The 119,137-nt window shown below is 38.1% G+C and overlaps 9 protein-coding genes across 12 annotated transcripts; 6 read left to right on the top strand and 3 right to left on the bottom strand.

The window, feature by feature from the left end:
* Window positions 1-749: 749 nt before the first annotated feature.
* On the bottom strand, window positions 750-7,041 carry LOC114463695 (ADP-ribosylation factor 3). Of its 2 annotated transcripts, none has more exons than XM_028447410.1 (5): window positions 6,925-7,041; window positions 4,906-5,112; window positions 4,716-4,826; window positions 4,505-4,629; window positions 750-2,493 (listed from the first exon to the last, which is right to left on the bottom strand). In XM_028447410.1, the coding sequence occupies exons 2-5, from the start codon at window positions 5,051-5,053 to the stop codon at window positions 2,332-2,334; spliced, it is 546 nt and encodes a 181-aa protein (XP_028303211.1). In that variant the 5' UTR covers window positions 5,054-5,112; window positions 6,925-7,041; the 3' UTR covers window positions 750-2,331. The 2 variants fall into 2 exon arrangements, with proteins under 2 accessions (XP_028303211.1, XP_028303212.1); XM_028447411.1 differs by lacking the exon at window positions 6,925-7,041 and adding an exon at window positions 6,734-6,830.
* Window positions 7,042-9,614: 2,573 nt separating this feature from the next.
* On the top strand, window positions 9,615-15,274 carry fkbp11 (FKBP prolyl isomerase 11). Its single transcript, XM_028446181.1, has 6 exons — window positions 9,615-9,807; window positions 9,919-9,981; window positions 12,781-12,868; window positions 13,002-13,035; window positions 13,118-13,188; window positions 15,060-15,274. The coding sequence occupies exons 1-6, from the start codon at window positions 9,676-9,678 to the stop codon at window positions 15,272-15,274; spliced, it is 603 nt and encodes a 200-aa protein (XP_028301982.1). The 5' UTR covers window positions 9,615-9,675.
* A 2,940-nt stretch (window positions 15,275-18,214) lies between these two features.
* On the top strand, window positions 18,215-19,870 carry LOC114463567 (40S ribosomal protein S26). Its single transcript, XM_028447204.1, has 4 exons — window positions 18,215-18,256; window positions 19,312-19,489; window positions 19,564-19,694; window positions 19,780-19,870. Exons 1-4 carry the CDS (start codon window positions 18,254-18,256, stop codon window positions 19,813-19,815), a joined length of 348 nt encoding a protein of 115 aa, XP_028303005.1. The 5' UTR covers window positions 18,215-18,253; the 3' UTR covers window positions 19,816-19,870.
* Window positions 19,871-22,268: 2,398 nt separating this feature from the next.
* Window positions 22,269-23,084, top strand: LOC114462990 (MORN repeat-containing protein 3-like). Its single transcript, XM_028446182.1, has one exon. It carries the CDS (start codon window positions 22,341-22,343, stop codon window positions 23,082-23,084), a length of 744 nt encoding a protein of 247 aa, XP_028301983.1. The 5' UTR covers window positions 22,269-22,340.
* A 13,028-nt stretch (window positions 23,085-36,112) lies between these two features.
* Window positions 36,113-44,476, bottom strand: LOC114463383 (zinc finger protein Eos-like). Its single transcript, XM_028446919.1, has 8 exons — window positions 44,357-44,476; window positions 42,534-42,591; window positions 41,978-42,082; window positions 40,710-40,964; window positions 39,381-39,548; window positions 38,967-39,116; window positions 37,864-37,995; window positions 36,113-37,646 (listed from the first exon to the last, which is right to left on the bottom strand). The coding sequence occupies exons 2-8, from the start codon at window positions 42,571-42,573 to the stop codon at window positions 36,784-36,786; spliced, it is 1,713 nt and encodes a 570-aa protein (XP_028302720.1). The 5' UTR covers window positions 42,574-42,591; window positions 44,357-44,476; the 3' UTR covers window positions 36,113-36,783.
* A 2,577-nt stretch (window positions 44,477-47,053) lies between these two features.
* On the top strand, window positions 47,054-54,812 carry rhebl1 (Ras homolog, mTORC1 binding like 1). The gene is made up of 8 exons (XM_028446235.1): window positions 47,054-47,525; window positions 49,368-49,439; window positions 49,530-49,597; window positions 49,794-49,876; window positions 50,104-50,160; window positions 50,243-50,290; window positions 52,066-52,147; window positions 52,256-54,812. The coding sequence occupies exons 1-8, from the start codon at window positions 47,474-47,476 to the stop codon at window positions 52,346-52,348; spliced, it is 555 nt and encodes a 184-aa protein (XP_028302036.1). The 5' UTR covers window positions 47,054-47,473; the 3' UTR covers window positions 52,349-54,812.
* A 1,003-nt stretch (window positions 54,813-55,815) lies between these two features.
* On the top strand, window positions 55,816-62,798 carry LOC114463021 (5'-AMP-activated protein kinase subunit gamma-1-like). The gene is made up of 13 exons (XM_028446234.1): window positions 55,816-55,899; window positions 56,877-56,928; window positions 57,009-57,109; window positions 57,195-57,276; window positions 57,360-57,418; window positions 58,202-58,247; window positions 58,308-58,362; window positions 58,467-58,593; window positions 58,740-58,905; window positions 58,992-59,029; window positions 59,709-59,855; window positions 61,486-61,585; window positions 61,668-62,798. The coding sequence occupies exons 1-13, from the start codon at window positions 55,891-55,893 to the stop codon at window positions 61,676-61,678; spliced, it is 993 nt and encodes a 330-aa protein (XP_028302035.1). The 5' UTR covers window positions 55,816-55,890; the 3' UTR covers window positions 61,679-62,798.
* Window positions 62,799-67,039: 4,241 nt separating this feature from the next.
* On the bottom strand, window positions 67,040-71,157 carry ankrd33ab (ankyrin repeat domain 33Ab). Its single transcript, XM_028446183.1, has 4 exons — window positions 70,897-71,157; window positions 70,684-70,813; window positions 70,416-70,556; window positions 67,040-67,857 (listed from the first exon to the last, which is right to left on the bottom strand). Exons 1-4 carry the CDS (start codon window positions 71,155-71,157, stop codon window positions 67,040-67,042), a joined length of 1,350 nt encoding a protein of 449 aa, XP_028301984.1.
* A 21,885-nt stretch (window positions 71,158-93,042) lies between these two features.
* Window positions 93,043-117,517, top strand: arhgef25b (Rho guanine nucleotide exchange factor (GEF) 25b). Of its 3 annotated transcripts, XM_028447336.1 has the most exons (16): window positions 93,043-93,329; window positions 97,212-97,302; window positions 106,237-106,556; window positions 106,649-106,729; window positions 111,673-111,800; window positions 112,352-112,418; window positions 112,502-112,605; window positions 112,696-112,765; window positions 114,270-114,359; window positions 114,498-114,590; window positions 115,585-115,635; window positions 115,722-115,799; window positions 115,874-116,065; window positions 116,140-116,320; window positions 116,395-116,594; window positions 117,299-117,517. In XM_028447336.1, exons 1-16 carry the CDS (start codon window positions 93,273-93,275, stop codon window positions 117,350-117,352), a joined length of 1,857 nt encoding a protein of 618 aa, XP_028303137.1. In that variant the 5' UTR covers window positions 93,043-93,272; the 3' UTR covers window positions 117,353-117,517. The 3 variants fall into 3 exon arrangements, with proteins under 3 accessions (XP_028303137.1, XP_028303138.1, XP_028303139.1); XM_028447337.1 differs by lacking the exons at window positions 93,043-93,329; window positions 97,212-97,302 and adding an exon at window positions 100,882-101,247; XM_028447338.1 differs by lacking the exons at window positions 93,043-93,329; window positions 97,212-97,302 and adding an exon at window positions 106,079-106,122.
* Window positions 117,518-119,137: the final 1,620 nt, after the last annotated feature.

Consider the following 119,137-nt stretch of genomic DNA (forward strand, 5'->3'; position numbering starts at 1 on the left):
CTTCTCTCTATACGCATGCTGACAATGTGTCATCGAATTATTATTTGAGAAATAAGCCTGGATTTGCTCATAAACAATTCTTTCCATTATCTTACCCAGAATTAGTAATAAAGTTATCGGTCGACTATTTGAACCAGAGAACGCCTTTCTTTTTCCTTTTTAATCATTGACACAATTTTTAGTTAAAGCACAAGTCATTCAACTATTTCATATTAATTTTTACTTTGTGTTTGCATAATTACATGGGTGACTTCTGCCAAAGATCATTATCATATATCTGTCATTTTAAGATTGTGTGAATGATGATGTGTTGAGGTCAAACCTTTGATTTGCATGTTTAGGGTTGTGAGTTCACCCATAAGAAGGGTTCGTGAAAAATAATTCCCAACAGGGACGCTCTAATAACCTGAGGTAACGACTAGAAACTATTATCTTATATAGGAGAACGACCGACACATGGAGGCGAACATATATTGTCAACCTCTGCAGTGCATTCATCATTAAAATAAACAATGCAAATGCTTCCAGTTTCACAAAACCTTAAAAGTTAAAGTCTTTTTGACTCAACAAACCCACGACAGGCTACATTAACTTTACATAGTGATGTTGAGAAAGTATCTGCTTTATGGCTTAGTATTGCCAATTTTTGTCAGTTTACACAATAGAAAGACAATATTTATTAGTTAGGAGAAGACATCAGTGAGGTATCTTTTTCATTTGCTGAGGATGAAGATAAACGTTCAACACCGTTCCGTCATAAAATGAGTTTATTTAATTACAGCGAGACTTTGTTGATGTGCATCACATACATTTTGGTCTCCATGCATTCAGCATTGGAACAGTCTTCACAATTTTTAAATCTACTGTGTAACTATAACACTGAAGAATAAAACTTTTCTATGCCGATTCTCATTGTTTCACAAAAGAAAACGATTCAAAACAACCATTAAATATGAATTAAAAATGTACATTGACAATCAAATCCTGCCGTTGAAAGGCATAGAGCGATAATCTATAACTCATTCTTCAAAGATAAATATATGTGGCTTAATAATCTGAATTAAATATATCGAGAGGAAATAAATCCAAAGTTGTTACAAAATATAAGGCCACAGAAACCAAATGAGCAGAGCTAAAACTGTAACAAACACAATGCTAAGTATGAGCAGTTCATTGACAGGCAGCACTAGGACAGCATGTTGGGCTGTTACTGGTGGTGTGGATTCGTGGCAGTACAACAGGCCTACAGGATTTGCTGGTATTGGAGGTGACACGGTAAATAATCTGTAGGTAAGAGATGAATCGAGAACCGCTGATGAATTCGTGCAAATTACAACAGCACAGGGCTGCTGGCGAGCAGATTGGGGACATGTGCGTGTCAAAGAGTCACACAGTGAAACCATCAAACTGTTGTTACGAGGCTGACAAAACTCAAGCATTTGCCGTCGAATGCATGACTTTGGAGAATCAGGTGGTTTAGAGATCATAATATTAATCAGACATTGAAGACAAATCTAGAAGAATGCAACAATGGCACAAAGTTGCATGCAGGTCAGGCAAATGAGGGCGGGAAAAAAAAAAAAAATCCAGTCTAATGAATTAAAACAGCCAACTGCAAAGCACACAAACTCCGAGTAATACATGATATCAGAACTGTTTTTAGTATCAGAGATAAATGAGCATGAAGACTACTGTCTGCACTGCATGCACAAACCAAGGGAGCAATGTTAAAGGAGTGTTTCCACGTACACACACACACACACACACACACACACACACTTTAGAGGCAGAGACAGCACTGACTCAGCTGTGATTGTTCTCAGAAATGGCTCGGTTACCCTGCAGGAGAGGAGGTGTCTGTGCACACCTGAAACTGCTCCACAACAAACGTTTCATTGACTGGACGGTTAGGAAACAAACGTTAGACTGATTGCTGACTCAGCACAATACTTGGACACAGACATACAGTACGTTGCACCGAAGGACAAGAGAGGCGGACGTGGAGAAAGTAACTGTGTGTGTGTGTGTGATTGCTTTGCTCACAGTTAGTGTGCACTCGTGTGTGTGTGTGTGTGTGTGTGTACAGTATGTGATTTATGTGCGAGCGCTAAAAACATACTTCACCTTTTTTTTTTTCTATTACCACTTATAATAGATATGAATGAAATCTACCCCTGTCCCAGTATGAGGTTTTACACCTATTATTTAAAACTGGTGTCACATAAGCCCTCAGATCCCAGAACACCCCCACCCCAAACTTACAACATCCCGAAGAGACACAAATTAAAGTTGAATGATTGCGGCTGTTGGCTCAGTTTCCCTGTTTTCTACTTATTTCTTGTTCTTGAGTTGATTGGCCAGCCAATCGAGGCCCTCGTAGAGGCCGTCGCCACTGGTGGCACAGGTGGCCTGGATGTACCAGTTGCGATGGCGCAACGAGTGCAGGCCCAGCTTGTCTGTGATCTCTGCTGCGTTCATGGCGTTTGGTAAGTCCTGCAGGAGAAGGGAGGGCTCAGTATACGACACCTTGCAGAGCTTATTTAGATGGTACAAAGTGTTCTAAAGATCAAACCAACATAAACAACGTGCATTTCAGGCATCTGGTATTTGTTTTATGACATATTTGTTTATAGGTGTTGATTATTTACACTGCACAACCAACTTAACCCTCTAAAGCAGAGGTGTCACACATACAGGTCGTGTGGATCCATCAGCTGCGCGAGATCATATTTCCCAAAAGTTTTTCTTCTTTTGAAGATATAAATAGTTGGTCTGGTTAAAGGATCCTCCACTGTTTTTAAAGTGTTTGGCCAAAAATGTTTGAATTGTTCTTATCAGAAGATCTGTGCTGAAAAAATGTCTTTCACGGACCCATAATCCTTTAATTGCATTTTAAAGATGAGCCTCATTGACAGGTAAAGAGCCTCCAGTTTAAATGGCCCACAAAGCATTATGGGTTGATGATGTCTTCTGGGTAAACTGCCTCTATGAAGCTGGAATAGAGCATTCAGCTGCTTTGAGGAACATTTAAACAGCTTATTTAAAACCAAATGCCATCTTGTGCAGCTTTAGTTTGCAGTAAACAAACAGGAGAGGCTAAAGATCCCGATAGACGCTTTATTTGTTTTCCCAAAAGACGTAGAGAATAGTGAAGAGAATGTTTAAACAAGACAAAACAACTGGATCAGTTCGTCCTTCCATCGTAAGACGTGCTGAGAGGAGACAATGACAACTGGTTTGTAGGCGCAGTCGTACAAAAGTAGTTATTTTGCATGGAAGCGAACAGCTACTGCGGCGTAAAGTAAAATAATAAGTATTCTACATTCTAATCATATTGAAGATAAATAATTCCTGCTGTGTCAGAGGAGTGCCTCTCACACTTAAATCTGACAATAAAACATGAGTCACAATTGATTGATTTACATTTTTCACGTCATGATATTATATATCCTGATATTAAACAATACCATATACATCATGATTTATTGCAATATCAATAAATACAAATTTCACCTTAACAAGTACTAATTGGTTTAAAACACAATTTATTAATTTTTTTTACACTTGCGAGAACAAGTAAATGGTTACTAACTGTAATTCAAGTATCAATATAGAAAACAAGTGGTATGTTTATCAAACTGTCAAATATATATTTAATATATTTATTTACTTTTTATTTTACTTCAACAGATTCTGATTTTGTTAAGTTCTTAAATTCTTTTTTTTTTTAAAAAGTAACCAAACGTATCAATAAACGTTTCATGAAAATAAAGTTCAATCATCTTCCAAGATAAAATGCATTGAGGAGTTAGTTAGTGTGTTTATGTGCTATGCATAAGTTTGCTCAGTTAAAGGGTTTCTTCACTTTTTTGGGTCAATACGATAACCGTGCGGTGAAATATCGCGATATATCGCCAAATAGATTTTTTCTTACACCTTTACTAAATACTACTACCACCTTAAAAACATTTACTTTAGTCAAACTTACATCCACAAAGCAATAATATACTAAGTTTATCAACTCTAAGGTAGTGTTTCCCAACCTTTTCTGTCTCATGTGCCCCCCGAGGCCTCTCTTCATATTAGGAGAACCCCTTCGTCACTCCAATTTAGTAACCTTTCTTGTTTTTTTTACATGTTGTTAACATGTTGGCCTCTGAAATCTCCTACAGCTTGAAAATGTCAACCTGTGCGTTTACCTACATTTTTAGTAATGTGCATAACATGTTAGTGACTATTTAGTAGGATATCAAGGCCACAATATTGTTTATTCCATTAATGCCGTTAATTGTCAACGGGTGGAAAAGATGTTGGATGAGCATTTACATTGTACAGTGTCTGAAATAGGCTTAAAAATGACTCAGCATGTTGGAAATAGATTCATCAATGTTTCCAAGTACCCCCTGGAATGTGTTCAAGTACCCCTGGTTGGAAACCACTTCTCTAAGGCATTATTACAACAAATCATTATTATTATTATACATTATAATCCTCTGATTCTTGCCTGTTTGTTAGCGAACACGAGCAGCACTGCGTCTCTCAGTTCGTCCTCTGCCAGCATCCTCATCAGCTCCTCCCGGGCTTCGTTCACACGCTCTCTGTCATTGCTGTCCACCACGAAGATTAGACCTGGATCACAGACAACCAATGGGCTGAAGAGACCAGCTTTCTGCTGAGGTGTTTCTTTGATCTACCAGCTGATTATCGCAGCTCACCTTGTGTGTTTTGAAAGTAGTGTCTCCATAAGGGACGAATCTTGTCCTGCCCACCCACATCCCACACTGTAAAGCTGATGTTCTTGTATTCTACCGTCTCCACGTTAAACCCTGAAAGACGAGAAGACTCACAACTTGCGGAACAAACACAGACCTTTATGACGGCGTGCACTGGAGACGGTGAGCATACCAATTGTTGGGATGGTGGTGACTATTTCTCCTAGCTTGAGCTTGTAGAGGATTGTCGTTTTTCCTGCAGCATCAAGCCCCACCATCAAGATTCTCATCTCCTTCTTACCTATGAGGCTCTTTAGCAAATTCCCAAAAATGTTCCCCATGATTCGGATGCTGTTCTGGCTTCTGCAATACTCCCGATTTAGTCCCGTAGAGGTTCAATCTGAAGGACGTAAAGAAAAAAGAAACAATGTAGCTCAACATTTCTTTACAAGTGGGGGAAATACATGCATGTGTCCTCAGGCTACAGCGCAATCTGTCCCGACCCGGACACATCACAACCCTGCCAAGTCCCTCACAGCAGAAGCAAAATGTCCTACATTACTAAGCCTGGGCCTGAGGACATCTGAACAAATATCAGAAAAACACGGACTCTGAGAAGACAGAAGAGGGCTAATCTTAAAGGTATTTCAAAATTCACATCAACGCCTTCAAATATTAACTTGATTAAAAAGAATTGTAATCACTTCTTTAAGTCTGACATTTGACTACAGCTACACAGAGAAACAGAACGCTGAATGAAATACCACTGTACATGGTAGACAGTTCCACATCTATACTGAGACACTATAAATAAAGACTCCGCCCTTCCTGTACAGCAGAGGTGTAAATTCAAGGCCTCCAGCCCACCAAATCATTCAATTTGATCCATAGATCATAAGGTAACATCTACTAAAAAAAGACATCTGTCATTAGGTCAATCAATCAATCAAACTGATTGTTTTACACTTTACACACTGGAAAAATTCAGAATCAGAATTCCTTTATTTATCCCAGGGGGAAATTGCTTTAGTTACAACCGCTCAAGAAAATATCACAAATAAAAGAATAAAGGTCAAACAAAGATGAAAGAAAGAACAAACATTAAATAAGTGTATAATTAAGTAAAAGAGTGTTAAAAATAAGGATTAGATACACACACATTACAGTAGTAAACAATAAAGTAAGAGATTATACGACTACTACTACTACTACTACTACTACTACTACTACTACTAATAATAATAATAATAATACAAATGCAAATATACAAATATGATACAGAAATTACATTACAACAAGATAATATTAATAAAATAAAAAAAATAAAAACTCTTCAACCTCTTTGCCCGGTCAGATTGCTCAAATACAAACCAAAATTTGAATTTATTAAATTTTGAAATAATAACAAATAGGGATTTTTCAAACATGCGCAAGGTCTATGTTTGGCTATTTTATTTTGAAATCAAAATCCATTAAGTACTTTTGATGTTAACCTGCTGACAAAAAAAAAACAAAACAAAACAAATGCCAGTAAAAATATGTAAAATAAGTGAAAAACCATACAAATAACACTGCTACTACTACTGAGAATTATGAGTAGTAACTTTACACAAAGCAAAATAAGTAGTAATTATTAACACGTGAGGCACATAATTTTTTTAAATCACACTTGTTTCTTGAGCAAAAATGCTTGGGATTTTCTAGTTTCCACTAGAAACCTAACTGCGTTGAAGGAAAATGAACTTCAGTGCGTTTCCTCCAATAAATAAATTTGAAATTTAAAAAAGTACAGATGTTTGCACACATGCTGGGAGGCACGAGACAAATGAAGGAGAAATCCTTTAGTCCAGTCTGTTCTCTGTCCATGGTGCTGAATCTACCAACGCCCTGTGGTCAAGGCTCTGGTTAGCTGGAGATGCTACATTAATGCTAACATATAACAGAACCTAATCAATGATCGGATGGGTACGGTTTATGTTGACATGTTACTATCACTCGGAACATACAGTTGTTCACCTTACCAGGCCCCAAACCTACTAATCTATCGGTATTTCCTGGATGTATGACTCCAACGTAACGGTGCTAACGTGTCCGCTCATCACCTTGTTTCTCCCCGCTTAGCACACACACCAGCCCCGCTAACACCTCACCTTCCACTGACAACAAACATCATCCAAAGGTATTGATTGAACTTGATGACACATAAACCTACCGTACACAGCTGCTCTATATTTAATGTCCCACGATTTTTTATTTATTTATTTATTTATTTATTTTAAGGACAAGTTGACGGTGAATGAGATCTCGCGAGACTCTCGTGGTGCAAACGTGTATTGTTGATGAGTTTAAATAGATTGATATGAATGCGTTTTCATATGTATAGTTTTTGTTATTTTTTATTTTTTATTTATTTTTGTATTTATTTTGGAATACATACTAATGACAAAAGACTATATGTCTAACATATATAAATATTAGAATTTTTAACTTACCAACAGGACGGAAAAAAAATAATAATGATGTATTGGCTACACATGTTTTATGTTTATGTTCTTAGAGTGCAGAGTTCTTTTTTTTTATTTTTTTATAAAAAGAAATAAACAATGAACTTTAAAAGACCATTGAAATTTATGCTAACAAAAATACATTTGACTGTTTGTAGGTATTTAAATTGTTGTTTTTTTTCTTTTTTCACCTAAACTTGTTCTAAGCCTGCAATATATACATGAATCAGCTTTGTTTGTAGCAGTGCTACACTTATCTGATGCACTGTATTTGTTTATATATATATATAGTTAGTATAGTTTTTTATTTTACATTTTTTCATTCATCATTGATTCATGATATCATGATACATAATTCAGGGGTGTTTAAGCCCAGTTTTACCCTTTGCCCGTACAACACATCACCAATTTAACATATCCTATAGAGGTCATCTACTCTAGAATAGTTTACCTCCCCCGATAAGATCCATATTCTCCAACTCAATCTTTAAAAGGGAGTTAAAAAGACATCTTAACCATTCATGAATCCTATATTACACCAATTTACTTCTTGTTTCCTTTTTCTCTTTTTGATCTTCAATTATTAATTTGTTCAATATTTACATTTTTCTTTTGATATTATTATTTGTAAAGTCTGTTTATATATTAGTTTCTACTTATATCAAAGGTATATAAATTTTTTCTCCTCATGATCTTGTAAGTGTCTACTCGCCTTTATTGTTTAAGTTTATTGAAAGGGGAGGAGCTCTTGTACAATTGGGCTTCGCTCCCTCCTTGCGTTTTAAATGTTTGTTTTTTTATGTGTGCTATATAAACAAATGAAAATGAAATGAAAAGAGCTCCTGTCCTGCGTGTTTTGGAAGTGTTCTTTCTGCTCCAATAGACTTGAATCTAATAATGGTGTTATCGTTCTGCTTTACAGAAAGCCTAACGAGTTATCCTTTACAATCAGGGGCTCTATATGAATTTTTTTTGGGTATATTTTAGGTTTTCATAATGAAGTTTCAAATTTTCCAGTTGTTTATTGTTTCTTCAGCACAAAGTCAACTACATTCCAGAGTTAAACATTTCAGGATGTACTTTACCAAAAATGCAGTTATATCCAATGGGAGAATACAGATCACCATATACAGTATCTAATGCAGGACGACATTGCCAATTCATTTGTTTTTAATATGACAACAGTGCAAACCTCCTAACAAGAATTTTAGACTAGTTTTTACTACTGGGTGTACTTTTGTTTGTCTTTTCATTCTCTTTGTTTTATTTTGCATCAATTTCATTTTCTATTATGTAATATTTGGAATCCACGTAAGTTTGTTTTTCTATATGCATAATAATTTCTGTAGCTACCCTTGCTCTATAAATGCTCATCTATGAAGCACTATATAATTCAAATGGCTTGAAACAGTATAATGTAAATATTAGGGGGATCATGAAGTGATTTCTCTGCTCTGTTCCCAAAAGCTAACCCTGTGCACCCAATAGAATTGTCAAAGAATTAAAGGACGCTTTTTTTTTTTTTTTTTTTTTTTTTTTAATCATTATTATATTTATTTATTTATTTTCAATTTGTGGCTCGCTGCAATTAAGGGATGCAATCATTCCTTTTGATGGGATTTGTGTTTGGCAAGGACAATAATGAATTAAATGCACAGTGCTGATGACTGCAGGGTCATGGATTGAATCCCACAGAAGCTTTCTGCTCATCACTGTCATCACACAGGCTTCAGAGAAACAGTGAAGCATGACTATCCTCTCATCTTGGACCATGATACATGTGAGAGCAGGAACATCTCACATGTTCTTAACTTGTGGATTGCAGACCAGTTTTATATGAGTCCCAGCCAAAGAAAGAAAAAACTCATATTTATATTATAAGGAAGCGATTTGTTTTTGCTGAAGAGTAAATAATTGTACATCTCTGACAATAGATGGCAAATCATTTGCTACAGATGTATTTAAAACGAGATGAATTTTAGTGTTTATCTACAAATGATAAACAGTACTTTTCCATGTTTTAATTGCACTTTTATCATGTGATCAAAAAAACTGCAATCACACGTGTTAAATGCACTCTTTGGTTTTGGATTCAAATGTAACAAATTGAATGGAGATCAACCCGAACCACCACTTCATTTTAAGAACATTTTTGAGAATTTAAGTTTTCTACAGGGGATTTATGGTGTGTTTTAACATATGGACACCTCTGATCTGATCTACATGACTCATGCTTCTTACCTGTGCAACACTCAGCGCCCCCTAGCGTCTGTACAGAAGACTGCTTTAGCTTCTTAATAAGTACAGTGATGCTGTTGGAATGAGGCGTGTTCTCCAGGAGAGGGAGACCCAGGTGTACAGGGTTAGGGTTAGGTCCTGTCAGTGCCTGCTGAGCTGCCTTTCACCCTGCAGACTGACTCAGTGTGTGTGTGTGTGTGTGTTTAAGTGGACCTCAGTGCATGACCAGTTTGTGGATGGGAGCTCTAGTCTATCAGTTGACAATGAAGACCTCTGTGTGCTTTCTGCTGCTTGCAGCTCTGTGCTGTGGACAGGAGATGACCCTGCTTGAACATCTACAGGTGGAGACTTTGGTGAGTGCAGCGCGTGTGTTGTTACTATACTGTAACACTGCAGGTAACCTCAACAAACCACACATATGATAATGACACACATTTGACACAAAACTTTTCTTCTGGCCCAAGGTGGAACCAGAAATCTGCTACCCGGTCTCTGGAAAGGGGGACACCCTGAAGATCCACTACACGGTGAGTCAGACCTGCAAGCAGCTGTGCTCACAGCCAGAGATGGAAACAGTACTAGTCTTCAGTACTCAAGTACAAGTATAGATACTTGAATAAAAAAATTATTCTGGTAAGAGTGAAAGTATTGAAGTTGCTCCCTTACTTGAGTAATAGTAAAAAAAGTACATGCTATGAAATAAATAATAGTAAAACAAATGTCCCTTCAATAATAAGACCTGGTGTTTAAACCAGCAAATTCAATCTATTTTATTTTAAGAACTTGTAGAAAACTGGTACATGGAAATTAAATTAAATCTGTTGCCCATTATGAACACCTGAAGAACTCATTATAGATAACATTTGTAAATAAAATGTTTCAAAAAGAAAAGAAAAAAATGCTAATTCTCAATTAAACCCAGAGCAGCTTTGAGTTTCACATTTTTAAAAACTTGAACATGTTAACCATAAAACTAAAGAACCTGCCTAACAGAAGAAAAAAAAAACTCAAACTACCAAAATTTTTCATTTAGCCTCAAGAGAATCATGTTCTCCAGGTTTCTGGAATGGTGACGTGCCATTTTTGGTCTGGAAATGAGTCCTGCTGTGCTGAAAAGCCTCTCAGAAGCAGCAGAAGCAGTTGTTGGTTTGCGTCTTTTCACGTTGTGACGTCATCTTTGATGGTCTTAAAAGTAACGAGATTTTAAAATGTAAGGAGTAGAAAGTACCTATATTTATTTTAAAAAGTAAAAAGTGAAAAGTCGCCATAAAAATAAATACTCAGGTAAAGTACAGACACCAGAAAAAACTAAGTAACATTACTTCATTACCTGTCACCTCTGCTCACAGCCCACCGTGTGTGTGTGTGTGTGTGTGTGTGTGTGTGTGTGTGTGTGTGTGTGTGTGTGTGTGTGTGTGTGTGTGTGTGTGTGTGTGTGTTTAACTGGGTGGTCGTCCAATAACCGAACAAAGGGTTTGGGGTTTGAAGCCCGCTTTATCCAAGTCATTGTTGTTGTGTCCTTAGGCAAGGCACTTTACCAACAATGCCTCGTATGAATGGGCATGAATTGTGGATGAAAAGCAGCCAGGCTTCTGTCAGTATGCCGTAGGGCAGCTGTGGCTACAATGTAGCTTACTACCACCAGTATGACTGGTGTGAATGAATAATGTTCTTATACGCACCATAGACTGTAAAAAGAATGGACGGTACAAGCTCCCCGGTGGAGTGAAGCTTATTATCTGAAACCAAAACAATCAATCATCACCATCTTCATCCCCCAAACATCTTAAAACCTGGTTATTCTGTTGAGTTCCTACAAACATCCATCATTATTACTTGACTCGTGCTGTCAGCTCTATGTCACAGCTGTGAATTCTATACCAACCGCCTCAGACCGTAGTTTTCACATGAGGTAGAATCCACTTATGTGCAGCCTTAATTCTTACTTTTGTTTCCCCAAAAATGTTTATAACTACGGTCTTACACACTTATTATAAATTGAATTAATTTAGAGCAGAGGTGGGCAACTTTTATCACAGCAGGAGCCACAATACTGGAGGAGCCAAATATGTGTCATTTGCTATTGTATTTTTCCTTTTTATGAATTGATAATGTGATAGTTTCTATAACCGGAGGACCACAAATATTATAATCCATGTCAGCACAGAGTAAAAAAAACCAATATGAGCATTAATGAAAGAAAGAACAAATGCTTTTACATTCTGAGGTTAGCAAAAAATGGTCTTAAGTCTTAAGATGTTAATGTTTTATATTGAATAGTAAAGAAACAACAACAACAAGCTCAGTTAGTTAACAATGATATAAGAGGTGACTAAAACACACTGCAGGGCTCAGATAACCAACAAACTCAACAGAAAATAACAATGTGATATACATGTAAAGGCATGAAGGTAGATTTATTCTTATACTCAAATCATTTTTAATTCAAAATTTTTACTTGAGAGAAACAGCCACTAAAGTAACAATTTCACTGATGTGATTCTATTGGAAGTGCTCCTAGTTTCTTTACCAGATAAGTAGTGACACAGAATGTAACCTCAATTAAATGTGTAGTTAACACTTCAAGTTAAGACTTTAAAAAAAATACATTATCGTTATTTTTTACATATAGATTTGTCAAACACAGTCTAATAATTGACCTGTATTTATCTGGTAATTTCACACTAACTGAAGCTCAAAACTGCAGCTCAGTAACAGCAGCTGGTTGGCCTATTTCCACAAACAGTCGTCCCCAACCACCGGGCCACGGATTTTGTTTTGAAAAATTGCCAATTCTGCTTTTGTGCTAACAACGCTTTTACTTAGAATTGGGAGCATATTCACTAGGCAGTAGCTATCCATACGGTTGCCGTATCAATATACCGACATTCTATCCGTATGCAACGTCGCTATTTGGCCAGTTTAGGTCACATGACTAAGACTAAACCTAACCTTAAAAATTGTTGCTATATTGGGTTATAACCTAACCCTAAACCTAATCTTAAAACGTTACGTACTTGTACTTCGGTAATCGTACCAATAGCACCGGGGGTTGTCCGGCAACAGTACAAATAGACACTTTCTTTTTACTATGACGACGGAACATTGTCGGTGTGATTATATGAGTGTGTGAGGCAGTAAATCCAAATGTTCTCAACTATCTCACCTCATATTTATGAGAGACCAATGATAGACAGGATGTTTGTTTTGAATGTGTGTGTCAACCACTTAGAAAGTGAGCGACTGAACTCACAGCAATCCTGATTTCTTTGTTAATGTAACCTTGATTTTGTCTCACATACTCCATGATTTGTTTGTGATACCAGGCAAAACTATCGAATGGGAAGGTGTTTCACTCATCGTTGTCCCAGAATCCTCTTGTGGTCGAGCTGGGAAAGAAGAGTGTGTTATTCGGTAATTGAACAAGCCATTTGTATAATTTGTGTTGCTCCATCATTTGTGGTTTTCTGACACACACACACATTCAGTAAGTTGACTAACGTGCCTGAATGGCTTGTTGACAGCCTCTGTTTGATTTTCTCCTCAGGTTTGGAACAAAGCTTGATGGGTTTGTGTGAAGGGTGAGCAGAAGAAGAAAAAACTTTGCCTTCATCCGCAGGAAGTATCTTATCGTGTTTTATCGTTCTTCTTTCTTCATTTCAGACAAAAAATCCAAATAACTATTCCTACAAACCTCGGATTTGGGAAAATAGATCTTCCTTCTGTAATTCCAGGTACTGAACACATGCACACAGGTATCCCCGACCACAGTGCAGCATGGGACTGTGCTGTCAATTAAAGATCACAATGTCATTTCATTAGTTTATTTCTTAATTCATATTAATTATAAATATTGAATTTATGGTAAATAGAAGCGTCAACAACCTCATAATAGAGATGGGAGAAATAATCGATGCATCGTCATTCAGACTTAGTAATTGGAAATCAATGCATACATTTCCAATAATCATTTATTTAAATGGTAAATTACACAAAACACTGTAGAAGGATATTTTAATGGACTGACGATGATTTGAAAAACACTGTAGTACTTAAACTGCAGATTTAGCTTATTATAAGTAAATATATATTTAATAAAAGGTAAACTTGTCTCTTGTCTGAGAGCAATTGTTTTGTTTTTTACAGAAATGTATCCTTGGTTACTATATTTGCATCGATTCCTAATCGAATTGAATCGTGAGGTGCCTAAAGATTCTCATTCCTACCTCCTAATATTGATCTATACTTGGCTTTATTTACCCTGAAAGAAACGACTGAAAACGATGCGTCAAACATGAACAACCCGTTTCCATGCCTACAGGCATACATTTCATTAACTCTGAGAAAGAAGCTACAAGCTTTTAACTGCAGTGTACGCTGGGTAAATATGGCAATCCTGAAAAACTGTCTTAACAGGGAAACACAAGTGTCCCCAACAAGAATGATTTATCACAGGTTCAACTCAATCTAGTAATTTCACAAACACTCAACAACTGTGGAACATCTGTCACAGTTAATAATAATAATAATAATAATAATAATAATAATAATAATAATAATAATAATAATAATAATAATAATAATAATAATAATAATAATAATACATTAAAAAAATTTGGGAACTCAAAGTCACTTTACAGAATTATAGCATTATTCTTTCACTCCACACCTAGTGGTGGTAAGCTGCTATTGTAGCCACTGCTGCCCTGGGGCAGACTAGAAACGATGCTGCCATAGTGCGCCATCGGCCCCTCTGACCACCACCAACACTCATTCACACACTACATTTATACGAGGCAATGTGGGTGAAGTGCCTTGCCCAATGACACAGTGACAGATACCGCTTTAACACAGTCAATCTATAGTTTTAAATTGTACAAAACCTTAGCAGGCTGAGGGATCTTTATCCTCACATAAGGAATCTTTCTCAAAGTGTTCTGTGACAGTACCGTAGCTCACTTTCCCATGAATTTAGAGTTTATCTGGAATAATTGTCATAAATCGCATACCTGGATGTTAGGCTTCTTTCAAATCGGCTCTGTACAATGCTGACTGGCACTTTTTTTAGCTAACAGAATGCTGCTCTCATAACGAGCTTCACTGTTGCAACTCCTTGCTGCTCCAGGTCTGTGTATTAGTAATTAGTCAATATACAGCTTTTTACGGTCATTTATTACAGTAATCGGGCTTCAGATAACCTGCCAATTAAGTGACTTCATCAATTTTTTGTGTAAAAAGTTGCAAAAAGATGGTATCATCAAGAGTTGCTGCCATCAATTTATTTGAAAGGAAGCTCCCTAAATAAATGTCTCATAGTTTGGACCTGACCCAGTACGGTCAGTGAATTAGATTTACTTCATGAGGAGACAGTAGGATTCTGAGTTCGCATGTAACATGAATGTCAGGGGACGAGAACCAAGCGGTGCAGAGTTGCTCGACGATGACACAATTATCAGATTCAGGAGACATCAAAACACAACGAACAGGACACTAAAGATTTATTAATGCATTAGCTTGCAACTGACAGATTTTATAGTATTTATCAGTAAAAGATATGAATTTGCTTTTCTGACATGATGGTTGTTGTGACTTCTGTCTCTTGTAGCTGATGCTGCCGTTATGTTCGAGTTGGATGTGGTATCGCTAAAGAAGAAGACAATATGGCATATGATGGTCAACGACGTGTTTCCCACCCTGTGCTTAATCTTGGTGCCCACTCTGTTCGGCTTGATTGCACTTTACCTGTACAAAATGGCCTATGCTGAGAGGCCAAGCAGAAAGAAGGCAAAGGATAAGAACAGCAAGAATAAACCTGAATGAAACACAGAGAAATATTTCAATAAAGACTTTTTTTAGTTGAGCCTGTGTTTCATTTTTATTTAACGTTATTACTTTCTCATGTAGGTGTAATGTGACAAGTCAAGAGAGTCTTGGATTTTTCCTTTGGAGGTGATTATCCTTGATTAATGCATATTGTGGAACAGTAGCGTGCTAAAGGATGCCTAGGACCAGTTAACTTGGGTAAAAACACCATTACAATTTCTCATTTCTCCATTGCATTGTGGGATGCACAACAATGAACAATCCTCCCACAGCCTAAAACAATGGCAGAGACTTGAGATTGTGGAATGAAGAATATTGCAGCTGAAAACATATTGTAAAGAAAGAGGGTTGACATTTACTGGCTTAAAGTGAAAGGATGAACTTGGAAAAGTGGCCAATTGTTCCTTTAAATACCATAAAAGCATTGTCAATGTCAGCTGCTAAAAAAGAAACCAACAACTTGCTGGTTTTGAACAGAACTGAAAGTGACGGTGTTGCTTCTAGCTCTTATGTACCTGTATGTGAGGGTATATTAACGCCAAAGACAATTTCATTGAAAGGAATTCAACGGAATTACTCTTAACTGCCCAGTATTTAGATTATATACATCTCTGTGAACTGGGCTCAGCTCTCAGCGGAATCTCAGCACAGCTCTGAGTTCAGTAGGGGTTTAAGTAGATTGTGCCAATCTTACTCCCTCCCCATCACCGCCCCCGATCCAAAATGCACCTTGAAGTTGGCACAACGCCAGCAAGCAGTGTCACCTCAGCATGTAACGCTGACTCAGCCACACAGAGCCATGCTGCCCGACGGCCCAGAGACCCATTCATGCCCGTTCGTCACTGCTTACACACAATCATACATTTAATTACATTTTGTGCCCACAACTGAGGTTTGTTTCTCTGGGGAACATCCATTGGTGTTGAGTTTCTGGCAAGTGAAAAGGTCATAGGATTAGATATTACAGAGCCTGTGTTTCAACACCCAGTTTGCGGGGCACATTAGCTCATCACGTTCACTACAACCCCATCGACATCACCCTCAGCATCATGCACATCAGTTTATCTAAAAATCTCTTCAGTTCTAAAACACTTTTAGCTCGTTTTTCATTTCAAGAAATCCTGACTTTGTTTATCTTGTTTTCTCCAAAGAATCCCAGTTTCTATCAGATCTAATATTCCCAGATTTTCAATCCTTTCCTCTGTTTCAGACCGATTATCTACCTTCCTTCTCTCTATCATCTCACAGCACCAGTGGCCGTCAGGCTTCAAATGATCTGGTATGGTGTGTGTTTTTGTAATCCTAATATTTGAACAGAGGGTTTTTTTTTAACTGACACACTTCAGGTTGCCATATTGGAGAACATAAACATAGTGACCTCCATGGCGCCCGATGCTAGATTCATAGAGAAAATGTGTCTGATTAACAGCGTAGATACGTATGGTTTAAGCTCAAATGATTTCAAAAGTGACATTAAGTTTTCCGGTAATTGAGTTTGGAGACATTTTGATTATTTAGTAGTTCAGACTCATTTTTATAGTGGGAAACAAATGAAGGCCTAAGGCCTTGGAGGTGTATGTTTATTTCACAAGTGGATTTGTCACCGAGGTCAAAAGCAAGAAATACGGGGACCGGATCATTTTGTTAGTCAGGATAAGTTTCACCCCTAAAGATTATTAAAAAAAAGTTTTAAAATCCAATTGAATCCAATCAATATCATCAAAACTCATCATAAACCACAGTTTCAATGTAGTCTTACATATTATATAATAATGTGTAAAGGATTTTTTTTACACAACTTATTTTGCTATATACAATACCGGTCAAAAGTTTTAGAACACCACACTTTTTCTGAAATAAAAACATAGAACAAATAAGTAATTTGAGTTGAAAAAGAAATCATATAATCAATTTATAGACCAAAATGGATTCTTAACTTTTGACTCATCAAAGTACAGTGTGTTCAACACTGCTTTTATGAGACACGAGTGATATTCAATTAATGAAAAATAATGGTTAAACTAAGCAAGCATTTTTATGGAAGCTTCATCCCAAACTACTCCCAGGAAGCACAAGTGACATTGGCATGGAAATAGCTGCGAGCAAACAAACAATACTATATGCTCTGTCAGCATTCTACCTGGAAAAGCCTAACTCAGGAAAACTGAATACAACTTGTATTGCTCTTGTCTTTGGGGGATTTGTTTAAAAACCAGTTAAACAGACTAGATTTGTATTAAGGCAAAGGATGTTGAATTTTAAATATTTGAATATTCCCATAGCTGAACAAAACTTGTAGATTCATGAGTCACGTTATGTAGAAAAACAGTCAAACTTTGCATACCAACATACAAATGATGCAACTCTTTATGTATAAATAGTAATTATTAATATATTATAATTGTTGTATATATAATCAGAATAATAAAACACAAAGGACAGTTTAACATCACTTATTGTGTTTAATGATTTTATATAGCAAAAAAAAAATTAAAAATAGAAAAATGTACATGTATTAAAAAAATTAAAATAAAAAACCCTATCTAATAAAACATGTTTTTTGTATAAAATTATATTTCACTGATTTATAACTGTGTAATTAAACTATGCATTACATTTTATGCTTTATTGTTTGAGTCAGCGCAGCAGATAGTGCGCTTGATTCAATGCACCGCGTCCCCCGGCTTTTAGCAAGACACTGTGGCCGCATCACTTCGTCAAGTTACGCTTTGACTTGAGCGCTATAATATTCATCCGCGTGTAGACGCTCTTTTTCTGTTGTTTTATTCGCACACATTGATTTATAAATGTATTGTTTGACATTCACATCAAGCATATATATTGTGTAGCTATATAAAACAGTGTAATGGAGAAACAAATAGACTGTTTGTTGCTAAAATGTTGGAGGGCGGAGCGGAGCGCACTACTTCTTACGGAACTACCTCTTCCGGTCCTCTTTCCAGCTTCCCGTGCAACATGGTGAGTCTGTGTCTTTGACGGCTCTGGTTGAAAATATACATAAAGTCTCTAAAGTCCAATATATACTCATCCTATACTTTGCGTGTGTTATAAGTACACCGCCTTGCTTTACGCCCGGTAACTATGTTGTAAAAAAACTGCAAAACATGTTTCAAACAGAGCGGGCCTTATGCTAGCTGTTAGCAGGCTAGCTGTTTGGGGCATGTGTTCTGGTAGCTAGCTAGCAGAAGATGCCGCCGCTAGGGTGAAATTATGTTGCTAGTTAAAGTGAAATGGTCTAAGAGTACATTACATTTCTTATTATTTATTGGTGTTTGAACTGATAATTAGAATTTAGCTTGTAGTAGCCGTATATAGGCGGACGGCTTAAGTATATTCTTCATTACCGCGAGATTTTCTTACACAAACGTTATTTGGAACATCAAACGGATTTATCACTTGTGTGTTGGGTTTTATTACATGTTATTGCGTTTTAGAGGTTTTAAAATGATGATTTGATGATGTAAAAGATATACAACAGCTATGGTTAATTTTACATTTCATTCATTTTCATTTATTAGTGTATAATTTTAGCAAGTATATGAAAACAAAATAATGTACAAGGAAACTCCAACTGAGAAAAACAATCAGATGTTCTAAATAATTTACAAGATCCATGTACACTTATAATTGCAGTAATGTCTGCTCAAAAGGCAGTGTGGAGAAGACTCAACGCTACCCCCATTCCTTAATTATACTATTTCCATCATATTGCTTCTATTTCTACTAACAGAAATACACAATAAGTATAAAACCAAATAAAGGAAGAAATAAAATATGGATCCAAGTGAATTAAAAGGACAATGTGTGCATCACAGTATTGGTCTACAATAGTGATTTTATCATAACCTTTGGGCTTACAATTTATATTTTCCAAAATTAATTCTGGTAATATTTGTTTTCTAATTTAAAATTGTAAGTGTACAATTCTAATCAATGGCAAAATGACTTCAGTAATTATTTTTCACTGTCAGTTAGGTAATGCACCATTTTTAACTGGTTCCCATGTTTTGCAGACTAAAAAAAGGAGGAATAATGGTCGTGCGAAGAAGGGCCGTGGCCATGTGCAGCCCATTCGCTGCACCAACTGTGCCCGCTGTGTGCCCAAGGACAAGGCCATCAAGAAGTTTGTCATCAGAAACATTGTGGAGGCTGCAGCTGTGAGGGATATCTCGGAGGCCAGTGTCTTTGACTGTAAGTGCCTCCGTTCTGTTCTCCTTTATATATACTCTGAGAATGAACTAAACATAGGCCTTTTCCACCCACAGCCTATGTTCTGCCCAAGCTGTACGTAAAGCTGCATTATTGTGTCAGCTGCGCCATTCACAGTAAGGTGGTGAGAAACCGCTCCTGTGAGGCCAGGAAAGACCGCACCCCACCGCCCAGATTCAGGCCCGCCGTAAGTCACTAAACAATCTGGATAATCAATCTCTGATGCCTGTAACACAAATATATTCACTGTTTTTGTCACTTTTTGTTTACAGGCTGGTGCACCAAGAGCTCCTCCTAAGCCTATGTAAAAGCAGGATTTAAAGATGCTGCACATCTGAAAAATAAAGTGAACATCTTTTCACACTGGTGTGTATGTGTGTGATCATTACAGCTGTGATATCCAGGGTCACCACAGTCATGAAATTCCAGGAAAAGTAATGGAATTTGAAAAAATGATTTCCCAGTCTTGGAAAGTCACAGAATAATTTAACTGTTTTGGAAATATAGCCTATTTTATCGTTTAAAATATATTAAACCCCAAAAATGGTTAAGGTTTTCCCTAAGTGTAAGTGTTGCATACCGGCAGCATCATTGAGCGGGAATTACGAGATCTTCCCGCTCATTTTTGTACTTAATGATCTTGACTAGATCTTAGCGGTTTAGAAATAAGTCATGGAAATTTGGTAAAATATTTTGGAAAGGTTTTGAAAAATCATTTATGAAGAAAGTGTGGGAACCCTGAATATCAGAATCAACTTTATTGACCAAGAGTGTATGAATACACATGAGGAATTTGTCTTGGTGACCTGTGCTCTCTCAGCTAGTGTAACATTAAATAATAACAATCAACTAGAATAAATAAAAAAAGAAGTATAAATATAAGAGTAGTTAGACTAATATGTGCGAACTTAACAAAATAACAAGATAATAGTAATAATAATAATAATAAGCTAATATTGCAGTAGTGCATTGATGAGTAGTGCAGGTGAACATTTAAATGAAAATATGTCCATGAATATCTAAACCTAGTACACTGCATTTAGATTAAAAAATGCTCTGATGTGAATCTAAAGTTAACATTAAACTGATGGGTAAACGAGTTGGTGTATTCTATTAGCTTCTAAATGCTACGATGCCCAATGCATTCTTTTGGGGCCCTATTCTAAATACCTGGGTTAATGGAGGTCCTGGCTATACTAAGACTGAGATATGGCAAATAAAGGATTTTGCCTTACATTTTGCCACGCCTGTTCCCGTTACATAAATTACAATATTTAATTTAAAGTAAAACCATATTTTTCATCAGTCCTCGGGTGTTTACTGGTGAGTGCAGGCCGGGGGCTCCATCCTCCCTCCCTGCCTATAGATCTCGCTGGTCTCTGTAGATCCTCTCCCTCCGGAATCTCCCCCTCCAGCAGTGCCAGATACGCCACTGTGCGTCTTTACGCATTGTGTGCGCGTTCCTCTTTATTTTAACAACCACAGGTGTTGCAGCCAATTAATCAGCAGTTTTCCGCAGTGATTATGTGATTTTAATTACAATTATTATTATTAATAATAAACTGTATTTGTAGTCGTGTGCACGTCACTCTGGGGAGTCAGTATACATTTTCCTCCTTGGTTTTGGCAGATATATCCTTCATATATGTGAAATGTGCAATGTGCGATTATTTCACACAAATGTATCGATGTCACAGAGCAGTCGTTAATTCATTCTTCTCCTGTTGGGGGCGGAGTTTCCCGTTTCTCATGATTTGTGTGTACGTACGGCAGTGTCAGAGCTGCCGTGGAGGGTGCGCACATTATCTTGCCAGGTTTTTTTTTTTTTAATAAGTCCCAAACGTTGCTTATGAGTGGAGTACTCTCTCTTTTTTTACGTACGCAGCGTTTATAAATGAGGCCCTGAAGAATTGTTCTGTTCCTTGTAAATGTCTGCGCTCACACAAGCACTTTTACCTCTCATAATTTCATCGAGCATTTTTCTAATGCTTTCTTTGTTGTTTATGCACAATTTATGCATAATCAATGTAATCTGTTCATTAGACAGGTTGTTTTAAATGCATCGATGCATACAAAGCTTTTGACACTTCACCTCGAATGTTTTATAGACTTTATATAACCTACTGTACACATTTCTTGCTTTCAGAGATTTCTAAAGAAAGGAATTGTTTTCTTACTGGAAAATGTTTTATTAGACTCTCTGACACATTGGATGTATTGACACAAGCACTTACCTCATCGAATTGACACCCTTGACATTTATTTTATTTCATTCATCCAGGTTAACCACGCCACGTCTTGTTCTCATGCATGTTATTTTGAAATGGTGTTCTTTAATAATAATTAAAAAAAAGAACCTAGTTTGATCTTTATACACATTTTTGGAATTTTTTATTGCATGGGAGAGATGCCCCTCCTTACCAAAAGTAACTAAGTCACTTTGTACATTTGAAGTGAGCTACTTTTTAATTATACTCGAATAGATTTTTACACCAGTAACTTTACTTCTACTTAAGTAAAATTCATCACTTTTGCTTAAGTAGATTTTTTCTGTACTCTTTACACCCCTGGTAAAAAGTTAAAAAAAAAACAAATATAAAAAAAACATAAATTATTCATGCTAGCTCCTGATTGTAACAATGATGTCACCGACTGCAGCTTTGATGAGAGAATGTTCTATGATGTCACAGGCTCTTTTTAGCAGCCAGTCATAACACTTGGAGGGACTCGAAGTAGTCAGCTCTCACTCAGTGGGAGACACTGTGTCTGTGAAGGTGTAAAAGTTTGTCTTTTCACAATTTTGTAAGTTACCTGTGTTAAGCACTCCTTAGCCATGGCATTTCACAAACCCAAGAAACGTGCTTTAACAACAGCGGAGCGCGAAGCCAAGACAATGATAACAGGTAAACGAGCATGTGTTTTTTCACCCAATGGAGATGTATACAAGGGAGAGTGGCTGAATAACCTGAAGCATGGAAAGGGAATTGAATTTAAGAATATTGCTGGTTCCAAATTCCAAGGACAGTGGAAATTGGGAAAACGTGATGGATATGGTGTCTCTAGTGAGTGGAACTGTGAGTTAAATCAATTTGAAAAAAGCTTCATTGGTTACTGGAAAAATGGAAAGAAGCATGGTTTTGGTACCATGTTTTATAAAAACTTGGGTGTGTATGAAGGGGAATGGTGTCAGGGTGTGAAAGAGGGCTTTGGAATAATGTACTATGAAAATGGAGACATTTACGAAGGATATTGGAGAAGGGACATGGCACACGGGCTGGGAATACTTCGATTAGTAAATGGAAACAAATATGAAGGTTCCTTTGAAGATGGAATTGCGAATGGGAAGGGAGTGTTTTACTACTTTCATTTGGGCAAAATTTATGAAGGCCTTTGGAAGAAGGGATCACCAGTTTGTGGAACCATTTCTGATTCAGAAAGGGAGGAAGCTGCAACTCCATCTACGTATTCTATTACAACTATACGTCTGGTAGATGCGAATGGGGTTTTAAATGAGGCTGAAAAAGCTTACCAAGACCAGAACCAGGAGCTCAAGCTCATTCCACATAAAGAAATATAAGACTCTCCCTGAAAATGAGACCTTGTTGTCTGAATAAAAGACTCCCTGTAGAAATAAAAGGTTTTTTTTAAAAAAAAAAGAACAAAGAAAATAAATGAATAAAACAAGAGAAACATTTACACACCTGATTAAAAACCTGTTTTTGTGACAACCCACATCAACACATCTTCCCAACATGGACAGTGTAAAAAAAAATCTTTATTTCAGTGGGGAGAAAAACAACTTTTGGCTTTCAGTGTAGCAGTTAAGGAAGTAGGCATGTAATTGATGGGTCACCGGTTGAATCTAATCTGGGTCATCGCTGTGGGATGTTGAGCAAGTCTTTTAACCGTAACTGTGTTGTACGTCGCTTTACACAAAAGTGTCTGTTAAATGAAATTGTAATCTTATAATGCAGACCAGGACGTAGTTGGAAAATATGGTTTTCATTTGAACGTGTGCACATTTACACAGTTTTATTATTTGAGTAATAAAACTCAGATAATAAATGGACCAGCAAAAGTTTATGAAAAGAAGGGTTTCCTGAAACTGACATTAATTGGCAATTTGAATTTATTATTAGGAGTAACTAAACCCCAAACCCACTTTCCAAAAGTTGGACTAGAATCAATCAACTTTGATTGATCCAACTTTTCACATTTTAGTAAAAGTATTTTAATTTTGCGTATTTTGTTGTAAAATGTCAGAGTGACTGCCCTCTAGGGGTTGGATTGGCCCCGCCCCTCCTACAAAAGCTGGGAGGAGGGAGGAAGGTTTCCTCCGTGATTGGAGGAAACCCTCAGTAAGCATTGATTGACAGTTCCAATGCAGAGCTCCGTTCCGCTGCAGTGATGGGTGGGTTTTCTCCGGGTACTCCGGATTCCTCCCACTTTCCCAAACACACGACCGTTCAATGGCGGCTGGCCAATAGGGGGCGCTAGGGCGCCGCCCCAACTGTCATCACGTTTGTTTGAGACATAAAAAATTACAAAAATTAATAATGAATTGAAAATATCACGAAACAAATGTATATCTGTATTTAGATAATCAGAATAAATACAGACGTGGTGACGTGTTTCCTGTTTTGGGGTCCACTCTCGTTCAAAAGTCTGCTTTCCCTGCCTACCTGCTGACTCAGCATGGATAAAGACAGGTAGAACCATTTAAAGCACTTTTCAGAGAAGGCAAAGAAACATGAACAAACTACATTTGATGATTTCAAATCTTGAATATGTCCATATTTTGTAAACTAGGTTTTAAACTATATATTGTCAGGTCTTAAATTATGTATATTCATTTATTAATTCATTTTTGACCCCCGTTTTTATTTAATTACTTGTTAAACTAACTAAACCTGGAGGAAAAAAGTAAAATCTCAAAAACCAAATTAAAAAACATAACAAATTTCAGGAAGTATAATAACCCTGACACACACTCACTCACTCTATTTTATATACCAGAGTTTCTCAAATTGGGGTACGTGTACCCCTAAGGGTATGCGATGGCACCAGGGGGTATTTAAGAGAGAGAGAGAGAGAGAGAGAGAGAAGGAAAATTAACAAATGAAAGCATTAAAAATATGGGGTTTTATAAAGTTTATTTCTTTAGTTAAAATGATAATATTACTACATATTACCAACAATTCACAAAACAACAATAAAAACACCAAATAAGAGAAAAATATACTGAATAATAAAAAGAACAGACAACCAACAACCAAATCTGCAAAATGACACCAAAAACACACACTGAGAGATTAAAATACGTACATAAAACGACAACACAGACACGTTGCTATAATTACACAAACATAACAGAGAAAAATTCAAAATGACAAAGGAAACAGACTGAGATGGAATAATTTAAATAATACCAACCACACACAAAAACAAAATACACAAAATGAAACCAACACACACATTGACACAGAAAACCCACAAAATGATTATAGAAATGATACTGATCAGAACACTAACGGAAAAAAGAAGGATCATTCTCCTGGTCCCACATCAGGAGGGAAATTACCATAAATGATAAAAAAAATAAAAAATAAAACTATAGAAATAAATCTATTCATGAGGCACTAAATGCTGTTTCTTTACACTTATTTACAAAATGAGATTCTTTAAAATGTGTGTTATCACTCATTCATTACATCATTATGATCTATAGTTGTTTTTAAATAGTATTCTGAGCAAAATGTGGTAGTTGGACATAAGGGGGTACATGGATTCAGAAATGAGAGAAAGGGGGTACTTGAGCCAAAAAAGTTTGGCATATACTACTATACTATATTTCTTCTTATTTGTTTATGGGTTCAATGACAAATAAATGTGGTTAGTTTGAAAACAGTTCTGTGACTGCAATTGTCCTTATTTATTTGTTCAAAGCTACATAAAACCTGTTTTTGAGTGTACAGTATATCTATTTTGGAGTTGTAGCCCCCCTGGAGAAAAATGCACTAGCTGCCACTGTGACTGTTATGTTGTGTTCCACACTGTGGGGTGTACTCCTGGAGTGGTTAGGATAGATTTTATTTTTTTATGCCTAATTAATTATTATTTTATGCAGATCTTAGATCTTTTCCCTGTGGTTTAAAGTGTATCAGGAGTGGAGAAGGTGATGATGATAAAAGGTGGCGTAGAAAAAAGTCTTCGCTTGACAAATGACTTGTAAATAATAGGAAGTTTATTAATACAATCAATGAGTCATGTCGCAGAGCCAAAGACGAACACTGAAGGCTGTGCAGGCACACAGCGTCTATGAACGGAGAAAATCTGACAAAACAAATGGTATTACACTTAAAATGAGCTCAAACAAAGATAAGTCTATCTGGAACCCCCTGATTTTTTACAACTAGCAGATGGAGACAGCAGTGTCTCTGCCATAAAACACATGACCCCCTCATACTTTCTGACATACATCCTGGCAAATGTTTTTGGCTCTTACTTTCAGGCTTGCTTGCGTTGGAGATAAAGTCAACCTTTATTCAATCTTTAATAGAACAATATGCAGTACAAAATACACTACGGTCTGCGTTGTGCTATGCGTACTATACATATATATATATATATATATATATATATATATATATATATATATATATATAAAATGAGTTCACATCTTAAAACATAGTAAGAATTATAAAATGCAGCAAATAATATGTAATTATATAATTGAAAAGACATCTTTGGTATGGGTTTAGAAATGTATAGAAATGTTGTTCTATGAACAATATAGGTAAAGTCTCCACCTTTATGAATAGAATTATTATTGTGATCATATGTATTTACAGTAGGTAGCTTATATTATAATTATAACTTGTATATGGGTACTATATAATATTACTCTATGCATGTTTTATTATTGCAATTAAATAAATACATTTGATTGCATAATTGTGACCATAACCAGCCCTCACTAAGGAAGGCGGTCTGAAGGAACATGGTGTTTTACCAACTCCTGTAAATGTTATTGAAATTCATGAAAATGATAAAGCACACTTTTAATGTAACAGATTGACTTGATCAGATTATTGATCAGATTATATCAGTGTGGGATCAGCCGCATTCTTATGTCCAAACCACAGTTAAAATCTCTCCTTTTTTCCCCTCGACAGCTTAATATTTGTTTGTGTGGAAAGCCTGATTTTCTAAACTTCTTCTATTCCTGCGTTCAGAAATGATCAGTGCATCAGCATCATCTGTCATCAATACGGTACCTGTTCTAAAGCGTGACTGAGTGTGATGTGCTGGAGGTTTGAGGAAATAATCCCACAGAGCGTCCTGTTTTAATACAGAGGAGATACAGATGTTTATAGTAAAACAAAACCATTGGCTTCCGACATAATACACAGATTTAAATATAAATTATTTCATTCCTTATGGAGCTGATGTGAGCGAGTCCAAACTGAAGCTGAGCCTCATTTAAATATGTGTGGGAACAGTTCACTTTCATGTTTCACTATGGGATACACGCCTTTGTATCATATCTCAGAAGCCCAATCTCATTAGGCCAATCCTGATTGGTTGGTGAAATGTATTCATCCACGGCAGGTAGTCCCACCTACTCTAAGTACAGTGGGCGGGAAATACAGCGCCCTTGAAAAACCTCTTGTTTTTGATTCGGCTCACCGCTTCACTCAACACCGCACCACGGTTGTCGAACACCGGACGCAAGACACCAGTTCGTGGCTCGGTTAAGACCCCGCCCCCTCCACCCCACGCGGTCGCCAAGCCCTGGGTGTTGGTCCTCGCTTAGCTTAGCGGCTAGCAGCCACGTGCCAGCGCTAGCTCACCGCTTCTTCCTGCCTACACAGGGAAGAAAATGGAGAACAAGGCTCAGCACATCAGGGGGTCTGGAGGCTCAGAGGCTCGCCTCTGCAGGTGCAGAAACAAGATATCGGGCACCCACCAGCTCTGCTCAGGGGGCCTCGAGCTGGAACAAGCTTGGCGGACCCTGGACGCCCCCGGCTCCTGCCGCCACTGTGCCGTTTTTACGGTAAAGAGCCTCCGTAGCCGGCCGGCATGCCAAGCTGGCCTGTCTCAGCAGGACCCGTATCTTCCTCCCCACGGCACTCCCGTCGCGACAGAGATGAAAACGTACCTGTGTGGAGCCCACAGTGAGGATCGGTTCCAGCTGAAGCTCCCAGCTCGACCTCTCCACCGCTCCTCCACTGGAGGAAGACGTCCTTGAACCATACCTGTCAAGTTTTGGATTTGAAAATAAGGGAAATTTTCTGGCGCCCACTACGATCTGTCCCACCCGCCCAACCAAGCTCCAGTATCCTTTATATTTTATGATAAGTGTACAATAAATCTAAAATACCCACTTGTCAACCACTTACTAAATACAATTATGTGATTAGAATATGGTAGGTTGACCTTTATTAACATTAAAATGAACGTTCCTATTAGGAACTAGTCTCGATCATTTTGGGTTAAATTTGCTGATTCAAAATGCCACACAGGGACATTTATTAGCAAACAGCTGATCAATATGTGCACTCATTAATCATTTAACTGAGCTTTACATGTTGTTCTGAGAAGTAAAAGCAGTGACTCCTAAAACTAGTATTTGATACATAATAAGCTATTATATACAGTATATATATATTGATGTATGAAATATTATAGTTTTCAAATAGAAAACTCGATGCATCTTGAATCTCGATATATCTCCCAGCCCTAATTCCTAAATTATGAAACAGCCTAAATAAAAACATAAATGTGTATATGAAGCACATGTGTTTATTTAATATACTTACAGTTTATATACAAGTCAACACGTTGCATATTTACTGTTAATTTCACATTGCTTGTCTTTAAGTTATACATTAACATTTCATTTTCATTACATATTTTCTTTTAAATTCTCATGATCACTCATGTGGTTCTCTGGTATTCACTAATGACTTATTAGACACATTTATTACAGACTTTACATTCTTTAACACTTTATAAAGCAGTGTATATTTGTGGAGCTTGTGATTGGCTGATTTTTCATGGTGACTTACGTTGTTCCTTCCGCTGTGGTAGACGTTAAAATCTCAGGTATTAATCTAACAGAACGTGTAACTGCGTCCCATCCTGCTGCTCTTTATGAAGATAAACCCTGCGTCTCATTTTATAACATATTTACACCAGTTCTTTGTTTTTTTTTGCCGGAACGTCTTCATTCATTCATCTCTTCCGAGTTGTTTCCGGGTTTTTTGCCTGTCAGCACTAATCTCGCGAGAGCTGCCACAAAGCCAAGCCATTTCAGGTGGCAGTTCTCGCGTGGCTAGTGACGCCGTTCAGTTTAGTAAGACATCTTTTAATAATCAGATTCGGCATCTCGCTGCGTGCGAAGCATGCTGGTCCGGGTCAAAGGTCAGGACTACCCAGCTCCCGCCTAGCTCGTATCATAAAACGTAAACATGGCCGAGTCTGACAAAGATATTGAATATTTTGAGCGTTGTAAAGTGGATGTTTTAAAAGAATATTGTAAGAGACGTGGACACGTTGTTACTGGGAAGAGGAAGAAAGAACTGGTGGCCCTCGCTTGGGCATTGTCATTTCAAAAAGCGCCTATAGTTTTGACAAAACAGCAGGAACGAGAGGCTGTCAACCTTGATTATAAATCTCTGCTCGAGATCGATGTTGACAGTTGATCCTGGGGGGATCGAGCATATTGTGGCGAGAAAGAAAAGGACGCCAACAAACCCCCGAAACCTGCTGGGTGAGAGACACCTCTCTAACATGTACACCACAATATAATATTTGTTTACTAGTTAGCTTTAATGTAGTACAGTATATGTCAAACTTACTGATTTAATCCATTCGGCACGACGTTCTGGATCTTTTCTTTCAGTAGGAAATGGGATGAGTACGTATGGCGGGTCGCATATACATCGTGAGGTTCCTTTATTGCACTCGTGAACGGGGCAAAACTCTTTCATCCACGTATTAAGCCCACGTGTACCGTTGGAACAGCCACGCACTGAACAATGGCACCCTGGCATATTGCCTTAAAACGACCTTAAGCAAAGTAAATGCCTAAAAGTCCGTATAAGTAGCCGGTTGTTCCGCTAGACAGGGGCTTTGTTGACACGCTGGGCAGTCGTGAACTCTGACCCGGATATATTGACCCGGGAATTGCGCATGCGTACAGATAATGCTAATTTGGCTTATTATTATGACATTAAAATACGGGATATTTACGGGAAAATAATAATACGGGAAGATGGCGGAAAAGAGGGGTAAAATACGGGAGTTTCCTGGCCAAAATGGGATACTTGACAGGTATGCCTTAACTGGACTTTGGGGAAGATGAAGATGTCGCCCTTGAACTCCTCACATTAGAGGAGAATAAAGAAGACAACAACTTAATCACTCCGGCCCGGGCTGCACAGCCTGTGGCCTTCGTTGCTTCTCAGGATGGAGATGAGTGGAACATGCCAGCCCCCCCCGCCCCCCCCTTCCCCGGTTTAGACATGCTCGACGTGTGTACACATGATGCTGCCCAGCTGGCCATCCCCGGTCCCATTCCCCCCATCTTCCCGGAGCTGCTCGGAGAGATGGCAGCAGGAGCTCGGTGTCCCATCCCTCGGCTGCGGTGCACCTGCTTCCGCGACTGTCAGCAGTGCCCCTTCCAGAGACCGAGCCTGCCATCCATGTCTAACCATCTCCAGTCAGCCCTGACTGAGAAGGCTTACAAAGTGGCGGCGCTTACGGCCAGAGCGCTCCAAATCTTCCCCCTCGCATACAGCCTATTATGCTGAGCTGTGCAAGGGTTTTTTGGGCCGACTCAGGACCCGGTCATGTGGATGGAGATGTTGGTTGTCACCGACCTGTGTCTCCGTGTCTAACGCTGCGTGGTCCAGGCCACAGGGAGAGAGATGGGAGCGGAAAATCCCAGCTCCATCCCCACCTGCGCGGCACCAAGAAAGAAAAGCGTTTGCACAGGTTGCTTCCCAGGACTCGCGGCTTAAATATGCATAAACTGTCTGTGCTCCAGCCCTCCCTTGGCTGCAGCTACGCCGGCACGCCCAGGTCAGAGAGAAAATGAGAGCAATCGAATTGTTCCTCTTATCTTCCCTGGTGACACAGCTGGATTTTCCTTGTTCTCCAGCTCCACCTGTTCTGCCTTTGAGAGTGCACCTGAGCTACCAGCTACCACGGCCTGGCCCGAAGGCTACCGGGAGGAATGGACATTTTCAATGGAGGTTTCGGCTGTTGCCCACTTGTATTCATTTCTCCACTGCTTTAATTTTATCTGCGAAAAGCATTTAAATTACTTATAAATAAATTACTTACTTACTTAAACACATAATTTCACCATAAATAAATCAACCATTTGTTGCACCCAAGCCAAAGACTGAGGGCGCAACAAATGAAACACAAAAGAATATGTCACCATAAGCAGCAAGGTGGCGACACCCGCTGATCCCCCTCGGCGGGTGGGTTTCGCCTTATCCTGGTTTGATGTGCTCGGAACAGATATCTCAGGAAATACAGGTCCAGGCTTGAGCATGCCTTCCTGCTGCGCTGTGTACGACAGAGCGTTTGGTTCAAGTTTGTCGGTCTGTAGGGCGCATATTTCCACATCCCGATGTATCTTCCTCAAAACGTATGCGCTTTCCGGGGGATACCGCGTGCCCCTTTTTGGCCTTTCTTATACCGACGGTGTCTGTGCGGCTTGCATAAGCGACGACAACGTAACCGCTTGATTGTGTGGCCGGAGCGCACACGCATCTTTTATTACGTCACTTGCCTGACAGTGTGTTTTGTGATAAACGCGGAATGAGGCACGTTGTCCTCAGCACATGGTATGATCCTCCTGGGGCTATCTCTGTACTCGGTGCTTTTCATGCCGCACCTCTTGGCGGGCGGGTGAAAGCTTTTTGGGCATGCCTCACATTTTTCCAACCAGGAAAATATGTTCAATTCAGATTAGGTCCTCGGTTACTCAAGCTGGTGACAACTGCCATCCTTGTAATTTGCCCGGTTGCCTCCACAGGGGACAATTCCAGCTGTGGATGACCTCATGCAGGTTGAACGTCCAGGAAAGTGGTCACCACGGATCCCAGCCTGACGAGCTGGAGCGGGGTGCACAAGGGCCGGTCTGTGAGGGGTCACTGGGATGTGAGCCTACAGTGCTCTCACATCAATTATTGGAGCTTTCAGCTGTGTTTCTCTCGCTGGGACATTTCCTTTCATTCCTCACGCACCACCATGCCCTGGTGAAGACGGATAATACAACCACAGTAGCATACATCAACCATCAAGGCAAATTGCGCTCTTGCCGGTTGCACCTGCTGGTGTGCAGATTGATCCTGTGAAACTGTGGTCGCCTCCTCTAGCTAAAGGCGACGTACATCCCAGGAGCCCTGAACGCAGGTGCAGATCTGCTGTCCAGGGGGGGCGCCGATTTACGGGGAGTGGATGCTACACCCGGAGGTTGTAGAACGATTGTGGGCCCGTTACGCATGGACCGAGTTGGAGCCGTTCGCAGAGAAAGAAAACGCACTGTGTTAGACGCACGTACTGCCTTCTTTTGCCTTCCCCCCGTTAGCCTTGCTGCCCCCACCCTCTCCAGGGTTGAGAGGTTGGTGGCGTTGCATTGGTCTGCCATGCACTGGTTGGCAGAGATTTACCGGTTGCTGTGCGCCCACCCCTGGCAACTCCTGTTGCGTAGGGCCCTGCTGTCACAGGCTGAGGGCTCGGTCTTCCACCCTTACCCAGAGCGCTTGGCGCTTTGGGCTTGGCCCCTGAGTGGCGCAATCTGTCAGCCGTGGGACTCTCACAGAGTGTGATTTCCACCGTACAGAGCGCTCAGGCTTCCTCCACTAGGTCTCTGTACGGCTGTAAGTGGAGGGTGTTTGAGGGCTGGTGTCACTGGACGGGACTTTCAGTGTTCTGTAGGAATTATTTTGTCATTTCTGCAGGAGTTGATTGACAAAGAGAAAGCCTTCTCCAAGGTGAAACTGTATCTGGCAGCTATTGCTGCCTTGTCACATGGGCTTGAGGATAGAACTGCAAGTCCACATCCGCTGATCATTCGTTTTATGAAAGAAGCATGCAGACTCCTCCCTGTGTCAGTATTGGTTTCCCTGCATTGGCTTCCTGTAAAATCTAGAAAAGAGTTTAAAATCCTCCTGTTAGCCTATAACGCTCTATATGATCAACCTGCTGTATATCTTAAAGACCTGTTATTGCCCTATTGTCCGGGCAGATCACCCCATTCTCAGTTTACTGGTCTTCTGGAAGTTCCTAAAGTGTCTAGAAGTAGAACAGGAGGCAGAACGTTCAGCCAGCAGGTTCCTCGCCTTTGGAACCAGCTCCCAGTCTCAGTACGGGAGGCTTCTACTCTCTCCACCTTTAAGGCTAAACTCAAAACCTACTTATTTGCTAAAGAGTATATCGCATAATAGCGTAAACCTAACCACTAGGAAAAAAGCCCTAAACCTAAAAATAGGAACTAAAAACTAAGATTATATAGTAGAACACCAACATTATATTCAAACACAATCCACCATCTACACATAGCTCTAATGGGCTGCAATGAGAACTGCATTCAGATGCAGTTGTGCCGGGTTGTCGCCAACACCCCACTTCTGAACCTCATTGTATACCCATCACACTGCATACACAACATTTACACTGATGTCCACTCCATACTCATTTTCATTCCACTCACACATAGTTTAGCACCAGGTGTTTCCATGCAGGCAGACCTGATAATACTGTATCATGTTTTGCTGCAGTCTGTGCTTTCTCCTCGCCATTCTCTCGCTTTTCTGTTTCAGGTGTCTTGAAGCTGGAGTTGACAGTTCCTGATCTGTGGTTCATGGCTCAACTAGTCTGGGACACTCTGATGCTCTCCATCCGGTTCCGTTCTCCTCCTTCTGTCCACTAACTCCAACCAGTCAAAGCAGATGGCTGCCACCTTTGAACATGGTTCTGCTGGGGATTTATTCCTGTTTAAAGAGAGTTGTTATTTCCCACTGTTGCTAAATGCTTATTCATGTGGATCTTGTTTTTTTTTTTTTTCTTATTGTGAATTTTAGATTTTGATAGCACTTTGAGTTGACTTTTTTGTAATTTGCGCTATATAAATAAAAGTGAATTGAAATGAATTGAAATAATAACAGCCTACATAATGTACATGAGTTTATAACCCTAGACAGTTATATCTCTCTAGGCCTAGAGAATGAGGGTGTGAGCATGTCACCTGTATGTCCTTTGACTGTCACAGTTTGGTTTAGAACAACCTGTACACCTGTACACAGTAATTTGTAAACTCAAGACAAAAAATGCAGATATGGTGAAAAAAAACACCAATGTATGTACTTATTAATACTGGCTCCTGATTTTTGCCTTTAACAATGATGTCACCGATGATGTCATCTGCTGCTCTGATGAGAGAATATTCTATGATGTCAGCAGGTAGCTTATGTTCTTTTTAGCAACCAGATTCCTTTGGAATGACTCGAGCAGTCAGCTCTCACAGAACGACACTGTCTTAAGTAGGGTGTAAAAGTTTGCCTTCTTACAATTTTGAATAAGCTACTCATAGTCATGGCATCTCACAATCCCAAAAAACGTTTTACAATAACGGAGCTGGAAGAAAAGTCACGGGCAACGGGCAAACAAAAGAGTGTTTTTTCACCCAATGGAGATGTATACAATGGACAATGGATGAATGACTGGAAGCATGGATGGGGAACTGAAATTAAGCAACAGTCTGGTTCCAAATACCAAGGAGAGTGGAAATTTGGAAAACCAAATGGATATGGTGTCTATAGCGAGTGGATCAGTGAGACAAAACAATATAGAAAAAAATACATTGGTGAATGGGAAAATGGAATAAAGCATGGCTATGGTAAATTCTTTTATAAAACCGAAGCTGTGTATGAAGGGCAATGGTGTCAGGGTGTGAAAGAGGGCTTGGGAATAATGTACTGTGTAAATGGAGACAATTACGAAGGATATTGGAAAAGGAACACGATACATGGACTGGGAATCTTTCGATTAGCAAATGGAAACCAATATCATGGTTCCTTTGAAGATGGAATTCCAAATGGGATGGGAAAGTTTTACAACTATGAGACGCGCAAGGTTTTTGAAGGCTTTTGGGTGAAGGGATCACCAGTTATTGGAACCATTTATGATTTTGAAACGGATAAAGCTCCAACCCCATCTACGAATTCTATTCCAGAAGATATTCTGGTAGATATGGGGGCGGGGGATTAAATGAATACTGAAAAAGCTGACCAAGACCACAACCAGGAGCTATGACGTGCTCAATCCACACCATGGTTGTCTCAATATATTTGACCTTTTGTCTCAATAAAAGACTGCTTGTTTAAATAAAAGTATTTTTTTTTGAAGATCAAAGAAAACAAGTGAATAAATAAACATTTACATGACTGATTAAAAAAAACATGATTTTGTGACAACCAACATCAACACATCTACCCAACATGAACAGTGTAAAAACATTATTTCAATGGGGGAAAAAAAGCATCAACAGTAGGAAAACAAGTGTCTTTGGCTTGGGAAAGGTATTTGTGGTAATACAGAACAGCACACACTAACGGTGTAGTAGCAGTTTAGGAAAGCAGGTTGGAATCGGAGCGTTATCGGTTGGAGTCCAATCTGGGTCATCTCTTTGAGATGTTGAGCTAGTGCTTTAACCGTAAGTGCATTGTACGTCACTTTGAATAAACGCATCTGTTAAATGAAATTGTAATCTTGTAATGCAGACCAGGATGTGGTAGGAAAAGATGGTTTTCCTTAGAACTTGTGCACATTTACACGGTGAGTTTTATTATTAGAGTAAGTGCTGAATAAATGGGCCAGCAACAGTTAATGAAATGAAGGGTTTCCTGAAACAGACATTAAATGACAATTTGAATTTAATATTTATTAAAGGGAAGGGGGGATCTGGGGTAGTCACTAAGGTCTTTTCTGTATAGTTTTCATGTTTTGATAAATGAGTGATTGTGCGTATGTTGCCCTCTGATGAACTGGCGTGTGGGTGTGATGGGTGTACCACTGCCTAGCGCACGATGATAGCTGGAGATATGCACCAGCAGATCCCTGCAACCCTGAAAAGGAGCAAATGGGTCGGAATAATGTTGGATGGATAAATTAATGGGTCATTGATTTGCGTTTTTTCCTCTGTGCTTGGGTGGGTTTCCTCCGGGTACTCCAGATTCCTCCCACTTTTCCAAACACAACTGTTATGAGGTGTTCCACATCAAATATTTTCTTTGCCAATTTTATGTTTTTTTTTAAATTAGTTTTGACAAAGTGTTTTTTTTTTTTTTACCCATTTTGTTTACATTTTGTTGCACACCCCGCTGGATATGGCAGAGTGGGAGTGAAAGGTTGTCTATTCTTGTGTGTGTTAGCCAGCAAAGACCCTTAAAAAAGGAAAAAAAGCAAGCACATAAAAATGGTTTGCATTTTAATTTCAGGCAAACTACAACCACACCAAACAGTTGTTGCAGTGAGAGAAAAATGTGCAGATCAATGATTAATTCTCTGAAAAAGCTTTAATATAATTACAAGTATATCAGTGCGAAGAAGAATAAAGCAGTCACAAAAAAGAAAAATGAGTCCATTCGTACACATAAAGGCTTTAGTTTGTCATATGTTTCTTTAGTTTACCTTCAAAAGCTCATCTGAAACAATAAAACTCACAGATCTGTTAAATTCCACCCAAAGTGCTGGACCTGGTGTGGTTTTGGTCTGCACCAACATGGTTCTTTATTTTCACATTAAACTTATCATTAGAGAAACTTTGCTTAACTTATTTTGGAGTTTTTTCATTGAAAAAGATGATTTTTAGATTAAAGGCATACAAATCTGTGGATTCCTCCAAAAAAGTTTTCTTGTTAAAGTGCAGCTGAAGTAAAAGTTTTCGAGTTCAAAAAAATGCAAGGCTTACTTTGGAGGAAGGCACATCAGTGAAAGAAAGTGCAGTGGCTCTTCATATTTACTTAATAACTTTTTAATAGTCTATTTAAAGTGCAACAAAGAGATTACTACCATTATCTGGTAACAGGAGTAACATTTATAGTAGTGCTGCCAACTGTGCCAATGACATATTCACTTTAATTTTCATGACATCAGTGACGGTTTCTGCACGCTTGCAGACCAAACCCAGCCAGGTCCTTGTCTCAGCACAAAGGTTAAAAAAGAAAGCTCTCATGAAGCAGATTGCCCTATCTTCAGTCAAGCATGTGCTCTCCACGGACAATGTGTGAAGAAAACTCATAGCGGTCCTGGCTGTGGTGGCCACAGATGTTACACTCAAAAGGCTGGCGAAACCCATGGCAGCCCATGTGGATAGTAAACATGACGTGGTCTAAGAAAATCACGCGGCAGTGCTCACAGCGAAAAGAACGCACAGACCGTCCTTCCCCATCAACCACTCGAAACGCCTCCCTTGAGGTGGAGGAGGGGGCTGTGGGTGAGCTTGAGGTAGGGATGAAAGTGGATGGAGGGTGGCCCGAGTGGCCCCTGTCCTCCGTTTTCCTCTCTGGGTCTTTGGTGTGGCTGGGACTGTGTGCGTCTCGACTCCTGTGGTGTGCCAGGTTGTGGTCGTTAGAGATGAGGAGGTGGTGGCTGTTGTTTGTCAGTAAGGTCGGAGTCAGTGCAGTTCTGTTACACGTTTCATCCAACATGCTTTCGGTGTCGGTAGAATCTTGGCAACCGTTGCTTGGTGAGGTTAAGTGACATCGAGCAGGAGGCAGGTCTTCGTGACCTTCAGCTGCCCCCCTTCCCCCTACAGCCACAGCCGTCTCCCCAGGTCCTGTCCCTGTGCAGCCAGCCCTTTGGACCAGAGCAGTGGGAAAGTGAGTTGTGCTTTGGATCGCCCCAAGTTCTGACAAACAGGAAGGCCCTGAGGTAAGAAAGTGTAAGGGCCTTATTTGGTCTGATACGCCTCCTGATCCATTACGTTCTACTATTGTGTATTCCCCTGCCAAACCAGTATAGTGCGTGACGTCAAGGTTGACTGCATTCAAGTCACGGGCTTTATCAAGGCCAGCATAAGGTGCATCTGCCAGGTCCAGCCTCATGTGTTTTAGCCCTGCAACATAAGAGACAAATGTCATTTCACAGTTAAAAAAATAAATAAATCAGGCATCAAGCAAATTAGAAAGTTATGAAACTTTTTTTTTTTTTTAATTCCAGGAAGTCACTACAAACACGGTACATATACAGCATACTTTAATAATGGTATTTGTTTAATCCTATTTTAGGCAGCAGTTTATTGCAGACCTTCCACACTGAGACCAAATGCTCACCTACAAATTTTTGTGGTGTGGATCTCTTGCGTTTGGTGATGCTGTGGGCGAGCCGATCTATAAAAGCCATCTTGTCTGAGTTTGGCTGCAGTAGAGAGTCTGGTGTAAACTCCAGCTCTCTCATCTCCTCTCCTGCACAAAGTATAAACCAGTGTTAATTTGGAAAAAATATCTGATTTAGTTTTAGTTATATTTACTAAAATATAATGTTGTTTGCAGTGGTGTGTACTAGTAACGTATTACATTTACTCTGTTACATGTACTTCAGTATTTTTTTTTGATAAATTGCATTTTTAAGAGTTGTGCAGGCACATCCAAGGCCCCACATTCGGACTCTTTGTCTTTCAAATGTCATATAATGTGCTTCCTACTTTGTCAGCCCAAAATGGTAGAGATCTTAACTTTTAAGAATTCCAAATCAAATCTGAGAAAACTTATGGTAAGAAAGCTGAAATGTTACTAATAGCAATAGCAATAGCAATGCTAATAAGCTAATATCTAGTGAGTTAACCTTTAATATACGCAGCAGGTTAACACAATGAATTCTGCTGCACAACCCACCTCTGTTGGTGGTTTATTGACTGTCACCAGGTTAACTACAGTATATGCCACCTTTTAGCAGGTGTAGTGGGTTAAATGTGGGGGATACATATACCATATGTAACTAGAGAACCTAAGGATTAAACACATACTCAGCTTATCAGCAAGGGAATGAAGAAACGCTTCAAAGTTGATAATGATGTTTGTAAATACACAAAGTCACATTTGATGTGATCAACGCGTAAGACCACATGTGATGAAATTATAGTTTTGTTTTTATTAGTCGAGAAAGATATAAATATATTTTGATATAGTTTTGGTTAACATTTTTTTTTTTTTTTTAGTCAGTCTCATTATTGTCACTTTAAAAAATGTAAAAACTTGACAAAAATCTTTAACACTGGTATAAACGAACTGTTCAACTTCCATCTTACTCGTGATTTGAAATTTGTTCGGGTCTGTTGGTGTTCTCTGTGGTCTATGTTTGATGTAACTAGTATTTATTGGTAGGGTTTTATAGACACTGCAAAGCTCTGAACAGCTAAAATGCCAACAAAGAATACCTGGATTCTGAGCACTGGCTGCCTGCTGGGACTCCAGGCTCTGTAGGTAGCTGTGGCAGCGCTCCCGGTGCTCCTCCAGAGTACTCTGTTGCTTGTAGCTGCGTCCACAGTAATTGCACTTGAATGGCTTCCCAACAGTTGGAGAAGACACTAGAGACATAGTGGAAAAGGAATTGTTGTTTTTGTATTGTACATTCAATTGAAGAGTCACAAACTAATTGTGCAAGACCAAATCAAATTAATCCCAGATCTCCTTAGCCTTAATGAGGATGAATGTGCATTAACAATAAAATGGATTTTAGGCATCATTGCATCACTTTCAGTGTTTAAGAGGTAAATGCCGTGAAAATAGTTTTCTCCCAAAAGCCAATTTTTAAGAAATACACCAACAGATCAGACTAAAACATGTCTTACCTGCATGAGTACGTAGGTGGCCACTAAGCGCATCTCGCCTCCGACAGGCATAGTTGCAGAATGGACATTTAAAGGGCTTCTCTCCTGAGTGCAACTTGATATGTCGAAGCAAGTTGCCCTTTTGTGTGAAAGAAGCACCGCACTGATTGCACTGAAAGGGCCGCTCACCTGAGAGGGATCAAACACATTTATTTGAATTTACAGTATCCTAATGGGACTTCACAATTGACAGAGTTGCACATTGAGGCCTATAAGGTGGCCATGTATTTTACCAACACTAGTAAAGGGCATACAACACCAAACTTAATATTGATGCTAAATTCAAGAAAAAACATGTCCTTAATAGTGCGTCCATGAAATTGTGCCCATCTTGATGTTAGATTTAGCATTTTACTGTTGCTTTTAGCGCATTTCTTGTCTGTTTTTCGGAGCATGACCATATATGGGTTGTGACGCAACAGAGAAGCTTCCTTTAGACTCTGCAGCCTGAGAACTCAGACTGACAACACGTACAGAGTTAGATAGCATCATCACTATTGGCTCAAAGATGGCTCCATACTGCGTAGCAGTTCAATGTAATACGACTTCTGTGAACAGGGTTTCCTTATTTACGTGGAGCTTGATGGAAAGCCTGCTTTTATTAGACAACTGTAGGAACTTGTCAACAACATAGGTGCATCAGCGTGCACGTGAGCTCCACTCTGTATATGTATCTGTCTGCATATGCAACAGACATCCGTCATTACTTTGTGTGTGAACTCTAAAACCTGAGCACTATGTGTGGGTTTCCAGGTTGGAAAAATATAAGCAGCCACAGAGCGCACTACCTTATTACGAAGTAAGTCGTGTAATTCCTCGAGTTCATATCAATAAGGCTGAAGGAATCCTTCAAGCGGAATGTTTATTTCCAATTAATTCTTAGATTCACCTAAGCATGAAGAGGAACTATTTTCAAAATGAACTCCTCCAGAAATCAAACTTTCGTGTGCTTCGGACGTATCGCTCACGAGCTGAGGATTCCTGAGCTGACGTCACAGTCAAATCGCCAGATTTCAAGCCGTGCTCGGCAGAAGTGAAGAATAAGATGTTAAATTAAAGATTAAGGACAAACTGAGCATCGTTTGGCAGATTTATTACCGCATAACAGCCTTTTTGTCATTGAATAAGATGGTGTTAAAAACATAAGATATCAAAACTGTCATGTGCCCTTTAACAACACAGAACAATTAAAAGGCCGAGCCTAGATTATGTACAAACTGTTTGCCAGTATTTTAGGTGTAAAATCACATTGTATAAAAGCATATTAAAACTAAACTAATACCTGTTTACCTGTGTGGCTGCGTTTGTGCACCATGAGGACATTCGGTCCAAGGCAGATCATTCCACATATGTCACACTTCAGCTTTCCATTCTGCAGCGTGCTCACTCCAGCCGAAATCGTGTCAGGATTCCTCAGTTCCCTGTAGCGACTGCCGCGCTCAGATCTGTGGTCAGAGCCTTCCTCCTCAACCTGCTCTCCTCTTTCATCTTCGATACTGCGATCGGGGTCTTCATCACTGTACAGCTCCACTTTAATGGAGTTAGCTGCAATGGTAAAAAAGCAGTTTGAGTAAACCAAGCGCAAAAAACTAATGAAATGTGTGTTTGGGTAATAATTTTTGTGTTACAACAAAGCTTCTTGGAAATAAAGCTTTACTGGTAAAAACAGAGATGAATGAAGCTAATGTAGCAAACATCTTGGCAATTTACTCAAACAGAACTATTAACAACCACAATGGTTCTGCATGTTTCTTCCTCCAGAACACTCACTTCAGTCAGTGGAACAAGATCCCAAAAGACTAAAACCCATTGCAAAAACATGCATTCCTAAAAAAAACAATATTTTCCACTATTTGCTTATTTTTTAAGCATAGGTGGCAATTTATTGTGAAGGGGTGGAACAGGATGTTAAATGACCATATCACATCATTAAATCCACTCTACATATTCATGCGTTTATGTTTCCGACTTAAATGTTTCAACCAACCAAAGAAAAGCCCACAGCTGAAAAAAAAGGGCCAGTTTTTACTTTGACACTACCTGAATAGGCTCTACTGTTAATCACAACACAAATACATTCCTTACCAATGCAGCACCATAATAAAAGAGAATAGTCAAACTTTCCAAAATTGTAGGATCAATTATAACTATAACGTATCAAACCCAAATCGCATACATTTCTTCTTAGTTTAGATTCAACCACGTTATTACAAACAAAGCAAGAACCGCAGCACCAAAGAAAACTAAACTTTATAGCACTTAAATACATTTCTATTGAACTTAAAGGTGTCACAAAAAATATTCCTTGAAACCATGTGTTCATTTAACAGTAGATTTCCATGGACCTGATCCTGGAGAGCCAAAGTTTAGCTCGTTTTCACAGTCTCGCTGATATAACAATCCTAAATGTGGTGAGTAGCTTATTACTAGACCTCATCAAATCTGCATGATGGCACTTTCATTATATTTGGATGTATTTCAGCAGAGAGATATCTAAATGAATGTCACATAGTGGCTCTCCAGAACTAGGGATGTTGCTTCCTTTAATTCTGACGCACCACTGAGGGAACGCCTGGGAGAGTTCTCCTTGCTATTTGGGGTGCTCATTGTTGGACCTCCAAGTGCTCCAGAAAACTCTCTCTCCATTGAAGTGTCTCCATTTGCTGCAAACAATTGAAGGACAAGGTCAATCTCTTACTGAACAACCAACATTCTTGAGATGATAACCAATGCTAACTAAATGATTTGCATTTCCTGAAGAAAATGCTCGTGAGGGTGCATGTGCAACAGGTAGGAAAGGAAATACAGTAGTCACAAAGTTATCGTTTATCTTTCCTGATGATGTCACAGTCAATATAACTCCTCAGAGTCAGTATAACATTGAGTATAACCAATTACCAAAAGGTTTGAGTGGGGATTTTTTTTCCCATTTGCCAATTATTCAATACCAGTTAAACTTATGAAAACTCCAGAAGAGATCAGATATGTCCTGTGTATTCTGAACCTTTTGATGACTAAATTTGTGCGATGTGTCTGCAGACAATGTTTTGTTCTATAATAATAATAATAACAATAATAATAATAAAGTATAAGGAAAACACTCATGACTCATACCTGATATATAAGGTTGTTCATTGCAGTCATCAACCTCCATGCTAGATCAACCAGAAGACTGGAAGGAAAAATACATCTGCATGTCACCCAAACATAACCACTGAACAAATGTTATTCTGCTCAGGATGCTAGCATGAGACGGTCTTGTTTTGTATTAGAATTTATTTCCTAAAACCTTTGAGATGTACTTTTATGATGTCAAACGGCTTGAGCAGAAATGTGGTAAAGAAAATTCTGATTTGTTGATTTCATTTTCTCTGAAGCTGGTCTAAATAAGCACCTTTGATAATAAAATCTAAAATAACTAACATCTGATTTATCAACCAAGTCCTGACAGCCTGAACCACACACTCTGTAATTAACCTATAATCAGAGGTGAAAGTAACGGATTACAAGTACTCACGTTATTCTAATTGAGTTGCTTTTATGGGTACTTGAGTATATTTCAATATATACATGTATTTCTAAAACAGTAATTTTACTTTTACTTAGGAACACTTTAAAATAAGTAAATTAATTGGTTACCGTACATTTTTAGACCCAACTGCTACTGAGTAAGTTATTATTTCTTGTTTTAAAATGATCAACAGACAACAAACCAATGGCTGCAGCTTTCTGACATAGGAAAGGCGACAGTATCATAATGCAATATTATATATAGTCATTGGGCAAGGCACTTCACCCACATTTCCTAGTATGAATGTAGTGTGTGAGTGAGTGTTGGTGGTGGTCGGAGGGGCTGATGGTGCACTTTGGCAGCCTCGCTTCTGTCAGTCTTTCCCAGGACATCTGTGGCTACAATAGTAGCTTACCACCACTAAGTGTGGAATGAAAGAATGATGCCTTATTTCTGTAAAGCATTTTGAGTGTCTATGATATAGCGCTGTATAAAAATCCAATGCATTATTATTATTATATATTAATACAATAAATGAAGTTACAATTGTGCAAGATTTGGTCTCTTCCTTTTTAAGTTTATACACAAGATGTTTACTGTATGCAAGGGAACCGTAGCAAGATTTATTACAAAGAATAAACGTGGTGGAGGTGAAAGTAACTATAGTAACTTTTACTTTGAGTACTATTTCATTGAGCTACTTTTTACTTGTACTTGAGTGTTTTATGTTTGACTTACTTGTACTTGAGTACTATTTCAATGAAGTCAGGATAGGAGTAGGATTATCAGTACTCTTAACATCTCTGCCTATAATAACATTGGCAAAGCAACTTAAATATACCTTTTATTTTTAATGTATATAATGTGTATAATGCCTTTGGAAAGCACTCTGTAACATGTGTTTTGAAAAGTGATATATAAATAAAGTTGGCTACTAGTGAGAAAAATGTCATTTTTGCCCATAGTTCAGAGCCTTTAGGAAAAAAGCTTTCACAATCCATCCAGGTCGTGGTTACGGCATGAACTGCTAACGTTAGCATGTGATGAAATCATGTCTGCTCCACTTTCCAAGGCTGTACAGCATTCCAGCAACAGAAACCCACCGCTAAACAACGCAAAAATAAGAGTCAAAGCACAATTAGTGCAAAGGCGCTTAGTGTTTATCCATGACATGAACTGACAGTAGAGCTATCTCACTCTGCTATCCATCCGTGTATAAAGCTAGCACAACAACTTCACGCTGGCCTGAACAGACGGTCCATGTTTCCTCGCCGGTTGCTATGGCAGCCGCCACCACTCAAACCAAAGGACCTGCTAGCTGCTAACTGTTCGCCGTTAATACGGTAAACCGTACAGTGTACACCTGTAAACAGACACCTGTACATACTTTGATAGTTGATACATTGTACTGTGCAATATCTGTTACCTGTCGCTTAAAGAGTCGCTCGGTGAAGGTATTGTGTGCTTTCATCAGCCTGCTAATCACGGTAACATCGCTGACAAGGCTTCACTGCTGCGTTCAAGGACTTCCGGGTTAGCTAAGGCGCGTGCAACTGAGGGAAATGTGACAAACATAGCATGCAGACCGACCTATTATACATATTTTAATAAAGCCACATTTTATGAAAAACTTATGGAAGCCCTTTTCCGCCACTAAAAAATAAATAAAATCATAATGATTAATAATCATAATTATTATTAATTAGTTGTCATGTTTATGAGATAGAAAGTCATGAATATGAGTTAGTAAAGTCATAATTAAGAGACAGAATGTCATAATTATGAGTTAGTAAAGTCATAATTATGAGATAGAAAGTCATAATAAGCCTTTTCACATTCGGAAATCTCGTTCAGTGCTCACGCGTGAGTTCAAAGGTCAAGAAGGATAAATTCGCCTTGGCTGACAATGACTCTGACAGAGATTTAGATTATTTATTTTTTTACCGTTAGAGCATTGATTCCTTGAAATATTTTTTGTGGAAACGTGGCATCGGTCTCCAAGGCAGAAATAGCTAATGCTGCACACGAGCTGAAAATTCAGGTTTTTTCCCTGACTTTTTAAACAGTGACCAATCAGCTGATCAGTGCGAATTCACTTTTTGGTCTGTTTCGTGTGCATCTTGTGCACCTCCTTCAAAATTGTAAATCTATTTAAAATAAAAGCTTAATAAAAAATAATTATGTGCCTGGTTAGTGAATGGTGTACCTCATAAATTTACCTTTTTCAAAGTGAAAACTCATACTGTCCTTTTCATACTCGGAAATCTCGCTTGTCCCATCAGTAATAAAGACTTTACAGTTGTTAAAACAATTACACAATTTCAAAAAAGAAACAAACAATAAGAAAGGTAAATACAGAAAAAAATACATAATCACAAGTTAAAAGCTTGTGGAAACAGAGGTCTGTCGCTTTAATACTGCTTCTCTCATCGGTTTTACAAAAGTGCTCAGATATGTGCATCATTCCCCGGTAGAACTAGGGGTCACCTGTGTGGAAGCGAGGGGTCTGCCTTGCTTCAATACTGCTGTTGAGCTGCTCCCATCGGTTTTTAAAAGTGCTCGGATTGGCCAAAAGTGGCTTCAGCGGAAAGCCCTTGTCCCTCCTCAAGTCAGAATATGTGTAATATTAATAATATTAACAGTATTAAAACACTAAAGATCTCTGGAATAAAATTACAAACGCTGGTCGAAAATATCAAAGATCAGAGTGGACGAGCTTGTTTACGTTTATATCCCTCTCGACCTATGATAAAGAATCAGCAAAAAGTTCAAGCTCGTTCCTCCAGTGGTTTAGGCTTAGATTTAAAGAAACACAATTCATGAATATTGTATTTACATAACAAAACAATATTATTCAACCCAAAATCAGTCATATTATCATTAACAAACAAGCCAAATTTCAAATCTGATACAGCAAACATATTAAGTTGAATCCCTTTAGATTGAAACCAAATCTGAACATCGCTCCAAAAACTCTGCACTATGTTAGTCCCGACTTCACAAAATTAGGGATGTCCTGATACAACTTTTTCACTTCCGATACGATACCAATATTGCAGCCTTGAGTACTGGCCGATACCAAAGTCGATCCGATATGATATTAGCACAAATCATACATACTTTTATTATTTAATTTGCAGTGTGGAATGTTAGAAAAGGCTTGATCAAGTGATGTTACTCAAACAGAGAACAATAGTCAGTAACAGTAGATATGAGAAAAACTGACACATTTATTATTAACCAATTGGTTACATACATTTTAACCTTCAACATAATATCTACAGTATTCTACAATTGAATAAATATAATATAATATATATCGGAAATTTTAGATGCGGTCCATTAAAATCTGATGTTAGTTTTTTGGCTGATATCGGACCGATATCAATATCAGGTCGGGACATCCCCACACAAAATACACAGTAACCAACATTCAAATAAAATTTCTGTCTTTTGTGGGGTAAACTTCATTAATAATGTTAAACTGAAGTTATTTCACTTGGGGCAAAAATGAATAAACTAAGTATTTGCATCTTATCTTCTTCCTTTTGCCCAATTTCAAATAATTGAGGATGGAATTTATGTTTGCAGAGTTAGTGGAACAGGAACTAGAAAAAGTGTTTCTTGTGAATTTGTTATTACATTTAAAGTTACAAAATTCAACATAATTAATACAAATCTGTCTTAATTTAGGCATAACTTTGGAATTATTAAATCTTGTTTAATCATAGAGAGCCTTCACAATCTGGTCATATTGTCAAATTATCTGACATTTTTCACAGGAATCAGTGTGGTTGTGTAGAATGTTTCCATCGCCACCATCCATAAAAAGTTTTTCTTTTACCTTTTTTTTTTTTTTTTTTGTAAATTTAAGTGAATTTTTTTTTTCCATTTAATATATTATTAATATTGTTGAAACTTTTAATTAAAGAACAAGCACTCAAATATATCTCCATAACAGTGAGGGGAATTATGGAAAGAGTGGAGAAGCTTCATGTTGGTCTGGAGGACTTTGGATGTTTCCTCTGCCCGGACAGAGCGGCCTTCCTCGGCCTGGAATAATCCACATAGGCCGGCGGGAACCTGCTGGTAACACGCTGGGCTTTACGGAGGGTGACCCCTGCTGATGAGAGGCCGTGTCAGCGGTGACGTCTCGTCTAGTTTTACGACGCTGAGCTCTTACACAATTACAATTTCCGTCAGTTTGACTCGCGGATAGTGACCGCGTTGAACGAGTGCTTTTCCTTCCGTTTTCCCAAAAGCCGATAAATCGTATTTTTATCCCCCGCCGATATTCTGCTGACAACCAGGACTGTGCTGTACACGGACAGACGGAGGTTTAGCGGAAACTGCGACCCGTATTTGAGGGAGTTTGAACTCTTTAAACTCCGGCTCGAGGCCCAGCTCAGAGCTCCAGTGGCGGCTCCGAAAAGTTTGTTGTTGTCACGTGACGACTGACGAACGTGGCGTTATAAAGTTTGTTCGGTGACTTCCATCAGGTCCGCGACGCGATCACAGCCCACTGCACATCGCCTTCACCGCCATGCCTCAACCGAAATACCGAAAGATCGCCGTCATAGGGTACCGGTCTGTAGGTGAGTGCAGCGCCCGGCGGACGCAGAGCTAACGTGCGGCTAACGCGCTAACATGTTGGCTTTGTTGTCGCTGGTGGCTCCGGGCTTTTTACACGGTGACACCGGTTTACCGTTTGTTCACGGTGTTTACAGTCACCCGTTTGCCACAGAGTTGATTATTAATCCACTGTAAACTCAACCTGTTTGCACTGTAGTGAACAGAGCAACACGTGTCCTTTTGAGCTGCATTTTTTTTTTTATAGAATAAGAACAACGGCTGAGTCTTATTTTGTATGATTGGTGACATGACTTCAGAGCAGTGTTGATGTCGATGTGTAGTTTTAGTATTCATTCTAAGATTTTAGTGTGTACTTGGTTATGTTGTGTCTGGTGCCTGTGGTAATTTTGGATCTGTGCAAAAAATAAATAAATAAATAAAAGTGCTGTCACAAATTCGCACACTTCTCCGTCACCACCCATGTAGATACGTTTTAAGTTAATAATTAACTTATAGGTGAAGATAATTCACTTGGTTACGTATGTATCGAGACATTATCGGAGTATTTGGGGTTATTTTAGCTGTTTTGGTGCAGTATAATCCATATCATCGATCTTCTCTTAGTCACAGGAATAGGGTGGAAAATAATAGACTTTAGATATTGCTTTTATTTTTAACCCAGCTTCAAAGTTTATAGAGATGATAAAGAAAACAACAAATGTTCCTATTGTTTTTGATTAAATCATACACGCATTCAAGGAAGAAATACAGGATTTGTTTAATTATGTTAATACTTCAAAATTGAAGTCTTACCAGAAAAACAATTCTTGGTTAATTTGATGATGCACATTTGTGTTACTTTTGGGGTTTTCTCCTGTAAAGGACAGCACGTGTGAGTAAGTTCTGTAGTAGGGTTTGTTTAGGGGTAGGATGGGGTTGGAATGCACTCAGCAGTCCATCACACTGTTCTGAGAGAAAAATAATGTTTTAATACAAAATAAGCTTGAAAATAAAAATGTGTTATAGGCGAGATTATAAAATTCTGTATCGTCAAAATATAAATCTCTATTTATCTTGAATCTCGATTTATTGCCCAGCTCTAATATCAGTTACATGTTATCACCACCCGATTAATCGGTTGGACTCTATTTAAGACCTTTTATTTTGGCAAATAGAAGTGACCAAATCAATTCTGGAAACGGTCGCTGCAAACCAAACATGTAATGAACTTTGTGAGATTGCTGAAGAGAAATCTCACAATATTTTTTACCTTGATTCTCATTGCGTAAATGTTGGATTGCAAGGATGAATTACAGAGGTTCTATGAAGACCTCAATATATCATAATGTTAATAATATTTAGGGGTGTCCCGATCCGATATCAGCCAGAAAACAAATATCGGATTTTATTGCACTGCATCTTAAATCTCCAATAGAAGCGCTCCGATACGTTCTTTGTTGTTTTTGTCCCCGCCCTCAGTTGTTCCCACCATATACTATTACTGACAGTAAAAAATAACTGAAGTGAACTTGAATTGCTGACTATTGTTCTCTGTTTGAGTAACATCACTTGATCAAGCCTTTTCTAACATTCCACACTACAAAATAAGTAGTAAAAGTATGTATGATTCGTGCTGATATGGTATCGCATCGATATCGACCAATACTCAAGGCCGCAATATCGCCATCGAATCGAATGTGAAGAAGTTGTATCGGGACATCCCTAATAATATTAATCGTAAAATGTGTATTACGTTTTCTAATCACTGTCATTTTTGACAGATTATATTGGTTGCTTTTTTGGTTTGCAGACAGTCTGTGATCAAATGTTTTAATGATAGAATAATGTTTTATTGTGTTGGGCAGGAAAATCATCTCTCACCATTCAGTTTGTCGAAGGACAATTTGTTGACTCCTATGACCCGACTATCGAAAACAGTAAGTGTTGTCCTCTGATTCTAGATTTGCAGCAAATGAAATAATCACAAATATTTCACTTATTGTAAACTCCATTGCCTTTTCCCGCAGCCTTTAACAAAATGGTCAGTGTGAACGGTCAGGATTTTAACCTTCAGCTTGTCGACACAGCTGGACAGGTACGTTGTAGCCTGAGACAATAGTGTTGTTGAATCCCAAAATGTGAACTTTGGTATTTCTAATTGTGACATACACTGACATGTTCCTTTAAATGCAAGCCTTCTTTGCCTGCTGTTGTTACAGATTATTTTTTAAATTTCCTGTAGACTTTTATTTTGTAGCTGCAATAGTTAAGACTTCTGTTTGAATCTGTAGGATGAATATTCAATTTTCCCCCAATCGCATTCAATGGACATCCATGGCTATGTCCTTGTCTACTCAGTCACCTCCATGAAAAGGTAAGATAGTTAACACACATTTTCACCATTCTAATGAGGCATATTAACTATTTAAAACCTTATTTTAAACAATTCATTTTTAATAATTTAAAGGAATTCACAAGTTTTTCTTTTTGTTTTCACTTTGGCCAATCATTTTAGTAATGATTTATTCTTCAAACCCTCAGTGTCATCGGCTTGCTCTGATGACATTGTCTGCTTTCCTTTGTTGCATGTCACCTGCACAGTTTTGAAGTTGTAAAGGCTCTACATGACAAACTCTTGGACATGGTTGGGCAGATGCAGTAAGTTTCAATCTTCACATTATTTTTTTTTTGCTCATTCTTTTTTTTTTTTTTAAACCACTCAATTGTGTGTATTTTTAAGGGCCCCAACAGTTCTTGTAGGCAACAAGAAAGATCTTCACATGGAAAGGTAACTAAGACTCATTGCAATGCTTGGATTTCATTAAAGTCTGTGTAAAGCAGAAATACATTTGTGTTTTTACACCACAGAAACATGTCATTAACCACTGAGCCAAATTTGAAAGATGAAAAAAATCACTTAGTATATAAAATTAGGTTTCAAAATCATGGAAAAACAAGCACTTCTATCTGCTCTGAAATGCTGGGGGCGTGTCAGTTAGAGGCGCTGGAACCACGCCCACAAAGTGCGCCTCTTCCGTGTACTGTGTCTATGGGAGAGAGCAATGTAAAATGCGGCTCCAGCGTCGATAGTGCTTCTCCCATTGGTTTTCAAAAAGTTCTTGGATCCGGCCAAACGATGTCAGCGGAAAGGTCTGCTCCGCCCGAGTCCGAATATGTGCATCTCTCCCAAGTAGGGTCAGAACTGCGCCCGCTAGAGGCAAAACACACAATCGTGGTGCAAAAAAAGTGCTAATTTCATGGAAAACGTGGCACCAGCGGTCGCGTTTTATTCCCCAGAGTCTGAATATGTTATTTGTTTTTGGGTAGGGGCCAAATTGCACCCGCTAGAGGCCGCGGAAGTTTGGTGTGCTTCAGTAGCAGGGTCGGGTTTATGCTAATGAGGGTGGCGTTGCGTTACGTAACGCAGCTATGATTTCTGACCCGCCCATTAAATCCTGAACACAGAAATTTGAAACACACTTTGTGAAGCCTAGCCCCACAAATACATTATTAAATGGTTGAGTGGCTTTTTACATGTTTAGGGAATATATTTATGACCTATTTAATATGTTTAGAAGAAAATGGCTGAATTTGCTTTACACGGTCTTTAAATGAAAAAAAAAAAGGTTTAGGTTTAAAACAATTAACATTTTGGGCATTTTTTGGCCCACATTGAAAAATATGTTATTTAGTTAACAACAAATGTTCATTTCGTCACAACACACACACACGTGGACCCTGAAGGATTTACTCAAGCAGACACTGAGGTTTGCGATTGGGCAGGATTTTACTAAGAGGCAGGAAACAGTAATGGAAGGTTAAGGGCAAGCTGAATGTGACAGTAATGACCGTAGAGGCTATGGGAACCCTTCTCCATTCTCATGGGTTTGTAGCTTCTCCAGCCCCCTGGTAACGGCAGACATCCAAACTCACAACAAACTTAGAGCTATTCGACAAAGCCCAGACTGGCCCAGGATTGCATAGATTTTTTGTTTGTGGGGGAAGCAGGGAAACTACTATGATTTATGTAATGGAAGTTTTCTCTCCTCCCAGTATGCAGCATGGTAAAAAGTTTAAAAACAGTGCAACATAATAAAAGCTGCAAGAATGAAATGGCATGAAGGTTTTTAATCATGGCACACTTTGGACTGTATGATGTTGACTCTATCCATTGTGCAGTCCACTCTGTACCATCTGTGTGGGCAGAGAATTTCCAGCTGCAACTGAGCTGAACACTTTTTTTTTTTTTTTTTTTTCCATGGTCTCACAACTGTTTAGAGACACCTGGTTCACCCTGGTTCTAAGCTAGTGGGCTGATGATTGCTTACTTTGCTGGGAAGACATTTCAGACGGGGATACATCAAGGGAATATTTGTTATATGTTTTGACAACACATCCTGTAACTGTTGGTTTTAATCAAAGGAATGCTCATCTACAATATATTACATGTACAGAGGGATTCTTTTTAAAGATGGCGGATAACCTTTTATCACTAAGGAGGTTTTATTTTAGGACAGGCATTAGTGATTGTTATTATTGATCAGTCACAAATTTTTTTGGCAGAGTCATCAAGACTGAGGAGGGGAAAAAACTTGCTGATTCGTGGGGTGCTGCCTTTATGGAGTCCTCAGCTAAGGAGAATGAGGTAGGGATTGATGCATTTAAAAACCAACACTGGCTGTTCTTTCATAAATGGGATTCTCGTACTGTTAATGCTAGAGACTCCCCTTCTGATGCTCTTGTTGCAATGCAGACTGCTGTGGAGGTCTTCAAGAGGATTATCTTGGAGATGGAGAAAGCTGATGGAAATGCTCCTCCGGAAGAGAAGAAATGCGCTGTGATGTGAAAGCTCTTCCCGGACATCAGTAAGCTTAAGTTACTGAAGACCAGAGGCCCAACCTTGAAAGCTCGCCCATCGTGACCTCGTCATCATTGAAACCAACGCATTGAAATGTTTCTGCTCCACTTGGAAAACGGATTAATTAACATCCCAAAGCAAGCTCCATCAGATGGGGATAAAAAGCTCCTTCAGCCGTCATTTTGGTTAGATTTTGAAATGGAAGCTCTGCGTGGGCCTCATTAAAAAAAAAATATTTCAGTCCAACTTGCAGAACAAACAAAACAAGATTGTTCGACATTTAGTTTAAAGGATTTCACTGTTTTTTTTTTTTTTTAACAAATCCTTAGTAGAGTTAATGTACAGTCAGTGCTGTTTCAGGAACCTCATCACATCCATTGATGTAGAATCACAGTCCACATTGCTTTAAATGTGCTGCTAAGCTGTCACTATTTGTCACAAATAGTGGATTTCTTGGATCGATTGAGATCTCATCACACTTTCCCAGATAACACCTTTTTTTTCTTTTTTTTTTTAATTAAAAGAGAATCCAACCATCTTCAGGTGCCTCTCACTTTGGGGCTGCGTTTCTGTGACGGACGTCTGCTCGTCTGTTTTCCACTGCTCACACTCAGCTCCATTTGATTCTACTGTTTTATTTTTTACTTGCCTGTAATTTGGATGTTGTGCTTTCAGACACAAGTTTAGTTTGGTATAGACATTTGCTTATACCTGATATGGCCTTTATTTTATTTTAATACATTTCTAGTCTTTGATTTAAATATTTTTGAAACATCGTAAGTGATGCGGATCTACTTTCCTTTCAGTATCCTAGGTAGATTACATGTTTTTGAATGCATTATGGTTTTTAAGTTAACATGAATTTTTAATTTCATTTTAGCAATGCATTCTATTATTTACACTAAATGGTTAAAAGCAGCAGAGTTAGCTTGATACTTATTGAACTTTGATTTTGTGCAGACTGCAAAGAAAGTCGTTGCATGAAGGTTGTTGATTTCTTTTGATGGACATTAGCATTTTCTCAATGATAGAGTTCATTCATCCTTTTTGCCCTATTAAAATGGCATTTTCTCTGATTATTAATTTGATATTGTTTCACCTGTAGTGGATAATTGTGCCTATAGAAAAAAAAAATCTATAGATATAGAAACTATTCGCAGGGATTGGTTGAAAGGGACGCCATCTTACTCGGGACTTACGCACAGTTACCAGTTTCTGTGCATGTGAAGAAATGGGGCAACTATCACATTAAAGAACCATTTAATTAATGCTGTTATATAGCTAAATATAAATACTTGCAATTTTAAGAAGCAAATGATATAATGCAATACGTAAATGGGCTATAGATACAATACATATAAGGTTTTCTCTACCATCTTCCCAGATCTTTTAATTGAACAGCTTTGTGGAAAGAAGATGAGAGTAATTCTATTTCTCGGTGTAGTTTATTCTGTGTTAGTCACAGGTAAAATTTAGTAGCAGGCCTGCTGTTCCTGCAAACAACAGCTCACACACAGGCGAGTATCAGAAGCACGAGTGTGTCCGGAGAATTGGGAGTTAACATTTTATCTTCTTGGGCTGGGCGTTACTCTGTACAATAGTTTGGTTGGTGCAAGAAGTTTGGGCCAGTTTTCAGTCACACCACAGACCAACCCCTGCAACTGTAATTTCTGAGCTTTTATGTGGTATCAACAAAATATGGGTGTGTAGGTGTTGAGTCATAGTGATTGAGTGAGTGCAATGAGGCTTCAGAGATAACTGCTGGTAGTATAGGGAAGAAACCTATAATATATTTATACTATAATACAGAATTGATATTATGGTACAATAATTATATGCATTATACATGATACGGTAACATCTGTTATATAGGTAAACACTGCTTTCAATGCTGTTTTTAACAATATTAGATATTATTTGAGTTATGTGAATAAAACTACTCAACACTTATTTTTTTCATTACTATCACTGCAAGTTTTGCATATTGTTAAATATCACAACATTGCTCTTTAATTTGATTATTTTTAATAGTTATCCTGATTATTTTCGTGGACAGAAGCTGGTTGCTACACGTACTTAGTCCTGAGTAAGATGGTGGCTGAATTGGTGGTGTTCTCCCTGGGTTCTTGTCCTTTCTTCTGTGTATTTCTATGATTGTATCATTTTTGAAGTGCTTTGCGGACTCGTGGTTTGATTGATGATGGTTGAACAGAAGCTGGTGATGCTGTGTCTTGTGCCTTACAGTTCTTCAGACTACCTTATCTGATCCCTCTCATGACCCAAGGTGCTCTTTAAGGGGTTTCTTTCCTGCCTCCTGTTCATGCAACACCATTGGGACTGGTGTTGTTCAACACCAACATCTGCCTGTGTTTCAACACTTGATCCACAGAAATATTGCTGTAAACAGTTTTGTAAATACATAAATCTGTTACTCATTTGATGTGATTGCTAATTGGAGTCGTTTGTCTTGAATTCAACCTAATTTCAGATTCAGTTATTGGCTCAACAACACTATAAGAACAAATAGTAAAATGAACAGCTTGAAAGGACAGTCTACACACAGTTTAAAATCAGCTGAGGTTTACAAATGTTCCAAAATGAGGAACAAAATAACAAGGAAAGTTTGTTTTTTTATAAAGTTCATGAAATACACCCTGTTGTAATTGTTGTGGGTATATAATATAAATGAATTGGACAATATTAAATGATAAATACTCAGATCAAGGGTCCTATGGAATTTTTGGAGCAAGATGTTTCCTTTTTTTTATTGAACACATTTTGTAAGCATGAACAGTGCAATACAATTCTTTATGAAGTATTAGTTTAAGAAGACTTTATTAGGCTGTGGTTGTAATTTAGATGAGATCTTGTTATGACCAAGCTATAGGTATCCAGGTAACTCCAAAAGGGTTGAAAACTTTTTCTCACAAATTATTCTCACAATAATTGATAAATAATTTTAAAATTAAGGAAAAGAACACTATGATTGGGGAATGAAAGGATACTCACTGGGATATGTTTAAAAAAGAGTATTTTTGTTGTCTTTTTAAGGATAATGGACCTTTATGATTATAATTATGAATGCCACCCCCCCCCCCCCCCCCTTTTTTTTTTAAAGAAAGTTAAAAAAAAAAAAAAAAAAGGAAAACCTGAAATTAATAAGATAGAGATACAACATATGTGATTATTATTATTATTTTTTTTTATTTCATTTAGACATTTCACCAAGGTTTTATTACAATTTTTTTTAAAATGTACAAAATGGGAGATAACTACACAACGAAAATATATTAGATCAGTTCACAAATTAAATACATTAAACTGGGCGAAAAACTCTTTCATATTTTTTGTTTGCGTATCGCAGACGAATTACATTTTAGCTCAATTTATTCTTTCTTTTCATGGTGGTTTTACATGCATTACGGTAGGTTCCTTCGTGAATTCTTGTTGCGGCCCTCCACCATTAAAACGGCAGGTTGTGCGACCGGAAGCCTGTAAAACATCATCCCCGGTTGTTCGGTTCGTGGAAAATGGAGTGTGTAAGTCTGGGCGTCCTCTGTTGCTCTTTTCACTCGACAACAGTCCTAAATGTTTCTCTTTACCCACTTAATACATCACCTAGCCTCACTTGTATGTTTGCTTACGGTAGTTGTTTGCTTGGGAGCTCATTCTGTATAAGTATTTAAATTTCTAGCTACTGCTAGCTTCACTCTTGTTCATTTTGTTAGTCGACGACAAACTTAATTGGGCACTCCTGCGTATCCAGACACATGTGTATCTTTTGTCCAGTATTTGATTCATGTTTCAATGGTTTCTGTTAGCTGTGCTAAAGTCTCCTTCACTTAATGTCAACAAACCTTGACGCTTGCTAGCTGCCGGCTAGCAGCTCAAATGTAGCTGTGTCTAATTAACTTTAAACGCAACTATAACAACATGGAGAAACAGCACGAATTACTTTTTGTGACTTTAAGCCATAATTACTGATTGTCTCGTACTGTTCCCTTATTGCATCGGGTTACACATGCATCACAATCACATGGCATACGGGGGTGTTGCATTAAATTCTGTGACGTTTAACACGCTATGTGTCGCTTTGAGTCCGGTTGAGCTCCTATCATGCATGTTTATTAGTAGGAGTCAAACTTTGGTGACAATTTTTATCCTCTGGAAGTTTTCATTTTAGCAGAACTTGTTATCTCGAACCTATGTGTGTGTGTGTATATGTATACATAATATACGTTAGTAGAGGTGACTCAAGTCAATTACCTTTGAAATGCATGAAGTAATCTGTCCTTGACAAATCTGCAATACAAAACTGACGGCTTAATAAACAGATAAATAACTTATTATAGATTTTAGTACATGCTTAAAAAAAAATCTGGATGTTGTTACATTCACCCGAACTAAATGCTACTGTAAAAACTGATGTGTTCAAACTGGGTTATCAAGGCTTCTATTATTATTATTATTATTATTATTATTATTATTATTATTGTTTGTTAAATGTATTTTTCAGATCCCAGCAGTCATTGATGACCTTGAGGGGAAGAAGGAGCCAGTGGTTGAAGGTATTTTGCAAGAACTAATTCTATATAACAAATAAATTCATTTTTTTCCTAAGTGTCCTCACCTGCTTTGTTCTCTTTAGATGCAGACCACAACGTTTACACCAGGTTCATGAAATCTCATCGTTGTTATGACCTCGTGCCCACGAGTTCCAAATTAGTTGTGTTTGACACTTCGCTTCAGGTCAGTATCCTTCAAGGGCAATGCAATAACTGTATTCACCTTTATCAAACACCGAGTGAGTTTAAACGTGTAAATCAATCTTCAGGTGAAGAAGGCGTTTTTTGCTCTGGTCTCTAATGGGGTGAGAGCAGCTCCTCTGTGGGACAGTAAGAAGCAATGCTTTGTTGGTAAGAAAAAAACATCCTCTGCCTCATTGAATGAAGGTATCTTTTAACTGTGAACCTTATGAATGTTTTTTTGTGCTCTGCAGGTATGCTCACCATCACAGACTTTATCAACATTCTTCATCGCTACTATAAATCTCCCTTGGTAAGTTAGCACCACCTCTCCAAGTTTTATATTTTTTAGATTGTGTGTAAGGTTGGTTTACTTTTTAGCGGCCTCCAAGTCCAAAGTATTGTCCCCACTATTATAAACGGGACACACACTGCTCTATTTTGCTTTTTTAGTTTAAAGGTTATTTAGTTTATTTAAAAGTTGTTCTTGCGATGATGTCACGTGTTACTTCTGTTTTCATACAAGGGCACAATTGTGACACGTCATGAGAAAACCGGAAACGAGTTGGCCAGGGTTTTTTTTTTTTTAGTTATTTACAGATTGTGAAAGTGTGGTTTCTAAACTTTCCCATGGTGTCACACACGTAGAAATAAAATAATATTTGAACAAGTTATGGCCGTTTGAGTGTTGGCAGTCTCCAAACTACCTGTATATAACTGAGAAATTCTTCCTCAAAGATTCAGAAGTTTTTCTCACCTCCAGAGCAGCCAGCAGAGAGGCTGTAACAAAGGCTGTGCGTGTGCATTACTTTGCATTAACCCAACCAGCCTGTGAACACACATACACAGCTGACGGAACATACCAGTTAGAGGAAATGTTCCTTCAATCAGAAGAAAGCAAACGTAATATAAGCATTGCATACTGGGAGGCCTGGGACCATTAAAAGAAATGTATGAACATAATGTTTTTTTTTTGTGTGTTACGGGTGCCCCGATTCTAGAAATCTAATCACACAATGTCCATGCTTTTACCCCCACCATTAAAAGCCTGGCCAACAACCACGTACTGTAGTTAATCTTTATTTTTATTTTTCAGGTTCAGATTTATGAGTTGGAGGAACACAAAATTGAAACATGGAGAGGTAAGAACGTATAAAAACACATTGTCCAGTGTGCTGATTAATTTTCTCGTTTAACTTTAGAGGTGTATCTACAAGACTCATTCAAGCCGTTGGTTAGCATATCTCCAAATGCCAGGTGAGAAGCACCTGTATCTGTATCAAATCTTCCCTCCCCTTTTTTTTTTGCGTAGCCAGTGAAATTGAGTGAATTATTTCTCATGTGTTCCCTCCTTCTGCCAGTCTGTATGATGCAGTATCATCTTTAGTGAAGAACAAGATTCACAGACTGCCCGTCATTGACCCTCTGACGGGCAACACACTCTATATTCTTACACACAAGAGGATCCTCAAGTTTCTGAAACTTTTTGTGAGTTTCCTGAATTTCTTTTTTTTCACCTCCAACAGTTAATCATCTCACATGGCTGTCCTTTGTGTGATGTTGTCATAGAGTATGAAAAACTTTGGCTTTTTATTCCTCCTTAAACGAGCCGGATCACTTGTTTGTGCTTTCAGATAGCAGAAATGCCAAAGCCCTCATTTTTGAGTCAAACTTTAGAGGAGCTGAACATTGGTACGTTTAAGAACATAGTGGTGGTCCGCACTGACACGCCCCTGTACACGGCACTTGGCATCTTTGTTGAGCAGCGGGTGTCCGCGCTCCCCGTCATAGATGATAAAGGTAGGAGAACAATAACATTTATGTTGTCATTTGTAATGTAAAGCATTTATTACTGAATTTCTTATCTGCTGTGTCTGTTTCTGCAGGTCGAGTGGTGGACATTTACTCAAAGTTTGATGTTATAGTAAGTTGGAAGCAATCTTCAATTCACACATAAGCAGTTTTCATTACAGCGGGAGCAACATTATCAGAATTTGTCAGCATTTAGGATTGAATAAAATAGCTTTTTATTCATTATAATAATACAAAACATACATTCTCCAAAGTGCATTATGAAAAATTCTATTGTAATTGACTCGTAAAACCAGACACACTAACAACAACACAAAAGAAAGAGAATGTATACAAAAAGTTAACACCAAGATTTAATTGAATTTCCCTCAAATATGATATATATTGACAATAAAGGTAATTTGTAGCCTTACCAAGCTGAGCATTAATCCAGGGAAGAACTAAAGATTTTGTAAATTTTTTGTTTTGTGTTTCTTCATTGTGTGATTTTTATTTTCTTTCCAAATGTCCTTTCCCGATTCTTTTAAAAATAATCTTTTGTCTTTTCATTTTTTGATTGTTAATGATTTTTTAATCTTAACGAATTTTTGGTAAATCTCAGGTAATACAGTGTACTCAAAGACAAATAACCACTTTAGAGAGAGTTGACAAACATAAAAATACCACCAGTAGTTATTTTCCTGAATCTGAAACCGATGAGTAGCGCCCCCCTGTAGACCGAGAAATGGTATCAGTATCTGTTCTTTTCAAACTCGACACTGATCAGTCATTGTGGTTATATTTGTGTATAGAACCTCGCTGCTGAGAAAACGTACAACAACCTGGACTTGACCGTGACCAAAGCTCTACAGCATCGCTCGCAGTACTTTGAGGGAGTGCTGACGTGTAACAGGCACGAGAGCCTGGAGGCTATTATCAATAGGCTGGTGGAGGCTGAGGTGAGAAAACATCTAACCATAATCGTCCACGTTATTTTGAATGCTGAATTTTACTGTAGTATGTATAATATTTTTAAATAGGCTCTGCAGCCCATTGTTATATATTTCAATATATCTCTAATGACAATGTGTGATACACTTGTCAAAGTTTGCACATGGCGTAATCTTGGTCCACCTTAAATGAAGGAGTTGGATCTCACTCTGCTTATGTTATTAACCTTTTTTTTGTCATGTTTTGTATTGTAAGCATTAATAAAGAAATCTATTAGTATGAACGTTCGTCTTTTGAAGCACTTTATTTCTGTTGTTTGTCCCAATTTATCTCTCATTTACCTTCTCCTGCTGAGCTGCCTGGATGCAACACATCATTGCTGTGATAATTTCATTTGTCATTTCAAGAAATCTAACACCGTCCCACTTCCATCAATCTATCCATCCATTCTCTTCCACTTATCTGTTGTCGGGTCCTGGAGGCAGCATCCCTGGCAGGGAGGCCCAGACCTCCGTTTCCTCAGCCACTTCTTCCAGCTCCTCCGGGGGAATCCTGAGGTGTTCCCAGGCCAGCTGAGAGACATAGTCCCTCCAGCGTGTCCTAAATTTCCTCAAGATCTCCTTCCGGAGGGACATGTCCTGAACGGCGCACTCGCGAGGGGCATCCTGGCTCTTCTCAATGTGGTGGAGCAGGGGCTCTACTCTGAGCCCCTCCTGGATGACTGAACTTCTCACCCTATCTCTAAGGGAGAGCCCAGCCACCTTACGGAGTAAACTCATTTCGGCCGCTTGTACCCGCAATCTTGTTTTTTTGGTCATGACCCAAAACTCATGACCATAGGTGAGGGTAGGAACGTAGATTGACCTGTAAATCGAGAGCTTCACCTTTCGCCTCAGCTCTCTCTTCACCACGACGGATCGGTGCAGACATTGCACCAATCCGCCTGTAAATCTCTCGCTCCATCTTTTCCTCACTCGTGAACCAGACACCAAGGTACTTGAGCTCCTCCACTTGGGGCAGGATCTCATTCCCAACGCTGAGAAGGCACTCCTCCTTTTTCTGTTCCACTTCCTGTTTTGTTAAAATATCTCTGAACCAATACTCATCTAACACAAGGATCCTTCAGTGTGTTTACATGCACACACAAGTCATATTAAATATCTTATTTCTTGTCAGAGTGAACATTCAGGAGAGAAAACCCAACTCCTAACAAACTTCATCTGACTAATTTACAAAATGGTGAACAATGATAGTTTCCAAAAAGAAAAAAATAACCACATATCCCAATGTTTTAGTACTTTCCTCCTGTACTTGTGTTAAGATTTTCAGCTGTAGAAGAATTAAAGTGGTTTCCTCCTCTTTCCAAAAGTGCGTTTTCTGCTTCTCGCCTGCAACGAATCTTCATCTTCTTCCAGGTTATGGTTCGAGAGAAAAAAGTGTTGCATGCACAGAACGTGTGTTGGATGCCTACCAAGCTAATGTTCCTACATGCACTATTAGCTTGATTGTTGATCAATTATCAAGGTGTTAATCGAGCTGTAGAGAGTCTAGTTCCTGCTTAGCTAATCTGTTTACATACATTTAAAAATCCAGTGATGAAAGGACTCGGCTAAGCTGTTGTGTTGTTGTGTTCTCCAGGTGCACAGACTGGTGGTGGTGGACGAGCAGGACGTGGTGAAGGGCATTGTCTCTCTTTCGGACATCCTGCAGGCACTGGTTCTCACTGATGGAGAGGAAGGTAGGTCCACATCATTGAAGTTGAACATGAGAAGTGTTTGTCTTTCAATTCTTTGTGACGATTACGGTTTCTCTGTGTGCAGAAACAGCCTGAGGCAATAACCTTCATAAAGACATGTTGAATGTGGAGCAGAGAGAGGAAAGGAACAAGAGGAGCATCACAACATATTCATAGCATTCTCTCTCTCTCTGGTAACATTCACTCTTGAAGACTTCTCTGCTGCTTTACCATTATGAAGTTCACTGGGTTTAGATATGTGTGTCACTGTCACATGCCAAGCACTGGAAATGGGGAGCTGAGAAAGGTGTTTAAGCACAAAGATCCTATGCTGTTGCCACTTCAGATATCCTTGCACTTCTTGGCTGCCATGCAGTTATTGAGGAGGCAGACTTTCTCCCAATAATATAGAAATCATTTTCTAAATTATTAACATTCTGAGGGCTAAGTCTATGGATTTTGAAGCTTGCTCAGAATAGTTGGACCAGTTTAGCCTGTCTATGGGCTGTGGGTTTGTGATGTTGTTCAATCAGTCTTTGATGTAATTTCTTTGTTTCTCTTTTATCCAAATTGAATAAACATTTTGAAAGGAAGCACATGTTGCTCACTCAGCAGCAGAGCATCCTTTTTTTTTTTTTTTAGCTGCACTATTTATTTTAGGTCCAATTTCCATCAAACGGGTCCCATCACTAGTAGAAAATTAAAGTAAACTTGGAAATGGTGCTCAAAAATTAGAATATAATTTGCAACAATTAAGCAAAGGCTTTAGAGGCTCAGCGTTCAGTTGTAGTCCAGTCAGCAAAGCAGCGAGAAGGACTTTAAACTCTGCTGGTTGATGACCACGCATTTGTGTTGTTTTGTTAATGTGTTTTAGGTTTTGTAATGTTTAATCTATGCTTTTCTAAAATATTTTGTTCCTCAGCTTTAGTCTATATATCAGCCTACACTGTTTTTACATCATTAGGGCTCTTGTCCTGAATGTTCAAAACTTCAATATTAAAGCCAAATTAAAATATTTTACTACACCTGTAAAAGTATTAGAGATACAGTGAGGATTATTTTCAAATGTGTCCTGAAGTTAATACTTCATTGATTATATCATAAAAGTAGGGAATAATTGTTAGTTTAAACAGTGGTAGGTGTACCACAATGTCAAGCAGTCCTTGTATTTCTTTTCCTATATTGCATTTGGAATCACTCTTAAAGAGCAAATATTGTAATAATAGAGGGACGTCAAAAGCTGATCTTTCAGACTTTCTCCTGATCTGCTTGATGTCATGTCGATAGATTCAAGCATGTTGAATCATAACTCAATCATACATAACTCATACTAAAGCTTTAAAGTCATTTGGTCCTATCACAAGCTATAGAAGACTTTTTTTTTGATGGATCCAGTGATTATTATTATTGACATTGATTTGAGAAGAAATGTTAAATACATCATCATTGAAGTCCATCATAGATCATACTTCATTTTCTTTTATTAAACTTGTTTCAGTCTTGAAGCATTGAAATGTTCACATTTGTGCATGAATATAATCTGTAAGGACTCTGAGTGCGCTCATGGCCAAATAGCTCCAATTTTATATATGTTGATGTGATCTGTTTGTGTAAAATGAAGGTCTAAACAACAAATATGAGTTACATCATTATTTTGAATGTATTAAAATTTCAATGCTTAAATATGCCTTGTATACTGAAACATTACATTCACTATGTTGTTTGTACATTTCAAAAACCTGTACAAATGTCATACTGTGGCAACATGTGACTCATAGTTGTTGTAGTAACCTGTAATAACATTCTGAAATTATTGAATATTAATTAAAAAAATTATAATCTTGGGATCTGATTTTTTATTTTTTTCTTGAATGCATCTTGGGATTGTTAGAGGGAGAAAAAATTAGCATTAGAATGTAAATTAAATAGAAAAAATAAATAAAACTAGAATTAGAGTTAATGTTAAAACTTGACCCTAGGTGTTTCAGTATTGTTTCCACGTAGTCCAAATCGGTGACGTGCCGTGAGCAATTGGGTTGGGTAGGCAGGGCACCAATGACAATTCCATATGTTTCTGCTGGCAAGTGTTAATCTAACAAAATCAAGAAACTTAAACAATTATTCAGTAGCAGCCTCCATACTCTCCCAAAAAGATAAATCTCATGACACAGCAGCGCATCCGTTGTTTGTGTTAGAAACACGGAGAAAATGACAACAACTCGGAACAGCCTCAGCGAGGTGCATCCATAAAGCCAATTCTACCTAATAATGTTCTGACCTTACCTTTGCTGAAGGTCTGGTAGCTCAGGTGTTGGTCTCCCATCTTTTAAAAGCTGTCATTTTTACCTCAAAAGAAAGTTTCTTTATCGTCTGTAGCGCTGTCATGCTTCCTGTAGTGTTATCCCTTGCAGCAGCGTTCACGTGATATCATTCACTAATGCACTGTGAACTTAGGTATAGCATTTAGCATAACGTGGTTACGTTCAAAGGCAGCGTAGAGAGCTTCCTTTTTACGTAAATGGTTTTCATATTGTGGAACTGACTGCGCATGTGCAAACACATAACACACTATGGATACAGAGACAGAGCAGCAATGTGCTTTTGGGAGGGGGTGTGGCCTCCTCCTGCCTGACAGCGGAGTGAGACTGTGCAGCGTCTTTGCCGTACTAGGAAATAGCCATGTTTAGTCAGTTAGTTTGGGCTATGAAAAGCACAAAATGCTGACACTTTCAAACTTATAGGTACTGTAGGCTATCTGAAATGGAAAAATAAATAATTTATAATTATATTATAATTAAAACAAACAATCAAAATATCAATTCACCCTTGGGTAGGCACTGCCTACCTTGCCTACCCTGACTGCACGTCACTGGTCCAAATACAATTGTCTTTCCTCTGTAAAAGAAAAACTCTAAGCTACTTTGGTTACATCTTGGAAGATGAAACCTAAGGCAGGCTCAGTGTAAACATTCTCCCTTTCAGTGGTGTGATCTTGAATAAACAACAGAGGCTGTTGGGCAGAGGTGACTCTGCGTACTGTTTGGCTTAATGCGGTGGGGTCAGCGGTAGTGCACATCATCAAAACAAATAACCTAGACAATAAACGTAGTGAATGTTTCTTAAAAGTAATACACTGTAATTTTTATGAGAAATAAAAACAATTGGTCCTGATTTACAGCTAAGCGTAATCATCTAGAATTTCTTTGTCTATCATCAGGTGATCATATTTTATTTTCAGAAACAAAGGTCCTACAGACAGACTGATGATGTCCCACTGAGAGTCCAGTGTCCGTCCAAACTGGAAGGCTTTGGATGTGGAAATTGGCCTAATGAGATTCATGGGTGCTTAGGGATTATGCACAAAATCCATCACATTTTCATCATTAAGAGTGGCAATGTTGACAACTTATGTTTGTCAAATGATGAACAGGTGGTCAGTTTAAAACACCAAATATTGCCTCTTCCTTTCCAGATTTTCAATCGTTCTGTAACCGAAAGCAAATTTGTTTTTGTCCAAATATGGACAGCAACACATGAATATGTTATGTTATAGCTAGGAGAGGACACACAGATCATCATGGTTAATGTTTGCTATTCTCTTCCTGTACATATTTACAATGGTTTACTCCGGCTGAGTTAACTATAAATACATATATACACAATCACTATAATACAGTGACGCAGATAAACTATGGTTTTTACATATTGTATAATGAAATAGTATATATGATATATCCTATTGCTTTTAGCTGCTGGATTATTAAAAAGAAAAAAAGAGGTGTCTGGTTGATCTTCAGCTATTGTGAGAATAATAAGTTTCTATAACATTTATAGCAACTTGTTTTTTAAAGTAATTGTCAAGGATCAACTGTAGCAGTGGAGGCAGTCAATAAGGAAAGCAGGCTCCAGGTTTTGATGCATCAGTTTTATCTGTTTATTTTTTAGTTTGCACCACAAGCACCATGTACTTCAATCTCCATTCCACTCCCTACTAAACAGAATTAATGTCCTTATATACAGGTGTACCACTAATTAGCCTGTACCAAGCATGGGGTGACATATAATGTGCGTATTAAAAGTACAACATAAATATTGACACAAACACTTCCTAACAGACATTATCACAACACTAACCCTGTATTAAAATATCATTAATCTTATTTATTTATTCAGTTCATTTCCGACATGGTTGCAATCACAGATTTTTTTTTTTTTTTTTTTTTTTTTGTCCTTTTGCATGCCGGAAAGGGCGACGGAAAAAAGCATTATGCTTATCCGGATCCGTCCCCTGATTTGAACACAGATAATTTTACATCAAATCTCGTTTCTTCCCTTGTCAAACATTCTCATCTTCTTCATAATTTCATCATTAACGTTTTTTTTTTGGTTTTTTTTTGTCCTTTTTTATGTGATGCGTTCTCGTCTGCAGTCATTGTTCCTGTTGTTACTCCTCCTCACTGTCCTTTTTTTCCGTATCTCCTCGAGCTTTCTTTTCCAGTCGTTGTTTACGTTCCTCCAACTCTCCAAACGAAAAGTTCTTCTTCTTTCGGAGAACCTTCATATCCTCTGAGAGTCGCCTCAGCTTACGATCCATCAGAAAGGCACATGCACATACACATACCCACGTCATTAGCAGGCCAAAGATCATGACCCCTAGCAGATAGATGTCCTCCACATCTTCCACTGTCAACTGGGAGAGACAGAGCTGTTTTCTATGCTTCAGTAATTTTATTTTTTATTTATTTTTACATCTCCTAAATTATTAAACTACATATTTACATTGAGCTACACACATCCAGCTCCCCTGTTCCTAGTCTCTGCTTGGTCTCTCCCACCTGGAACTATAAAAAGCTGTCCAAAAGCCCCGGGGAATTCTTTTACCCGAACACCTCAGGAAAGAGGAAGAGAGCTTGCACAGGTAAGCATTGTTGAAGATCACATTTCAATCACATGCAAAATACCAGAACATATTTAATTGTTTTTTCTTTCATGTCACTGCTAAGTTATTTATCAATTAACTGAAATGTATTTTCTATGTTTATAACTAGATGAATCCTGTGGCCTGAACCATGTGCTTCACCATTTGACCAATAAATTAATTAAACCAATACAACAAAAATGTGTCTCTTAATTTCATTAAGCACTGCAGTTTGTCACAGTATTACAATTGACTCTTTTTTAAATTACAACAGTTCATAAGTGTAACAGTCCATAAGTAACATCACCTCGTCGTTACATTATTCTTCTGAAAAACGTTTTTTTTTTTTTTACATCCAAGTAGGAATATGTTAAAAATCCAACCTATATGTACAAACTTTTCCAAGAGTCCAGATCTGGTGTGCTCTGTCATGTCTTTCGAAATACAGAGATGTTCGTGGACAAAAAGGCTTAAATTCTTGGTCTGAACTGGTTTCTGAAGAACGCATCCTCAGAAAGGGAATTTTTTTTTTGTTTTTTTTATTTTTTGTCTCTCTTGCTGTTTTCCCTCTTTTTGCTCTCCTCTTCACTCTTCTTCTTTTCCTTCTTTTTCTCCTCCCTAATTTCTTTATACCTCCACTTGGGTGGCTCCAGGAAACCTTTGTCCCTTTTCTTCTTCTTCTCCTTCTTTGGTGTGGCGTTTGAAGGCCTGCTGAGGCTGATCTCGGGGACACAGCTGGAGGGAAACACGCTGTTTCTCCTCGCCATGCTGCGTGGAATAAATGTGGACGCGACTTTGGTGGAAGCCAGTGAGAGAATGCTGCCTCTGCGCTCTGTGTTCACACAGCACTTGGCAGTGATGGACTCTGCAGAGTGGATGGAGGGGATCATGTGTGATACCGAGCCGTTGCTGTGGCACACCGAGCTTTCCTCCAAGTCCTTGTCGGAGTGTTTCTTTAGCAGATCTGGGACAGCCAGTCGTCTCTTCCCCACTTCTGGGGGGCTTGTGGGGCAAAGTGGGTGACATCCAGTAGAAATGAGAGGACTGCGGATGCTGGTGGTGATGCGCACCATATGGTCCAGGGCACCATTGTCCTGCGGGTCACGAGGAAACTTGAACCCAAAGGTGTCTTTAATCCTCTGGCTTATTTTTTCCCGAGGAGTTTTCTCTGCTGTTGCTTTGGCTACTTTCTCTTTGAGTTCAGGCCATTCTGGGACGAAGGTCTCGCAGAACTGCTCAGCTTTTGGCCTCAGGTTGAGGCGGCGGAGACGGAATGCGGTCTCATAGTGTCCTGTTTTCAGTGCCCAGTCTCGTGCACACTTCCCTTTTGTGGAGTCCACAGCGTGAATGTCAGCTCCTGCAGGGAAAAAGGGAGAGTTTTAATTTTTTTTTTCACTTTTACAACTATGTTGAGCTACTTTTTTGGTCCCCACGACAACCGGAAGTTTAGGATGGCAAATTGACTTCATGATATATTATCAGCCGATATTTTCCATAGAATCTAATATTGGTTGACATCGATATTGGCCTTTGGACCAATATTGTAAAACCGATAAGCTGTGTTGTTTAAAAACAAATACTGCATTTTTCTACTACTGAAATGTATCTGTGGAATACGTCCAGTGGGCATCACATTAAATGTATAGGCTTAACCTGTTATTTCCATGGAGATACATCATGTGACCTAAAATGAGGTTGGAGGGAGGGGCTCTATTTATGTATCAGTATCTGTTAATATCACGAATTTAGTAGGCATAATGGTTTTTGTCAAAAAGCTAACATTGAACACCCCTAAACTTTAATTACTATCGAAATATCCCAACGCTAGGGTGCACCGACCGTGTTAGATTTCCAAAGAAGACGACACTTAAATCGACCTCAACATACTCAAAAAGTACTGGATGTTTACTTAGATATATCGTGTAACACTTGATCCTCAACTGCTTTGGTTTCAGGACATCACCTTCAAATGACGAGAAAGGACCTACTTTTAGAGGCATCTCATATATCGCTTTCACTATTTCTCTTGATGTAAATTATATTAATTAACTCTGTCGTTGCTCTAGTCTATTTGAAAAAACAGACTTTTTACTTGATTGAATAAATAATATAATGTAATCATAATTCATATTCATGAAGTTGTTCCAGTTGCCATTGAGACGTTGGTCAACAGCTTGTATTGATGACAGGCTCCTGAAAGTCAATCCATCACCGACAAACAAATTGTTTTCTCCTCTTACAAATCCAGACCTGTCGAAAAAATGTGGCCTGCAGACCAAAAATGGTTCGCTGATTCACCTCTTTCCAACAACATCTAGCCTGGCTGCTCACAGATTGTATGATCTATGCATAGTTGGAGGTAGTGCAGTCGTGGAGCGGTCAACACGTCTGCCTCAGCAAAAAGGCCATGGGTTCAAGTCCCATGGTTAATTAGAATCTCCCATATGAGTGAGTGTGAGTGGTTTGACTTACTATTTGTTTTTACCCTGCGATGGATTGGTCTCTAACTTGAGTAGAGGAATGTGTTTATGACGAGGATTGTCTGCGTGAGCAGAAAAAGTGCCAGTTCAATGTGACAGGTGGCTCAGATAATCGATTAACCTTGACTAATAACATGAATCTGTTTTACAGTTACTTTTCCAGATTCAGGTGTGTCTGGTTTCCAATTTGGACGAAACCATTATAAATCAGAGGAGGGGGATAATGAATTATCATGCATTATACTGTATTTGTAAAATCAAGTGCAATTACTTTTTGTTAATATCACAATCCAGTATAATCATTCATCTAAATCATTGGGTGTGTCCATTCCCTTATATTCAAATAAAGTTAAGTTTGGGATTTCTGCCTTTACCCTTAGAGCATAGTCAGACTTATACTCCAGCAGGATGGGCTTCAGTGTATCCTGCAGTCTGTTACTTTCCAGTGTTTCCAACTATTTTCCCCCTCTAGCTTTTATTTCCTCATGTTTTCTGAAGGTTTTTTGATAATTTACCATTTTAGCTTGTGCCACACCTTATTGTCAATCGGGTGAAACAGAAGACATATTTCTCATTTAATTGTTGGACTATAAAATGACCAGAGAATGAGTTTTATCAGCGTTAAACTAACAGTAAGAGTGTAGCCTTTTGGTACGGGAAAGTATATTGTGCTTACATACAAAACTGTCTGGGCAGATAACACCACACATTAAAACATTACAGCCTTTAAGTAACTTCCTTGCTCTACATGTGGTACATTTCGAGCAGTGGTTCTCAAACTTTTTAAGCCCAAGTACCCCCTTTCTCCTATTTCTGAATCAGAGTACCCCATTTGGGGGTACTCTGATTCAGAATCTCATTTTGTAAATAAGTGGAAAGAAACAGTATTTAGCGAAGTGGTTCCCAACCTTTTTTGGATCGTGACCCAATTTTGATATCAAGAATTTCTGAAGCATGATGAAGCAAAATGGCTCCCATTTGGGAAACACTGATTTAGAGTATTTGAATTAGCTGACAATACTGTTGATAGGCGATGTTTAACAATCAGTTATAGTCAACAGAGATTTGAACGAGCTGTCTAAAAATAAGGCTCATGTTAATCTACACCCATCCAGCAAGGCTGTTAAATCAGAGATTACATGAGAGGGGGTCTTTAAGATGCTGTAATGTCCTCAGAGTGATCCTTTAAACCGGTCTGGCGTCACCGGCACATTTGCAAGACTGCTTCAAACTTGGACAGATCAACCTCACCACCAAGGAGTGCAGCTGCTTCATATTTGTTTAAAAAGTTCTGAATTCCTGTGCAAGGCAATGCAAATATTGCACGTGGAAATGTGTGCTCATGCATTTTCCCTTATGTATAAAGTTGTCATTGAATTTGTTCAAGAAGATGACAATGATAGTGTAAATAGTGGAGCTGTGCACTAATACATACCAGCCATTACCAGGGCTGCCATGACATCGTCCCGACCAGTCATGGCAGCTTTGATCAGTGCCGTGAAGCCTCTGCAATCCTTCAGTTCAATGTCTATACCAGCATAGTAGTTCAGGAGGTACATCACTGTGCTGACATGACCTGCACAAAGGCAAATCAGGGATCAGGGATTCAATTTAAGATATCAGATGTCACTGCTGATAAAAAACGAGTGAACATTGTGTTTAGTTTGTGAGTTTTTGTTTAACACTCTGTGGGTTTGACTTACCGGCTTGGGATGCGATCATGAGTGCAGTGTTGCCTTCATTGTCCTGATGATTTACGTTCATAAATGGACAGCTGTGCAGCCCGTGCACAATGTCCAAGAAGCCTTTGCAGCAGGCCACCATCAAGCCATTCTGTAAATATGAGCCCGTGATGAGCATCAAAGTGTTTGTGTTTAAACTTTGCAGAGATTTTTTGTGATGAAAGAGGCTCTCACCCAACCGTTGATGTTGACTTCCATCACCTCTTCCTTTGTGACGCCTCTCTCCAGGACTGCCCTCAGGGACTCAGGTTTATTATGGGCACAGGCTTGATACAGAGATGATGCTGCACTCTCATTTGCCATCCCTGGTGTATAGTCAGGGAGCACGGAGTCATCAGACAGGAGGCTGTCTGAGTCAGAGTCACTTCCATAGGAAGACAAGTCCTCATCATCAGGACAGGACCTCAGGTCGGGGTCCACCCCTGCAGTGGCCATCTTTGAACCAAGCTGGTGAAAGGAGACTTTTCCTTTTTGATTTACTGAAAGAAAATACAAATATAAACTAAAACAGGCTAAGCAGAAGTTACCTAATGTTGTCAATAGCAACAAACGTGCAATTAGGTGTACCCTGGAGATAGTAACTCACAGAAGGTGATATTTCCCTTCAGGAAAGCAAAGCGATTATACAGTACGTAATGCAGTGGTAAAATTGAGACCTTGTAATACATGTCAAGATGTTGTTGGTGAATTTCAGCCTTCTTTGAATCAGGACTGAGGAGTATTGGTCAAAGAAAAAACAGCAAGTTTGCTCTTGAGCAGGTTATTGGTAGAGAGAGATAGTATGTAATCATCAAAGTTTTGACAGGTGTGACGCCACATTCGTTGTACCGCCCCCTAACCGGAAGTCCCGCCTTATAGTCCCCGCCGATAATGAAGAAAATAAAAAAAAATTATTTCATTCGTCCTGCCAAATTGTCCCTGGGAGTTTTAGTTGGTGTGTGTGTCATATTACTATGACACAGCTGTCATAGTAATATGACCGTGTCTGGCCTAAAAAATGCAGAGAAGATTGCTTTAAACATACGGCCTCTGAACTTACCTCTAAGCTTGTCACTCACACACACACACACGCACGCACACACACACACACACGCTTCACCATGTCTACAGTTATCATTAGTGAAACTGTTGTCACAATTGTACAAGAATCATATTTTACCAACAGCTGTCATAGTAACCTGACCAAGTCTCTTACCCTGACCTGTCTCACTCACTCACTCACACACGCACGCACGCACACGCACACACATGGTATGAAATGGTGATGGGCAGACCACTTTGCTGACGAGAGAGACGAACAACACATCGCTATACAACGAGGTCAGATAGAAACAGAGTTCTTACACTTTTAAACATTTGCATTACAAAACTTCATTTTCACATTTTCAACGTGTCCTTATTGTTTTATAGAAGGCAGATCGCAGGAATGGTGGAAACACATATACCCCAGTAAGTCACAATTATTATTATTGTTTTTTGTTTTTTAACACGTTTAAAACTATTCACTTTTCGTTTTTCAGTTACCCCACAAGAACTAGAAAATATACAATTCACGCAGATGGATATCGGTAAATATTTATTATTTTTCTTTTTTAAATTGTTTTCAATAAGCATGAATGATATGTATTTTTGTTTTTAATTTTTTAATTTATTTATATGTTTTTACAGATTTGACGGCCAGAGCTGAATTATTACACAAAGTTTCGAACACCAATCTTGGCAAAGCTATAGCCGAAATTGAGGAGACAGAGGCTGCCTCACATTCTATTATTTCGATCAACAGTATTTTTTGAAAAGACAACAACTAACTAAAATAATAGCACACAAGTTTTTTTTTAATTTTTAAAAGTTTACTTTTTCAAAAACCTACAACTAACATGAATGAATAATTACAACATCACACAATATACTAAAACTCTAAATCTATCGTTTTATCATTGTTAAAATCTGAACAAGTAAATGACATTGTGAATTTTTTCAAGCTCAAACATGATTGTTACAGAATGGTTTTTTAGCACACGTTTGGTAGTAGCATTGACGAGCAGAGCGTAAAATGCAAGCAGATGAGATGGTCTCACTACATGATTAGCCAGGTCTTTTAAAATTTCTTTAAAGCATTCGGACAAACCAGATTGGCACAAAAATACTTTGTCGCGGATCATCGTCCTCCAAAGTACTGGAGCGGGGTGGGATCTTGTTATTTCCAACAAGTTTTCCAGTCTCTCAATGTCCGTGTCTCTGACAAAAACGTCGGTGCTTGTAGACGCTGAAACATTGTTCTCACTAACCTGACACAATAGCTTAATGAACTGAGAAATTACTATTTGTCTCTCAATGTCGGCAATGACTTTTCCAAAGAAGCTCCCCATTTCCGCTTTATTTCTCAAAGACAGAATCAAGGATTTTCCCAAAACTCGACCATCTCTGCCAGGTGTTCGATCGTAACCCCTTTTTCGCCAACCAGCGTGTCATACATGTCAAAGATGGTGTCTTGGATTTTGGACGTTGATCTCAAACGGAGCAAAAGAATCTGCACGGCTGCTCTGACTTTGTGTTCCTCCACCGGGATGTTGTAGAGGTTCAAGAGGTGTTTGATGGCTGGAATGAACTTGGGGGTGTAGAGTTTTTTCATCAGTCCGTCAAAGTTGTTGCTGTAGAATTTGTGCTCGAGGACATCCAAGCAATCATGCTGCCTCTGGCTAGGATGCTTGATTTTGCATCCATTGCACGTTTCTCTCCTGTACTTGTCCAGAACGTAGCTGAGAAGATGAAGCACGCCCGCTTTTATTGTTTTGGTGAAGTCGAGGGACCCCCTGTCAATCTCATCCCCGACGCTACCATCTAATCTGGGCGTAGTCTGATCCTCAGCACTACTTCCTGCTCCTGACGAAGTCTGATCTGGTTCGGTACCTCCTGAATAATTGTCTTCTGACATTGTCAATTCAGAAGAGGAGGAGGTGGTTGTGGATGATGGACAGGAGTTGTTGGTGTGTGAGCAGGTCGCAACCACGATGCAGCAATCTTCCGGTAAAGGCGCTAAGGACCAAGGGTACGGCGATGGACCTCTGCGGTTCGGTGTGGTAAAAGTCATGTCGGAGAAAAGCTCCTCCATGTCAGGCAACGCTGGGGGAGACTCGGGTGTGTCCATAAACACAGCAACCTGGCACTGACTGTCGGCAAAGAGTTCCTGCGTGTCCGGCGACGCCGGAGATGGTGGAGGTGCGCTCATACACACGTCTCCCTGGAGTTGTAGATCAGAGAGAAGCACCTGCGAGTCCGATGATGCCAGGGATGGTGGAGGCTCGTCCGAACACTTTGCATCCTGGTCTTTAGGAGTCAGGCGGTTGCTTCTGGTGTTTCTCTTGGTAAAAGGCATGGTTCTTCCAGCGGCTTTTTCTTTCAGTAGTGGATAACTTATGGTTTGGACCGATGTATTATATAGACTGTAAAAGTAAGCCCCTCCTATTTAAAAGGAGGGGGCGAGGGAGGGGGGAGGGTCTAAAATGAAAGATGGTTATTTTTTACCATCAAAGTGTCGTTCCAGACGTGGCAACTGTGAAAAAGTAGGGTAATTTTATCATTGATTTCTTCCATTTTTTCTGACCATGCTGCTGCTGGTGGAGTCAAAATGTTGCAAAAAACTCCACATTTTGAGTTGAAAAGATCCAGAACAAAGTAATGTCTTGATTTCTGCTGAGGGGTATTGTCTTTCTGCATCTTATAACTGGCGCGGTAGAACCAACGTCCTGTGCCTGATGTTTTTGTCAACCAAATACTCACAAATGGTTCATTTAGCTCACATAGATCAATGGCTGTGGGGAAAGGACTCAGCTTTTGCTTTTTTGCAGGATCAGAAGCAGCTTCTTCTTCATTATATATATATATATATATATATATATATATATATATATATATATATATATATATATATATTTATATTTATCCTATTTATCCTTATTCTTTATCTATCTATCCTTTATTTATCCCTCATCCTTTATATTTATCACTATTATTATTGTTGCTGGGTTGTTTCTTTGTTCTTGTTTTTGTTTTTTTCCTGTTTCGTGCACCATCTACCAAGACAAATTCCTTGTACTGTCCCTAAAACTGTTCTTGGCCATTAAACATTTCTGATTCTGATTCTGATTATCTTTGATGTTTTTAGGGTTGGCTAGTTTTAATACACCCCAGTCATTTGAAGACAAATCAGCCACAGACACCCTGTCTTGCGGGGTTTCACAAACATTCTTCTGATAAAGACAGAGCTCACCCATCTCATACTTGAAAACGTACCCCCAGCTCCCGCGTCCACCATAAGTTTCAAGAGACGACTCTTGATGCAAAGGAAAAGGAGGAAGTGTCTGAATTATCCAGGGACAATTTGGCAGGACAGGCGTTTCATGGAGGTGTGGTGTTATGAGCTGTGTTTTTTTTAATGCTGAGTAATTGGATCAGCAGTTAAAAGTCCCTCTTGAACATACCGCAGGGCTGAATGAGGAACAACTCCCCTCATAATTAGCTCAGTCACATGGGGTCCATTTCAACCCATGCGTCTACTCTTTCATAAGTGAGTGTTCTTATTCACAATAAGTACGATAGATGTATTACAAAAACAGGTAACTCAGTTTTATTACATTTTCAGAAAAATAGTTTATGATTTTGTTTCCTCGGTCAAAGCCACTCAACTTTGATTTGACTCATATCTCCTAAACTAAATCCCTTAAAAAACTCATTTTCTGAAAATTTCAAGTAACAAAGTTTACTGCTTTTACAATCCAAAAACTGATATGTATAGTGCTTTAATTCTGAAGCGGATACAATTTGGCAGCATTATTGACTCAGCACACTTAAAATAGATTTCATCAATGAAAGAAAATATAAATAGTAAGTGAATATTTCCCTATTACCTGTCAGACATCCTGGCTTTAGTACAAACTTTTAAAAAAAACCATTTTTATTTCTGGTTCAAATGGATTGACCTTAAAGTAAGAATGATTTTCTTGGTTTTGGCCTCTGCTTATCAAGTTATAAAGTTATTAAGGTCAGTGTAAATGTTTTTCAAAATACTGCATGTCAAAGCATTTTTATTACTGTTTGATTCAATGCTTTCCCCCCTTTATTTCTATGCTTAGTTCTAATGTTGAAGGGACTGACAACAAGCTCACAGAGCAAAACCTGAAATGTGTTTACATACACTTAAAAAACTAAAGATTTGAGGTTATTCAATATCATGCATCCTACACCTCAAATTGAAGCCATATCTTCAGACACATGAACATAAAGTTAATGAACTTACCAGCTGGCGGTGCACTTATGCTCACGAGCCACAACTTTGAGACTTCGTTTTAAAATATTTGATTCTTTCCAGCTCCCCGGGTCATGCCGCTACTGTTCCTTCGTGGGCCTGCAAATGTAGAAACTATATATTTCCATCCCACTCACTGTCACGAGGACATCAAACTAAGAGGAGGAGTCTTCTGTGTTCAGCTTCTATGCTTAGCTCATCCCACTTACAACAGCTTTCTGGAGAGGATTATCTTCTGCTCTGCCCTTTTTCAATTTTTTAGCAGCAATGCTTCATCCTATTCACATGTATATGTTTTGTTAGCCTAAATGAATTAATTATCTAAGTAATTAGTTCTTTGGCTGTACCCTACTGCAGTTAAATGAGATTATAGGATGATAAGAACATGGTGCTTGAACTGGGGATGCATTAAAGGAAAAGGATGAAGAGTTTATTGTAAGACAAGGTACTTCACAGTGTTTATCAAATGTGTATACATATTATTGAAAAAAAAAACCTGTACTCTCATTACCTCTAAAAGCCATGGGTCGGAGATGCACTTTGTAGATTTATACCATGTCCTAGTCTTTCTTTCTGCACTGGGTGTAGCTGAAGTTGCCGTTGGCAAGATAGTAAAAGATGTACCAATAATATGGCTTTGGTACACAGTAAAGTCATGGTTTGCATAATAGTTAGTGCAAACATTTATTTCTTTTATTTATTTATCTATTTATTTGTACAAATATGAAAAACACGACGTCAAGATAACAAAGAAATGATTGTGAAGGAGAGGAATTAAAATCTCCTCCCCTCAGAAACACAATTTACTAAATGTTCTTAAAAAGCAACAGCAAATAAAATTTAATAAACAAAGGAAAAGAAGGAACAACAGAATAAAGCTGTGTTGTAATGGAAACAAGAGGTTGATCTTACAGTGTTCATTATATGTTATTGTTTAGACAAAATATACTAAATTAGGTTCGCCCTAAATGTTTTGCATGTAGAATGATTTATTAAGGATTTGTCAAGAGTTCCATTATGGGGACCGCAACATTTTATAAAGCATTTGAGTAGATGTACGACGATATGGTAAATTAAAGTTTATCAGACTTCTTACTGAATAACAATGGATGTCTGCTAAAAACCGACAATAACTTAGGAAGGTTTTTGGGATGTCTTGTTTGTAATTAATTATTTGAACATAAACAAAGATGTTTGGAGCGTGTTAATGGAAAAGACTGACACGATTTTGTATTTCCTAAATAAAGGTACAGATGGCATTTGGATGGTTGAGTTACAGAACATTATTAAAACTGTTTTCTGCAATAATGTATGTATCTGGTTAAGCTGTGAGGGATGAGAAGCGGCCCAGACAATATTACAGTAAATCAAATGTAGATAAATTAGGCTATAATAGAGTGTTATAAGACAGGGTTAACTAACTAATTCTTCTAATAATACCATTAGATTTCATTGTTTTTTGCACACATAATCAATATGGTTTTTCCAGGACAAGTTCTTGTTGACTATTGCACCAAGAAATTTAGTGCTAGAGACTCTGTTGATTTCCATGTTATTAATGAATATTTTTGAGTGCTGTATAGGAAAAGTTTTGTTTTTGTTTTTAAAAAGTAGATACTGTAACTGGATTTGTTTGTATTTAAGGAAAGCTGGTTTATTTGGAACCATTTTGAGGAATGATCTAAGGTATTATTGACATCTCTGATTAAGCCTTCAAAGTCAGTGTGAGATATGGCAATATTTGTATCATCTGCAATTAATATAGGTCGGCAAAACTCAGACTTTACCATAACTGAATAATCATTAATAGAAAATTCAAACTGAAGCAGCCCCAGAATCGACCCTTGAGGTACTTTTAAGTTTAGTCTTGTTATTGTAGAAGTCTGGCCATTAATGCATACATATTGTTCTCTGTCGTTCAGGTTATCACTGGAATCCATACCAGCAGAGTTTGAACAGTAAAATATCATGATCTACTGTGTGAAATACTTTGTAGAGATCAATGAAAATACCAATAGAAGATTTATTTTTATCCAGTGAAGAATCAGTTTTCTCTGTAAGTTGTAAAAGAGCCTTATATGTTGATTGTTTTTTGCGAAAACTTTATTGATGATCGTACAAAATATTATTATCATTGAGGTTGTTGATGCAAAATATTATGTTACTTGCTATGTCAGAGGGATTGTTGAATGTGGATATGCCATCTTTAAATTTGTTTTTATATGTCTTGTAAACTTTAGTATTCTGTGGAGTTGGATTTTTAATAGAGTTTTTGTATAATCTGTAGACAGGGATACAGCATATGCTTCAATACACTAATATACAAAGCATAAGATATACAGAAAGGCAGTGATGGGCCTTTAGGGCCAGCCAGGCCTTCTCTAATGGCCTAAACACTTTCAAAATAACTGATCTACATTTACAATTTAGTTTGTTCCCTAAAACTGTATTATTTTATTCCTCATGATTTATTGTATTCATTTGAAAGAATGAGCCAATTAGATTTCACATTTGTCACGCAGGATCAGCTAGCTGAGCCACAATTGTTCAAAACTGTTTTCAGACAAGGAATCAGTGGTGGAACATGAAACAGAAGAAAAATGAAATAAACACTCAAGAAAACTTGTAATGCTTCATCCTTTTCACATGTATATGTATTATTAGCCTAGATGATATATTTCTCTAAGTAGTTTGTTCTTTGGCTGTACCCTACTTGAGTTATATGAGATGATAGGATAAGAACATGGTGCTTGAACTGGGGATGCATTAAAGAAAAAGGATGAAGAGTTTATTGTAAGACAAGGTACTTCACAGTGTTTATCAAATGTGTATACGTATTATTGAAAAAAAAAACCTGTACTCTCAATACCTCTAAAAGCCATGGGTCGGTGATGCACTTTGTACCAATAATATGGCTTTGTACACAGTAAGATCATGGTTTGCATAATAGTTAGTGCAAGGATTTATTTATTTTATTTATTTATCTATTTATTTGCACTCATGAAAAACATAATGACAAGATAACAAAGAAATGATTGTGCAGGAGAGGAATTAAAATCTCCTCCCCTCAGAAACACAATTTACTAAATGTTCTTAAAAAGCAACAGCAAATAAAATTTAATAAACAAAGGAAAAGAAGGAACAACAGAATAAAGCTGTGTTGTAATGGAAACAAGAGGTTGATCTTACAGTGTTCATTATATGTTATTGTTTAGACAAAATATACTAAATTAGGTTCGCCCTAAATGTTTTGCATGTAGAATGATTTATTAAGGATTTGTCAAGAGTTCCATTATGGGGACCGCAACATTTTATAAAGCATTTGAGTAGATGTACGACGATATGGTAAATTAAAGTTTATCAGACTTCTTACTGAATAACAATGGATGTCTGCTAAAAACCGACAATAACTTAGGAAGGTTTTTGGGATGTCTTGTTTGTAATTAATTATTTGAACATAAACAAAGATGTTTGGAGCGTGTTAATGGAAAAGACTGACAAGATTTTGTATTTCCTAAATAAAGGTACAGATGGCATTTGGATGGTTGAGTTACAGAACATTATTAAAACTGTTTTCTGTATTAATGTATGTATCTGGTTAAGCTGTGAGGGATGAGAAGCGGCCCAGACAATATTACAGTAAATCAAATGTATATAAATTAGGCTATAATAGAGTGTTATAAGACAGGGTTAACTAACTAATTCTTCTAATAATACCATTAGATTTCATTGTTTTTTGCACACATAATCAATATGGTTTTCCAGGACAAGTTCTTGTTGACTATTGCACCAAGAAATTTAGTGCTAGAGACTCTGTTGATTTCCATGTTATTAATAAATATTTTTGAGTGCTGTATAGGAAAAGTTTTGTTTTTGTTTTTAAAAAGTAGATACTGTAACTGGATTTGTTTGTATTTAAGGAAAGCTGGTTTATTTGGAACCATTTTGAGGAATGATCTAAGGTATTATTGACATCTCTGATTAAGCCTTCAAAGTCAGTGTGAGATATGGCAATATTTGTATCATCTGCAATTAATATAGGTCGGCAAAACTCAGACTTTACCATAACTGAATAATCATTAATAGAAAATTCAAACTGAAGCAGCCCCAGAATCGACCCTTGAGGTACTTTTAAGTTTAGTCTTGTTATTGTAGAAGTCTGGCCATTAATGCATACATATTGTTCTCTGTCATTCAGGTTATCACTGGAATCCATACCAGCAGAGTTTGAACAGTAGAATATCATGATCTACTGTGTGAAATACTTTGTAGAGATCAATGAAAATACCAATAGTACATTTATTTTAATCCGGTGAAGAATCAGTTTTCTCTGTAAGTTGTAAAAGAGCCTTATATGTTGATTGTTTTTTGCGAAAACTTTATTGATGATCGTACAAAATATTATTATCATTGAGGTTGTTGATGCAAAATATTATGTTACTTGCTATGTCAGAGGGATTGTTGAATGTGGATATGCCATCTTTAAATTTGTTTTTATATGTCTTGTAAACTTTAGTATTCTGTGGAGTTGGATTTTTAATAGAGTTTTTGTATAATCTGTAGACAGGGATACAGCATATGCTTCAATACACTAATATACAAAGCATAAGATATACAGAAAGGCAGTGATGGGCCTTTAGGGCCAGCCAGGCCTTCTCTAATGGCCTAAACACTTTCAAAATAACTGATCTACATTTACAATTTAGTTTGTTCCCTAAAACTGTATTATTTTATTCCTCATGATTTATTGTATTCATTTGAAAGAATGAGCCAATTAGATTTCACATTTGTCACGCAGGATCAGCTAGCTGAGCCACAATTGTTCAAAACTGTTTTCAGACAAGGAATCAGTGGTGGAACATGAAACAGAAGAAAAATGAAATAAACACTCAAGAAAACTTGTAATGCTTCATCCTTTTCACATGTTTATGTATTATTAGCCTAGATGATATATTTCTCTAAGTAGTTTGTTCTTTGGCTGTACCCTACTTGAGTTATATGAGATTATAGGATAAGAACATGGTGCTTGAACTGGGGATGCATCAAAGAAAAAGGATGAAGAGTTTATTGTAAGACAAGGTACTTCACAGTGTTTATCAAATGTGTATACGTATTATTGAAAAAAAAAACCTGTACTCTCAATACCTCTAAAAGCCATGGGTCGGTGATGCACTTTGTACCAATAATATGGCTTTGGTACACAGTAAGATCATGGTTTGCATAATAGTTAGTGCAAGGATTTATTTATTTTATTTATTTATCTATTTATTTGCACTCATGAAAAACATAATGACAAGATAACAAAGAAATGATTGTGCAGGAGAGGAATTAAAATCTCCTCCCCTCAGAAACACAATTTACTAAATGTTCTTAAAAAGCAACAGCAAATAAAATTTAATAAACAAAGGAAAAGAAGGAACAACAGAATAAAGCTGTGTTGTAATGGAAACAAGAGGTTGATCTTACAGTGTTCATTATATGTTATTGTTTAGACAAAATATACTAAATTAGGTTCGCCCTAAATGTTTTGCATGTAGAATGATTTATTAAGGATTTGTCAAGAGTTCCATTATGGGGACCGCAACATTTTATAAAGCATTTGAGTAGATGTACGACGATATGGTAAATTAAAGTTTATCAGACTTCTTACTGAATAACAATGGATGTCTGCTAAAAACCGACAATAACTTAGGAAGGTTTTTGGGATGTCTTGTTTGTAATTAATTATTTGAACATAAACAAAGATGTTTGGAGCGTGTTAATGGAAAAGACTGACAAGATTTTGTATTTCCTAAATAAAGGTACAGATGGCATTTGGATGGTTGAGTTACAGAACATTATTAAAACTGTTTTCTGTATTAATGTATTTATCTGGTTAAGCTGTGAGGGATGAGAAGCGGCCCAGACAATATTACAGTAAATCAAATGTAGATAAATTAGGCTATAATAGCGTGTTATAAGACAGGGTTAACTAACTAATTCTTCTAATAATACCATTAGATTTCATTGTTTTTTGCACACATAATCAATATGGTTTTTCCAGGAAAAGTTCTTGTTGACTATTGCACCAAGAAATTTAGTGCTAGAGACTCTGTTGATTTCCATGTTATTAATAAATATTTTTGAGTGCTGTATAGGAAAAGTTTTGTTTTTGTTTTTAAAAAGTAGATACTGTAACTGGATTTGTTTGTATTTAAGGAAAGCTGGTTTATTTGGAACCATTTTGAGGAATGATCTAAGGTATTATTGACATCTCTGATTAAGCCTTCAAAGTCAGTGTGAGATATGGCAATATTTGTATCATCTGCAATTAATATAGGTCGGCAAAACTCAGACTTTACCATAACTGAATAATCATTAATAGAAAATTCAAACTGAAGCAGCCCCAGAATCGACCCTTGAGGTACTTTTAAGTTTAGTCTTGTTATTGTAGAAGTCTGGCCATTAATGCATACATATTGTTCTCTGTCGTTCAGGTTATCACTGGAATCCATACCAGCAGAGTTTGAACAATAGAATATCATGATCTACTGTGTGAAATACTTTGTAGAGATCAATGAAAATACCAATAGTACATTTATTTTAATCCGGTGAAGAATCAGTTTTCTCTGTAAGTTGTAAAAGAGCCTTATATGTTGATTGTTTTATTGATGATCGTACAAAATATTATTATCATTGAGGTTGTTGATGCAAAATATTATGTTACTTGCTATGTCAGAGGGATTGGTGAATGTGGATATGCCATCTTTAAATTTGTTTTTATATGTCTTGTAAACTTTAGTATTCTGTGGAGTTGGATTTTTAATAGACTTTTTATATAATCTGTAGACAGGGATACAGCATATGCTTCAATACACTAATATACAAAGCATAAGATATACAGAAAGGCAGTGATGGGCCTTTAGGGCCAGCCAGGCCTTCTCTAATGGCCTAAACACTTTCAAAATAACTGATCTACATTTACAATTTAGTTTGTTCCCTAAAACTGTATTATTTTATTCCTCATGATTTATTATATTCATTTGAAAGAATGAGCCAATTAGATTTCACATTTGTCACGCAGGATCAGCTAGCTGAGCCACAATTGTTTAAAACTGTTTTCAGACAAGGAATCAGTGGTGGAACATGAAACAGAAGAAAAATGAAATAAACACACAAGAAAACTTGTAATGCTTCATCCTTTTCACATGTATATGTATTATTAGCCTAGATCAGGGGTCTGCAACCATTACTCTTAAAGGAGCCATTTTGCCTCGTCTCACCTGGATTAAAGTCCTTTTGGAGCCGGAAAAATACCTTATCAATGAAAACAATACAGTGTATTAAATTCTACACAGTTAAAATAATATCAAATAATGTTATGAGTTAATGTATTTGAAGGGCTACAAAAATAACTTGAAACTTGATAACACATGATCATGTCAGTCAACACATGCTAATTGCTAATTTCTTGCAACATATCAAGGATGCATATTAAGGCGACATGTTGGCAATGAAATAAATCTGTCCCCACACAATTAAAATCTCTATTTTCTTTCAGAATAGTGTTTTTGTTGGTTTAATTATCTTACCAGGGATTTAAAACTCAAGGTTAGTCACAGGTGCAGGAAAGTTGACGGTCTATAGATGTTACAGGAGGTGAAATAGGAAAGTTATTGCACAATGTGATTTATTTTTTGGTTACCAATTGTTTTATCATAATTTTATTGAAGTTAATGTCGTTAATCATCAATACCATCTGGAAGAAATAACACATCATTATTTTAATAAGTTTTTTTTTTTTTTTTAAAGCTACAGGAAGCCATTGCAAAAGAGTCAAAGAGCCACATGAGGCTCCAGAGCCACAGGTTGCAGACCCCTGGCCTGGATAATATAATTATCTAAGCAGTTAGTTCTTTGGCTGTACCATACTTCAGTTACATGAGATGATAGGATAAGAACATGGTGCTTGAACTGGGGATGCATTAAAGGAAAAGTGTGAAGTGTTTTTTGTAAGACAAGGTACTTCACAGTGTTTATCAAGTGTGTATACGTATTATTGAAAAAAAAACCTGTACTCTCATTACCTCTAAAAGCCATGGGTCGGTGATGCACTTTGTAGATTAACACCTTGTCTTAGTCTTTCTTTCTGCACTGGGTGTAGATGAAGTAACAGTTGGCAAGAAAGAAGATGATGTACCAATAATATGGATTTGGTACACAGTAAAGTCATGGTTTGCATAATAGTTAGTGCAAGCATTTATTTATTTTATTTATTTATCTATTTATTTGCACTCATAAAAAACATATTGACAAGATAGCAAAGAAATGATTGTGCAGGAGAGGAATTAAAATCTCCTCCCCTCAGAAACACAATTTACTAAATGTTCTTAAAAAGCAACAGCAAATAAAATTTAATAAACAAAGGAAAAGAAGGAACAACAGAATAAAGCTGTGTTGTAATGGAAACAAGAGGTTGATCTTACAGTGTTCATTATATGTTATTGTTTAGACAAAATATACTAAATTAGGTTCGCCCTAAATGTTTTGCATGTAGAATGATTTATTAAGGATTTGTCAAGAGTTCCATTATGGGGACCGCAACATTTTATAAAGCATTTGAGTAGATGTACGACGATATGGTAAATTAAAGTTTATCAGACTTCTTACTGAATAACAATGGATGTCTGCTAAAAACCGACAATAACTTAGGAAGGTTTTTGGGATGTCTTGTTTGTAATTAATTATTTGAACATAAACAAAGATGTTTGGAGCGTGTTAATGGAAAAGACTGACACGATTTTGTATTTCCTAAATAAAGGTACAGATGGCATTTGGATGGTTGAGTTACAGAACATTATTAAAACTGTTTTCTGTATTAATGTATGTATCTGGTTAAGCTGTGAGGGATGAGAAGCGGCCCAGACAATATTACAGTAAATCAAATGTATATAAATTAGGCTATAATAGAGTGTTATAAGACAGGGTTAACTAACTAATTCTTCTAATAATACCATTAGATTTCATTGTTTTTTGCACACATAATCAATATGGTTTTCCAGGACAAGTTCTTGTTGACTATTGCACCAAGAAATTTAGTGCTAGAGACTCTGTTGATTTCCATGTTATTAATAAATATTTTTGAGTGCTGTATAGGAAAAGTTTTGTTTTTGTTTTTAAAAAGTAGATACTGTAACTGGATTTGTTTGTATTTAAGGAAAGCTGGTTTATTTGTAACCATTTTGAGGAATGATCTAAGGTATTATTGACATCTCTGATTAAGCCTTCAAAGTCAGTGTGAGATATGGCAATATTTGTATCATCTGCAATTAATATAGGTCGGCAAAACTCAGACTTTACCATAACTGAATAATCATTAATAGAAAATTCAAACTGAAGCAGCCCCAGAATCGACCCTTGAGGTACTTTTAAGTTTAGTCTTGTTTTTGTAGAAGTCTGGCCATTAATGCATACATATTGTTCTCTGTCGTTCAGGTTATCACTGGAATCCATACCAGCAGAGTTTTAACAGTAGAATATCATGATCTACTGTGTGAAATACTTTGTAGAGATCAATGAAAATACCAATAGTACATTTATTTTAATCCGGTGAAGAATCAGTTTTCTCTGTAAGTTGTAAAAGAGCCTTATATGTTGATTGTTTTTTGCGAAAACTTTATTGATGATCGTACAAAATATTATTATCATTGAGGTTGTTGATGCAAAATATTATGTTACTTGCTATGTCAGAGGGATTGTTGAATGTGGATATGCCATCTTTAAATTTGTTTTTATATGTCTTGTAAACTTTAGTATTCTGTGGAGTTGGATTTTTAATAGAGTTTTTGTATAATCTGTAGACAGGGATACAGCATATGCTTCAATACACTAATATACAAAGCATAAGATATACAGAAAGGCAGTGATGGGCCTTTAGGGCCAGCCAGGCCTTCTCTAATGGCCTAAACACTTTCAAAATAACTGATCTACATTTACAATTTAGTTTGTTCCCTAAAACTGTATTATTTTATTCCTCATGATTTATTGTATTCATTTGAAAGAATGAGCCAATTAGATTTCACATTTGTCACGCAGGATCAGCTAGCTGAGCCACAATTGTTCAAAACTGTTTTCAGACAAGGAATCAGTGGTGGAACATGAAACAGAAGAAAAATGAAATAAACACTCAAGAAAACTTGTAATGCTTCATCCTTTTCACATGTTTATGTATTATTAGCCTAGATGATATATTTCTCTAAGTAGTTTGTTCTTTGGCTGTACCCTACTTGAGTTATATGAGATTATAGGATAAGAACATGGTGCTTGAACTGGGGATGCATCAAAGAAAAAGGATGAAGAGTTTATTGTAAGACAAGGTACTTCACAGTGTTTATCAAATGTGTATACGTATTATTGAAAAAAAAAAACCTGTACTCTCAATACCTCTAAAAGCCATGGGTCGGTGATGCACTTTGTACCAATAATATGGCTTTGGTACACAGTAAGATCATGGTTTGCATAATAGTTAGTGCAAGGATTTATTTATTTTATTTATTTATCTATTTATTTGCACTCATGAAAAACATAATGACAAGATAACAAAGAAATGATTGTGCAGGAGAGGAATTAAAATCTCCTCCCCTCAGAAACACAATTTACTAAATGTTCTTAAAAAGCAACAGCAAATAAAATTTAATAAACAAAGGAAAAGAAGGAACAACAGAATAAAGCTGTGTTGTAATGGAAACAAGAGGTTGATCTTACAGTGTTCATTATATGTTATTGTTTAGACAAAATATACTAAATTAGGTTCGCCCTAAATGTTTTGCATGTAGAATGATTTATTAAGGATTTGTCAAGAGTTCCATTATGGGGACCGCAACATTTTATAAAGCATTTGAGTAGATGTACGACGATATGGTAAATTAAAGTTTATCAGACTTCTTACTGAATAACAATGGATGTCTGCTAAAAACCGACAATAACTTAGGAAGGTTTTTGGGATGTCTTGTTTGTAATTAATTATTTGAACATAAACAAAGATGTTTGGAGCGTGTTAATGGAAAAGACTGACAAGATTTTGTATTTCCTAAATAAAGGTACAGATGGCATTTGGATGGTTGAGTTACAGAACATTATTAAAACTGTTTTCTGTATTAATGTATGTATCTGGTTAAGCTGTGAGGGATGAGAAGCGGCCCAGACAATATTACAGTAAATCAAATGTAGATAAATTAGGCTATAATAGAGTGTTATAAGACAGGGTTAACTAACTAATTCTTCTAATAATACCATTAGATTTCATTGTTTTTTGCACACATAATCAATATGGTTTTTCCAGGACAAGTTCTTGTTGACTATTGCACCAAGAAATTTAGTGCTAGAGACTCTGTTGATTTCCATGTTATTAATAAATATTTTTGAGTGCTGTATAGGAAAAGTTTTGTTTTTGTTTTTAAAAAGTAGATACTGTAACTGGATTTGTTTGTATTTAAGGAAAGCTGGTTTATTTGGAACCATTTTGAGGAATGATCTAAGGTATTATTGACATCTCTGATTAAGCCTTCAAAGTCAGTGTGAGATATGGCAATATTTGTATCATCTGCAATTAATATAGGTCGGCAAAACTCAGACTTTACCATAACTGAATAATCATTAATAGAAAATTCAAACTGAAGCAGCCCCAGAATCGACCCTTGAGGTACTTTTAAGTTTAGTCTTGTTATTGTAGAAGTCTGGCCATTAATGCATACATATTGTTCTCTGTCATTCAGGTTATCACTGGAATCCATACCAGCAGAGTTTGAACAGTAGAATATCATGATCTACTGTGTGAAATACTTTGTAGAGATCAATGAAAATACCAATAGTACATTTATTTTAATCCGGTGAAGAATCAGTTTTCTCTGTAAGTTGTAAAAGAGCCTTATATGTTGATTGTTTTATTGATGATCGTACAAAATATTATTATCATTGAGGTTGTTGATGCAAAATATTATGTTACTTGCTATGTCAGAGGGATTGGTGAATGTGGATATGCCATCTTTAAATTTGTTTTTATATGTCTTGTAAATTTTAGTATTCTGTGGAGTTGGATTTTTAATAGACTTTTTGTATAATCTGTAGACAGGGATACAGCATATGCTTCAATACACTAATATACAAAGCATAAGATATACAGAAAGGCAGTGATGGGCCTTTAGGGCCAGCCAGGCCTTCTCTAATGGCCTAAACACTTTCAAAATAACTGATCTACATTTACAATTTAGTTTGTTCCCTAAAACTGTATTATTTTATTCCTCATGATTTATTATATTCATTTGAAAGAATGAGCCAATTAGATTTCACATTTGTCACGCAGGATCAGCTAGCTGAGCCACAATTGTTTAAAACTGTTTTCAGACAAGGAATCAGTGGTGGAACATGAAACAGAAGAAAAATGAAATAAACACACAAGAAAACTTGTAATGCTTCATCCTTTTCACATGTATATGTATTGTTAGCCTAGATCAGGGGTCTGCAACCATTACTCTTAAAGGAGCCATTTTGCCTCGTCTCACCTGGATTAAAGTCCTTTTGGAGCCGGAAAAATACCTTATCAATGAAAACAATACAGTGTATTAAATTCTACACAGTTAAAATAATATCAAATAATGTTATGAGTTAATGTATTTGAAGGGCTACAAAAATAACTTGAAACTTGATAACACATGATCATGTCAGTCAACACATGCTAATTGCTAATTTCTTGCAACATATCAAGGATGCATATTAAGGCGACATGTTGGCAATGAAATAAATCTGTCCCCACACAATTAAAATCTCTATTTTCTTTCAGAATAGTGTTTTTGTTGGTTTAATTATCTTACCAGGGATTTAAAACTTAAGGTTAGTCACAGGTGCAGGAAAGTTGACGGTCTATAGATGTTACAGGAGGTGAAATAGGAAAGTTATTGCACAATGTGATTTATTTTTTGGTTACCAATTGTTTTATCATAATTTTATTGAAGTTAATGTCGTTAATCATCAATACCATCTGGAAAAAATAACACATCATTATTTTAATATATATATATTTTTTTTTAAAGCTACAGGAAGCCATTGCAAAAGAGTCAAAGAGCCACATGATGCTCCAGAGCCACGGGTTGCAGACCCCTGGCCTAGATGATATAATTCTCTAAGTTGTTTGTTCTTTGGCTGTACCATACTTCAGTTACATGAGATGATAGGATAAGAACATGGTGCTTGAACTGGGGATGCATTAACGAAAAAGGATGAAGAGTTTATTGTAAGACAAGGTACTTCACAGTGTTTATCAAATGTGTATACGTATTATTGAAAAAAAAACCTGTACTCTCAATACCTCTAAAAGCCATGGGTCGGTGATGCACTTTGTAGATTAACACCTTGTCCTAGTCTTTCTTTCTGCACTGGGTGTAGCTGAAGTTACCGTTGGCAAGATAGTAAAAGATGTACCAATAATATGGCTTTGTACACAGTACGATCATGGTTTGCATAATAGTTAGTGCAAGGATTTATTTATTTTATTTATTTATCTATTTATTTGCACTCATAAAAAACATAATGACAAGATAACAAAGAAATGATTGTGCAGGAGAGGAATTAAAATCTCCTCCCCTTAGAAACACAATTTACTAAATGTTCTTAAAAAGCAACAGCAAATAAAATTTAATAAACAAAGGAAAAGAAGGAACAACAGAATAAAGCTGTGTTGTAATGGAAACAAGAGGTTGATCTTACAGTGTTCATTATATGTTATTGTTTAGACAAAATATACTGAATTAGGTTCGCCCTAAATGTTTTGCATGTAGAATGATTTATTAAGGATTTGTCAAGAGTTCCATTATGGGGACCGCAACATTTTATAAAGCATTTGAGTAGATGTACGACGATATGGTAAATTAAAGTTTATCAGACTTCTTACTGAATAACAATGGATGTCTGCTAAAAACCGACAATAACTTAGGAAGGTTTTTGGGATGTCTTGTTTGTAATTAATTATTTGAACATAAACAAAGATGTTTGGAGCGTGTTAATGGAAAAGACTGACAAGATTTTGTATTTCCTAAATAAAGGTACAGATGGCATTTTGATGGTTGAGTTACAGAACATTATTAAAACTGTTTTCTGTATTAATGTATTTATCTGGTTAAGCTGTGAGGGATGAGAAGCGGCCCAGACAATATTACAGTAAATCAAATGTAGATAAATTAGGCTATAATAGAGTGTTATAAGACAGGGTTAACTAACTAATTCTTCTAATAATACCATAAGATTTCATTGTTTTTTGCACACATAATCAATATGGTTTTTCCAGGACAAGTTCTTGTTGACTATTGCACCAAGAAATTTAGTGCTAGAGACTCTGTTGATTTCCATGTTATTAATAAATATTTTTGAGTGCTGTATAGGAAAAGTTTTGTTTTTGTTTTTAAAAAGTAGATACTGTAACTGGATTTGTTTGTATTTAAGGAAAGCTGGTTTATTTGTAACCATTTTGAGGAATGATCTAAGGTATTATTGACATCTCTGATTAAGCCTTCAAAGTCAGTGTGAGATATGGCAATATTTGTATCATCTACAATTAATATAGGTCGGCAAAACTCAGACTTTACCATAACTGAATAATCATTAATAGAAAATTCAAACTGAAGCAGCCCCAGAATCGACCCTTGAGGTACTTTTAAGTTTAGTCTTGTTATTGTAGAAGTCTGGCCATTAATGCATACATATTGTTCTCTGTCGTTCAGGTTATCACTGGAATCCATACCAGCAGAGTTTTAACAGTAGAATATCATGATCTACTGTGTGAAATACTTTGTAGAGATCAATGAAAATACCAATAGTACATTTATTTTTATCCAGTGAAGAATCAGTTTTCTCTGTAAGTTGTAAAAGAGCCTTATATGTTGATTGTTTTTTGCGAAAACTTTATTGATGATCGTACAAAATATTAATATCATTGAGGTTGTTGATGCAAAATATTATGTTACTTGCTATGTCAGAGGGATTGGTGAATGTGGATATGCCATCTTTAAATTTGTTTTTATATGTCTTGTAAACTTTAGTATTCTGTGGAGTTGGATTTTTAATAGAGTTTTTGTATAATCTGTAGACAGGGATACAGCATATGCTTCAATACACTAATATACAAAGCATAAGATATACAGAAAGGCAGTGATGGGCCTTTAGGGCCAGCCAGGCCTTCTCTAATGGCCTAAACACTTTCAAAATAACTGATCTACATTTACAATTTAGTTTGTTCCCTAAAACTGTATTATTTTATTCCTCATGATTTATTATATTCATTTGAAAGAATGAGCCAATTAGATTTCACATTTGTCACGCAGGATCAGCTAGCTGAGCCACAATTGTTTAAAACTGTTTTCAGACAAGGAAGCAGTGGTGGAACATGAAACAGAAGAAAAATGAAATAAACACACAAGAAAACTTGTAATGCTTCATCCTTTTCACATGTATATGTATAATTAGCCTAGATGATGTAATTATCTAAGTAGTTTGTTCTTTGGCTGTACCCTACTTCAGTTACATGAGATGATAGGATAAGAACATGGTGCTTGAACTGGGGATGCATTAAGGGAAAAGTGTGAAGAGTTTTTTGTAAGACAAGGTACTTCACAGTGTTTATCAAATACTTCATCCTTTTCACATGTATATGTATTGTTAGCCTAGATGATATATTTCTCTAAGTAGTTAGTTCTTTGGCTGTACCCTACTTCAGTTACATGAGATGATAGGATAAGAACATGGTGCTTGAACTGGGGATGCATTAAGGGAAAAGTGTGAAGAGTTTATTGTAAGACAAGGTACTTCACAGTGTTTATCAAATGTGTATACGTATTATTGAAAAAAAAACCTGTACTCTCATTACCTCTAAAAGCCATGGGTCGGAGATGCACTTTGTAGATTTATACCTTGTCCTAGTCTTTTTTTCTGCACTGGATGTAGCTGGAGTTACCGTTGGCAAGAAAGAAGAAGATGTACCAATAATATGGCTTTGGTACACAGTAAGGTCATGGTTTGCATAATAGTTAGTGCAAGCATTTATTTATTTTATTTATTTATCTATTTATTTGCACAAATATGAAAAACACGACGTCAAGATAACAAAGAAATGATTGTGAAGGAGAGGAATTAAAATCTCCTCCCCTCAGAAACACAATTTACTAAATGTTCTTAAAAAGCAACAGCAAATAAAATGTAATAAACAAAGGAAAAGAAGGAACAACAGAATAAAGCTGTGTTGTAATGGAAACAAGAGGTTGATCTTACAGTGTTCATTATATGTTATTGTTTAGACAAAATATACTGAATTAGGTTCACCCTAAATGTTTTGCATGTAGAATGATTTATTAAGGATTTGTCACGAGAGTTCCATATTAGGGGACCGCATCATGGAATTGTTTCACCAAGACCAAGCTGAAGATTGTGATCCCCCCCCCACCCTGGTATAAATAGAGGAGGGTTGAAGAGGTTCAGCAACATCACAAGTGACACCGCCCACCTCGTTAGGAAAGCAAACCAATGAGCCACACAATTTACAGCTTACTTTGCTATACCCTGGACAGGGCTCCAGTCCATCGCAGGAAACATTTTATACTATTCTAAATTTATATATATGTTTTCATGTCTGCTTTCTCTTTTTCATTAAATCAACACTTCAGTGACACACACCAATTATAGTATAACTTAAAGTTTCAGCCACTCTGCACGTTCATTGTCACAATTTTCTGGGTCATTAGTTCATTGTTTCTGCTGGAAAGTGTGAGAAAAGCTACTATGTGAACACATCACATGTTACTTGTGTTTTTACGTAGATGATGTAGATTTAGCTTCTTTTGGAGAACAGTAACGTGTTTAGTTTTTGAGGTTACTTTGAGGTCATTCCTGTTTTTTGGAAAATGTTGAGGAGTTGCAGAAGCTGCAGGGCTTTGTGGGACATGGCTGGACCTGTTTGAACGATCTGGCCTTCTCTCAAGCAGGAAGGCCTTAGGAATGAGCACTCTGCAATTGACCAGCTATCCGTAACACCTGGTACACACTTCTCATTCTCATTGCTCTGTTTGTGAAACGTCAGGAAGGATGGCGCCTTCGTCTGTTGTTTTCAGCTTTTGAGTGAATTAAAGAAAATATAATCCACGTTTTCTTTGGTGCTGGAGAATCCAGGAGGAGGATCAAACAACAGGACTCATTCAGGGACAAGAGGAACTGCACAAGATCCAAAATGAAAACTTTGGCTAGAGGAAAGACTGAAGAAATCCAAGGACAAAGTTTCGATAAAGTGAGTGTTTGTGCCTGATAGCAATACTGAATTAAAGGTGATGAAATGTGCAACAGCAACTGTGCATGGAAACAAACAGACATTCCTTAGTCATTATGAGTTTATAAGAATGGAGAACTTAAATGAATTATTTATCTAAATTATAATTATTTTTTAAATCTACTTATTTGTGCAAAACGCTTTTTTTTCTTCTTTTTTTTAAATTATTATTATTATTTTAAATGGCAAATTATGACCCTTGGCTTCAAGTATGGCCTCAATGCTTGATTTTCAAACGCTAGCACTTTAACAGTGACTGTTTACTACTGTTTACTTTTTTTTTTTTTTTTTTTTTAATGTGTACAGGCTGCATTAATTGCAATGCATAATTTGTTGAATTGTTTTTACTGAAGAATGCAAAACATACTAAAATAGACCATGGTCTTACTTATTTCAAGAATGTCCAATCATTCATTGAGACAACTGGTAAAAAAAAAAAATCCTTATTATAGTATATACCAATACATCTATCCAGCTTTTTTATATATAAGAGAGCTATATTTTTAAAACTAGATTTATAATGCTGCCAAAAATCAAAAGGTTTAAAACATACAGCACTAACCCTATCCCCACCCAAATATGCTGGAATGACAGACGAGTGCATCACAATGTGCTTTAGCATGTTTAAAAGACAAAACATGACATAAAACATGAGAAAACTAATAAAAGTATAAGACAACACAAGATCAAACAGTTTGCACCCAGCCCAACCCCAGCAAAGCCTTTAAGGATTATAAATTGACATGGGCCTATGGTCAAAGTTTGTGCAGCGCTCCCATAACACAAAACAAATCAAAAAAAAAAAAACACCATAAATGACATATTTTATGTTCTCTTAGAACATAAAATATGTTTGTTAAGATGGCCAGATTTGTAATTATATTGAAGTTGTTTGTTTTACTTTTAAAAAAAAAAAAAAAAAAAGAAGAAGAACAAAAATATAACTGGCCCTCACAGAGCATGATATGTACCAAGGTTGCAATATTTTAATAACTATTTGACAATTCATAACATTGTTATTTCAAATGCTAAAGGTATATTTTGATTATCAAATAATCTAATAGTGTATATAAAATCAATGTCGGACTACAACATAGGAAATCACAATATGGGTGGAAATGAGATGCTTGGCGGAAGACGACTGCGCTCTCTGAGTGCTTTTCTAGTTATTATTATTATTATTATTATGCAGTTTCAGCTTTATGTATATTTCAGAGCAGCAGTGACAATAACAGTGTCTCACACACACACACACACACACACACACACACACACACACACACACACACACACACACACACACACACACACACACACACACACACACACACACACAACTTAAGTGCTAAGATGCTATTTAGTCTGCAGTACACCAGGCTAACCAAAGGAGGGCGTAATATTACCATATATGAAACGAGGGTTTGGAACGATGAGTCAGAAAAATGCTGTTCAACACAACAGGATAAACTGTATGTATATCAATAATATATTTGTCTTTCAAAATGATGTTTTAAGACCAAATGATTTATTATTTTCCTCTATCTCATGAAAAGAGCTAAATGGAGTGCAAAGTGTGTGGTTGTGTACAGTGGCGGCTGCTGGTCTTTCATGCAGGGGAAGCTCATTTTCTGCCTACTTCAGAAAATGTATCTGTTTATTTAAATGTGAATTCTAGTAGAATTCACATTTTGTTGTCAACAACTATTTGTAGATTATCACACACGCACGCGCGAGCACACGCGCGCTGGAGTGTGAGTGTTTGGTCAAAAGTCTCACAACACAAGCAGTAACAGTCTCCACAAACACCAAAAACAGACACTAGGTTTGTCAGAAGTTAATTCGCTATGAGAGGATCAGCAAAGTCTCCGTGTCAACACAGAGCAACGGACTGAAATATTTGAAAAACCCGCCTGTGTGCTTACAACGTCATACTCTCTGATTGGCTCATTTCGCTGTCAATCAAAATTGAACTAGCCTGAGACAGATCATCCAATCATCATCCATTATTCCAGCGTCCGGAACAGACAGATCCAGCCCACTGCTCCATAGACCTCCTGTGAAGCCCGGCGTCCGATGGGCGGGACTAAGTGCGTCATAACCGAGCATTTATCCAATGAGCATCTAGTTTGACTGCAGTGGCTCAACCCCTAAATCCTCTCCCATTGAAGTCAATTGAAGCTGAACTTCACCACTGTTTATTAACACTGTGACGCTGCGGTAATGAATGAAGAACGTCACGCTGTCACTGTCAGTTTCCTGTTATAAGAAGCTGATTCTGAACTAAACATACATGTGTTCTGTCATATATTTAGTCAATGAAATGTACACACAACACTACATATTTGACCACTGATTTTAGGGGAAGCTGAGGTTCCCTTGTAGTCTTAAAGCATCCGCCACTGGTTGTGTAATATGTTGTCTATAGGTGTAAGAAACCCTCCAAATCTGAGGGGAAGGAGCTATGAGTGGCGTACTAGTTACTATGCCTTGGCTAAGTATAGATGATCAAAAAGTCTCATATGTAATGAGTAAATAATAGAAATATAGAAATATAGATTAGCTTCTTATTGTGGCTAACAAGGAAAGAAATAAAACATCCAACCTTTCTGGCGTGGGGAGGTTGCCAAACTTAACTGGTTTGTTAGATAATATCTTGATCTGGTTTAAAATTCTCAACATTCAACCAGTTCAACCAACTACTAATAACTATTAACCAGCGACAAGTCTAGTCTAGTCTGTAATTCATTATGATTTTATGATTTAAGATCTATTTTTTATCTCGTCATCGTCTCATCTTTGTCACAGATGGAAGGGTTTTAAATATCTTTCGTCATTAATATCATTGACAGAATTAACACTAATGTTCTGTCTACAAACAGGTTGCTTTAGGAGCCAATCCTGTAGGGCCAACGATTAGAGCTCCGCCTTCTTTCCTTTTCACTGTGTTATAGCAGCCCCGCCTCCTTTGTAAGATCAATGAGGTTCACTGAGCTACATGAAGTCTGAAAAAATGAAGAGAGCAGAGTGGCAACAAGAGTGCATGTAGCGTAGGAATCAACTCGGCGATCGTTTGTGTAGAAATGCTCTTTAACTGTTGTAACTGTTCCCACTGCTGATGGAGTAGGGCCTTCCATTTTTGTGTTAACATTTTCCCATATCCCATTCCAGGGAAGACATATTTCCATATAATTTTCATTTTGTTGGCTTTTACATACAGGACAAATACTATCAAAGTAAATCTACTGTTAGGGAGAGATATTTTCCCACAATGCCGAGCTGCAGCCTTTTCTATGTTCCAACATATAAGGAGAATAGCTCTGCTTTTGATGTTTGTGATGTGTGCACGTTTGCTGTGTAATGTTCCACTACAAATTGAATTGGAATAGTTATTGAAACCACGTGCTATTTAGACAGCACTATAATTCTATTGTTTATTTACTATTATTAAAATTAATTCCCTGCTAGGGATGCTGCCCCCGCGACCCGGCAACGGATAAGCGGATGAGGATGGATGGATAGATAATTAGCGATACTCATCTGTGATTGTAGTTACCAAACAAGCATCAGTCACGGTGGGGAGAAAAGAACTCTCTTTTAACGTGAAGAAATCTCCAGCAAAACCAGGCTCAGAGGTAGCAGCCATCTGCTGACTGGTTTGGGACAGAAACAGAATAACAGAACCATATACTATATGTGATACAATGAAATTAACTATGTGATCATATTGATATGCACTTGTATTGAAGCTTTATTTTGTCATGGCACAGACCCTGTATGTTCTTAGCATGTGTGTAATTAGGCCTTGTTTCCCTCCTTAATCCTATCTTTTGTCTGCCTGCTAAGATTTCAGATTCCAGTGGAGGCAAAGTGCTGTCCGATGGGAACAAGCAGGACGTCATTCCTCAGTTCAAGTGGGTCAGGAAATCTGGCAAAGGTATCATTATTTTTATTTTACACTTAAAACAAATTCAGCACAGAGTTGGTTCAGGCAGGCCTCCGACGTCAAGCCAGCTTAACTTTGTCCAAGTCAGATGAAGGTGTCTGATCTTAAACGCACCTTCAGTGAACCAAGAGCACAGATGACTCCATTCGTGGCTCCCTATTGGCCAAAACAGACTCAGTGAGTCCTCCCTGCTGCTCCTGCAGCCTTTGGCAGATTGCCAGAATGCACCATGCCCGAGCAAAAAGAACCAATCAGAGCCAGGATTGTGTATGATGAACTGTCTGACAGCTGTTGCTCACAGGCCCCGCCCCTTTCCCAGGCTGGCGCACCGTCTTTTTTACAGTGTATGGTCTGGAGGAGTAGAAGATGGTATTGGAGACTTTTCTGCTTGAAAGTTAATTACTGCTGCTTGATTTACATTATGTTTGATTTGTAATTGTTAGACTAGAACTCTGTAGTGCATGTGTTTTTTTTGTGCGCGTAGCAGCCTCCACGTGGCTGCTGTAAGTGACACTGTGTTGTTGCTGCTGCTGCTGAGATTTGTGCACATAGAGAGAGAGAAGCGCTGCAGTAATATGCTTTTAACAGAGCATGTTATATTTACTGTGATGTTGCTGTCGGGCTAACGTTAGCTTGTTAGCTCCTCTGAGGGAGGGACTTTGGAAAGTTTGAAGTCAGGGCAAGAGAGCAGCGGGGAGGGAGGGGGAGAGAGGGATCTGAGAGTTGTGGACTGCACTTTTAAACCGTGACAGCTGCCTTCATGCCTCTTCAGCAAGCATCTCACAACCCACCTCCACCCCAACTCCTCCAGGAGGTTTCTGCTAATCGCTCTCTTTGCTTTAGACTTTCCATGAAGGCTCACGGAAGGGCAGGGAGGAGTGCTCTCCCTGCCTCTGGCTTTCCACGTAAGCACGTTGAAAGGGCAAGGAAGTCCCAGAAAAGACCCATACTGCCGCATATAAGATTGCATTCAATTAATCATTTCTTTTTGACTAAAGTGGTCCTGACTGAATTAAAGTTCAGTTTCATTATAAATGTCTTTTAAGTTTTCCCAAATTAATACAATTCATAAGATCATTTACATAATATACAAATATACAAGTGCCATAAAACAGTATGTATTATTGTTATTTTCACAATGTAAACAATGAAGCAATACTGCACCCAACAGCTCATGTATGGTACTGCAACAAAAATGAAGCAGAAAAGCGTAAATGATCATAAATTTACAACATTAAACGAGGCGTCGCAAATTTTTGTACCAACATTATCAATTATGTTACAAATAATTTTTTGCATTATTGTGTACTAGTACAGTGCTCGTCAGAAGTATGTATTCATGTGGGAACCTAAGTAGAGTTGTCAATTATGGCCCAAATGACTATGTGTTTGAAAGTGTGCATACTCTGTAGTGTTATAAAGAGGTATATTTACGCGTGCAAAGTAATGTGTGTGTGTGTGTGTGTGTGTGTGTGTGTGTGTGTGGTTGCACAATAATCCTACAGATCAGGACTCTGAGAGATCATCATTTTAGCAGTTTTGCGTTTAAAAGATTAAGTTGAGAGAAAAGTCAGTGAGAGCCTGTAGATGTTATACAGCTAGATTATGTCTCTCCGTGCTGGAGGTGATGTGGGTGTTTGCTTACACGTGCTCACACACTGATGTCACCTCAATGGTACATAGAAACAGAGCTTCACGGTAGGAAAACGTCTCCCATCTTTTTTACTCTTTTTCACTGATTTTACACATTTATGCAGAAAGGAACTTGAACCACAAAGTTTGGCAGTTGTGCTTTAAAATGAGCTGATCTTGAGAAACAAATCTTCAGTTGAAGGTTGAGTGATCCTCCTTCGTCCTTCTTGGTTATTTGGTTATTTTCTTATGTTTTATCTCCATGCCAGAGGCAATGGCAGTTTGGTTTGGTTTAATCATATATTTGCTTTATTCTACTTTCTAGTTACTGATCAAAATAAATACAGCAACACGAATAATTTAAACTTAAGAAACCAAAAATGTCCATGTGGGTGTTACGTGTTCAGACACATGTAATATCCCTTTATTTACGGGCAGTGCCATTTTGGAGATTTAAACCAATCCAACCCAATTGTGAACCGTGAGTGTTCAAAGCAGTTTAAAAAAAATTGACAATTCAATGGTTCACCACCACAAAACGCTGAGTCAGTGGGCAGGTCTGTGTGATGAGCTTTCATACTGTTGAGTCAAACATCTGTTTTTATTTAAAACATGAATGAACAGATGACAGTTCATTCAGGATCAGCTTTGTGGTAATTTAAACAGGCCCAGGTTTCACATATATATCATTATATATGCTGCAATCAGGGTTAGGGTCAATTATAATTGTAATTGATAATTCATTACAATTATGCCATAATTATAAAATTGTAATTGAAAAAAAAACTGTTGTTGTTGTAATCTTAATTGAATTGTAATTTTGTAATTGTAATTGGGATGAAAATCCAATAGACTCTGTTATTTACAATGTAATTAAACACAAACCTGTGGAACCATGTTACAGTTCTATGGCTTACACATACATAGTTAATAATTATGAAAATATATTACATATCAACTTTTCCAACTACCTGTCAGTTCTCTTCAGGATCATTTTTACCATTAAAAAAATGGAAATCTAGATATATACTAACAGAAAAAAGGCTCCCACACAAAAAATATTATTATCAATATTTTCATTAATTAGGAAGCCTAACAAGGTAACCAAGAGATGAAAAACATAGATGTTAGATTATTGTTTTTTAGTGTATTTTACAACTGATTAAAGACATGGGTCCTTGGCCCCCACTCTTTCTGCTAGCCTGGCTGCATCTTGGGCCCCGGGGCTCACAGAAACATTTCTTGCACAACCATTGGTCATGGTTGCACTGGCATGCCTTGGGCTGTGGGATAAACTTGTACTGGGCTTAACCTTAGACACGTTGATCCCAAATACCAGTTTTAGGTATAATCACTCACTCCTTCCCTCACAGCAACCACCACCATTACACTTAAGCTCCACACTTGTCAACACACTGGCTGAACTGATTACACAATAAGCACAATATGCACAACTGTAACATCACATCTCACTCTCACTATAAAGCAGTTAACCCTTTCAATTTCCTACCCTGACTCCCTCTTCCCTGTTCCCTTCCCCCTCACCTAAGTTAACACTGCCTTCTCTTTTTATATCCTCGCAATAATAAAGTGTTTCAACCCTTCCTGGTGATGGTAAAAAAAAATTATAATAATAAAAAATAAAAATAAAAAAAAATGGTCCCTTACCCTGGCTGTAATAAACTGAACACACAGAAACGTGTTGCGTGTCATGCTGACAGAGCTGGTGATGGCACTGCTGAAAAGAGTGACTTCACTGACATAAATCAGAGGAGGGAGGTTTAGAGAGAGAGAGAGAGTTGGAAACAGATGCTGATGTCAGTGACCATCCCTCCCTCATCTTAGCCCCTCCCTCTCTGCTGGTCTATCACTCCCTCACTTTCATTCCCTCATAATCTCTTTTCACTGTCTCACCACACACACACAGACACACACACACACACACAGAGACATACACACACACATATACACACTCAGGCCAACGACTGCATCGTCTGTCAGCTTCTTCCTCCTGATACTCCTCACACCATGGAACACTAAATATGCTCATGTTTGGATTATAGATTTCTGGAGCTCGTTGAACACTTTTCCTCACATTTCCTCCCGAGGACTGTCATAGGGAATTTTGTGTGTGTTTGTGAATATTCATTCATGTCCCACGTTATGTTTGCCTATGATGGATTTGGGTCATGCAGCACAAGGGGTTCACCATGAAGGGGAGTCACCAACAGCAAGCTTGTGGGTGCCAGCACCTGTTTAGGAAACTACTCGGCAAATGTGACTGCTGCCTGGTCCGAGTCACAGGTACGTGGTTTCTCTGTGGGAATTTAACTGCAGATGTGATCACTGATGGTGAATGGAACAAGGAGCCCACACTTAGTGTTTATATTAGACATGCAAAGGATTGATTTCCAGGTTTCTTATGACATCCAATGTGGTGAACCATGTGGTGAACTTTGTATAGTCACTGTGTCAGAATTATGTGTGAATCCATATATTCAATTCTTTTCAAAAATTCAATTGCAAAACTGCAGAAGGTGCAACAATGAAGATGTGACTCTTTCCAACCTGTGCTTAATTCTTTCTACAGCAATGTTGTAGCTCGTGGCAAAATATTAGATAATACACGATTCACTTGTTCTTTGTCAGGTAACTGAGTCAGCAAATCAATTTTATCAAAGTACATGCTTTAACGATATATGAGGTTGAAAAATTGATGACAAATTACGATTCAACAATTAATTAATTGATTGATTAATTGATTGATTATTTTGTTATTTTTATTATATGAAAATATAAAGAAAACAATAGTAGTTTATTTACGAAGACAAATAGTGACATGAGAAAATTGGCATTATAATTATATTATAATTCAGTGAATGCATTCCAGGAATTATAGACATTTTGAGTGAAATAACAGAGATTAGGTATAGACTTAATTTAGTTTCGTCTTATCAGTGACTGGTAAGAGGAAATATGATAATATGGATTGATGGAAAGTTCGCACAACTTGATACAATAAGTTGCTGTATCACTGACAAGTTTGACAATTGACATTTCTTTAGTTACAGATTTGTGAGTGAGTAGATTGTATCCTTAGTTGATTTTCTCTTAACTGTGATAATTTACTCTGAAAGTAGATTAAAATCCAACTCTCTTTGTAAAAGACTGAGCCTGGCTCAGCCTACTAGAGAGCAAACCTGCCATGTGTGTGACCCAGTGCCAACACATAGCGACACATTCACCACATCTGTGAGCTAAAACAGCACATCCACACTTCCCACAGGAAGACCCCAGGTCCACAGCTCAGGAATCAAACCCAGAACCCGTGAGACACCACAGCAGCATTGGCCCTATAAACTGTAGAATAATATCTATGAACATTGTGCGCTATATTCATCTCTGACATGTGGAGAGCATATTAATACCACACACACACACACACACACACACACACTCTTCTGATCCCAACTCTTAAATCCTCTGTTGTTCCAGTTGTGCAGGCAGTGATTACAGGGCCGCTCCTCTCTGAGCTCAGTGCTGCTTCCTCCCCTTTATTCTAAACACATGGATAATAAGCCTTTCATATGAAGATTTCACCCACTGAATGTATACAATATAAACCATTGTTCTATTCTAACATCTGTTCTAATTGTAGTCTCTGGGAAACTGCATTATCTAGCCTGAGAATGCATGTAACCTTGAATCATTTTTTATTTTTTTATTTATTCATTAATTTACTGATTCGCTTGATCCAGAGGTCTGCTGGTGCCTACCTTCAGCACTCAGAGGACGCAAGGCAGTCAATACATCACCGATTTTTATATAGATTATTTATTTATTCATTCATTTATTTATTTATTAATCAATTAAATAATGTATTTATTAGTATTTTATTTTATTTTTCTATACATTTCAAGATTGTATATATAAAGATTGATTAAAGGGTGAGGTGTGGGGGATTGCACTAAGAAATCCAACAATGCTCAAATCCCAAAAAGTCCATGGGAGAATATACCACCTCAAAAAAAAAAAAATAAATAAAAAGCACTACCTCAGTAGAGAGGATAATCAGTGAAAGTGGCTTCACCGGTGAGGCTGCAGAGGGAAAGAAAGGAGGATCTACTCAAGCTGACATGGGGGGTGCATTGAACAAGGAAGAACTGACCTACAAACAGACACAGAGGCCAGGAGAAAAACTAACAAAGTAATTACAAAGTAATTCAGAGACCAGAGCTAAAATAGTATCAGTAACCATAAATGAAGCCTCAGTGAAAAACAGTCACTATTTGTGAAGATGTTGGGGAGGGCAGTGTTGGGTGTGTTGCACTAAGTGCAGTGTGGGGTGTTGGTGTCGGGACGTATGGTCTGTGAGAGTCTTTGTCACTTGGTGTGGTTTGGCTGTACAGCCCAGGAGTCAGTGCTAGCTGAATGTTGACTCAAGCAGCGATAATTACTTCTTTACGTTGCCTCTTTTTGCCGTCTCATCATTAACTGTCAGCTTGACGCATGGGCTGCTGCATCTGTTGTGGGTACAGCTGACCGTTCATAACTTTTTGTTCTATATAGTTAAATAGAAATTCAGTTACTGTATGCTTTAAACTTAACGAAATCATTTAGGAGAAGTAATTTTTACCCTTGTAAATGCAAAAATATAAATTTTGCAATAATGGAAACCCCTGAATTTCAAAAAACACCCAAATATCGCTAAAAGGTTCTTATGCTTTCATGAGGAGGAATTTCAGACGTTTCGATATTGAAATGTGTTGCAAAAGCGCTATGGAAACACTTTTCATGGGAGTTATAAGACTGCTGCCCAAAGCCATGTTCAATAGAAACACGTTCAAAGCGCAATTATACTATGTCAACATTTAGAAATATCGCTTTTATTTTGAAAAAATCTGTAATGGAAACACAGCTTCTGATGTCTGCAGCTGTACTACCCGGGCCATGCATATGGCACAATGCACCGTTACCAGCCCTCTGTTTGGTAAAAACTTTGATGTTTGAACACCTATTTATGTAGGTAAACACCAGCATTGTGTCTGCAAAATAGGGGCCATGGAGTTGAACCTGCAACCTCTGAAATGCAGGTCTGATTCTGAAATAAACTCAGTGCACCACAGCATCAGCTGAACATACTGTTGGAGATCATGACTCTAATTCCACTCACAGACCACAAATCAACACATCCCGCTTCCTCAGAAAGTGAGATTAGCGTCAGTTTTCCACTACCCCAGAAACGCAGAGGCATACATTCATTGCAAATAATCTAAAGTTGTCCTGTGGGATTGTTTCTCACTGTGCTGTCAAAGAAGGGTATTTAGCCTGTTGTGCAGAAGCATTTATTGATAGTAATTGAGCTGTGTGTGGTCAGTGCAGTGTTATCAGGATTACCGAAAGAGTGACTTAGTGCTGATGTTGACCAGCAAAGTCTCTCTTTTCCATCTGGGTGTGTTGTCTGAGTCACTTGCGTTGCAGGGAGAGTCAAAGCTCTGCTTTAATCCTCTTCAATCTGTTTGCTGGGAAATTGTGTCACACATTAAACTACTGGTGCAGACAGTGTGAGAGTAAATCAGAGTTTTCTCAAATCAAATGCTCACAAAAACTCTGGGATATTTGACTTTCAGGTGAGGTGAATGGAAAATGTGATAGATTTGTACAACAGTGACTTTATGTTCATAAATGAGGGCATTTCAATATTTCTCTAGTCACAAATATTTGCTTAACAAATGCTGGAGGATGTCATAAAAAATGTGACCAATAACTACAGTATAATACAGCTTGATGAAGTTTCCTATGAAACAAACACATGTAGGCTGTGGTGCCAATAAAAGTCCATGAACTACATTTTAATATTTTGTTATTTGGTAATTATTGCATCCAAATCAAAGCAGTGCAAAGCAAATCAGGTCGTTTTTATGGTTGGATCTTTTAATGTAACAGCGCGACCAGTGATAGTGGTTCGCACTTCTGCTTCACAGCAAGAAGGCCTGGGTTCAATTTTCAGGTACTTCCTTGTACTTAGAGTTTGCATGTTCTAGCTTTTAAATCCAATATTATTCCTACTAGTAAAGGTTACATATAATAGAGTTTCAGTTGAGTTGTCTTTGCAATTTGGGTTGAGCATCAATTCAACAGTTAAAATGAGAAGGAGATGATAGTTTGTTTAACTTTACCTGTATTTTCTTTTTTTTCTCCAGTTTTATGTTTGTCATTCTCTGTTGCTACACATTAATTGTTATTTCCTCTCTGGGTCTCAATAAGTTATAGTGGATGACTGATGTGAGGACAAGATTCATTTCGAAGATAATCAAAATGTTCATCAGCTCATCCCTCATTTCCTCCAGACCTCCCAAGAAAAGAAGACACACACATACGCACACACATAGACATGTATTGTCACTTGTTTTTTTTTAACAGGGTCTATTAATCATAACAATGCTTTTACTGCCTTACTGTCAAGAGCTGTTGTGTCATGTTTAATGGCTCTATGAACAATGTTTGGCAAAATAACTCAGATTTACAAAAGCTTCTTCAAAGCTTGTTATGATTACTACATCTCACCTAAACGTGGGAGCACTGACTCTTGGAATAAGTCCAAAACGAAACTCTTGAAAGATCAGACCATTTTGTGGTCAGTAATGCTCCAGAGTCAATGTTCATGGGTTTTTGAATTAAACTGGATAATCTACCGCACACTTAGTCACTTAGTAGGGTAACACAAACTGGATAAGAACTGTAGCTCCAGTGCAGAGAACTCTGGAGCACAAATAATCAAAATTTGAAATGAAAAGTGAAAATTATTCTTTCAGAGACTCATTCAAGCTAAAAAAAAAAAACACAGTTTACAACTCTGCTGTGGGATTGGTTTCCCTGAAAAGCCTGAAGTGTGGAAAGAAGCGGATTCTACTCTGGATGAAAATGAAGGTCTTTTGTAAAGAAACTCATTTTTCAGCTCTGGCATAGACCTGACTGACGGACAGCAGCACCACACAACCAAATGTAAAATAAAACAACAACAACAAAAACAGCTCATGCAGAAAAGAAAGGGACAGGCACGTGTTGAAACTTGTGAACGCACACTGAGCAAAACAAAGGAGTGAACATTATCAGCTGTTCTCCACCCATACAATATATGTGAAGGCAGCTCAAGACTCTATGGCTTCACATGGGAAAGTGAGCAACATTTTAATTCAGAAGTCTGTCTACATTTGGGGACCTCAGAGAACAAACAAACCAGTTAGCTTTTGTATGTTTTACTAAGTCTTTCTCCTTCCTCTCTCTTCGCAGCTGAGTCATACACTGTGACGTGCAGTGATGGCTGTACAGCCCCAGCGACAGGCCCCGTGCCTCGCCAGCCCTCCGGCAGCTCCAGCCCCTGCTCGCACTCATCAGGGGGTCCTCGTCACCCGGTCAGCGCCCTCAAGAAATGGCTCACAAACCCTGTCCGCAAGTTGAGTTCTGATGCTAGAAGTGGGGCGGGAAAAACTGAGAAGCAGATGTCTAAGTCAGACGGGAGGCAACCGCCATTGTTCCTTTCCCAGAGTGAGCGCCAGCAAAAGCCTCTGAAGTCACTTGATAGCTGCACCGCCTTCCCCTCAGGAGACATGGTGAGACTGGACGATGTGTTTAACCCACATTCCTCAGAAACCACACCTCTTGTACATTAACTTACTGGCTGTTTGTGTTGTATTGTGTTCAGGAGGTCAAAGACCACATATTGAGTGAAAAACATCCTCCTGAATCCTCCTGTCAGACCTTCTCCTCTGATGCACAGAGTCAAGTAATGTCACTACTTTATTCTGCTCACTGTTTTATATAGTTTTCATCCTTTCTCTAAACCACATCCATTGACACAAGAGATGGTAACAAAAGTCTTTGGGGAAAGACAATGAGCTTGTATTAGAGAGCTAGCACGTCAGGACTAGGACACATGAACAAACGTATACATTCTGTAATAATATGGCTCAATCATTTCCATTGTCAGTACCTACCACACAGCCCCCAGCCACAGTCCCGTCTGCTTAGTGATGTCATGATGTATGCGGAGACGACAACAATGGATATAGATACGAACTGATGTGTTTGCTTGTTGTTCTGTGGCTTTGCTGCACGACAACAAGAAAACAAATATATCAGAGGAGGCCAGAGGCAGTGCGATGTGATTTAGTACACAAGCTCCACGGACAAACCAACTGATTCACACTGGTCCAGCAATCATGCAGGCTCGGCTGGGCCGGCCTGAAAGCAAGTGATACTAATCATAGTTCCAACAAGATTCATTTTGTCTTCTTTTCTGATAGTATATTAAGCTAAGGTTTTGTTTAGTAAGAACATCTTACTGACATTTTACCATTCATTTATTGAAAGTGTTTTCTGCTGCTGCTGCTGGTACAGGACAGAAACCAACTGCACAACATTGTTAAGGTGTGTTCAAGGATTATTGGACTTCCTACCCACCACCGGAGCACTGTGTATGAACAGCAGACATGTGGCCTAGCTTGTCGCATTCTCAGTGATTCATCTCACACTTTGTTCTCATCCTTTGAGCTCCTTCCTTCAGGATGCAGGTTACACTGCCCAGAGAAGGAGGGTGACATTTGTCCCCAAAGCTATTGTCCTCCTGAACACTAAAGAGTTACTATAATCACTCTTTTTTACCTACACTCAGAGTATCTGACAGCTTGTCTGCCACTGTCCTAAAAAAACCCCAAAAAAAACATTTAATTTATTTTCATTATTTATTATCATTTTCTTTTTCTTTTTTTAACTCATACATAAGCAATTTGCACCTTATCACACATTTGCTCCTTGTTATTCAGTTTACCTTACAACCTATTATTATTGTTTCTTTAATTTTTCTTTATATGCAATTTTCCCCTGGGATTAATAAAGGACTTTTGATTCTGATGCAGCTTTTTGCCTTTCTAATCACCCCACGAGGGATAAATACATTTTTTTATGATTCTGATTCTGATGAATTTGTGTCATTTAGCTGATGCTGACACCGACGTTTGCACTGCTAAACCAGTGATTTGTAAGATGTGAACCTGACCTGTATCTCTGACCCTGAACCAATTATCAGTCCAAACACAAACACGCCAGTAGGGGTTGACAACTTGCACCGACACCAAATCCAGCCCTCAGACTCAGTGACCACGACCACCAGTTATTTTTTTTGTTTAAAAATGTCCCTCATAATATTACAGTGTTACTCTTACTGTTATTTTCTTTAAGGAAGCTTTAGAATTTTTCCGAACAGCACACGCTGCAATCTCGCTCTCTTCTCTGGCGTCGTGACGCCAAGTGTACCCTTTTGGCATCACTATGTGACGCTAAGTGTCCGTAAGCTTTTTTTCACCGCAACTTTTCAAAATAAGACTTCTAACCCTAAACCGAAACTAATCCTAACCTAACTTAACCCTAACCATAAGTTATGGGTCAATTTCTCACTAGAAATGTCATAAAAACAATTATTTCCACTGACCGACCCTTAGCGTCACATAGTGACACCAAAGGTACTCTCCCGAACGTCGATATGTGACGAGTTGGGAGTGAGAATGTGTTGGTTTTTCCTACAGCTACCCTGGGGCATGATGAGTATCTAAATGACTGTCAGCAACAACACATTGCTGGTACAAAAATGCCTTACAATCCAAATACATTTCTGTCTTTTTTTGACCAAATAAGTGATATATGACAATTTCCCACATCATACCAGATGAGCTCTCATGACACACTCGTTTTCCACGCATAGTGGTTCAAAAAAATTGTTCTGGTTGACTGTGGTTAACGTACAAACAAGACTTCACATTGGATTCACAGTTTGTAATCCAACACGGTCTCATACAGTATAGGGAATCGTGACACTGTCACGAAAAGGAATGGTTTTATTTTTGTGTGTGCCAACATGATTTCCTCATTCTTCTTGTGCTGCGAGACATAACTTTTAAACTCATGAGTTTCTATTGAAAGTTATGTTGTGTATTTACATCTTATTAGAATATTTCATTAAGGATTATGATTAGAGTTAGGGTTACGGTTAAAGTGATAAAAATTCCATTTACATAAATTTCAGCACAAAAACCTTTCCTGCCAAACAGCACGACAAACAGTCATTCCCTGCATTGCGAAAAGTGTTGTAACCGTAACGTTTGAATATATTAGAGCAGTTGGCTTTTTAAATCCCATACTATCCCTGTCCATGTGTCTAAGTGTCCTGAAACAAGACTCAGAACCACAAGTTGGTCCCAATGGAGGGCTGGCACCTCGATGTGTAAATATGCACGTGAATCAGTGAGACTACATGTTTGGTATACAACGCGATATAAAAGATCTGATTTGCATGTTGTGAAAAACCCAAACCAAGCATCTGTTTACCTTTAAAAGACCTCCTATTGACATACAATGCTTGATTTCTCTCAGCTGCTTCATATCCTTCCCTTTCACATAACTCATCTCACCTCTTCTTGTAACCCTGCACTGTGCTTAGGAGTCTTGGAAAGGGAGCGGGCGTACTTCCATCTGGAAGTTATCAGCTAGCCAAGCTGTCCTTAACGGGCTGAAATGGGGTCAGGGTTGAAGGTGATAAGTGAATGCCGGAATGAGAAGAAACATGCCTGTGACTGTTGGACAGTTATTTAGTGCTAGCAGTGTATAGTTTTATTAGCTTTACATAAGAGATGAACACTTTTACTCAAAACCCCTTCTTTCTGCACGTGTCACTCACTTCCTAAACATCTCCAAATGTCTGAGGAGGGGTGCTACTTTACCCTGCCTGACGTCTCCCTGCTACGCTCACTGCTCCAGTTGTGGATCAGACCTACAGAGATGGTGAGGTCCAAGTCAGCCACGGATTGTTTTCATAGGCAGGATGTCTGCTCTGTGAGCGTCTGCCTCAGGAAGGACCGAAAAAGAACGAATAAACAGATAGTGACCTAAAAACGTGCAGTGAATTTATAGAAGGATTAAGGATCTGGAGTGCGGGGGCATAGGATCAAATGTGTTCAGACCAAAGCACGCCAACAAGAGCACAGTCCAATTCTCATAGGATCCTTCTGTTTTAAGGTGAGGGCTGTTATATAACACCTCTCTATGTTGAGGTTAGTCACGCGAACTTGCTATATGACCTAAAAAGTTCTCATTATTTGCCGTGAGAAAGCTTTAACGGTAAACTGGTCTCATAGGTCGGGTTCAGATTACTTTATTTATACCCTGAGGTAAATCTGCTGTGCACTGTAATGACAATCGTTGGTCTGACACAGATTCAGACAACAAAGAAAAGTCACATAACATGAAAAGAGTTTTCAAATATTCCAGGATGTGCAATCACTACACAGCGAGTACGATGTCCAAGCAAGTGAGGAATAAATATACAACAATCACTGAAATAAGTTAACATGTCGGCCAGGTTTGTGTTAAGAGTTAAACAACTCAGTTAAGAAACGAAGCATTAAAAACGTGTGTATGAAAAAGACATTTTCTTCTGAAGAAGTTGTCATCAATACAAAATTAACAGTTATTATTATTACCAGTAATAGTAGTAGTAATAGGGATTTTGTGTTTCATGTGATTCTTCAGTCAGTTAATGAGGACACCTGATTTAACGTTTTGAGCAAGAAAGTGACCAAGTAGAATATCAACATCTGATCATTTGACCCATAAAACTCGCGGTAACACATTTCATGCCAACATTTCTTAGATTTTCAGAGACCAGCCATTGTGCAATTGACTAAACATGCGGTTAACTTCAAAACAAGAGCCCTATTTACAAAAGTGTTCAAAACTAATGAAAGACGACAAGAGATGCTTTTGTTTTGAAAAGGGGATGTTTGCCTTTTAGCTTGAAGCTGGTCCCAGGACGATTTGACGTTCCTCTCGCAATGCATCATGGGTCGGTTGAGTGTGACTAGTGTGCCAGCAGTGCATACTGCGAAAATGTCCCAATAAAGTACACATCTGAGTATTTCTCTCCTATTCAATCTTTCCACACTATGTAATTAGAATGCACTACATACACATTTTGACATCAGACTTAGTATGAGTTGTACGTTAGTATGCCATTTCAAACACAGCCCTTGTCTGGACAGTGTTTGTGCTGAGATTGATTAAGACTTCCTCCTGTTTCACTCAGGTGTGCTGCGTCTCCTGATTAGCCTCCTTGACTATTTATTTGAGTGTTTTGACGCAGAATGGATGCTGGATCATTATCAGTGTCTGTGATGTGTTGCCTCTCCCCAGCAGTGAAGAGTTTCCGTCAGTCACTGTGTTAGTTTTTGCTCGAATAACCTTTATTTTGTACTCGTTTTTTTAATTATCATTTTGAGGACTACAATTTTAATCATTTTTGGTGTACATCTGGGTCCATAAAAACCTTTCACTCCCCACATGTGTATTTTTCATCTTTAGTTTTCTGGCTGACCAAATGTGGCCACATAAACCACACAGTACACTGAAATATAACAATGAATGTACGAGTTATCTGCAAACATATAAATGCAAAGTTCATTTGAGGTGACAAATCTGCTCAACCTTTGTCTATAAATACATATGTTGTCTCATTAAAATATATGTTTAACATAAGTGTTTAGAATCCTGTATTTTTCCACTCTGTTGTTTCTTGTTTTGTTTTTTTTTTTTAGAGCCGTACAGCTTCCTCTCTCCTCTTACATAAACTGTTACATTGACATTTACTAAAAGCCATGTTGTTGTACTTGTGTGTCTCAGAGTCAAAAAAGCAGCGTCAGCTCTCTCAACGGGGTCGACATCTGTTCATCCTCTGATGACTCGGGCAGCCAGCGGTCGGCCACAGGGGACACTGAGGAGGAGAGAAACATTGCCTTAGAAAAGAGCATGTAGGAGTCCATTCACCTCACTGTTCACCTTCAGGCAACACGCTAATCAGAAGGTTGATTTAAATATAGCCATTGTATATACCATCCTATCATACAACTAAGAAAGAAACATCAAAATGCCTTTTTTCTGTTGGAGTCAGAATATTTGTTTGATCAAAGAGTGATTTAAACTGATGTTAATGCTTGCATTTCGTCCAGGTTATTCTTCATTTATTAAACCTATATTCAGTAATGTTTTTAGGTTCCGCCCAAAGGCCTTTACAGCACATTACAAGCTGTTCATTTTGTCAACTAACATTTGACGTCATACCAGATTAAAATTCGTCTAAATCTACCGCTAAAGTGTGTAATTGCTAATTCAGAAGGTGGGGAAACTAAGTGTGAAGCAGTGTTGCCAGAGTTAAATTGATAAAGTAATCTGATTACTGATTCCACCTTTCCTTCTGACACCACTTTTTTTCTTCACTTAACATAAGTACTTTAAAAAAAAAAAAAAAAAATGATTTTGTACCATTTCTACATGTTTTCATTGGTGACTCTTCTTTTGTCAGATATGTGCTGACTGAGCTGATAGAAACAGAGCGGGTTTATGTTGAAGATCTCGGCCTGATTGTGCAGGTTTGTCTCACTTCAGGTGATTACAGCTTTTGGTGAGATTCAAATCCTTTATTACGTTAAGAGCGGCTTTTATGTCTACACAGGGCTACATGACCACAATGACCAATCAAGGGGTTCCTGATGACATGAAAGGAAGGGACAGAATTGTTTTTGGAAATATTCATCAGATTTATGACTGGCACAAAGAGTGAGTCTGTTTCTCTGATTCTGAACATGTGCTGTACCCCCTGGGGTTGTTTCCAGCCTTTGAACATGTGTGTGTGTCTCTGCTCTGCAGTTACTTCCTGGAAGAGCTGGAGAAGTGCGTGGGTGATCCAGATAATCTGGCTCAGCTCTTCATCAAACATGTGAGTCCAAGAACCACAGAGCATGTGTGAACCCAAACTTCAGTCCTCCGAGCTCCCTGTGGTGAAAACGCTTTTTGCACGTCGTTTGTCATCAGTCATGTGCAGAGGCAGCTGCAGAGTAATTGCTTCTGTAATCACAGCAATAAGCTCTCAATGACAGGCAATCAGTGTTAAAGACTCTCCACAGAGACGCTTCAGTATGTGAGAAGGATCTACCTTTTTTTTTCTTCTTCGGAGAACTATTTGATGTCAAAGGGAAACCAGATTCCAGCTATCGTTAGACTGATGCGACGCATGACTTTCACTGATTGTGTGGATTCAGTGTCGTCAGACAATAAAAACCTGCTGTTTTTCTATGACTGTTGCTTTTCCCCAGTTGGGACAATGTTAATAAACCTGAAACTGACCCTTTCCTATTCAAGACATTTTTTAGAATATCTATTAATGGCTGTAATCTGGTCAGAAATATAACAATAAAGAGGAAAACACGTTCCCTTAAAACTTCCTGTTATGTATAAATTTAACAGGCTGCTCAAAAGGAAAAGAAAACTAACTGCAGCTCAGTCTTCTCTGTAAATCCTGTAGAAACTCCCTACAGTAGTCGTTTTGACCTCTCAATCTTAAACACCTCACCAGACATTATCCAATGTCAAATTCCCTTCTCCTACTTTTGTTGCTGATGAAAATCCCCAGTGTTTTTTTTTATTTATTTTTTTTATTAAACTACACATTTTTAAGACCACATCAACCTCTTAAAGGACATTGAAACATTCATACACAAAATATTGCATTAAGAACTTGCATGGTTAGTTTGTTTTCTGAATATACATGTTGAAAAGTAGGGCAGCACAGTGGAGAAGTGGTTAGCATGCCTCACAGCAAAAAGGTTCTATAGGCTCAAGCGTTGGGGTGGAATCTTGGGTCCTTCCTTTCTAAGGGGAGTTTGGATGTTGTTATCCAGAGTTTTTTTTTTCCCCCATCATCCTCAAACACTTGTGTCAGATTCATTGAAATATCTAATAGGAATGGGAGTGTGTTTGTAGTTGTCCCAGTGATGGACTGGCGGCCTGTCGTGGGTGTGCCCCCGCATAGAGCTGGAGACAGACCCAGCTCTGTTAGGCTGGTCAGAAGGCAAGGCAAATTTATTTGTATAGTGCATTTCATACACAAGGCAACTCAATGTTCTTTACGTGATCAAAAAGTGCAACAGAAAACATTCAAAAGCTTAAAATCAATAAGAACATTAAAGTCGGCAAAAAAAAGCAAACAAAAAATGTTTTTTTTTTTTTTTTTTTTAAATCATCAGTAAAATCTTTTAAAATCATCAACAGACACATTACATCAACAGCATGACCAAAAATCTCAATCATATGCAGTAGAGAAAAAGAGTGACTTTAACTTTGATTTAAAAATGTTCACATGTGATGCTGACTTCAGCTGAAGATGAATGAATGTTGAGCACATACAGTGTTTGTGATGTGTGTTGTGTCCCTTAAACATCCAGGAGCGACGCCTTCACATGTATGTGGTTTACTGTCAGAACAAACCCAAGTCAGAGCATGTCGTCTCTGAGTACATTGAGACGTACTTTGAGGTAAGATCCAAACCTCATCACTTCATCTCTTGTGTTGCTTCATTTCCTGACCCAAAACACCTTGATTGTCTCAGGTTTGTGTGGCTGTTTGTTTTTCCTAATGAAACTAACGTTTTCATTTCTGTTCACCTCTCAAAGGGTCTCAGGCAGCAGTTGGGTCACAGGCTGCAACTTAATGACCTGCTTATCAAACCCGTCCAGAGGATCATGAAGTATCAGCTGCTGCTAAAGGTTCGCTTCTTATAGAGATGATATGTTTATACTGTTTAGTGTTTAATGTCTTTGCATGAATACATTATTTTTCATTTATGATTAACATAAAGAAGGTGTGTGGAAACCTGGTCCTGGAGGAGTGCAATCCTGCAGGATTTACAGGTTTTTCTGCTCCAGCAGAGCGTGATGAAGCTAGGAGATGGATGACACCTGCAGGATTGTGACCATTTTAAGACAGACTTAAATGAAACAGCACTGTTTGGGCCTGGTTTCCTAAAGGGTTGCACGTATAATTGCACGTGTAATTTATTGCACTTGGCTCTAATGAATATGTAATTTGGTTAAATCTGCTAAATATAGGGAGAAGGAAATGCACAAAGACTAACTTAACACATGTACTGTGATCTAGCAAAGCTGGACCTGGTGGGGGTGGCTGTGTATGTCTATATATTTATCATCTTTGACAGGGAGGTTTTAAATGCCACAGCTTTACTCACAGTTGGCTGCAGTTATTTGTTGGAAGAAGTTGATTTAATCTACTGTTCTTATTGTTTTCCTTACAGCATTGACTTTCTCACGGACAGCTCTCCATATGATGTTTCACCTGCTTAGATTCACATTTCTTTGCTGTAATTCATAAATATGTTCATGGGCCTCTTCCACTAACACCTCTAATTCACTTACTTTGAATTTCAATTTTGCATTTGTGGCCACTCTGCTCTCCAGCAAGAGAACTTGTGAGCGCAAAACCTCCTGTAAATAGGGCGGTCTCCAACGCTTCTTCACCTGTTGTTATTTGCAATAGGAATTTTAGTAACAAGTGAACACTGTGTAACACTCGTTATTTGGGATCTTAGTAAATCTGGCCAATGTGCGTCCCCTAAAAGTGCCACTTGACATCAAGTTGTTTTCATGTTCACTTTATACCAGCAAGCGTTCAAGAGCACCAAGAAAATGCCTGGATGTCCTGAATGGGAGTAACAATCACTTGCCTTTGCATTCTCCCCTTCAGGACTTCCTCAAGTACTACAGAAAAGCTGGCCGGGATGTGGAGGAGCTGCAGGTACGAGCTCATTAAAAGACACAGGAATTCCCAGTTTTGTACCAAAATCCAGTTTTCACACCCTTTAACGTGATTGTGTCAATCAGAGGGCAGTGGAGGTGATGTGCTTTGTACCAAAACGCTGTAACGACATGATGAATGTCGGGCGACTGCAAGGTTTTGAGGTGAGATGCTGAATTTTACTTTAACATCCAACAAAAACATGTGCCTGACTCACGGACAACTCTCTCTGTTTCAGGGGAAAGTCACAGCTCAGGGAAAGCTGCTCCAGCAGGACACTTTCTCTGTATCCGAGCAGGAGGGCAGTTTGCTGTCCCGACCTAAGGAGAGGCGTGTTTTCTTGTTTGAGCAGCTGGTCATCTTCAGTGAGCCGATGGACAAGAAGAAAGGCATCCCTTTGCCGGGATACATCTTCAAAAACAGCATTAAGGTCAGAGACACTGGTGGAACTTTCCCATCCACCTAAAAAGGTTGTTTCTGATGCTGAACTGGTGCACTTTGCAGGTCAGCTGTTTAGGAGTAGAGGAGCAGTCTGAGGAGGATCCATGTTGTTTGGTTCTAACCTCCCGGGCAACTGATGGCAGCATAACACGCTTCATCATGCAAACATCATCTCATGAAATACAACATGCTTGGCTCAATGATGTGGGTCAGATCTTAGACACTCAGAGGAACTTCCTTAATGGTATCAGCACTGGCTTTGAAAATCAATTTACAGTTTGATGTGAGTGATGCAAGGTGCCATCTCCTCCCCCACAGCTCTTCAGTCCCCGATAGAGTACCAACGCAAGGAGAATAACTTCAACAGTCTGAGCAGGAGCTTCAAGTCTCCAGCTTCTCCTGCATCTGGACTGCGATCACACTCCTCAGCATCTGTAGACAGACATCAGCAACCCATGCTCTCAAACAACGCCTCACTGCCCCTTCTGCATTCCCTCAAACACAGTCCAAACTCAAAGGTACAAGTCTTGCGTTTGTACCGTAGAGTGCAATCTGGATCAAATACTCCTACTCTATGCTCCTTTTTCAATGTCTGTCTCTATTTGTTAGAATCCACTTTTGCTTGTTTATGTAAAGTACAAAGATACGTTATTGGAGTTGAAATCATGCCAAAATCTCATAAAACATGTGTTACAAGTGGTTTGCAAATACAAAACATCCATCACAAATTAAAGCATTTGGTTTTGCAAGTAAGAAATACCTATCAAAAAAATATTGCATAATTTACACATACATAGAAAAATGTCTTCATTTACAAAAAAAAAAGAATGTATTGTCTCTGGTGCTCTTCAGTGTAAGGATCAAACGTATGGTTTGAGAGTGCCTCAGCTCTCTCTAAACTAACAAAAATCTTTCAAGTACAAAAAAAAATGTTCCTTCTATTACAAAACAGTACATGTTTGTGTGGGTCTGTAAAGTGGAAAATTAGTGTCAAACATCCCGTGACAGTTTTTAATGACAAAAAAATACCATTTCCACAAACACAAAACACTCCATCAGACTTCGACCGTGAGGAGGAAATACTGTAGTTTATTGCTAAGTTTTTTTCTGTAGAGCTGCTCTCGTGCTCCTGTTGAGCGTTATTGACGCTGCAGTGTTTTGTTTGTTGAAGCTTTGACTGAGATTTATCTCCTGAGATAAATGTGTTTTTTTTTTCTTTCAGGTCGTCTCTGACAGTTCCCAAGTCATCATTTTTTGTGACAGCGTGACACGTTGACCTCATTGAGCCCAATGGATCGGCGATTCCTGACCTTTAACCTTTTAGAGCTGCTCCTCACCTCGAGCTATGAACTCTGTGTGCAGCGTTTCCATCTTTCCAATGACATATTTATGTCCGATCCTTTACTAAAGTAGGGAGGAAATAGATTTAGATGTATTACTTTGTATGCATTTGAAGACACAAGTATGTGCAAAAGTTTAAAAAATGCATGAATTTATGTATTATTATTTTTTGAGTCTTTACAACTCGGTGCATTTGTTTGCAAATATTTTAGTTTAGTTTTCTGCTGAAATGACTTTGACGTGTTTTTATATTTAAAGATGATTTTTTTTTTGTTGCCCCAAAGGGTTGAGACGTGAACTTTCTTTTTTTTTCTTTTTTTTTTTTTTTTCAATTTGTCTGCACATGCTGTTGAAGGTTAACACTACAAGAAGTGCAATCTTTTAACAGCAATGCATATTTTATTATTGCAATTAAATAAATGAATTTATTTCATTGCATAATTGTGACCATCACCAGCCCTCCCTAGGGAAGGGTAAATACTTTATTAAAGGGAGGATGTGAAAGAGAGAGGGCAGTGTTACACCAGGGTGAGGGGGGTGGGGGGGGGGGAGTTAACAGGGAGGAGGGATACAAGATAGGAAAACGAATGGGTGGGGAATAGTCAATAAGTTTCAAGTGATGTGATGTGAAATTGTGGTTGTGTATATTGTGCTTATTGTTGTGTTATCAAGCCAGTTTGGTGACCAGTGTGCGGCTTAGGAATAATGGTGGTGGCTGTGAGCAGAGGAGGAAGTGAGTGGAAGTTACATAAAACAGGTATTTGGGAACAACGTGTCTATGGTTGAGCCCAGTATGAGTGTTATCCCACAGCCCGAGGCCAGTGCGTCCATGACAAATGTGATTCCAAGAGCCGCTACTGCAAAACCCATGAGCCGCCCCCGGGCCCGAAGAAGCAGTCGGGCCAGCAGAAAGAGCGAGAGATCTAGGGGCCCCCGGCGACCACCCCACGGCCAAGCAGCCATCCGAACGCCCCCAAGGTCCCAAGCCGAGAGGCTGCCATTGCCCCCCCCATACACACCCGAAAAGCCCCCAAGGAGCCAAGGACCCAGCGCACCACGCCACCGACTCCAACCCCCAACCCGCAGGCCCCCCAGCCCCCCACCCCCCCACCACCACCCACACCCCCGCGCCCAGCCCCCCGAGGGGAGGGCCCAGAGAGCTCCCCGCCCGAGACCCCAGCGGAGGAGCCAAAGCCCACGCCCAGCAGACGACCAGAGCCACGCCGAACGGGCAGCCGGCGGGCACCCGCCGGTGAGCCCAGAGCCAGCAGGGACCCGACCCCAGGCCAGGAGGACCCGGAATGGATGCAGCACCAGGAGCAGCCCGCCCAGGGCGAACGACCACACCCCAAGCCGCATAAGGCACCAGGGGGCCGCTGGGGGTCCCCCCGCCGGTCCCCAGGTACCCCAACCTAGCCCCCCCGGGCGCCCCAGATGCTGATGCCGCCTGCGCCACGAGCTTCGGTTCTTTAAAGCCAGGGCCCCCTCCAGAGGCCAAGCCAGACCGCCCCGCCGGGATGTGGCCCCCTAATCTGGCCTGAACTTTCTGTGACTGCAGCCATTGGATTTCATTGTGGACCATGAGCTTTTTTCTTCAACTGATTACATTCATCCAGCCATCGTCACTGTCGAAAAGTAATCTCCTCTGACTTTGTACACGTGTATAAAGAAATTATACTGTGAAGAATCCCTTCAATCAAACAAGAAAATAAAAGCAAAA

The sequence above is a fragment of the Gouania willdenowi genome, chromosome 5 (genome assembly GCF_900634775.1).
Source record: "Gouania willdenowi chromosome 5, fGouWil2.1, whole genome shotgun sequence".
Taxonomy (NCBI): domain Eukaryota; kingdom Metazoa; phylum Chordata; class Actinopteri; order Blenniiformes; family Gobiesocidae; genus Gouania; species Gouania willdenowi.

What these genes read in the sequence shown, in the direction of transcription:
- LOC114463021 (XM_028446234.1), top strand. An exon ending in TCAAGTTTCTGAAACTTTTT is followed by an intron (nt 58,594 to 58,739) that starts GTGAGTTTCCTG and finishes TTGTGCTTTCAG; the next exon opens with ATAGCAGAAATGCCAAAGCC. An exon ending in CCCCGTCATAGATGATAAAG is followed by an intron (nt 58,906 to 58,991) that starts GTAGGAGAACAA and finishes CTGTTTCTGCAG; the next exon opens with GTCGAGTGGTGGACATTTAC.
- LOC114463383 (XM_028446919.1), bottom strand. Translation starts at nt 42,573, where the DNA reads ATGGAGGTTGATGACTGCAATGAACAACCTTATATATCAG. An exon ending in TGAACAACCTTATATATCAG is followed by an intron (nt 42,083 to 42,533) that starts GTATGAGTCATG and finishes AATTGTTTGCAG; the next exon opens with CAAATGGAGACACTTCAATG. An exon ending in CACACCACAAAAATTTGTAG is followed by an intron (nt 37,647 to 37,863) that starts GTGAGCATTTGG and finishes CTTATGTTGCAG; the next exon opens with GGCTAAAACACATGAGGCTG.
- ankrd33ab (XM_028446183.1), bottom strand. Translation starts at nt 71,157, where the DNA reads ATGGCCACTGCAGGGGTGGACCCCGACCTGAGGTCCTGTCCTGATGAT. An exon ending in CATGATCGCATCCCAAGCCG is followed by an intron (nt 70,557 to 70,683) that starts GTAAGTCAAACC and finishes GCCTTTGTGCAG; the next exon opens with GTCATGTCAGCACAGTGATG. An exon ending in GGCAGCCCTGGTAATGGCTG is followed by an intron (nt 67,858 to 70,415) that starts GTATGTATTAGT and finishes TTTTCCCTGCAG; the next exon opens with GAGCTGACATTCACGCTGTG.
- LOC114463567 (XM_028447204.1), top strand. An exon ending in GGAGGCCAGTGTCTTTGACT is followed by an intron (nt 19,490 to 19,563) that starts GTAAGTGCCTCC and finishes TTCCACCCACAG; the next exon opens with CCTATGTTCTGCCCAAGCTG. An exon ending in CGCCCAGATTCAGGCCCGCC is followed by an intron (nt 19,695 to 19,779) that starts GTAAGTCACTAA and finishes TTTTGTTTACAG; the next exon opens with GCTGGTGCACCAAGAGCTCC.
- LOC114462990 (XM_028446182.1), top strand. Translation starts at nt 22,341, where the DNA reads ATGGCATTTCACAAACCCAAGAAACGTGCTTTAACAACAGCGGAGCGC.
- rhebl1 (XM_028446235.1), top strand. Translation starts at nt 47,474, where the DNA reads ATGCCTCAACCGAAATACCGAAAGATCGCCGTCATAGGGTACCGGTCT. An exon ending in AAAGATCTTCACATGGAAAG is followed by an intron (nt 50,291 to 52,065) that starts GTAACTAAGACT and finishes TTTTTTTGGCAG; the next exon opens with AGTCATCAAGACTGAGGAGG. An exon ending in CCTCAGCTAAGGAGAATGAG is followed by an intron (nt 52,148 to 52,255) that starts GTAGGGATTGAT and finishes GTTGCAATGCAG; the next exon opens with ACTGCTGTGGAGGTCTTCAA.
- LOC114463695 (XM_028447410.1), bottom strand. Translation starts at nt 5,053, where the DNA reads ATGGGGAACATTTTTGGGAATTTGCTAAAGAGCCTCATAGGTAAGAAG. An exon ending in CACCACCATCCCAACAATTG is followed by an intron (nt 4,827 to 4,905) that starts GTATGCTCACCG and finishes CTCGTCTTTCAG; the next exon opens with GGTTTAACGTGGAGACGGTA. An exon ending in CTACTTTCAAAACACACAAG is followed by an intron (nt 4,630 to 4,715) that starts GTGAGCTGCGAT and finishes TCTGTGATCCAG; the next exon opens with GTCTAATCTTCGTGGTGGAC.
- arhgef25b (XM_028447336.1), top strand. Translation starts at nt 93,273, where the DNA reads ATGAAAACTTTGGCTAGAGGAAAGACTGAAGAAATCCAAGGACAAAGT. An exon ending in CCTTCCCCTCAGGAGACATG is followed by an intron (nt 106,557 to 106,648) that starts GTGAGACTGGAC and finishes TATTGTGTTCAG; the next exon opens with GAGGTCAAAGACCACATATT. An exon ending in ATCTCGGCCTGATTGTGCAG is followed by an intron (nt 112,419 to 112,501) that starts GTTTGTCTCACT and finishes ATGTCTACACAG; the next exon opens with GGCTACATGACCACAATGAC.
- fkbp11 (XM_028446181.1), top strand. Translation starts at nt 9,676, where the DNA reads ATGACCAGTTTGTGGATGGGAGCTCTAGTCTATCAGTTGACAATGAAG. An exon ending in ATCTACAGGTGGAGACTTTG is followed by an intron (nt 9,808 to 9,918) that starts GTGAGTGCAGCG and finishes TTCTGGCCCAAG; the next exon opens with GTGGAACCAGAAATCTGCTA. An exon ending in TTGATGGGTTTGTGTGAAGG is followed by an intron (nt 13,036 to 13,117) that starts GTGAGCAGAAGA and finishes TCTTCATTTCAG; the next exon opens with ACAAAAAATCCAAATAACTA.